At 38.8% G+C, this 120044-nt stretch overlaps 1 protein-coding gene across 4 annotated transcripts; it reads left to right on the top strand.

The window, feature by feature from the left end:
• The first annotated feature begins 7490 nt into the window (after window positions 1-7490).
• Window positions 7491-107267, top strand: fam222aa (family with sequence similarity 222 member Aa). 4 transcript variants are annotated; one of them, XM_048188627.1, is made up of 4 exons: window positions 7491-7617; window positions 23032-23113; window positions 81093-81250; window positions 103996-107267. In XM_048188627.1, the coding sequence occupies exons 3-4, from the start codon at window positions 81145-81147 to the stop codon at window positions 105459-105461; spliced, it is 1572 nt and encodes a 523-aa protein (XP_048044584.1). In that variant the 5' UTR covers window positions 7491-7617; window positions 23032-23113; window positions 81093-81144; the 3' UTR covers window positions 105462-107267. The 4 variants fall into 4 exon arrangements, with proteins under 4 accessions (XP_048044584.1, XP_048044582.1, XP_048044583.1 ...); XM_048188625.1 differs by lacking the exons at window positions 7491-7617; window positions 23032-23113 and adding exons at window positions 41149-41277; window positions 42151-42205; XM_048188626.1 differs by lacking the exons at window positions 7491-7617; window positions 23032-23113 and adding an exon at window positions 41155-41277.
• The last annotated feature ends 12777 nt before the right edge of the window (window positions 107268-120044 follow it).

Genomic DNA, 120044 nt, shown 5'->3' with positions numbered 1-120044 from the left:
TCCGTCTGTCCATCTGATCTATCTATCATTCTATCGTTCTATCTATCTATTGTTCTATCGTTCTTTCATTTTATCTATTGTCAGATAGTTTTATCTATCATTATTTACAAATGAATGTGATTTTAACGGTAAAATATTGTAAAAAAATTGTAAATAGGTTAACAGTAAGTTCCCATATTATATACAGGGAAAAACTGTAAAAGCTCTTAACCAGACATTTATGCAATTTTCACAGTATAATGCTGTAAATTTTACAGTTTTTATAAGTAAAAAATACAAAATCAATGTATAATTTACAGTCAAAATCTGTAAACTGATATTCCCACAATTCCCTGTTTGACACTCCACATTTGAAAGTATTTTGTTTAAATTATCATGTTTCTTAATAGTTTTTGTTATCAGTTATGTACATTAGGGTTTTATGTTACATTTTCTGTTGTTTAATGAATGTGTTGTGGGTTACCATGATGGTGTTTTGCGTTTGTGTGAATGTCTCTTGTGCACCTCTTTATATTAGTATATACTTCAGCTCGTGGAAAAGCTACTTGTGATGAGCTCTGATTCTTCATGTGGCTTTCTCTTTTACCACCTACATTAGGTGGTTGTCTATGTTAAAGGTACAAAACAGATTTTAGTAGTAGTGTGCATTGTTAAATTTATTGGTTTACATTCAAATTTTCTTGAATTACAGTTTTATACTGTAAAATTTACAGTTTGTTCTGTAAATGTGTTTACAGTTTTTCTGTATTTTTTACAAAATTATTCTGGCAACCACAGCTGCCAAAATTATTTTGTAAAAACTTTTTTTTACAGTGTACCTATATACCGCATATATCATTCTACCTATATACTACCTGTACTCTGTATACCTCATAATGTTACTGTACTTTTTAACAACAAAGATGCACAATACATAATATATATCATACAAGAATAATATTGGTTATGATTTGTTATACAGTTGATGCTAAATACTTGTTTTAATATGTTGTCAGACCCTCACTAATAAAGGGTTAGTTCACCCAAAAATGAAAATACTATCATTAATTACTCACCCTCATGTCGTTCTACACCCGTAAGACCTTCGTTCATCGTCGGATCACAAATTAAGATATTTTTGATGAAATCTGAGTATCTGACTCCATAGACAACAATTTAACGAACACTCTCTAACGCTCTTTACGTTCAGCGCTTCCAGGTTCTACATCAGAATGACGGCTCAGTATTGGTCGAAGCTGTTCACGTGAGCTATACAACGCATGTGTGTGATGCTGACGCAGGAGCTGGCCAGTAATGAGCTGGTGTTCTGACGTAGAACCTGGAAGCACTGAACGTAAACAACGTAGGAGAATGACACAGAAGAGAAGATATTGTTGAATAAAGTCTTTATTTTTGTTTTGTTTTTGCGTACAAAAAGTATTCTCATCGCTTAATAAAATAAAGGTTGAACCACTGTAGTCACGTGGACTATTTTAACACTGTCTTTAGTACCTTTCTGGACCTTGAAAGTGGTGGTTAAATTGCTGTCTATGAGCTATGTAGATTTCATCAAAAATATCTTAGTTTGTGATCCGAAGATGCACGAAGGTCTTATGAGTTTGGAACGACATGAGGGTGAGTAATAAATAACAGAATTTTCATTTTTGGGTGAACTAACCCTTTAATTAGATCAAGGTTCTTGCTAGTGTTCAAATTTGTGTTGACAATATAGCCTACTAGAATCATAGGGAACTAGGGAGTGGAATGAGACAACACCCCATGTCTCTTTTCTCCTCTGCAGGATTATCTGAATGGCACCGGTCCTAAATTACACCCTTCTTTCTGCCTCAGTATGACACGACTAAAGCCACTAGTCTGTTCTGAGTATTTACAACTGCTTTGTTGCCTTTTTCTCTTATGCGCATATCTGTAAAATGGCTTTAGGACTGGAGATGAGAGATTGCTTTTGGATTGGTCTCAGCTTTCTAATCCTCTCTCTCTCTCTGTCTCAATCTCTCTCTCTCTCTCTCTCTCTCTCTCTCTCGTCTCCCCTCCTGCTTGGCAGGCCCACCTGGAGTCATTAATATCAGCAGTTCCACCTGTTAGCTCCAGGGCGGTGCGGCTGCAGCCAGGGCTGTCATTAGCCTGAGTGAGGTTGTGCTCCCAGCCTGCGACCTGCCTCGTTTGCCTGCCTAATTTATTTACTGCGAGTCAGTGGCAGCGTTGGGACTCACCATGGTCTTCCAGAGAGCTCTCTTTCTCTGCCCCTCTCTCGCTTTCTGTCTCTCTCTCTCCCTTTAAAAAACTAAAGAGTAGGCGCTGTAAATTATGTGAATGGAGCTCTTTAACAGGGCAGGGTGAGCGGAGGCAATGATTGGTCACAGTTTAATGGGACTCTGGTTGTGCTTTAGAAAACTCTTAAAGCTGCCAGGCTTTGGTCAGTTTTTGCTTCACAGCATGCACAATCACTAAGTAAAGTAGCGTCTGGTTTTCTGACACTGATAACAATAAATGTCTAGAGCAGAAAGGGCATTTTTTCTTGTTTAAAGTAAAAAATGTTCCTGGTCTTAAAAATATCCTTTTTTCCCATCAAAATTGACTGCGGTTTGACACTGCGTTGAGATCAGTACATTTTTTGTGTGTGTTGTTGAGTCTCTTATGCTCACCAGGGTTGCATTTATTTGATCAAAAACAGTAATATTATGAAATATTCTTACAATATAAAACAACTGTTTTCTAATTTAATATATTTAAACAATTTATTCCTGTGATTGGAAAAGCTGAGTCTTCAGTATCACATAACCTAGCAGAAATCATGCTAATATGCTGATTAGGTGCTTTAAAGGCATTTCTTTATTATTATCAATGTTGAAAACGGTTGTGCTGCTAAATGTTTTTGTGGAAAATGTGATACTTTTTTCAGGGTTCTTTTAATAGAATACCAAGTATGTAAAAAGCTTTAGTGTCACATTGATCATTTAAATGCATCTTTGCTGAATAAAAGTGTCCATTTTTTCCACAAAATTGAAATATCACTGACCCCAAACTTTTGAACGGTAGCGTATTTGCTGTTGACATATGCAATATTTTAGTCTTATTGTCTTAACAACCCGTCACACAAAAGATGATGGAAAAATCACATTCTGATCTTTCAACTGGAGATGCATTAACACAAATCTGACTTGAAATCTGCGGATTTCAAACCACATACAACTGATTGTATGGGATTTAAGGCACAATATGTAAGATTTTTGCATTAAAATATCCAAAAACCACTAATGTAGCTAATTGATTAGAATGAAATAAAATCATGTGATCAACCGTAACAGTTATAAAACTTTATTTAATTACCTCATCCACGAACATGATTTGTGAATCCCGTCGAATTGATTTCCATCGGCAGTGGAGGTGAAGACAACAACTCCCATGATTCCACTCCCCTTCACAGCATCATCAAGCAACGCCTTTGTTATTGTTTTAAATATGCGACTTCTCGCATCGAAACTTACATACTGTGCCTTTAAAGGGTTAGTTCACCCAAAAATGAAAATTCTGTCATCAATTACTCACCCTCATGTCGTTCCAAACTCGTAAGACTTTCATTCATCTTCGGAAAACAAATGAAGATATTTTTGATGAATTCTGAGAGCTTTCTGTCCCTACATAAACAGCTTACGCAATTGCAACTTTGACACTTCAAAACGTTCATTCATACAGAGATTGGAAAACTAATCTTCGTGAATTGAGTGGTGTAGTGATGCGCGAGAACAAACCTCTTCCGGAAGCTCAAACATGTTGTGTGTGTAACCAATGAGGTCAATTCTTGTGTGAAAAAACAGACATGTTCAAATTCCAAAGCTTGTTACTTCCTGTTGGTAAGACTGACAAGCTTTGTAATTTGAACATGTCTGTTTTTAAATGTTAAAAGTAATTTTAATGAATACAAATTATACGTTTTAACCACTTGGTGGAATTGTCAGACGTTCCCTTCATCATTCGCCGTGGTAGTGCGTCAAATCATTCACAGGTATAAATATGAAGCTATTGTGCACTCAAGTGATTTTGAATTAATATTTCATTTCGATATACAGTGGTTATATACTGTTGAAACTAATCGTGGTATTCATATCACTGCCGACTCTATAAAACATTGGCAAGGAATACTAACAATACCGAGCTCTGAGAGCCCCCTAGTGGTCGGGAGCATTTCCGTTGTGTTGTGGCTTTATTTCGTTGTGTTGTGGCTCGATTTCGTTGTGTTGTGAACTTATGTTTGCTTTTTTAATTTCGTTGTGCTGTGCACTACTGGGCCACCGTAGTTTGTTCTCGTGCGTCATTCAGGTTAGGTTGAGCATTTGTTTACGTTCACTGATCAATGTTTATATGTGAGTAAAAGCTTAAATTAAATCTGTTCATCATAAAAAGCAATCGAGTGTCTTCAGAAAATTTAGACTAAACCACTCAATTCATATGGATTAGTTTTCTGATCTCTTTATGAACTTTTTGAAGCATCAAAGTTGCATTTGCATATGCTGTCAATGGAGGGAGAGAAAGCTCTCAGATTTCATCAAAAAGATCTTCATTTGCATTCCGAAAGTCTTAGAAGTTTGGAACGACATGAAGGTGAGTAATTAATAAAAGAATTTAAATTTTTGGTTGAACTAACCCTTTAACTCTTGTTTTTTTTTTTCCCTGTTCATATGACAAAACATTCATTATCAACTTGAGATGATTGCTTGTCATTGTTACATGTACCATTGTCAAGCGAATTTTCACATGCAAAATCCAGTCATTTCAATTAGAATCCACTCAATCTGGAATTTCACATAATGGCGAAAGTTATATGTATCGTCTATAACAGAAAGCATCTTGGTTAGAAAGTGACTTCAGTGTGAGTTGCGCTTCATACTGTACATTGCTACACTCTAAAAAATAACATTTGTTCAACAAAAAAAAAATATGTTAATGTTTTCCACTAGAATTTTTAACTTAAGCCAATTGGGAGAATTACATTAATTCAAAGCAATATTTTGAGTTGATCCAACATAATGTTTTAAGTAAGGTGAAGACATTTTTTGGACACAATAAAAACACATTTCTAAGTAACATGAACTTAATAATTGTCACCATGAATGCAACTATTTAAGTTGATCCAACATAATGTTTTAAGTAAGGTGAAGACGCTTTTTGGACACAATAAAAACACATTTCTAAGTAACATGAACTTAATAATTGTCAACATGAATGCAACTATTTAAGTTGATCCAACATAATGATTTAAGTAAGGTGAAGACGCTTTTTGGACACAATAAAACGCATTTGTAACATGAACTTACCAAGCACCACTTGTCACCATGATGGTAAATCTCCAAAAACCCACATTAACAGAAACTCTTCTAAATTAGTATAACAAAACACTAATTACTGCTAAATCTCCCTTACCATTAATCTTGTGCAAAAAACATTATATAACACTTAATTTTAGCATTTACTCTCCCTTTCAAGTGCCATGGGCAAAGCATGATGGGAAATATAAATCACAGCCCAGTTTCACTTAAGTTCGTCTAAATTAAAAGAAGTGTTCATACAACTCAAAACAATGAAACACGTTTACATGTCATCAGATTGTATTTTACATTAACAGAACTTAAAATTAAATACATTTTTGATTAACTGAAAATGAAAACTATGACAAGTCATGATAGTATATCGAATCAATAGGCATAATTTGTGTGTCATCCAAGCTCAATAAAATAACAATTATCCAATAATTGTTATTTTATTGAGCTTGGATGACACACAAATTATGCCTATTGATTCGATATACTATCATGTATTGCATCACGTATTGGATAAAATTAGTGTCTATGTCAAATCATCGTTATCCAAGAAAATGTTATAATATGCTAATACCACAGACAAATTCCCATTAAAGATGACATAATATGAAGTAGGTAGAAAAACATGGGTCTCCTGCATTAGAGTTTTGTTGTATTTTTATGGTTTTTCTAGTGTTTGGGAGGCTCAAAGTGTAGGTGATATAAGTATATTTGCATCTATTTTGAATCAACGATTGAGAGAAAAAGCACATGATGCATGGTACACATCGATTTTAGAAAATAAGAAATTGAGTATATATGCACAATGCAAGTCTTTGATAATACAAGAGAGCTACATTGCATCTGTGTATAAGGCCAAGTATTCCTGAAATAAACTTGATTGATTGATAACAATTACAAGTAAAAAGTCTAACAGCATTTCAGAACTTGGTTTCACAACAATATATATATATATTTAAGTAATGACTAAAGGTCCACTGAATTAGTTTTTAGAGTGTACACTATTTTCAATAGACAGTTGAACTGTGTTGCTTATGAAATATCGCTAATTTGACCACACCTAAAGACAGTTTCTAGCCTTTCGCTCTTTCTTATTAACTCCTGAGATAAACAGTCGAGCTGGGCCAGGCAGCATGGGGCTGAAGACAGCACTGTGAAGGTGCTTTGAAGAGCAGAGAGTGGTGATTAATGCTCTCGTAAAGGAGGTGAGCTGATTTTGATGGAGGGCTTTATAGATCCTGCTGCCTTGGAGGGTGGGTGGCAGGGTGGAGGGGGTTTCTTATCCGTTTATGCAGCTTTCTGGAGGAAAGCTGAAGTTATCAAACTCTATTTGACAAACCACTGGCCAGCTGCGTGTACCGCAGAGGTCCACTGAGAACTCGACGTGTCACCGTGAGCCATCTTCACTCGAGTCCAGTTAGCCATGTGGTCTCTGTCTATCAAAACAGACAAAGTGAGCCTTCAGGGTGGGCGCCTCTGGGGTGTACGCACACATGCACATGCACAAACGCTGCAACAACAACCTCTCTGCCTCAAAGAGCAGCTGTTTGTCATATGGCGCTATCAAGAGCTAATCATCCAGGAACGACTGGCCTCTAACAAACAATAAATCAATAGTTACTATGGCGATGGAATCTCAGGGAAAACAGCAGGGCCTTTTGACGCAGGCAGGTAATGAAATGATAATACCTTGCAGATGGAGCGGTTGTCAAGGAGTCGCTGACCTTGAGTGGCTTTGTCACTTTTCCTGCAGGTAAAAGAGAGAAGAGTTCTGTCAGCGGGGATAGCGGGGGGACCTCAGGGGAACATTTTGTGCACCTGCACTGATGAAATTATTGTATGTGTGTGAAAAAGAGAAAGAAAGAGAGCGTTTAGGTGAATATAAAAGCCTTTTTATTTCATTGTTTCTTTTTAAAACTGTTAACTGTCCTTCAGCTAGATTTTTAAGCGTTTCATCAAGCATTTCCTGTTTCTCTGGAGACCTTCTGGCTGGTTTTTATTCATCGTAGTGTCAAGATTTCAATCCCCATAAAGCATTCTAAAAAGCACCAACAACTTCTGAAAATTTCAACCCTGTAGTGTCACTTTTCATGTCTTTCTGTGATATGAAACATAATCAAGCAGCATTTTCTTATTTTCTCAGGTGAACAAACGCCTCGGGTTTCGTGTCTGACTTCTCTCAGTGTGGGCCGGCCGTCATGCAGGGGTGCAGGGTGAAAGGTCGCGCTCCAGGAAGCACTTCAGAGAGGAAGTCAAACTGAGCTGTTGCATTGTGGAAACACAGTGGGTGACCGTGAGTGTAAGTGTCTGCGAGAGCAACAGAAGAGGATGGAGAGAATAACATTAGAGCTTATGGTGTTGAACCGAGTGCATTTAATGGTAGAGATCAGTTTGTTTGGATGGTGTACGAGTGGTTTACTGAAAAACGGTGGTTTATGGCTCCAGTTCGTTTTGCAGTTGGTGGAAGTAAAATGCTATTGAAATTGTTTTGAAGCTTTACATGCTCCCCCTCACACTTATTGAAGTATCCAATATACGTAAGATTTCAGACACCCTGGCTAGCGCATTTTCCCTAGACGTAGTGTTTGCGTTATATTTTACTCTCAATCAAACCAAGTGGGAAAATAACCTACAAACTAGCTTTTTGCTTGCTGATGAAATTTGAAACAGTGTAGAAGTGGGCGAAAATCGGCGGGCATGATGGGGCAGATCTGAAATTGCTTTAGCGGAGGCTCCATAAGAAGAAACGTATAGAGAGAGAGACAAAGAGAGAGCTAAAGAGAGACCAGAGATAGAGAGAGAGAGAGAGAGAGAGGGGGGCTCCCTGCAGGCCTCTGCAGCTCAATCCTATTTATTGATTTTCTGTCCACTCCTTCAATATGTGGAATGTGCGCGGGCCAATAGATGATGACAAACGGGGCCACCAGGGACAGCAGCGGCTCTAATTGAACTTGATGGAGTACAGCTGAGGATCAAAGGTTGCGCACACTCTGTGACATTACAGGTTCTCTTCTGGCGGAGATAGAGAGATGGTGTGCGTGGAGAGGAAAGGCTGGTTGAAGGAAAAAAGGTGTGATCCTCTATTCTAGCCCTTCCCTCCCTCATGTTCCAGGTCATTTTCAAAATATAATGACTTTTACAGTCATAAAAAGGATTTTAAATATTAAAAAATAACAGATATCAAACCTGTAATGCTATATTGTTAATTAAATTAATTTTGAACATTTTTTAAAAATAATTTGAATTTTCTAGGTGCTTGAAAAATGTCTTTGTCCCCTATTTTTAGTCATTTATTAATTATTTATTAGTGCATTAGTGCAAGGTCCAGCAAGTGCACAAAAAAGTAAGCAATTCATTATATGTATGTATGTGTGTGTGTGTAGGCTATATATATATATATATATATATATATATATATATATATATATTTTTTTTTTTTTTTTTTAATTAAAAAATGAATTTATTTCCTTTAATTTTTTTCACTTGGTTAATATACACATTAATGGTGTTTCACTGTTTAATGTTTGTGTGAAAGATAAAAAAATTATTAGTGTAATGTATTGATTTTAGTCTCAAAACTCTCATAAAAAGTCATCTTTAATGGGAATTTGTCTGTGGTATTAGTGTTTTTGGTTACAACCTATGCTGCATTCGGGAAATAAAATAATATAATTATAAATTAAATATATTTTCCTAAACCTCCTATAGAATTGTCAAAAAATGGGAGATTTAGAGCTAATAAGCCAAATGTATTCACCTTTATCACTCATAGATTATCTGGACAACTTGTGAAATAATTGTCCTGTATGATTAGTAATAATGTCAAGAAATGAATACATACTTACTATTGGCTTCTTGGAGACTGTATTCAAAATGTCACAGTTTTGTAAGCCATAAAGTCAACATTTTTTGAGAATGACCGTCCTCCTTTACTTTCACTGCTCGGTCAAGCACAATGGAACCTGGTGCTTTACAATAACAACCTCCTGCCAAAAGCACAAGAAAACAAGGGGAGAAGAAAAGCTCTGTGCTCTATTTTGATGAAAGTAACAAGCACAGCTTGTCGTAAATAGGCTTTCTGAGGCCTGAGGCAACTCCTCCCCCCAGGGGAGCCGCTTTCTCTCTCTCTCTCTCCCCGGGCTGCTGTCGCCAAGAGGGCCTTGCAGCTGACACGGGAAAAAAGCACAAACAAGACGTGTCTTCAGCTGTTCTGACAGAGGGAGGAAATGATATTTTCTGGGAGAATGCTCACTTGTTCACTCAGGTTTTTCTTCCCGCCTCATGAGGGAATAAGACATGAGGACGACATGGTGGAAAAGCCCAATGTGGGTTTTTTTTTTTCTTTTCATGAAAGTGCTGCTGCATCTTAGTGTAGTCTTTAATTTGAGGTTTACTGGGAAGCCTGGAAGTGGAACCCTGCAGACTTCTGGAGTCTGGAGACCTGTGTTTTGTGTGTGTGTGTGTGTGTTTTATTTTGTTGTTTTGTGTTATTTCTGTTGTTTTTATTTCCTGTCCTCTGTTTATGTTGAACTGTAAAAAGTTTTTACATTTGTTGTGGTGTGCTGTAACTTATTGAGCTCAGAATTCATTGTGTGACAATACATGCGGATTGTCTATCTATCTATCTATCTATCTATCTATCTATCTATCTATCTATCTATCTATCTATCTATCTATCTATCTATCTATCTATCTATCTATCTATCTATCTATCTATCTATCTATCTATCTATCGTTCTATCTATCTGTCCATCCATCCGTCTGATCTATCTATCTATCTATCTATCTATCTATCTATCTATCTATCTATCTACCTGTCTGTCTGTCTGTGTGTTGTTCTCTATCTATCTATCTATCTATCTATCTATCTATCTATCTATCTATCTATCTATCTATCTATCTATCTATCTATCCTTCTATCTATCTATCTATCCTTCTATCTATCTGTCCATCCATCCGTCTGATCTATCTATCTATCTATCTATCTATCGTTCTATCGTTCTATCTATCGTTCTATTGTTCTATCTATCGTTCTATCTATCTATCGTTCTATCTATCTATCTATCTATCTATCGTTCTATCTATCTGTCCATCCATCCGTCTGATCTATCTATCTATCTATCTATCTATCTATCTATCTATCTATCTATCTATCTATCTATCTATCTATCTATCTATCTATCTATCTATCTATCTATCTATCTACCTGTCTGTCTGTCTGTGTGTTGTTGTTCTCTATCTATCTATCTATCTATCTATCTATCTATCTATCTATCTATCTATCTATCTATCTATCTATCTATCTATCTATCGTTCTATTGTTCTATCTATCGTTCTATCTATCTATCCTTCTATCTATCTGTCCATCCATCCGTCTGATCTATCTATCTATCTATCTATCTATCTATCTATCTATCTATCTATCTATCTATCTATCTATCTATCTATCTATCTATCTATCTACCTGTCTGTCTGTCTGTCTGTGTGTTGTTGTTCTCTATCTATCTATCTATCTATCTATCTATCTATCTATCTATCTATCTATCTACCTGTCTGTCTGTGTGTTGCTATCTATCTATCTATCTATCTATCTATCTATCTATCTATCTATCTATCTATCTATCTATCTATCTATCTATCTATCTGTCTGTCTGTCTGTCTGTCTGTGTGTTGTTGTTCTCTATCTATCTATCTATCTATCTATCTATCTATCTATCTATCTATCTATCTATCTATCTATCTATCTATCTATCTATCTATCTACCTGTCTGTCTGTCTGTGTGTTGTTGTTATCTATCTATCTATCTATCTATCTATCTATCTATCTATCTATCTATCTATCTATCTATCTATCTATCTATCTATCTATCTATCTATCTATCTATATCTGTCTGCCTGTCTGTCTGTTGTTCTCTATCTATCTATCTATCTATCTATCTATCTATCTATCTATCTATCTATCTATCTATCTATCTATCTATCTATCTATCTATCTATCTATCTATCTATCTATCTATCTATCTGTCCATCCATCCGTCTGATCTATCTATCTATCTATCTATCTATCTATCTATCTATCTATCTATCTATCTATCTATCTATCTATCTATCTATCTATATCTGTCTGCCTGTCTGTCTGTCTGTCTGTGTGTTGTTCTCTATCTATCTATCTATCTATCTATCTATCTATCTATCTATCTATCTATCTATCTATCTATCTATCTATCTATCTATCTATCTATCTATCTATCTATCTATCTATCTATCTATCTATCTATCTATCTGTCTGTCTGTCTGTCCATCTGTCTACCATTCTATATATCATTATATCTGTCTATCTTTCTATCATTCCTTCTGTCTGTCAGACCTAGTAAACATCAAACTTTTCAAAACATTTTCAAGGCTTCGTCAAGCCAGCATTCGGTTTATCTTGACAAACTTTGCTGTTCTGGTTAAAAATTGCTTTGAATTTCAGTTTTTTTAATTCCACCTCCTTACATTCAAATTCAGATTGCTATTTGCCAAAATTAAAATAAAATCCAGGAATTCTCAATTCAATTCTGAATGGCACACAACCCTGGCATTGTGCTGCTTTGTTGTGTTGTGTTGTGTTGTGTTGCTGTGTGGTGTGGTTCATGCCCCAGTGGTGAGGGCCAAGCCTGGCTCGTCATGCTCTGCTTGTCTATGTGCACAGGCTCCTGATCCCTGATAACCCAGATGTGTGTTTATTCAAATGGGAGCAGCTCCAGGCTTCCCCTTGCAAATAAGGGGCCATCCGCACGTATTGTCACACAAATTAAAAACGGCCGTTTGTCTGGCGGATAAGAGTCTGTGAGAGGTGTGTGCACGTCTGTTTGAGAGTAAATGAGAGAGAGAGAGAAAGAAAGGTGTGGACGCACTCCAGCCGAGAGTCTTTGATGTGCATGCCCGTTCTCCTCCTCCACTGAACCTTGGTACTTCCACTTCTTCCTGCTGCTGTCATCTCCGTCCCTCTGGAATAAAGAAAGGGAAAAAAGAGAGAAAGTGATTTTCTCCACACCACCACCTGCATTTGAGAGCCTTGAGATTTCTAGGGGTTTTTTCATTGTGAATAAATCTTCACCCTTTTCTCCTCCGTTGGCTCGAATCCCCAACCGTATAAGCCAGTCTGATCCGTCCCAATAATAAAAGTATTGCCGGCCAGTCTCCGTGAAAAATAGGTTCAGCACATGTCTAATTCACTTTAATTACTGCCGCATTCAGAGCTCTGGACACACTGCTGACTAGGTCAACCTGTGAGCCTGCAAACGCGCACATGCACACGCAGGGCAGGCTGTCGTTTTTGGTCAGGCCTCACGGATGGTTCTGTCAGATTGTATGAGGCTCAGGAGTGAATTGGATCTATGTGTAAATAAGTCTGTCCCTCAGACTAAGGTTTTAATCTACTGTCTTTCTCTTTATCTAGCTTTACCCTACCCTCAGGTAATTCTGAAATCTCCCACAATCCCGTACTCTCTCCCTCCCTCTCTGTCTCTGCGGCTAACAGCTGGTATCTGTGTGCTTCCAGCTGTGTGCTTGTATAAAATCTCTCATAGAGTGGCATATTTAATTTTGAAATGCCCATTTCTCTTATTAAATGATTATGAAGACAGACGATGTGAAGCAACCAGTGTTGGAGAGTATCTAACCCAAAGCAGCTGCACTGCTAACTTCAGTGTGACAGTAGTTCAACTGCAGTTCAAAATAGTGTAGCTTTTCCAGTAACATGATGTAGTGACTAAATGCAATGCTAAACATTGCTGTTTTTAAAGTCACATTGCAGGCATCTTTGCAGCCAAGCAAACTTAGGGAAGAATCAAAACCACGAAAGGCTATATTTATTTAATCAAAAATGCACATTTACAGTAATATTGTAAATATTACTATTTTAAAATAAATGTTTTCTATTTTAATATATTTTAAAATGCAATTTGTTCCTGTGATGGCAAAGCTGAATTTTCAGCAGCCATTACTCCTGTCACATGATCCTTCAGAAATCATTCTAATATGCTGATTTAGTGCTCAAGAGGTGTCTTATTATTATCAATGTTGAAAGCAGTTCTGCTTATTTTTTTATTTTTATTTTTTTGTATAAACTGATACTTTTTTTTTTTTTGATGAATAGAAAGTTTAAAAGAACATTTAATATTTAAATTATAAGTCTTTTATATTTTAAAATTCTAAATAGCATTATAAATGTCTTCACTGTTATTTTTTTTGCATCAATTTAATGTATAAAATAAAGAATAAAAGCATTGATTTCTTTTAAAAAAAATCTTACTGACCCCAAACTTTTAAGCAATCGTGAATGTAAGTTAGGAAAGTTTGATTCATTCTAGTGAATTGGTTCATTTGGACAGTTCATGTAAATGAACAGATTCAAAATGATTCACTGATTTGAATGCAGCATTTTAGTCCTTGTTTTATATATATATATATATATATATATATATATATATATATATATATATATATATATATATATATATATATATATATATATATATATATACATATACATATATATATATATATATATATATATATATATATATATATATACATAATGGTCATTGCAGTGTTGTAGTTCAGCTGCTTTCAAAATGCTTTAACTTTTTTAGTGAATTGGTTCATTAGGATAGTTTAATCGATTCACTGATTTGAGTCTGTGCAGCATTTTAGATTATTTTATTGCGAATATTCAATTAACTGCAGCTCATTTGTATAACTATTGCAGAGTATTCTAGTTTTTTAGTTGTAATTAGTGTATTTATCACTCTAATTGAGGTTGTTCATTATTGGCTGTGCTTAAATAAATTATTTCCTTGGATAGTTATAAATTTAAAACGATATCACCCCTTAAGTATCTATGTACCATATGGTTTAAATTTTGAGTATAGCTTTTTAGCTTGGCGAGATACAGCTTCAGAGTAACTTCAACAACACTATGAGCAACACTTACTTGCGCTTCTTGTTATTATCATTTCAGAATCTTTTATTGACTCACTCCAGGCCTTGACTTCTTGCAAGTTCTGAATGTCTGCTTCTCACCCCTGTTCAGAGGGCAGTTTCTCTCAAACAGCTTTTGTGAAGTGTTATATTGAGATTGGAGAATCATATTGACATTAGTTGTCAAAAATGCCTTGGCCTTGCACTGTGAATGTTTTGGTGATAAACAACACTGTCTAGAGGGTCATCGGTTTATTTCCTCTTGTGGCTTGTACTGTATGAGACTCTCTGAATGCTGTTCTGGATTCTTCTTTAGAAAGTTAAAAAAGTCTGGTTTTGCTTGCATAAAAATGCCAGTGCTCTCAAATAGAGTGAATACAAACCTGAGAATACACCCTTATGTTTTTGAGTGTTTTCTGGGTGGTATCACACATAGTTTCAGTCTCAAGATGTCACACCCATGGATCACCCACAGTCAGTTAGCAACATGCATCTAATGCATATTGCACTAGTAGATGACTTTTGTTTTTATTTTATTTTATTCTTTGTCTTGAGACTTTTGAAAACATAAGACAATCTTTTTATTTTCTGGATAATGGATAATGTCTAATGGATAACAATTTTATTTTTTATTTTACTTTTATTTATTATACTTTTTTTTTTTTTTTTTTTTTTTTGGAAGTTTTTCCCCCACACCAATCTATTTTTTGTTTTATCTTCAGACTCTCACCTGCCAAAATAGGCAGTTTGTAGCTTGAATAATCTGCAAAGTGGGCCAGATATGAAGGGCACAACATGAATGGTAGCTCTAATGCTTCAAAACTGCTGACTTACAGTAACTATATCCAATATAAGCTACATTGTTCAAACAATGTGCATAACTGGAATTTTGAGCTGTGTTCATTTAAATTCTTTTTGTTGGAGACAACGAGCTGTCCTTTGCAAATTAAGTTATAGTTCTAGGAATCATTAAATCTGCTATCGGCTACTGACTTGTGTGGGCTCTTTTTTGATGTAGTGATTTGGTCTTACTGAACTGTTCCTAATGAGAACTCCATTTTATCTGATATGAAAAAAGGACAGGCACCGCAGTTAGGTCTTTGGTGTTTTAATGTTTTTTTTTTGTTTTTTTTATAAACTACTGTACAAGCACCTCAGTTACCCACCAGAAAAGTCACACTCCCTTTAGAAAGAAGACCAAAAGTTTCAAAAACCAGTTTGTTTAATTCTGTCATCTTTCTTTAGGCAAAGTGAAAAAGTAACAAAAAGACAGGCACTGACAAAATCGTCTAGACATGAAGCATAAAAAAAAGAATGACAATATATCTGGAACAATGCTAACCATCCCCACCAATCTGCCCATGACCCTTCTCTGCTTTGAGAGTATATGACCATGAGGTCAGATTTATGAAAGCACTTAATGGACTTCCAGATGGGAGGAGAATGTCCATATAAACCCGCAAATCACAGCGCTAAGGATATATCAGTCAGTTCCCACCACCTTCACTCAACGCACATCGTCACCTGATCTCCATGCTCCGCCCACTCGTTCACAATCACCAGAGTACTGATCAGAGACACCTGCACCTCATCACATCAGCACTATATGAACACTCAATTCCCTCACCTTTGTGTCTGGGCTTGTTCATACATACCTGGACTCCTTACCTCTTCCGATGTCGCTGTGGTTCCACTCCTTCGTCAAGTCTTGTCTTCCAATGCTGTTTCACCTGCCAAAGAGAAAGGACTCAGTTATTGTTCAGCTAAGTGACTCTATGTGCTCATTTTTGCAAACCACTCAGCTGTGTTGTTCCTGTGTTCGTGCCTTTGAATAAACTACGTATTGAATACTTACCCTCTTGTTCCTGTCTGTTGTCTGACACCAGCATTCCTTCTCCATCCCATCTCAAACTTTAATAATTTCATAATTTGTTGAGTCCCATGCTCAAGTGCCCTTTTTGCGGATACAAGGCCCAATCTGAAACAGCAAACACATTGTGACATGTCAACAAAACAACTTGAAGAAAATTTACCATGGTAATACAATGTTTTTGGACATGAACAATAATAGTACTATGATATTATTTGAGGTACCTTAGATTATCATGTAAATATTATGGTAGATAACTATAGTAGACTAATTAGTGTTAGAGACCGAGCATCCGTTCTTATCAGAACCGATTTCGATTTTTGAATGATCTTCGGTTCTGTTAATGGCTCTCACACATGCATTGTTCTGCAGATGTGCACAGAATGGACTCTTTTCATGACTGTGATGATGCGTTACCAGTTATTAACAGTGTAGGGGGTAACGCGTTACAAGTAACTTGAGTTACGTAATCAGATTACTTTTCCAATTAACTAGTAAAGTAATGCATTTAAAATTTGCAACAAAATATCTGAGTTACTTTTTCAAATAAGTAACACAGTTACTTGTTTTCCCATTTATTGACTGACACCTCTGTTGACCCAGTGTTGAAAAAAATTGTAAGTGCAGAGGCGTTGTGTGTTATCATGATAGTTATTAGTTCTGGACTAAATGTGAGCATGCATTTACTAATCACACTTGTGCAAAAAAAAAAAAGATTCAGTGTTTACTATCACTTTATTGACCAGTGTACAGTAGTTAACATTTGAAGTGGATCAAAACCTTTCATCAAAGTTCTAAAACCTTCTTCTTGGGACAACTTTGACTAACTTTTTTGATCCACTTCAAATGTTGACTACTGTACCTTTGATGATTCAGTTAAAGGGTTAGTTCACCCAAAAATGAAAATTCTCTCATTAATTACTAGGGGTGTGACGAGATCTCGTGTCACGAGATCTCACGAGACTAATATGTGACGAGATTTCTCGTCGAGGCGAAAAGTAGTCTCGTGATGTTGCCAATGGCAACTTGCCATGACAGAGTGTTAGGATGATTAGGAAAGAATATGCCACCGCTATGTTTACATTATGCCTCTCCTGTCGTTTTGCTTTGTATTTAAATTAAAAAAAACATTTAATTCAGGTGGATAACGGTTGCCGCCGCTCCATATTTACCGAGTTACGCGCGATCGCTGAAAGTGAAAGTAAACGCGAGCGCGCATTCAAACGCGATTTCAATACCCCGCATTTTGAAAGCGGCTCCCTGATGAATACAGATATCTCTCAATATGAAAGCTATTTTAGGCTGGGCGGTGTAGTTGTAACCATCTCTCAACTCTGTATCAAAGAAAAATTTGGTCTTATTTGCACTTTGAATATAGAGAGAGTGTGATTATGGTTGCACTTAATGTAAAGTGTTACCATAAAAATGAATAACAGTTTCTCTTAATCTTATTAAGCACAAACAATAAGGTTTCATTTATTAACATTAGTTAATGCACTGTGAACTATCATGAACTAACAATGAATGACTATTTTTATTAACATAAACAACATAAACAAAGATTAATAAATGCTGTAGCATATATATTGCTCATTGTTGATGTTGGTTAATACATTAATGTTAATAAATGAAACCTTATTGTAAAGTGTTGCCATTTTTATTTATACTGTTTTTATTTCTATGATCAGTTTGTGGAAAGGAGTTCAGTTAGGAGGTCAAAAGTTGTAGAAGCTCATAAATCATGTACAGTAAGGTCTGAAGAGACTGAAATCATACAGGAGGGAAGTCAGTCAGTTGAGTTTGTGGCAAAACCTTTTACAGTGCTTGAGTATTGTTGTCTTTTACTGCATATGATAATTCATACTCAGAAAGTAGAACTGAAATGACATTCATTACAAGATGATTAGTTAAAACATTTCAAATACACCTGCAGAATATTTTTTTCTAGTCGTGTATTTCGCCATTGAGGATTTCTTAAAAATAGTGTGTAAAAATCTTGTCTCATCTCGTCTCGTGAACTCAATCTCGAGTCTCGTCTCGTTTCGTGAGATACCCGTCTCGTCACACCCCTATTAATTACTCATCCTCATGTCGTTCCACACCCGTAAGACCTTCATTCATCTTCGGAACACAAAGTAAGATATTTTTGATAAAATCCGATGGCTTAGTGAGGCCTCCATTGCCAGCAAGATAATTAACACTTTCAGATGCCCAGAAAGCTACTAAAGACATATTTAAAACAGTTCCTGTGACTACAGTGGTTCAACCTTAATGTTATGAAGAGACAAGAATACTTTTTGTGCGTCAAAAAAAAAACAAAATAACGATTTTATTCAACAATATCTAGTAATGGGCGATTTCAAAACACTGCGTCATGAAGCGTGTATCAGACTGCCAAAGTCACGCCCCCCAGTGGTGAACCACTTATGCCACTTAACCACAACGAAACACTTATGACATAACGAAGCCTCGTTTACTGAAATCACGTGACTTTGGAAGTTTGTTACATGCTCCAAACCACTGATTCGAAACAAAAGATTCGTAAAGCTTCGAAGCTTCCTGAAGTAAGTGTTAAAAAAAAAATTCTCCTGCGTCCTGTTCTTCCATTATCCAGAATGGCAGCACACTACTGTGTGCTATACTGTACATGCATGAATGTGCATTTCCTTCAGCCTGAAGCTTATTATTTCAATTTTGGTGTGAAAGGGTCTTTACATTTTCCCCAAAAATATAATTTGTTTATTATTAAAAAAAAACCAAGCCCAACCCAGGTGAAAAAAGTAATGTAACGCATTACTTTTCTTAAAACGTAATTAAGTAATGCAATTAGTTATTTTTTAAAGGAGTAACACAATATTGTAATGCATTACTTTTCAAAGTAACTTTAATTTTTATCAACATTGCAAATCTAGTCAAGTTTTTAATATTTTCATTTAAATGAATACACATTTATAATGCTATAATTGTTATATCACTTTGGCAGTAAATGACAGGGTTAAGTGCAATGTTAAAAGCCCTATTCAAGATTATGTCAAAGTTCCATGGTCTTACCATCTGATAGCATCATTGTTCCATAGTTCCATAGCCATGTTTTTAAAGGCACACTGTACTTCTCTTATAATCAATGGTAGCTTTGATGATTTTACACAGAATTTTCACAGCAGCGCTAATAAACCAGATTCTGTATATGAGCAGTGTGTTTTTTACTCTTGTTGTGGTTTCTGCAGGGCACAGCGGTGATGTTTCAACACTAATGGCATAAACACAAATAACCGCATGACATATAGCCATCTGAAAACCCTTCGGCAATGTGTGTATGTGTGCACATATGAGAGCACGTAACAAGCTCGGCCTACGGTGTACGGAAAGCTTCTCAGCAGAAATGTAGCAACAGTGGTGATTTATCTTACGCTAACCCCACAGAGTGGCACACAATACCACCACTGTCTACATGCTGGGTTTAATAATATGGGTGAAATACATCAATTCCCCATAGGCAGCCTGAATGTACTGCATGTGGAAAAAACAATGTAAGCATGCAAATTTTTGTAGCGTATTTACAGGGATACAGACACAATAAGGAAATGTAATTTGGAGATTATGCAAAGATGCACATTCCTCATTAGCCTTGGCAATAGTTTAACTGTGACCAATTTGTTTGTTTAGTAACTTTCTATGACTTACTCTGAGTGTTTGCTGCTGCTGGAGCTTTTCCATCACGGTCGTCTGTGTGACAGTCTCGCTTGCGTCAGTAGACTGTCTGCGTCTCATATTTCAGACAGTTTTCTCATTAAAAAGGCTGAATGTGCACGAAAGGGCTGAAGGAAGACAAAGCGCTAAACTCTGAGTGTTGTTTAAAGGCAGTTTAAGGTGCTCTTCCTCCACACTGTGTGCGCTGTCTGTCAGAAACCTGGAGCATCTCAGTTTGACACAGCCTGAGAAAGCATGACGGTTGTGCTATTGCACACACATCGTCTCCATCCTTCAGTCATTTATTTTTTTCCACACTCTCCATACATATACCCATATTTTTCACAAATCTTGCTCTAGCCTCCATTTAGTATAGAGAGAGAGAGAGCTATTTATCCATTTTACACCTCTCTGAATTTTCACTCTGCGTCTCTACTCTATAAAATAATAGTTCCAACCCACACAAAAACATCACTGAACCCTGTTTGCCTGCATTTATTACGCTCCCCTCACCTGCCTGTGAATGGAACAGCGGAAATGCACTGAAGCTGAAAGTTTTATATGATGCACTCGTCTCGATCTGATTTCACAGGTTAATTACATTGTTTTGTTGGTATGTTTTATGTTTATTCAGACAAACAAATAATGCTCATCATCTCTCAGATAATTAAATGGACCTCAACTAAACGAACACCCCCCCCTCCCTTTCTAATAAAAAGGGCTCATCTCCACAACGTTCAAGTGTTCTTCACTTTGACAAGTGTCATTTAAAAACCGTTGTTGTTATGGCAACCACAGACTCATTACAGTTAATTCACTAATTGCTAACTGGAGCTCTGATTGTTCAAAATTACCTCAGGGACGTGGTTAACCCTTCACTTGGTATGCAGATCAGGCGGCCTGTTAGTCGCTACTGCTCATAAAGGCCTCTAATTTAGCACAATGCTCTTTAAATTCGCTTCCTCCCCCTCCTCCTTTTCCCCCCGCCCGTTCTCCGCTGGTCCCCTTGCATCCCAAAGCCCCATCAAGCAGTTTGTAATCAAGAGGCTGGTTGCCATGGTGATTAATCGTCGCCTTTTCTGTCAGCAGTTTTTAGAGAGATGGGGCTTGATGTTTGTTTGTTAATGGGCCGGTAAACAATGGGGCTGGAGTCTTTTTTTTAATCGCCTTCATGGATTTTCCCTCGAAAGGCTCCATCGCTGAGTCTAAATCCTTATTGTATTTGAGCAAAGAGGGTGATGGACAAATTTGTTTTTCTGAATAAATGACCTAGAGAGTATGGAAACAATTGTATTTCCAGTCATTTTTTTGACATAATGTAATGTAAAGTACATTATTTTGCAATATAATATTATTTCAGTTTTTCACTTTTACTATTTTCAGTATTAAAATAAATTCACATTTAAAGGGTTAGTTCACCCAAAAAATGAAAATAATGTCATTTATTACTCACCCTCATGCCGATCCACACCCGTAAGACCTTCGTTAATCTTGGGTACACAAATTAAGATATTTTAGTTGAAATCCGATGGCTCCGTGAGGCCTGCATAGGGAGCAATGACACTTCCTCTCTCAAGATCCATAAAGGTACTAAAAACATATTTAAATCGGTTCATGTGAGTACAGTGGTTCAATATTAATATTATAAAGCGACGAGAATATTTTTGGTGCGCCAAAAAAACTAAATAACGACTTATTTAGTGATGGCCGATTTCAAAACACTGCTTCAGGAAGCTTCGGAGCACAAATGAATCAGTGTGTCGAATCATGATTCAGATCACGTGTCAAACTGCCAACGGCTGAAATGACGTGACTTTAAACAGCAGATTCGATACACTGATTCATTTATGATCCGATGCTTCCTGAAGCAGTGTTTTGAAATCGGCCATCACTTTATAAGTCGTTATTTTGTTTTTTTGGAGCACCAAAAATATTCTTGTTGCTTTATAATATTAATATTGAGCCACTGTACTCACATAAGTTTTTAGTACCTTTATGGATCTTGAGAGAGGAAATGTCATTGCTCCCTATGAAGGCCTCACGGAGCCATCGGATTTCAACTAAAATATCTTAATATATATAAATATATAAAATATCTTATCTTAACATGCTCAAGACAGTGAAGATGACTGTGGACTTCAGGAGAAACCCCCCTGCTCTTTCCCCACTCACCATCATGAACAGCACTGTGGCAGCAGTGGAGTCATTCAGGTTCCTGGGCACCACCATCTCCCAGGACCTGAAGTGGGACAACCACATCGAGTCCATTGTGAAAAAGGCCCAGCAGAGGTTGTACTTCCTTCGCCAGCTGAGGAAGTTCAACCTACCACAGGAGCTGCTGAATCCATCCTCTGCACTTCAATTACCGTCTGGTTCAGCTCAGCTACCAAATCTGACCTCAGAAGACTACAGAGGGTAGTCCGGTCTGCTGAGCGAATCATTGGCACAACCCTCCCCCCTCTCCAAGAACTGTACTTATCCAGAGTGAGAAAAAGGGCAAAGAAGATCACTCTGGACCCCTCACATCCAGCACACTCCCTCTTTGAACTGTTGCCATCTGGTCGACGCTACAGAGCCCTGAGCACCAGAACGACCAGACACAGGAACAGTTTCTTCCCTCAAGCTATCCATCTCATGAACACTTGACAAACACGGAACACACAACACTATTACACTTTATTTACTTAAAACACTTATTTATATCTCTATTTGCACACATAATTGTACATACAATTGTCTATAATATATATTGTCTTTTGCTTTTTTTGCACTTTGTCTATCTTGTAAATTTGTATATTATTATTTTATTCTTTTTATTATGTGTCTTGTCTTGTCGCTGTTACTCTGTTGCACTGTGGAGCTTCTGTCACTAAAACAAATTCCTAGTATGTGTAAACAACATACCTGGCAATAAAGCTCTTTCTGATTCTGATTCTGATTAATTTGTGTTCTGAAGATTAATGAAGGTCTTACTGGTGTGGATCGGTGAGTAATAAATGACAGAATTTTCATTTTTGAGTGAACTAACCCTTTAATTCAATGTTACTTGCCTTTTCTATGTAATTATTGAGTGAAAATTGTTTCAAAGTAAATCCTACTCCAATTCTTTTAGTGTACATTTCATCTACATTTTCTTTACTGAAAATATTGAATTTTAATTTGTTTAAACATGTTTTATGTACACAGGCATTCAAGAATGATGTGAAGAACAGGAGGAACAAGATTGGAAAATTTACATATTTGAACATAATCTGCATAAGCACCACAGGTCAGATCACATGATTTTACCAGTAGGCCATGGCTCTTACACTGAAAGTGTTGTTTAAATAATTAATACTGATAAAAATATTGGGGCGTTTTTTAAACTGAATTTAAAGGTCCCGTTCTTCGTGGTTTTTTGAAGCTTTGATTGTGTTTATAGTGTGCAATATAACATGTGTTCATGTTTCGCGTGTAAAAAAACAGTATTTTTCACATAATTTACTTATCTGTATACCGCTGTTTCCACTGTCATAAAAACGGGCTGATGACTTCCTTGTTCTATGAAGTCCCTCCTTCAGAAATACGTAACGAGTTCTGATTGTGCCAGCGGTTCCTGTGTTGTGATTCGACAGCAGTTTAGCGCATCTTGCCCGGAAAGGTCACGCCTCTTACCATAACGTGGAGATGCATGCGCTCAGTGTTATCGTAAACATGTCTTTAATTTTACCCTATCAATTTGAGCCGTAATCAGACCCAGTGATTGGACTGCGGGATGAAAATAACAGCGTTTCGACGACATGGCGACAAACACACTCTACAAACGCAACTCTTGCTCTTCTCCGTGGGAGCGCGACAAGACCACGCCCCCTTTTTTGTGTATTCCTGTGGGCGGAGGTTAGTCAAAAAACTGTTTTAGTGACGTCATTAAAGAAGGAAGTAGAGGGATGTAGTCCAAACTGGCCGTTCTTTGTAGGCTATTTCTGTTAAATAAAATATCTCGCTTGGCATTGAACTTTGAGCTTTAAAATTTTACAGATTTTATTTATACTCTAACAACAACATTACACACTAACTAAAGTTGGAAACATGGGATCACGAAGAATGGAACCTTTAATTATTTTAAAGCTCCAGTCCGTAACTTTTTGAGCAAGTACAACTTTTGAGCAAGTTCAAAACTGTCTCCGTACCTTAGCCCGATTCACAACGGTAAGCTTGTAATAATGTTTTATAATTCGGGTGCTATACTGGTGGGTTTCCACAGGAAATTTGAGCATGCAGCCATTCCTCTTTGCATCATTATGTCACGTCTGTTTACATAAAGAATGAGTCCCAGCTAGTAGGCTATATCGTATATGAGGATGCTACAGGCGGCAGATCATTTATAGCCTGCTATTTATAGCAATGCTGATGTTGTTAACATTAACAATTTGAGAACAAAGTATAACAATAATAAAAATTTTCATTATTTTGACGTGATCCAAGCTAAACAATCATTGGATTTAATCACCATTGGCAGTGCGATTTATTGTAATGCTTTTTTTCTCAGTTGGTCTGAACAAAAATGGCAGACATGTTACTTACTTGTTCAGATGACATTTTCCGGTGAAAATTCTTATTTTGGTCATACTTCCAAGATGTAGAATCTGTGATTCCGAACTCCGAAGTACAGTATCCACACTGGTTTGGTGACTGACAGCAAACATTAGATTCATCCGTGCCGATGCGTAAAAATGATAATTCCGCAAATAACTGCAATTTCAGGTTTCAAACAGAGATGGCGACAAAGAGGCAAAACTTACGGACTGCAGCTCTAACCATTTAATTATTAACTTAAAATTATTTAATTTATTATTTTAGCATGAAAATGAATGCTTGTAATCTGATGGATCTAATAATTTGCAGTTTAGGCCAATGAAATGTTAAAATGTTAACAAAACTTGATAAAGTTGAATGGCTGTAACCAATTTTAACCTTTGAAAATGTAAAAACTTTCCATGTAATAGATGTATTTGTACTGATATTTACATTGATTGTACTTCGTATCTGATAAAAAGGAAAATAATCTGTATCACTAGCAGCTAGAAACATCTGCGTTCACATACTTAGAGAGAGGGGTTTTAGTGCAGCTACAAAAACAGACACAGGAACTGATGTCTCAGTCAGGCCACACCCCTTCCACCTTTAGCCACACAGTGACGGTGACCTGCCAACCTGAGCTCTCTTTCTGTTTGTACGTTCAGTCAACGCACAAAGACTTATGTCCGGATGACATCGTGCGTGTGTGTGTGCGTGTGTATGTGAGAGAGAGAGCCCTTTGAAGCACACACTGCTCAAAGGCCAGGAAGGCAATCTGAGAACTTCACAGGCACACAGGATAAAATTGCCTTGAACCCAGAGGTGCAGGGAAAGAGCAATTTGTGTTCCATCTGTTCGGGTACTACCTATTAAGGACATGGGCACTCCATCCCTGAGAGAGAGAGAGAGAGATTCCAAATCCAATTATTTTAGTAAAGTACCACGCTTTTCCTTTTGAGGGACGGAACGTCTATATTTTGTTTTGATGTAGTTGTTTTTTTTTCTTAAAGACCAAGCCTCGGTCATGCTCTAGACAGAAAATCCTCTGACACTCAGGATTATAGTGCACAGGCTGTAAGGTATAGGTCAAGAGTAAACTGTCTGCTCTGTTGGTGTTTGCAACACATGGAACTGGAAGAGAGAAAAATTAAAAAATATGAATATGGGTAGTATGAATGAAATTCGGATGTACTACATCCGCCGTGTTGTTACTGTCACGTGACCTACCAGCGTCAGTTGAGTCGCTTCACTTCCATTCATAAATCCCCTCCTGTGGCCTCATGGGATAGTACAGTGTCCATTGAATGCACACTTCAGAATCTCGGCGGAAGTAGTAGGTCATCTTGGGACTTTTCGCCTTCTGTTTTTCGAATACTATATATTCGGACATACTACTGTTTCTTGCATACTATACAATAGGGAAGTATTCGATTTTGGATGCAGCAAGTCTTTTGCTCTGTTCCAAAATCTAGTTTGCTGTCTACCTAGACAGCATTTTAGATGTGTTCCCGATGTCCAAAATGATAGGCTGCATAATTATGCTACCTTCTAAGATCCCTTTGGCCAAATTCTAAGGCAGCATCATGTGCAATCCTAAATGCTTGTGATGGAGAATTGATCCAATATCAAATGTTTTAATGCAAAAAAATGGATTTTAATCATTTGTTTTGTCTTGTTTTCAGTAAAACATCTAAAAATCCTAAAACAAGATAAATGAATAAATATTAAGACCTGAAATACACTCATATTAAAGGGATAGTTCACTCAAAAATGAAAATTATCCCATGATTTACTGACCCTCAAGCCATCCTAGGTGTATATGACTATCTTCTTTCAGACGAACACAATCAGAGATATTTTTAAAAATATCCTTAGTTCTCCAAGGTTTATAATGGCAGTGAATGGGGGGCCGTGTTTTGAAGAAAGAAATAATCGATACGACTCCAGTGGGTTAATAAAGTTAAAAAAGCGTTGTTTTTGTAAGAAAAATATCCATACTTAAAACTTTATAAATTCAAATAACTAGCTTCCGACGGACGACCGTATGCAGAATGCGCAAATTGATTTGCGGCGGAAGAGTATCCTTTGACCTGACGCACAAAGTAATGACAAACACAGAGGCGCAGAGGAGAGAGCAAAACAAATCACCGGTCACAGATTATAAATCTAGAGCCCTATTCGGACGGGATTAGTTTTACATGGGGAGGTGGGGTAAAGTAATTATTACCAGAGCTTCTCAGTGATTTTAGTCCCATCCGAATGTGCCATCTCAGTAATTATTACGGACAATGTCAGTAAAGATTACGGCGACTGTTACCTTCTGTAAAAAGGTCCGGAAAAATTACCTCAGGTAATACTAATCCCGTTCGAATAGACCCGCTGTAAATATGTACGGTAACATTTTGTAATTTCCTGTTTAAACATAGTTTTCTGTGCGTTTATCAAGTATGGAAGCACTTGAAGAAACATTCAGTTGTGTTGTAGGTGGTGGGACAAGTCTGTTGCAAACCTCAAGTATTTGCCACATACCATTCAGAGCAAAAAGAAGATTGAGCACTTGACAGAGGCACAAAACTAATTTTACCTTTAGCTAAGTGCCTATTACCATCAGAATCCAATCAAAATGTAATTAATAAATTGTTTGACTGGGCCTAACTGTTATATATAGATTATATATTTAGATTATATGTGTTTGCGCACATGGTATCAGGACGCAACGTATAACCACATGACAACAGGGAGGTGACGGCGGTGTGTAAATTGAGTTGCCCCTCCCACTTCTGCTAGTTTTACTGAGATGTCTTATCCCGGGCGAATAGAGTGCCCCAGGGATGATGCGTTTTTGTAGGCCAACCGTGTAGGCCAAAGTTAGCGGTGCACGGGTTCCCTCGGTTGAAAGCCTATGCATTTTTCCCATAGACTTTTGGAAAATCGCAGGAAATAAGCTCTGTGTTTAACAAAGGGTTATGACACTTACACGTTTTGTCTATCAAGATAATCTTTACAAGTTAACACAACATTTATAGATTTTGAAGCCTAAATAAAGTCGTCAGATATAAAAGGCTAACAGTAGGCTATAAACGGACTACAGCACACCATGGTCGCGGATCAACGTCGTCATCATCAAGCTTCCTCAAACTTTATTTAGAAAACAACTTTATTTAAAAACATGCTCGCTGATTATGATCTTCGCTGTTATTAATACTTATCCACTTTTTCATGAGAAATGCTGATGACGTCTAAAGTCCCCGCCAAAGGAAGCAGTCCCTTTTAGCAATTTGTTAGCAACTGCCGATTTTAAGACACAGTAAAAGTTTAAAAAATCACAAGTGGGTTATAACTGGTGTGTTTTATGTCATAGATCAAAACGTGAAAGTATTTAGAGGCTTTGTTAACCACAGATCTTATTTCAGGCGATTTAGCAAAAAACCATTCAAAAAACCCATACACTTGACGGCGTTGGAACCGGAAGTCCTAAAATGCTAACTCGCTTCCGGATTTTGCCTACAAAAATGCGTCATCCCTGAGGTACTCTATTGGCCATTAATATTACAGACGTCCTGTGGTAAAATTACATTATTTCCACCTCCCCATGTAAAACTAATCCCATCCGAATAGGGCTTAAAATGATAATATTTAAAGAGAAATTTCGTATGATTTCAATATTTGTTGCACAGTCCTATTTGTTTGAACCACGAGAGGCGTCTAAGCTTACAATACTCACATCCTGCGTCATACATCGCGTCAGAGGATTACTCATTTGGCGCAAGTTGACTTCCGCATTCTGCGTACGGTCGTCCGCTGGAAGCTAGTTATTTGAATTTATAAAGTTATAAAGTATCTTTCTTACAAATACGCTTCGCTTCGGGAGGCCTTTATTAACCCACTGGAGTTGTATGGATTACTTTTTTTATGGATGGATGCATTTTTGACTTCAAAACGCGGCCCCCATTCACAACCATTATAAACCTTGGAGGACTAAGGATATTTTTAAATATATCTCTGATTGTGTTCGTCTGAAAGAAGATATACACCTAGGATGGCTTGGGGGTGAGTAAATCATGGGATAATTTTCATTTTTGGGTGAACTATCCCTTTAAGGAATAAAAACAAGTCTTAATATATTATGCAATGTTGCTTCTCAAGTAACTTCATGTTTCAAGGATTTTTAGATACTGTATGTTAAATAAAAATACTTGTTAAGAATAGGATTTTGCAATGTGATTATGATTATGAATTTATATTACGAAGATAAAACATTAATAAAAAAATATAATAACTATATATAAAGTATATAATAAAAAGTATCAATAAAAATAGTAAAGTGGCATGTTTTATGCAAATATTTTAGTGTGCTATTTATTTTTAGCCACATATAGAAAACACTATTGCCAATAACTGTCAGTTGTAATTTCCTGTGTGATTTAAATGAGGAACACTTTGTGTGATGCACAAAGTAGGTCGTTCCAGATCGGTCACTTCTGAGGTTACATTTCAGTCAGAATGCTGCCTTGGAAGCAGTAAGATCCTCACTGGGTTTTTGGAACAAAGCTTTTGTGTTATTAAAGATTTCTCTCCGAGACATGAGTGATGTGAATGGATTGGTTCTCTTAACTTTTCACCCTCTGCTGAATTAACATAACACTAGCCAGGAGGGAAGTGTGTTGCCTGGGCAACGAATTGCCACCATTTGCAGTGGGATCAGAGTTGCAAACTGCAAAGGGTAAAACCTTTAGCATCGGGTAAAAGACAGGCCCAGACGGTCTTACGCTTGTCAGAGCCTCCAGAGAGAAGGGAAATAGAGTGGTGGAATTGTTTTGGCAGTTGATTACATGCCCTTAAAAAATGGAGAGATTAAAACGCTGCATAAAGTCACCCAAAGGTAATCTCATTTTATCTGATGTGACTGCTGAGTTCTGCCTCTTTTCTCAGTAGGAAGTCTCAAAGGATTGGTGATGGAAACAGAAAAGGCCTGAAATCCTGCAAGTCTTACATTTCTTCTGAGCGAGCCTAGTCTCGGACTGCAAGAGATTCGCTGCTAATCAGCCGGGCCTGTTCTCGGCGGGGAACAGTCACTGATGAGAGCCACTGCAGATTAAAATGACGCATGATTGTAGATTGCGAGACTTTCAAAGTGTCTGACATTATAGCTCGGCTGCACGATGATTCCCCACACCCAGCAGTTTAGAGGCAGCCAGACAGGAAGTGCTGTTTTTGGCTGCCGCTCCCGTCCAATCTCGGTCACATGGTGACAGTTACATTCCTCACCTTCGTTCAGAGGTGTGTGAGTTCTCAGCAAGAACCCAATTAAAGCATGTTGGGGGAAGGATTCCTTGACCCGGCCCAGCATTAGTGAATGACAATAGCTGCATTGAGAGGGACGCGTCTCCTGACAAACTGATTTCCAGGTGCTAAACAGCCTGCAACACCTAAACGCCTCCTCGAGAAAAGAAGGAGGGGAGGGAGAGAGAGAGAGAGAGAGAGACGGGGGTCTAACTCACGGTCTGAGATATTAAGAGGCAGAGGAAGTGCAGGGATGTGGGTGGACGGACGATTAGCAGCAGCGGTGTTTTGCAAGGAGGGGAGTTGGCCGCTTATCGTGCCAGCTGTGAAACAAATGGTGTTTAAACGCAGTAATACAGTAAGGCTGGAGCAAAAGATGGGGATTTGCACATAAAGACTGACTGACAGATGGAGAGGGAGGAGAGGCAGCCAACCTTTAAGAAAACAGAGGGGAAAGAAAGACGAATTAGATTCAGAGATAGACAGAACCAGGTTCAGGTGCAGAGGATCTTTCAGTGGACACTATACAAAGAGATTTTCAGGGTTCAGGGTCAGAAATCAGCAGGTGCTACTTTGGGAAAATTTGGAAATTTCATTTTGAATTGGTATAGATGAGAGTGGTCAATTTTTTAAATTTATATATATATATATGAGGAATATATATATATATATATATATATATATATATATATATATATATATATATATATACATACAGTCAAACCAAAATTTACCTTGAACACTTCTTTCATTAATACAGTTTATTCACTATAGTTTAAAAAAAAAAAAAAAATGGTAATAAAATATGACAAGATCTCAGAGTTAAACTGTGTCAGAACATTTTTTTACAAAGTTTTCAATTTTACTGGTAGTCCACTGTATTTTTTGTGTATAATATGTCACAGTTCACTTTATTTTGCTATATATATATATATATATATATATATATATATATATATATATATTATTATATTATATATGTTTATTTATTTTTATTTATTTATTTATTTTTGTAAACTATTTTTGTTAACTGTGAAGCTTTGTGTGTAAATGAGGCGTGATCAGAAATGTTTTCATTCCAACAAGTACAAGTAGTCGTGCAGTTGTTTTAATCCTAAATCTTTATTTTTTATTATTTATTTTTTTTTTAGCATTTTTATTCAGTTGAAGTTTTTATGCTACATTTACAATTATTTCTTTTAAGTTATTAATTTTTCTTGTGATTTTGCTTTATTGAAAAAAACACATTTCACTTAATGCTTAATTAAATTAACAAGTCTTGATTACTTTAATTGCCATAATTTTTCAAAACAAAGTGAGGTTATATAAGTAAACAATTTTGCATTATGTCAATAATGTTTTATACATTTTTCCTGGCAAATTTTTATTTTATTTCTTCTCATATTGATTTTACTTCCCCACTCCACATATGCAAATGTCCCAGGTTGGCATTCTACTTATTCCACTGATGTGAATATTGAATATAGAACTGCTGAGACAGAAAAAAAGTAGTAGTAAAATGAGTAAAACGTGTACACTGGGAGGAAAAGGAAAGCAAGAGGTATGAGGGCAAGTGGAGTGCCAGACATCAAAATTGTATTGAGAGGAATGAAACGCATGAGACAGTGAGCGAAAGAGAGAAACAAGCATATTAAAGGGCATAAGCGGTATACAGAGATATCTCTCCAACAGCCAAGTGACACAGTGAACTGCATGGAAGGGGGGCCAGCGGAAGAGCAAGCATGGAAATGAGCACCTGGAGCTTATTTATCTAAAAGCTTCTTTCAGCTCGCACTTTTTATGGCATAGCAGGAGCTGACTAGCAATAAAAACCACTTTGTGAATCAATTATGTCCCTGGAATGGTATATGGACTATTTAATTGTACAGCTCTCCATCCTGTAACTTTACTAATTGCACAGCACTTCCTTTAGCTGGGCTCCCCCTCGAGTACTGATTGCATGTTACTTCTTTCTCTCTTTCTGTTGTGTTTCTAGTCATCTAATCTTGTTCTTCTCCATAAACCCCATTCCCAGAGGCAATATGGGGCAGGTAGTTAATAATGCACATATTTCAGACCAAGTGTTTCATGCTGAAAGCAAAGAGACTGTGACATTTCTTGTTTTATTCAGCTGCAAACCTATTCTGAGAAAACCTTCTAATAAAGCATCATTTTTGAGGTCACAAGTTCCCAGGTTCCTTTGGAGCATCTGCCTTTTTTTTTACTCTGCTGAAAGATGTTTCATGAATGGACTTAATAAAAGTGCCCGTCTGACCCTAATCACTCACACAATCTGTGATTTTAAAGCATGCAATGAATGACCATAAGAATATCTCATTTTAATCTCAAAGGCAAATTGTGAATTAGTTGAAACTGCACAAAAGTTCAGAAATTCTGCCATGACGGCACAGGGGTCTCACAAGTTGTGTAGGGCCCCCGAACCACCAGGGGCCCCCCTTGCTCTCAAAGATGATTAAATGACTATGGGTGATAGTTTCGGTTTTGATTTTGGCTTCCAGTGATTATGAAAACATGCATTCCATTCCTTTAAAGTTTTGCGTTATTGTCCTTCCTATACGTAACATCAAAATCAATCTAATCATGTAACATGACTGTCATAATATACAGTCTCCTACCAGACGTGCACAATACTAAAAAAGCTGCAAAAGAGATGCTGTTCCCCAGGCAGCTTTCTGTGCGTGCGATCCGAGATGGAGCGGACAAGTATAGGATACTTTAGGCTTCATGAGCGCTTAAATTAACAAATACACACAAAAATATGTCGAAATGCCTGTCTTGGCAAGTTTTTACTTAAACATAGTCGGTTATGTCTTAAAGGTGCCGAAGAACATGTTTTCAAAAAATGTAATATAAGTCTTAAGTGTCCCCTGAATGTGTCTGTGAAGTTTCAGCTCAAAATACCCCATAGTTTTTTTTTTTAATTAATTTTTTTTAACTGCCTATCATTATAAATGCGCCGATTCAGGGTGTGCGGCCCCTTTAAATCTCGTGCTCCACGCCCCAAGAGCTCCCGCTTGCCTTAAACATCATAAACAAAGTTTACATAGCTAATATAACCCTCAAAATGGATCTTTACAAAGTGTTCATCATGCAACATGTCTAATCGCGTAAGTACAGTGTTTATTTGGATGTTTACATTTGATTCTGAATGAGTTTGATAGTGCTCCATGGCTAAAGCTAACATTACAGACTGTTTGAGAGATTTATAAAGAATGAAGTTGTGTTTATGCATTATACAGACTGCAAGTGTTTAAAAAATGAAAATAACGACAGTCTTGTCTCTGTGAATACAGTAAGAAACGATGGTAACTTTAACCACATTTAACAGTACATTAGCAACATGCTAACAAAACATTTAGAAAGACAATTTACAAACATTACTAAAAATATCATGATATCAATGATCATGTCAGGTATTATTGCTCCATCTGCCATTTTTCGCTATTGTCCTTGCTTGCTTACCTAGTCTGTTGATTCAGCTGTGCACATCCAGATGTTAATACTGCCTGCCCTTGTGTAATGCCTTGAACATGAGCTGGCATATACAAATATTGGGGGCGTACACCCTGACTGTTACGTAACAGTCAGTGTTATGTTGAGATTCGCCTGTTCCTCGAAGGTCGTTTAAACAAATGAGATTTATATAAGAAGGAGGAAACAATGGAGTTTGAGACTCACTGTATGTCATTTCCATGTACTGAACTCTTGTTATTCAACTATGCCGAGGTAAATTCAATTTTTGAATCTAGGGCACCTTTAAGTGAACATAAACAGTTAGGAAAGTAATCAAATGCCAGTCAGTTTATTAGATCTGTGCATTTTGTCTTAAAGTGACAGCAGCCTAATAAACCTGCTGCTTTCTGTGTTATTTAGGGTGTATGCATGCCCAAGCACGTTTGACCCCCATGGTTCATTTTACTAGTGTGGTCATTCCATACCAGGCCCTGTCCCATTTGAAGAAGTGGGCTCGGGCGCAGTACGCATGTACTGTAGTGTGATCGCTAACAGCACCAGAGCACGGAACATCTATTTCTTTTGTGTGCATTACTGTCATCATTACGAGAGCAAACATCTTCTATTACTACTTGAATAGTACACTTTTCAATCAATTTAATGAATTTTAATATATTTAAGTTCATAACAGGTATGGTTCTCACATTATTGATGAACAGGAATTGTAGTTTGCGAACAAAGCTGCAAATTACTCCATCATGTGCTTTATAAGTACTTATAAATAGCCAATATGCTAGTAATATGCATGCTAATATGTTAATAGTGAATATGTGTTCCCTAATCTAAAGTGATACCAAAATTTCTTCTGTGATCAGAGGCCCGTTTCAAGTGGAGCAGAAGTAGATACCAAAGGCAAAGCAGGGCAGAACATTCTTCATTTGGACTTTGCACCTTTGCTATTGTATCTGTCTCAGCCTGCACCTATCATCTTTAAAAGACTGAGAGATGGAAAGAGATGATGATGCTCTGAGAGAGAGAGAGGTAGAGAGAGCGGAAGAGGGCACTTAAAATCCCAGATGGCAAAGAGGACCTGTCAGAATTAATGGTGCTGTATCAGGTGAGAAAAGAGGTGTGAAATTGGTCAGAGCAGAATGTTCTCCAAAATCACACATGATCAGTCTTCTTTTATCTGACCTCAGCGAGGGACAATAATGATGAACTGCACTCCTAAAAACACCCGATCATGGATCATAATGGAAAGTGCAATTCAATGCTCAATATTGCTTAATATAGCCATACGTGTACCCATATACAGTTTTTTCCAAAAATTAATGGTACACTTAAGCCATGAAAATGTAGGTATTTCATTGCATGAGATAATAAAATCTCAAATCAAGTGCCATCTGCAAACCAACAAGTTCAGAAAGGTGCCCTAACAAAGTAGCCACTTGTTTAGTTTTAACTATCATTTATTACTATCGTGAACATGTGATCTTAATTAATAGGTATATCTTAATTTAGAACAACATATGTATTGTTTTTTTCTTATGGGGCTGTTGAATGCCTTAAAGGGATAGTTGACCCCAAAATGAAAATTATCCCATGATTTACTCACCCTCAAGCCATCTAGGTGTATATGACTATCTTCTTTCAGACGAACACAATCAGAGATATTTGTAAAAAATTTACTTAGTCCTTCAAGGTTTATAATGGTTGTGAATGGGGGGCCGCGTTTTGACTCCATTGGGTTAATAAATCCTTCTGAAGCGAAGCGAATCGTGATGCATTTTTGTAAGAAAAATATCCATATTCAAATAACTAGCTTCCGGCGGACGACCGTATGCAGAATGCGCAAGTCGATTTGTGGCAGAAGAGTATCCTTTGACCTGATGCACAACATAATGATGAACACGGAGGTGCAGAGGAGAGAGCAAAACAAACCACCGGTCATGGATTATAAGTCTAAAACGATCATTTTTAAAGAGAAATTTGGAGGATTTCGATATAAGAGAAGAGGAGCTTAAATTTGTTGCACAGCCCTATTTGTTTGAACCACGAGAGGCGTCTAAGCTTACAATACTCGCATCCTGCGTCATACATCACATCAGGGGTTACTCATTACTAATTTTTTCGACGGTCGTCCACTGGAAGCTAGTTGTTTGAATTTATAAAGTTTTAAATATGTATATTTTTCTTACAAAAACGCTTCGCTTCGGGAGGCTTTTATTAACCCACTGGAGTCGTATGGATTACTTTTTTTTTTTTATATGTGGATGCATTATTTTTGACTTCAAAACACGGCCCCCCATTCACAATCATTATAAACCTTGGAGGACTAAGGATATTTTTAAATATGTCTCTGATTGTGTTCTCATATACTGGCTTGAGGGTGAGTAAATCATGGGATAATTTTAATTTTTGGGTGAACTATCCCTTTAATCTGATTTGGTTGACGAATGTTCTAAGGTGTGCAGTTATTAGGGAAACACATAAAGTAGTTCCAGGCAGGTCTTGACAGCATTACATGTCTATATCACTTTGACAAATGATTTCAGTTATTTCAAAGGTCCTTACAACCTACAACAACATTTTCTCGCTCTCTCCCACTCAAACACACAGTACATACAGTACGGACAAACACTCGCACAGAAACGTGATGTCAGAGATGCTCTGATGATTTTATCAGTAAAATAGTTAAGCAACTTCAATGCTACATGGCATTTTTCACTAGTTAAGTAATAACAGCGCTGTTCTTGAAGCAGATAAACTCACAACTTTGCTTCGCATTACGTGTGTGTGTGCATTATTTTCTAATAATTCAGCGGCCTGTTGTCAGTTATATCATTTTTCTCATTTTAATTTTTTTCTAAAGCCATAATGTTAAAGTTATAGTCCAACCAAAATGAAAATTCTGTCATCATTTACTCATCCTCATGTTATTCCAAACCTGTATGACTTTCTTTTTTATTTTGAAGATATTTTGAAGAATGTTGGTAACCAAACATTGACTTGTTCTTATTGATTTTCATTGTATTTTGTTTTTTTTCTTTTTTTTTTCATAAATGGGAACCAAAACAGTTTGCTAACCAAATATCTTTATTTCCACAGAAGAAAGAAAGTCATACAGGTTTGGAATACCCTGAGGGTAAACAAATGATTACAATATATTTGAATTTACCTTGGCATAGTTAAATAACAAGAGTTAAGTACATGGAAATGACATACAGTGAGTTTCAAACTCCATTGTTTCCTCCTTCTTATGTAAATCTCATTTGTTTAAAAGACCTCTGGAAAACAGGCAAATCTCAACATAACACCGACTGTTACGTAACAGTCGGGATCATTAATATGTACGCCCCCAAATTTGCATATGCCAGTCCATGATCAAGGCATTACACAAGGGCAGGCAGTATTAACGTCTGGATCTGTGCACAGCTGAATCATCAGACTAGGTAAGCAAGCAAGAACAATACCGAAAAATGGCAGATGGAGCAATAATATCTGACATGATCCATGATTACATGATATTTTTAGTGATATTTGTGAATTGTCTTTCTAAATGTTTCGTTAGCATGTTGGTAATGTACTGTTAAATGTGGTTAAAGTTACCATTGTTTATTACTGTATTCGCGGAGACAAGAGCGGTCGCTATTTTGATTTTTAAACACTTGCAGTCTGTATAATGCATAAACACAACTTCATTCTTTATAAATCTCTCCAACAGTGTGTAATGTTAGCTTTAGCCACGGAGCACCATCAAACTCATTCAGAATCAAATGTAAACATCCAAATAAATACTTTACTCACATGATCCGATCCATGCATGCAGCATGCATGATGAACATCTTGTAAAGATCCATTTGAGGGTTATATTAGCTGCGTGAACTTTGTTTATGCACTGTATATAGAGTCGAGAGCTCGGGGGGCAGGGAGCGTGAGATTTAAAGGGGCCGCGCGCTGAATCGGTGCATAGTTAATGATGCCGCAAAATAGGCAGTTAAAAAAATTATAAAAAATCTATGGGGTATTTTGAGCTGAAACTTCACAGACACATTCAGGGGTCACCTTAGATATTACATCTTGTGAAATAATGTTCTAGGGCACCTTTAAGGCAACAACTTTTTAGAGCCAGTACAGCATGTACAGCATCTGCCATAAATTGCATGTACAAAAAATGCATGTAGACCTCATCATCCTCATTAATGTTAAACATTTCACCCTCACTACCATACAATTGCTGTCAGACACAGAGATCTCTCATGCTGTCAGGCACACTAATGCTCCGTCCTCTGTTAAAAGTGCCTTTAAAAGAGCCACGCATGATGCTGACACACGGCATGGTGAAAAAAGGCCTAAAAGGCCTGTTTCTGGCAGCTCTGTCCAAATCAGCTGTTGATTACAGAGAAAACTGGCAATTCACTGGTGGCTTCTGTCACAACGGAGACGCTTGGTGTCTGCAAGAGTCTTTTCTGTGGGAGATCAAAGCGCTTGGTGTCGTGATCTTTTGTTCAGTTTTCTGGCCATGCAGTGCCTGTGACTTGGAACTGTTTTGCATTTTTAAAGGAGATTGAGTTTTAGAAACATTTCAACTGCTTTATTTTCAGGCCAGGTGGCATAATTTCCCTTAACATTCACAGATAAAGGTAATCCAGGCTGAATTCACCTTTCCTCACAGGATGGCCTTATCTCATCAATATCCCTTTGTTATCTTACCTGGATCACACCTGTCCCTTTGTTCTGCATTGGAAAGCCGGGGGAGTAAATGACTTCCAACAGATTCTTCAGGTAAGCAGACCCACCGGAGCCAGTGTGGGCTTTCACACCCAAAGGTTTAAGACACACAAAGCCAAAATCCTCCACACAACAGCTCTTCGGTTAGACTATCAGGGAACACAATGTCATTGTCCCTATAAAACACCCTATCTCTATTTTACATCTCAAATGCAAACTTTACCTATTGTAAAATTTCACTCATACTTAACCAGAGCCCCATATAACACAGTCTCCCTTTCTCGTGGAAGGGTGTTATTAAGATAAAATAATACGTTAAAAAGATTATAAAATGACCCTGGCAATATTTAAATAGTGAGCGATTAGGAGCACAATGGTTCCTTACACCGTGTCCTATCCAGGTGCAAAGTTTGCAGACACACGTAATTTGTCTGTCCACACTGAAAGTGAAAATGCTACACATCCCTTAGAAAATATTTCATATTTGTGCAACAACACAAACACACCCAACTGGAACATTTGTAATATGCAGCTATTTTAAATTCTGAACCAATCCCAATTTGCTGTGGGCCTGCCCGCCCGTATTCCTACATCCATATATTTAGGTTCAAATTGCAATTCTGCATCATGCTTTTTTTTTTTTTTTTTTTTTTTCGTAATTTAAATTAAGGAATTGAATTTGAACAATTGAATTTCTGAATGGTGCACAACCCAGGAAGAACAAATATCTGGAAAGATGAGAGTAGTACCACTGACATGGACTGAAATGAAAAATGTTTGGATCGTTTTTAAATTGACAACAACCTGTATATTCCATAGAGGTTACATTTTCTGCCTTTTAAATGTGGTCAAGTCAAATGATGCTCACAAACACCACCATTAAGTGTACTTGTGCCGCTAACTTCCATGGAAAACATACATCTCTCTTTGACCTTTACTGCTGAGCCTGAGGCCACACAGCGGCATCAGCCACCTGCAGTGTATGTGTGTGTGTTTGTGTGTGTGTGTGTGTGCGATACCTATGACCCTAAACCCGACTCCCTATTTCTCAATCTCATCAGATCACATCAGCAGCTCTTTTTTTCAGCTTGATATCTATTTGCCCTTGCCCTCCTCCATGCTCTCCATCATCACATTGCCTTCTCCCTCTCAATCTCTCTCTCTCTCTCTCTCTCTCTCTCTCTCTCTTGCTCCCTCAGTCTCTTTCTGTGTCCTCTGACCACCTGACACCTTTTCAGATCCTGTTGGCAGACAGCACACGTTTCACCTGGCAGTGGAATTCAGTGATCCAGCCCTATCGATGGCAGATAAATCAATGTTATCTCTTTTTCCCATGCCTCTGTTTCCATCGATTTCTCTCTGTTACCTTGCAGTTTGTGAAGATTCGAACCTCGCTCAATTAAACTGCCTTACTTCACCAAAGGAACAAACCAAAACACAAGGCTGAGGACAAGATGAGGAGAAAAAGATCAAGGAAGAGGGTAAATGAGGGTTGTCTCAGTTCAGATTCAATTCCTCAATGCAGCAGAAATGTCAAGCGACAGTTTTGTTAGAATGAGCAGTTTATCCAAAGCACAGATGGGACATTTTTCCATTGTGCATCTCAGAAGCTGGTGAGTCATATAAATGCTATTTAATGAGACAATCGTCCTGTATAGTAAAATCTCATCCATCAGAGAGCAGAAAGATGTAAGTCTATTTCACCCACATCCACTGCTTTTGCCCATAACCACATATAACATAAAACCAGGGCCAGCTGTCTCACTTTTTTACTCTGCATTGAGTTTATTTCTGTACCTTTAAGTCTTTGCAACGTAAAAAAAAAAAAAAAAAAAAAAGACTCAACATATGTTGACCTGTAGCGGGGCATGTTGTCTCAGTGGAACCTGCCATTAAACAGGCTTTTCAGTAAAACAGTTATAAAACATAAAACAACTCTTGAGACAACAAAGATAGAAAACTTTACAGTATAAAATATTTAACCATTGTTTTGATAAACAATAATTGTAATCAATACATTGTATTAAATTACAACGTATGAAACGTCACAACTTGCCCCATTCATGAACTTACCTTTGTGACAAGCATATCATTACTATATACTGATTAAAAACTAAAATAGTTTCACACTGACCCAACAGGGATGTCTGCTGGGCTGATTTCAGATGTGAAAGGCATGGAAAGGCATTAGTAAGAGCTGCAGTCTGCTGTCAGAATTCTTCCTTAGGCCGTCAGCTTCTCCCTATAAGATCATCCTATAGGATCTAGCCTTCTCTATATAATTCTGATGTTTTCAATGTCAGACAGTCAGATTCACTGAAGCTTAAGGGAGAGGTTACATTGCTTTACTATTTTTATAGAATAGAATAGAAAAGAATAGAACTAAAGCAGTGTGGTTTGTGCTTTCTTTCATTTTCACCCACCCCTATACCTGGTAACCATGCAATCTCATCTTTCTGAGAACAATCCATCGGTAATCAATTGAGCTCCAGCTATGACATGCGTGCGGGAGAGCATTTAATCTGTTGATTCCATAAGCAGATGACTCGACTAACATTCCGCACGTGTTTGCTCAAGTTTGATTAGAGTGGACGCAGTTTGCAATAAAGATTGAACGCGAGCAGTCTGGCTGCATGAGCGCGCATAAAGCTAATGAATTATGTATGCGCGAGACAAAACAAATGTGTCAAATGTCATATTACACTGGATAATTCCCCACTGGCTGAAAAGCAGCATCTTAAAACGAGAAAAAGGCCGTATGCAAGTAACAGAGTTAAAACTGCATAAAAGTCATATTCTAGTACTTTTTTTCTTTTCTTTTTTTTTTTTAAAAATAGTCTATTTACTTAGTATGCTTCACAATATTTTAGGCTATTAACAGTATTAAGGTGGGCTTATGGCACACAGCCGACTACATGTAGCCTACAAGGTACGAGAATACAGCCTTTATGGGGTCAAAGTATACGAGTATAAGAGTAGGCTATTTATAAGAATATTGACCCTTCTTTTATGTCAGTAAATGGTTGAATTTTGTTGTTATTGGTTGCTGCGGATGCCTATAACCGTTGCTAAAGCCGTCCCCAGTTTCACAAGCTCACTGTCCAGGTCCTGAGCATTTATAATTTCGCAAATAATAAACGTGCTTTAAGGTGACGTTTGGACGCTGACAGCGTCACCGTGGTAACAGCCCTCAATTACCCATGATTGGCCGACCCGTGGGAATATTTAAATTCCCCCTTAGCGCTGATTGGCTGGTGGGCGGTCTGTGGAGCCGTGAGAGTCTGCACCGTTCCGGGTTATTGTCAGTCTTGGCAGCCCGGCGCAGGGGGAGAGGCGCAGTGCCTATGAGCGAGTCACAGAGACGCGGAATATAGACAAATTATTGATGTAAGTTCGTTCATTCTTGCTTGATATTAATATGAACAAGAGCTGCAACCTTTGGACTCCTTCAGAGGAATAATTAAACGGACATCGGAGTTGAAATCGCGACGGAAGGTTTCCGAGCAAGGGGATGAAGAAAACCGCTGGAAGTGAACGGTGATTTCTCTTCCCCAGGATTAAACGGCGTATATTAAATTCCCGCACCTGCTCTTCTGTTCAAGGAATATCGCCTTAAACACAACGAGGGCTTTCTAGTATATTCCGTGGATAAAATATTCCTCCTGATTGTATACGCCAAAGTCTGTTCGCTGTTTGGATTTAAGGACGTTTGCGAATCGCAGTTTATTTAATTGGCAAAGCACTTATTTATTTATCGGATTCGTGTCAGCAGAAAAGCTGTCGTTTTTTACTGGAGTTTGCAATTTCCTACTAAGCCTTACTCGGAGATTATTCCAGTAAGTAAACGGGTAAAGAAAAATCCTGACCGACGGAATCATTTACGATAGTTCAGAACGCAGTTACCGGAGCGCAGTTGACAGACGGCATTTTTTGGGAACAGATCCTTACTTGATCCGCTGTCGCTTATTTAACAAGAACACAGATCGGATTCATTAAAAAAAAAAAACAAGAAGAAATCTTAACCAAAAGGCAAGCAAAAACTGCCCAACGATCCTGTAGAATAAGCTGTTTTTGGATGACTTTTTCCTTTTTTACGCGCGTGAAAAACGCAGATAAAAGGAACTCATAACAAGTCAACTGAATAAACCAGGGATTACAAATTTTTTTTTCCACTTTAATCTAAGAACAGAATGAGATATTATTGATTTTTCCCCCTCATTTCCCCTCTTCTGTTCTTTCGGCCGCTTCACGTTCCCACAGTCCTGTCATCACAAACCTGCATGGAAATCTAGTCAGCACCACAGAGCGATTTATGGTAAATATACTCTCTCCTATTCATAAGTTAAGCCTTAATTGATCTTTCACTGAAAATATACATGTTAAAGACCTTTTGTTTTTCCCATAATTAGGTTTTTATTCTATGCAACTGTCACAATTTAACGCTCTTCGAGACGTATTGTTGAATCAAGTCGCAGTCGGCCAATGCAGTGCCCTTACAAAAATGTAGTAGCCTATCTTTTAAAAACTATTGTTAAAAAATATTATATAGCTGTGGTTCATACCAAGTTTCCACAGTTTTATCATGATAACACTAACTTTAGTGACTGTATGGTTACTAATAGCCTCGTGATTTTTGTTGTTGTTGTTGAAAAAACACGACAATGTAGCTACATAGTTAAACTCCATTTGAGCGTTAAATTATGAAAGAAGTGTACAGTTACATTGCAACATGTGAAATCTCAATAATGCAAAATGTGTGATGGCAACTTTGACTGAAAGTAACAGAATCGCCTTTGACTGAATGGTGATTTTCAGCAATGATTAGCTTCATTTGAATAACGCTCCGCTTTTGTCGTCATATAATCGTGTGAAGTGGCGTCTTTTGCGTCCCTGGCAGAACATATAACCTTTGTTTCAAGGTTTTACCTGTAACAAATAAAGGAAGTGCAGTAAAATGGAGGTGTCAGGCGCTGAATGGCCCCAGGACGCGCTTTGATGTGCACTATGGGTGTTTTAAAGAGTACGCTGACAGGATGAATGCGCTCAAAGCATAAAATCTGGTTACAACACGATGGCAGGCGAGAGGATCTGAATAAAAGGTGTGAAAGTCTTTTCCTGCACCTCCTCGTCTTAGTTTCAGCACAGAGTGCGTCAATGATTTCCTTTATGACTTAATCTCTAACTACTGAATTTAAATAGCGGTGCGGTAGCTTCAGTGGTTAAAGTTCTGGGCTGGTAAGTGAAGGGTTAGGTTCAAGTTATCACAGTTGTGCCCTTTAGCAAGGCACTTAACCTCAGGTTGCCTCAGGAGCACTGGCCCCCTAAAAGTAAGATGTTTTGGCTAAAGTTTGACTAAATAGTTTCAGGAGTGGCTCATGACAAGATGTGAAAGGTTTGATTGATTAAATGCTTTGTACGTTTAGGACCCGTTTGGATGGTTGGCTTGGTCGTGAACAGGCTTTTCATGTAAAGCTATTATCCTAGCACTCGGATGTCAGCTGTTCCTTCTCCATGCATCGTTTGCAGTTTCCAAGAACTGACGTTTTGCATATCCTATCTCTATGAAATCTAATCAGTGAACGCTCGGGTACTGGCTAAACTACAGCCTGGGTTTTATTTGGCCATGAGAGCAGATCAGTTGGCCTAAACAAATATTTTGTTTTTATTACAAGGGACTTTAACCCATTTTTTTCAGTCTTTCTGAGATTGACTACAATAGTTAGCAAAAAGTTTTTTGTTTTTTTTCCCCAGGTCTGGCTCCACAGGGTAGGTTTGACCCACTTAATCATGAGCTTGGCCCACCCTGAAAGTCCTAAACTTTTAAAAATTATTATTATTTTTATCAGTATCATGGTTATTGTTGGTTATTGTTATTCTGTGGCATTGGTGCAAACACCAAATTTTCCATCCTTTATGGCACTTTAAATCTTAAGAGCTGCTCCATGAGATATATTACTGTATAATCCTTGGACAATCAATGTCTGATGCAAAACAGCCTGAACTGAGGCAATTTTTTTATATTAATGTATTCATTCTTAAAAGCAGTCCAAGTAGTTTAACATTGCAAAATAAGTATAGCTGATTAAAAAAATGTTATATAGACCGGCATGAGTATGCATATTGATTTTCTGTCAGAAAAGAGAAAATTTTTTTTTCTCCTCCCATACATCACAATTCGAGTCTCACGAGGCCCCCCGTCATTTCTCCGCTGCTCTGACTAATGCGATTGGCCCCATGCTCCGTGGTGGACGTTCCACTCTGCAAGTCATCACTCTGGAGGCTTAGGGCTCTGGCTCTTAGCTCGGCTCCAGCATGTGGTCTTCCTCAGGGCCTGGCAGCCTCATTACCCCAGCAGAGTCCCTCACTCTGAGGGCTGCGACTCCCTCCACCCGTGGAGACAGCACCTGTCAAGGAGTATGCTCACCACTCTATTGAATAAAACATTCAGTGATGTACGAGTGGAAAGGTTCACCTCCGGGGGCCAGAGTTGCCTCATTTCCTACTCCTGCTGCACATCCGTGACCCGCTGAGCAAATTGGCCCGGTATTAGCTCTGTGGCTCGATCTCACCTAAACAAATAGAGCTTCCAGCATAATGCTAATCTCAACTGAGCTGAGTGCGTGGGGGAGAGGGGGAGATAGCTGGTGGCGCGATGGTATGGTCTAATATTTAGGTCACTGAATTGTCTTAGCATTGTTTCTCATTTTTCATAGCTTATTTAATTTTTCCGTTTTGTCAGTTTCTCGTTTTTGTTGACTTTTTCCCACATCTGATTCAATCACATTGGGACATTTGCACACATTATTAGTTTTGAGTGAAACTTGCGTTTTTCCTTGTGTGCTGTAGGTACTTTTCCAGACAAAGTAATTATGAAGAGTATGACCCCCCCCCCCCCCCCAAAAAAAAAAAAAAAAAAAAAAAATCAGTTTATTGTACCACCGTCAGCAGAAAGGTTTCTCTTGATGGAGGAACGCTGCTGTTTGGGCGCAATTCAACCTCTGCTTACTGTATTGAACGGGAAAGATCTTAATGAGATTAAATCAAGAGCGAATGAAGTTGAACTCATACCCGTTTCACCGTTTCTGCCTCTGCCGCAGATGTTGATGGATAGTTTAATTTCAGTAGGATATTATTAAAGAAGTGTGCGCTGTTCATTTGAATATAGAGATAACTGTGTAGATTGATTGATTGATGGCCATGGGGTGAAATCACTCAACCATTTTCTTATTAAAACCAGGGAGAGTGAGGGCTTCGCTCATGAATATCGTTATATTAGCAAAACTTTAATTTCCTGCCTTATATATTAATCTGTTTTTAGGTATTGTCTCAGCTGCTAGTATAGTAGTAGTTCCCTGGTCATATAATCAAACCTTTCTTTCTAGAAATCGACAGTGAGTAGACTGCATACACATGCTTTTTTCCCCAATTCTTTAACCATAAATAGGCTTTTACAGTTACACATCTTTAAGAGATGCAATGAACACGTGGCCTAATACAAGCACTCTTGCATTTAACCCCAGTTCCTTTTTCCCAGGGGGCTGGTGGAGCTGTTAGTTGGATGGATGGGGCAGGACATAGTCCTTGAACTTATCTCTCTGGAGCATCCAAACAGTGGGTCATTAGGTGCAAACATCTCACTATCTCTGAAGGATTGGGGCACGGCCTCATTCTTATATGCTAGGTTTGACGGGACGATTGAAGTATAGTAAGTACTGTGTGCGGGAAACATGCACATATCTAGTTGATTGGTTTGTTTGTGGGATTTGTGTGTTGTTTAATTCCCTTTTTGTTGTTTTCTGGTAATGTGCAAGAGGTCATTGCCATCCAAACCATATGTTTGACTTCTTTTGAGGTTCAGTTGAATTTTAACACAAGTTAGGGGAGGGTGTGGGGTGAGGCGGGACCTGATGTCGACCTTGTCCCATATTCAGCTGTCGCCCATGGTATTGTTCAAAATGGAAGCCCTGATGTTCAGAGTAGCACACACAAAAAGTGTCTAAACTTACTGGTCCCTTTTACCATCTCCAACAGAATGGGTCTCCATCTTGTGCATTTTTTGAAATCACTGGTACTTTGAAAAATGAATAGACCAATTTACCGTGGCTGCTGAGAAATATAGAATAGAGAAGAGTGTCAAAAGAAAATGTCTTTGTTAGTTGTGAAAGTGCAGTGAATGGATTGTGAATGCTCCTGTCTCGTTGCTCTCCTACAGAGCTCCTCCTGCGAGTATTGAGTGTTAAGGAGGTGCCATTGTTCCGGAAGAGCTATTATATCTGTGCTCCTGGTAATCCACAATTTCTATCCTCTCTCCCCCACTCCTTTCCCCAAGCCGTTCGTACAATGCTAATGTTCCCAACATCTGTTAACGCGCAACACCTGCGGTGGAGGCTGTTTGATTCTCTCCTTTATGGCATTCCTTTCTCCCCTGTCGCTACATAAAAGGCTCAGCCCGCGTTGCTTTCGTAGGTGATATTGATTAAAAGTGTCGGGAAGAAAATCCAAGCATGGAAATGGTGTCAAGATGCGCCACTCTAAATGGAATTTCTGGATAACTTGTGTTGTTGTTGTTTACTTGACCTTTGCTTTGCTGCGGTTTCAATTTCACCAGCTTTATCCTCATCCAGATGAGACGCTGGGCTGCAGCTTGTTGATTTAGCCGTTCCGAGGTCCTTTCTTCTGTGGCACCTCTGCAGCTTCAAGGAGATGATGATTTCACAGCTTATTGAAGGTTTTTGCCTTCTCCGTACTTCTCAAAACATTGGAATTAGCTAATTATTTTGGATAATTTGGCCGGAATCTCCTCTTTTTACATTCTGTTGAGGATAGCGCAACACTGAAATGCTTGAAAGTCCCATCAAACTCTCTTTGAGCATTTGAAGGAGCTGTTTTTTCCCCTTCAGGCTTAGAGAGATACCTGTGGCATGTTTGTCATTTAATGGCTCCGAGTGCAGAAGAAGAACGGCAGATTAAATGGTGTATGTACAACTTCACATCCTCTCTGCTTCATAGCTAATCGCACTAGCGAACAGGAATTATATTCAAAGAGAGCCCCTTTGAAGGGCAAATTGTTCTTCCTAAAAACAAACGGCTGTGTAATCGGCCTCTTGGGTAGATTGATTTCCTGCTGGTGACAGTGGGGGGATGCTGGGAAAGTGGCCCTGCGTGCTGCTCCTGAAGGACTGAAAAGTTTGCCTGGGCATCTGTCATTGAAAATTACGGGAGTGTGTTTTTTTTTTTTTTTTTTTTAAAGAACTTTTCTGGAGAATTCATAGTGCATCCTGTTCCTCCTTGTAAAGGGAGCAGTTCAATTTCCATGAGTTACGGCTTAGTGTTTTCAGTTAGTGACTTTGTACTCCCTTCACTATTGTTTCTCTGCCAGCATAATTCAGTGAAATGCTTTCAGCGTAGCTCTGTTATATGCAGTTGCAGATATCTTTGTTCTTTACCCCATTTTTGCGAAAGATTTGGGCAATATCCTGAATCTCATACCCTCCCATGGTTCATTTCATCATTGTGACATGCTGTAATGAAACTATCGTTGCAATCCAAGGCTGGGCTGTTTAGACTATATTTTTCACCATTACTTTAAGGGACAGTTCACCAAAAAAAACATAATTTTCCACCCCCCCCCCCATGTTTCTCTGAACACAAAAAGCGATTTAGGGAACTTTTGTATTGCACTTTTACATGCAACAATCTATGTGTTGTTCTCTCTACCCATAAGGCCTATAAACTTTTAAATGAGACTTTTTACATTTTTTTTTTTTCTTTCTTGGGTTAGGGTTGTGTTTCATGTCATTAAAATCCGAGCTGCAATTTCGCATCCTGTTTGATACATCAATTCAAATTGTCAGTGCAAACCTAACTACATTTGATTATTCAATTTCTGTTGTCAAATAAACCTAATGTAAAAAATAACAACGCTTAGTCTTCACTGTATAAATTAAATATACACTGATTCTTATTAAAGTTACATTAGTTACTCAGTCAAGAGCAGTGATTTTTCTCTTTGTGTTTTGTTGTTTTATTAACATTAAGCACACAGATGGAAGCAGGTTTATTAGGCTGCTGTCACTTTAAGAGCTGCACGGATCCAATATATTGTTTATGTTTGGCCATATAAGCTGCGGAAGAGAACTGAAATTGGATTATGCGCTTTCCGAGTGGTGGCTTTTGCATGCGAGTTCTTATTGCACCTATGCACATTATGGATATCACGCGTATGTAACAGTCATGTGTCCAGCCTATTCTCTGCTGTCTGCGTAGACATAAAACTTGGACTTTTCAGAATCTATTGAAGTATTAAAGTCATTCAGGTACCATAAGCCATTGCGATATGCATATCACGATATGTACATTTGTGATATTTCGATAATTTCTATATATATGGTGCAGCCCTACCGAATAAGAAAGAATGTCATACAGTCTGGAATAACATGAGGGTGAATAAATGACCGTATAATTTTTATTTTTGCTTGAATCAGGCCTGTTTGTGTTCCTGTGCTTTGTAATATTTGCAGCCTCACAACTGTTGCATCTCTCACGATCTCTCGCAACACAAGTGTTAGATCTCTCACGACTTGAAATCCATAGCTTATCTTGGATCATTACAATGCTCCTGTTGACCCTTAAACTATGTCAACCCTGTTATTATAAAGAACGGTGTTATTGTTTGAACATATGGAGCTCACTGATAGGACATGACACATGCATGAGATATGGGCTTACTGCAGCACAAAACAGAGTGCCTGGTGTTCTCACGGAGTGGAAAGTTCTCCTAATCCCCCAGGAGGGTAAGACAGACTGCCCTGGAAGTCAAAGCTTAATTATCCGTCTGTCAGTCGGTCGCCTTTCCAATAGTATGCCTATATCTTCTGTTTTTAGTGCTATTGAAAGAGACATATACACAGCAAATGAGCTGTGAAAAGTTAACTGTTATCGTTGCATACAAAATTATTTTGTGGAGGTACAATGAATAGAGTAGACGTATTTATTTGCCTCTATTTACTAGCAAGGTTGTCTGGCAGAGGGTGTGACTAATATCATACTCCCACTGCGCTTCTGAGTCTTATTTATTAACATTGTGGTGGGCAGCCTTTAAAGTGGGGGGAAAATTGCGTGCTTGCGTTACTTTTCCAACGTATTAAGGCTATTAAAATGTAGTGAGATCCTTAGACTGTGACCTGTTTACAAATCCTGTTTCGTTTACTGCCAGGGAAAATGGGTTTTAGTCATGTGGTGCGGTTGAAAGTTTAACACATTTAATTACACTCTTAACCGTGACCACAAAGACAAAAGTTGATTCTGTTCGCGTTCAAAGCAGGTTACGTAAATAAAGGTAGTGACATTGAACAAAAGTGTCATTGGCGGTGACTTAGATTGCCATGAATCTCTTCAAATACATGCAATCTATATCATACACTCTGTGCGTTTCATAAAGGCAGTTAGTCAGCTTGTAGTGTCGTCAAGAGGTAATGAAATTTCCACTGACTGCAGGAAACAATGCCTTCGGCCTCGGCCGTTTGCGTTTAGCAATCCCACACCCCCTCTACCGACTTCACGCTGTGTGCTGGGAATGCAACACTTTATGATAAAAACTCTAGAGATTTGTATCACACATTGCCAGGCATAGATTTTTAATTGTTGATGTCGATAATGGGTCGGAATACAATATCTCACTCCTTCCATAGGTTTGTGATTGAAAAAGCCATTGCATAGGGCTTTTCCCCCATGTTAATGTTATTGTTCAGAGACAGTGGCGACCAGCAAAGCGCACACAAGCCTCTAATGTAATGCTATTATTTCTGTACAGCGCTCCGCCGCTGTAGGCTGGGGTTTCTGCCATTCTTGGCCAGTGTTATTGCTCTTGTCAAAAGGTTCTAAACCAACAGTGATATTAGGCCCTCGGGCGTCTACTTTTCTGCATGCCTTCCTCTGCTCGAGCACAGGAGCCCAGGACTAAGACTGGATGGACACACACACACACCCAGCCAAACCTCCTGCTTTATTACCTCCTGCCTGCTGCTGGAATTGCTTTCCTCCCTCGAGTGAGCCTGGCATAGGCAGCTTTATTGTGTTAACCTATTTGTGTGTCAAGAGCGATTGCGCCACTTTTTATCACTGTTTGTATTTGGATGGGTGGAGGGGGGGGGGGGGGGGTGTTATATGGATGGACGGTCACCTCGCTTTCCTCAGGGGGAGGGGTAATGACTGGTTGCTAAGCAATTTTTAGTCGCCCTCCCCAACGCTTTATCCATAGTAATCACTTTTATCTTTCAAAGATGTCATATATAATTATGAGTCCACTCTCATCCTCTGAAACCCGCCTAATGACGGCCAGGTGTATGAGAAGCCGGGCGTTCGTGGACTGCCTGTTTGCTGTCTAATAGAAATATTTCTAGAATTGCAGCAATTTGGAATGGTCAGTTTGAGATGGTCTAGAGATTAGCGCACGTGCTCTTGTGTTCAATCAATCCCCTAAATAATTAAAAAGCCCCCCCCCCCCCCCCCCCCCACACACAATTATGGAAAAAGATTTAATTAAGCATTTAAATTAAGCATTTTTGTATATTGGTTTATTTGAGCTGTTTGTTTTAATGAAAAGATTCTCTTGTAGTGAAATCCAGATTTATTTGAAGAAAAGCACTGGGGAATCATTTGTCAGTTCATTGGATTGATTTAAAACAAATGGTTTGTAGTATAGTTTGTATATTTAAGATACACAAATGGCCATCTTTTTAAAGTACTTTTGCATTATCAGCCTTGTTGATCAGTTACTGCTATACCCTAAAAACTGTAGACAACATCTTCCCATGGAACTTTGGTCCATGATATGACAATTACTGCAGGGTGATGACATGGCGATATTGCCCTCATTGGCTCATTTGTTGTTGATTATGTGGCTCTTTATTAACATTTTGATTGAGTTGGTAGAACTGCCAAGTATGTCCGACTGCGTCCTGCAGTACTACAAACCACGCCCCCTACTACAAGTTACACCCCCCACAATGCAACAGTTACTGGGGATGTCATCAGAGTCCCTCCCTCTGGATTCGCAGATGTCGTCAATAGAGGGTATGCACGTGACGTCACCGCCGGCCGCTATGACTGAGGTTACGCCCACTGAGTGGCAAAAAGGGTGGCAGCATTGGTTGAAGCATGAATGCAGCGAAAAACACACAAAACACATCCAAAACGGGAAAGGGCTTTGCAGATGACTGTACAAACAGCTTTGACACAAAATCTTAGGTATATTTTTACAGACTGCCGAAAGCTACAGAAAAGACAAGCAAATGGATCACTGCAAATCAATGAAACAACTGGACTCCAGACAGAGAGAAACAAGGATTTGCAGTTATCATTTTGTGTCAAAATGTTGTATTTTGAGGTAAAATCATACCCTATATATTGTATTGTTATATATTGTATTGACAACTTACCAATTAAATATTTACCATCTTATATTCTGCATAATTGGGTGTTTTTAAATAAACACTGACACAAGTTTTTTTGGGCTGGACAAAATGACGATATAACATTGATATAAGTGATCACGATTTAGACCTACCTATATTGTAATTATATAAAACGTTCACAGGCAGATTTGCTTTATGTATTTCTCCGGCGTCGAAATCAGGCACATATAAATGTCAGGAAACACGATTCCTAGCTGCATGTCAATATCCATGGATTAGTTTTCTTTTACATGTTATAAGGAACACTATCCTTTAGTGTAATCGTTTGTTTTACTCGTGTTTTCGCAGTTTCCCCTATTAAATCCAGTCATGCAGCAGGTTCTTTTGCCACTCAGTCCAGCTGAGGGAACGTGTTTTCCGGGAAAGTGACATCAATGCATACCTTCTATAGTTCCACTCTTCTTGTACTTCACTTTCCTCACCTTTTTAAGCTATTGCAACCTAGTGATAAAGCAAACAGATTGTATTACATAGATCACCAGACGCCATAAGTCATTCTGTTTCTTTTTTTCCCTCAGTATTTAAAGTACTTAAATAATGAAATTTACAGTAAATTTTAAATTTATGGAAGGGGTAGGTTTAGCGTAAGGTTTAGGGTTAGGGGTAGATTTTTAGCTAGAATTATCATGAGTCTTGTTTTTTTGCGGGAGGCATAACTTACAGGGGTGTGGTTTGTTGTACTGTGGGACACAGACAGACTCTTGTCAGAACTGCTGACCCTCCAAGGACTAATGAACTGCCTACGCCACTTAAAGGGAGATGAGAGGTTTGGCAGATATGGTTGGCCCAAAGCCGAGTGTTTTATCTCCAGACCTCACTTGCTGAAAAGGTAGACGGGAGAGGCTTTCAAAAGAGTTTTTATTGTTTATAAAATCCCACGTTTGCAACCTCCGCTGTATGCGTGATTGCGCTTGCATGTGTGCTTCTTGAGCCTGACCCCAATTTACACACTGCCTTTTCCTAACGAAAGTCATTGATGTTCTTTTAGCTTGTGCCGAGTTTCAGGCATAATTTGTGTGCGGCCAATTATCTCTCCAGCTTTGAAGACTTTCCTCTTGCTTCTCCAGGTTGGGATGAAAATTAATTTGGAGCTTCCCGAGAGCCTTGAAGCCTAAATTAGACTCTGGTTAAAAATCAAGGATCTCTTGCTTTTAATTTGACATTTCAGTTTTGATTTCTTTTAGGCTTGGAAACACCTTAATTGCAGTTTGAACCATCTCAAATAAGCAGATTCTTCAGTGGTTTACTGCTGGAAATGTTCATTTGTGAATTTTATTATACACCGTTTCAGAATTATGTTTGTGTAGGCTCTTTCTGAGTGTAGCTTGGCCTAGCAGTTGTCTAGTTAGTCTTAGAAACACAGAACTTTGAACTGGTAATGGTTTACTATATCCTTTGTTGGGCACATTTGCTGATCTGTTATCTGTCTGGTGTTTGAATGTACACAAGTTATTTATATTGATAGGTAATGGTTAGAGGATATGGCTTAATTATTGATAACTGTCAGTGTGAACTCTTTGACGGTTCATAGATCAGAAACAAATTAGATGTTGACGTAAATGCAGGGCGAGCTTTAAAGTAAGCCATCATGTCATTTGATTTGCATTTCATATTAAAATCAGCATGACTGCCGTATTAAATTGCAGTCGACGGATGTGATTTTGGAAGGTTTGGATGTGTTCTAGAGTTCTGTCGTCTCATCCTGTCCCTCGCTCAAGCGGCTCCGCGCCGATTCCATGGGATCCGTCTGTGAGACCGGCTGTGACAGCTCTCCTGTTCATGGAGTCAGAATGCAGACATGCTGAAAACACAGCGCACACGTTCTAACCTCCCATGTGTGCCTCCTCTGGAACATCTGTCCAGCTGTCATCTTGTCTCAGCCAATCAGATTCTGCTGTGGGCAGTAACTGTGGAAGTGTAGCTGGAGTAGTCTGTCTGCGCGTGTGTCTGTCTCTCTCTCTCTGAGGAATATGAGAGTGTGTCGGAGCATTGCTATGTGTTTTTACACCAAACATGCACACACACGCACACACACATACTCACACACACTCCCTCTGTGCCTGTTTACCAATAATGTGCAGAGATGTGAGCAGCAGATGGTTCCTAATTTTTATTTTTTCTCTGTGATTTTTCATGTTTAATCCCGATTTCCAAGTAATGCTGTCAACTTATATCATTTTCAGAATGTTTTTAATAGGAAGTGGTTTGTACTCAGCACAAAACTGTGGAGCGGTTCTTTATCACAATGTCCGATTGCTGAGCAAATTGTTCTTTTTAATCATTTTGTCAAACTGTAACTATGAAATGAGTTACTTGTTAGGGCTATAAATGCAACATTTTATAGACACAATCTATAAAACTTATTTAAAGACATCAGAAAAAAATCAAACCGTAATTAAATTAAAATGAACATGTTGTGATAAATCATTGACTTTAAATTTTTTTAATAAACCTTTTTTAAAAATAGCACATTGGCAATCTGTAACTGAATATTTGTGACCCTGGACCACAAAACCAGTCATATGGGTCATTTAAAAAAAAAAAAATTGAGATCGATACAGTATTGAGATTGAATAAATAAGTTTTACATTGATGTATGGTTTTTTAGAATAGAACAATATTTGGCCAAGATACAATTATTTGAAAATCTGGAATCTGAGGGTCCAAAATGTTAAGCAAATCGCCTTTAAATTTGTCCAAATTAAGTCCTAAATTTTTTATATATTTATGGTAGGAAATTTTACAAAATATCTTCATGGAGCATAATCTTTATGATTTTTGGCATAAAAGAAAAATCTATCATTTTGACCCATACAATGCATTGTTGGCTAAATATACCAGTGAGACTTATGACTGGTTTTGTGGTCCAGGGTCACATTTGTTTTATCACAAAGATGCGATTCCAATGTAATTAATTAATCATTTTCATTGAAATGAATGCTAAAATGACTTTTCAATGTCATTTTTCTTTTATTCAACAAAATATTGTTCACTACTCAAAACAATCAAGTAATCTGAGTGATGAATCGATGAATCATTTTTTAACCATTTCCTTTGAAAAGAACCATTCAAATAAACCAATACATGAAAAGTCTTTAATACTCAGATTTCTCGTTTCAGGTTCCCAAGATAGTTCTCAACAGTTTTCAGTTGTGACTCCTAGTTTCTACCTAAAGTTAAAGTTAGTCACAATTCACAAGTGTCTGTGCAGGTGTGACCATTAGTTAGTGTGGCGTTTTGCCCTGTTTTGCGAAAATGTAAACCCTTATCCCCCTCACGGTAAGACGAGCCCTGTGTGACCAGCTCTTAACGTGCACTATCTCTTGGCTGTTAGATCATAGCGCCTTTTTCTTGACCGCTTGTCTGAGAGGCTCCAGTCTGAAGCCCCATCCCTCATCGGTGGCACAGGATGGCGCTTCAGATAAAGGAGGAGAATTCTATTTATGTCCGCCTGTAAACAAAGTCCCAGTGAGGGAGAGCTAATGGCCTGGAACTGACGAGAGCCTGCAGGGATATCTCACTCTATTTCTCCCTCCCTCCCTCCCTCTCTCGCTCATCTTGTCACCCTCTTTTCTCCTCGTCCGTCTAGTCATGGTGGTAGTAGATGGGAGAATCGGGCTGAAAGGAATCGCGTTGAAGCAGTCAGTTTTCTGATGTGAGGAGAAAGGCTTTCAGGTCCTCGGCCTGAAAGGGAGCGAGAGGGAGGAAGAGCAGGAAGACCGGAGGAGAATGCCTCCTGGGAAGAGACTGTAGTGAGAACAGCTGTTCAGAATGTACTTTCTCGCTTTCCTGCTTTCTTTGGCCCCATCTCTAGGTTCAAATCCTCTGCACATCAAACATTTATCATATACTTTTACATCAATTCCTCTAGATGTTAGACCAGTGATGTTTTAGAAGGGCTTTTGATCTTCGAAGCTCTTAAATTTCTTGATGGAGTGAATAGTGACATACGGTTGTGATCATATGCTTATATATCGTAAGTATATTTTTGATTGGTCCCGTGTGGATCCACTAACTCTTATACGTTCTTTTCTTGCATTAATTACCGCCTTTATTTCTGAACGACATCTGATTGATGTTTCCTGCGAGGTGACAGCTGCTGGTTATTGGGGAATGCTTGATTGATCCGCACTGATGGAGCAGAGACAAGCCATGAAACTCTCCCATTGAGTGTCACTTACGACGTGTCTTGAAGCGCCAGGCCCATTCTGTTCTCTCTTGCACGTGCGAGTGACAGACTTGTGCTGGGTATTGAATCGGGGATTGTTAAGCAGACGCTCGGTGGTAATGCTTTGTGTTATGATTGAAGGGCAGAGACGGCATCTTCTCGCCAAAACCCGATTTCTGCGCAAACTTCTCCCCTCCCCTCCTCTTCACGTCGACACGTTCGCTAACCCCGATGACAAGCGAAATGCTGCCGCTTGTGACTTTTCGTTTTATCATTCAAATTCGTCCCATTGATGTTGCCGGCTTTGATTGACAGGCAAACTTGAGAGAGTAGCGATAGCAATCAGTCCTCATCAGCTGCGTTTGTGACCGTGGACAATAGTTTCTCTCTTTCGGTTTTCACACTCGCCGTTTTTTGCACGTCCCCCTCCCTGCTGTCACAGAAAACTCAGACGATTGCATTTCTGTCACGACAGAGGGCTATTAATCTTTTAAATCCGAGCCAGACCTGAGCAGCATTGTGTTCTGGAATCTGAGAGCGCGCTGTGGAGACCACTCTGAAAAAGAGCGAACGGGGGGAACATAACGGGCTCGTTCTCTTTGTTAAGGAGAAACCGAAGCTTTCTGAACGCGCACAATATTAGAAATCTAATCTGTCAGAGAGCAAATGATAGATGAGCAACATGCAGATGGTGAGGTGATTGTGAAATCAGTCTGCCCGCTTTTACCTGATACCCCTTCGGCCCTCTGCTCGTTCGCTCTCATCTAACCCCTTGGCCCGTTCGGTGTGTTTTGCTTGTCGAAAAAAAGTCCACGTGACTCGCTTTAACCTTTATTTTACTAGAGGGAGGTCACTGGGTGGTCTCCGCTCTTTCAGAAAGGTCATTGCACCGAGGTCATGGGTTTAGGCCAGGAGATGCAGAATCACCGTGTTCAGGCGCCCTTGGAGCAAATCATGTGAGTTCATTGCCTCGCTCAAGGGCAAAACAGCAGTGGAAAAAAACAGGCACATTAGAACAAACATGCCGCTTACAAAAGTTAACATCCTGTGTGTCCTTTGAGGCATAGGAATCAGTAACCCTCCACTAAGCAAGCTCTATTATAGCTAGATTTTATTTGTTGCTTGAAAAAAGTCTTGCGAGATGTTACCAAGTGGTTAGTGTCTTCTTTTTTTATGCCTTACACAGTTTCTAAGGTGTTTTGGCTGCCTTATTGTCCACCAGGCGAAATTTGTAAGTCTAGTCGTTTAGAAAAGTAACAACAGATCACATGATTTGAGGTATCATTCATGTCTAACACTTTGGTTTAGTAGTGGTTTGAACAAACTCCTAACCACAAGTATGAGCAATAGTAATAATGATACTTGCCTTAGCAAACACTGCTAATTATGTAGAGGGATTTTTTTTTTTTTCATGTCAAACAGCAGACAGTTGAGAAATCAATGCTAACCTTTCATGTGAGCTTTTAAAGCAAGGCCACGAATTCATTTTATCACAAAACCAGCAGGCAGTTCTGCTGAAAAGACTCTCGCTGTTAATGAAGTGCTGCCTTGTAGGAGGCATTAAGAAGTATAAAACTAGTGAGTTGAGGCAAACACTGCAGAGCCTCTAAACATTTTTACTGTAGAGTAAGGTTATTAATATTAGTTCAAACATGCTTCTTTTAATTGCTTATTTGGCATTAAGCAGACATTTTTAATTCAAAGTGACTCACGGTACACTAATTGCAAGCACAATCTCCCTGGAGCAACACGAGGTCAGGAGTCTTACTCAAAGACAAAATGGTAATCGGTTCTCAGGAACTTTACGGTTTCAATCGCTCTGTTTTGAGCCAATGTCCTCGCCTTCCCTTGGCCCCCTTCTCCCAATTAGGTTGAGGTGTTCGGGTCCCCACCTGGGGAAACTCGATCCAGCGGGCTGAAAGCTCCAGACAGGGTTGGCTGGGCTCAGTGATGCACAGAGTGTTGCTACTCGATAGGGGTTTCTCCCAAGGATCACTCAGGGATGAAGCTCCATTGAATTTCCTTTCCAGAAAAACATGTTTTTGCTATGCAGGACACCCAACCAAGTCAGGTAAGGTGGTGCAGAACTTCTCATGTGGAGTATCCATTGGTTACCACAGATTCAGTCCAGTTAATATGTATTTCTTTATTTAATTTAGAAGAAAGAGGGGAAAAAAAGGAAGAGAAAAAGGAGCCTAAATCAGAGTCTAGACTGAGTGAGCTTTTTATATGGCTTATAAAATAACAAGATATAAAAACTCATTTAGCTTTCTTAATATGATGCATTTCCTTGTCAAAACATATTCAGTTGGATATTGTAGACAGGATTTGAACTGTGGAAAGTAGGATATGATTGTATCGTTTATTTACTTTTTTTTTTTATATATACTGGATTACAATATTAATATAAAACATTAATTAATATTATTTCTATGTTTTATCAGACAATGTTTTTTTTTTTTTTTTTTTTTTTCATTTTGGGAAAGATTTCTTCATTTTTTTTTTTCTTTAATTGTACATTTTCCAGACATTTTATGTAGTGAATACAAGTTGTTTTAGTAATGCTGTAAAACATTTTATTAGCTTGAAGTATTTTTTTAGAAGTGCAATCTTTATGGAATTATTTTTTACAATTTGTACCTGGTAATCATGAAAGCCATAGAAATTTACTGTTGCAGGAATCCTGGAATTGCTTATCTAATCTTCTTCATGTCGTTCCAAACCTACATGCATTTAACTCTTCTATGGAACACTAAAGAGTACTCGGTTACAAAGTATATTGGTAACCAAACTGTTCTGATGACCACTGACTTCCATTGTATGGGCAAAAAACACAGACATTTCTCAAAATATCTTTGCTAAAGTAAAAGTCAGAGTTTTCGAAAGTCAAGACGGTGTGCAAATGAAGACAGAATTTTCATTTTTGTGTGAACTATCCCTTTAAAAGTGCTTAAAAGAGTTTTCTTTTTGTCATGAGATCATGTTCTTCTGTTTCGTTTAGCCAAACAATTTATCCGTCTAAATATTTGTGAAGTTTCCCAGCTTGCTGATAAAAAGAGCTGTTTGTTTTGATGATGCTCTGTCTGTCAGTAACCGTATCATCTCCGCCGGCAGTGTTTACTGTCCATTATGTCCGAGCAAACACAGCCGCTGCTGATCTTGTGTGCTCTCCACACAACCTGTCTCCTCCGAGTCTGGATCATAAAAGTGCATTCAAAGGTTTGAAATGCCTCCGCTCTCCCAAGCCCCAGACACTTGCTGCATAACTCAGCTGTGTGGAAGCATTTCAGAACCCCCATGCCCGCCCTTTGCGGCTGCCCCATCCCTGCTCCCCGTATTCAGGCGTCTCTCTTGACTTCTCCAGCCCTTTGTTTCCTCAGGGGATGGATGCAGCGGGCGGGGAGGGTGCGAGCTGTTCGATCAATAGCTGCTCCATCTGTCGGGCCTGTGGCAGGGGCTCAGGGCGGAGGGTGGAATTCGGCACCGTCTGTGGGGTGTATGCAGGGGGCTTGTCACCGGATTCTGCCTGAATGGGGGCTCAAGGGCTGTGGCGCTGGGGTGGGGTGGAGTGGGGCGGTGTCCCCCAACCATTCTTCGTTTTTGTGCCGACTCCCTCCTCGGCTCAGTGATAGTTGGCTGGCGTGTGTGGATGTGTGTGTGTGTGTGTGTGTGTGTAGAGATGAGAGGCGTCTATTGTGTCATTTCACAGGCTCCCGGGAGACAGGGTCACCTTGTCCCTCGTACAAATGGTGCCCTCTCTGGATATTTTGGCTGTGTGTTTTATACGAGGGCCAGACACCCAGGCTCTGAGCACATCTATCTCTCATCTCAGCCCTTTTCAGATTCCCTCTATTGAGAGAGAGAGAAAGTCTGGAACAGTGCTTTCAAAGGGGACATCTGAGATAGTTGCACAGTTGACATCATTCTTCCTGCGAGACACTGGAGAAGCTCTGGATCTGTCTGGGCAGCTGAAATCTCCATAAACTGTCCTTTTAGGACACTGAGGTCTGTATTTGTGTTTGGATTGTGGACAAACTGTGCTGCCCATTTAAAACATAATACTTCCGTTTACATGAAATCAAAATGGGCCCTGTTTAGTCGAAAAGAAATGAAGGTTTTTGAGGGAAACATTCCAGGATTTTTCTCCATATAGTGGACTTTAACAGTTACCAAGGGGTTGAAGGTCTAAATTGCAGTTTTAAAGCAGCTTCAAAGGGCTTTACACGATTCTAGCTGAGGAATAAGGGTCTTATCTTGTGTAACGTGAAAAAAAAAAAAAAAAAAAAAAAAAAGTATACTTTTTAACCACAAATACTTGTCTTGCACTAGCTCTGCAATACGCCACGCATTTTGTAATCACTTGGAAAGGTCACGCTTGACCTTTATTTTCATCTTACTGTTTTTTTTTACTGTATCTGTGATCCAATAAATGCAGTCTTAGTGTGTATGAGACCTCTTTCAAATACATTTTAAAAAATCTTACTGACCCCAGACTTTATAGGTATATACCTTAGTAATGGAGAAGAGTTTTTTGTTTTTTAAGACCTGCATATATCTGTGTGAGTATGTGTGCCAAAACTTCGGCTGTTGTGACAGCTGCTTTGCCTTGATCAGTGTACTATGACGAGGACTGTGGTCCTTGGGGAGGCTCCTCTCTGCTGTTATTTAATGGCATTGGCTTCACATGAAGGACGGATACAGCGGTCCTAACCTCTCTGGCTCAGACTCTGTCATGGCCACTGATGCATTTTTTTTTCCAATGCTAAAAGACCCATGAAAACAAAGTGTTCAGCCTTTCCCCCACCTCAAGTTAGTATCAAATTGACAGAAAATACAAAATACGATGCCAAGCGCATGTCAGCAGGCTTATCTTTTGCTCTCTTATCTGCTTGGTCATTTCTTTGATCCAGAATAGCTCATAGTTTAGGCTGACCGTTCTCCAAGGCTGTTAGTTGCTGCAGCATCTTGTCACGTAAATCTCAATTAACTCCGGTTCAGCCGTCAGAGACCACACCGCTCCTAAACGAGCCCTTTATTGCCTCATATCTAATTGTGTGGCTCATTAAAGCCGCTAATCAAAGAGACTCACATATCCAGCAGCAAGGTTATATGCTGCAAAACGCAGAGATGCTGAAATCTTTCAAATGAATAGCTTGACAGCAACTCTGTAGCACTCCAAACTTTTTTGTCCTTGTAGAAAAATGTTCCAGAGGGACTTTAACCCTTCTCTGCCCTTAAGTCCAACCAGATTCACAATATATATGGTGAATCTGACAAAAACATACCCAGGTCTTATTATTATATACTTTGTGATTTCACTTTTTTAACTTAGGTTAGTGTGTAATGTTGCTGTTTGAGCATAAACAGCATCTGCAAAGTTACGATGCTCAAAGTTCAATGCAAAGGGAGACATTTTCTTTTACAGAATTTTTTTTTTTTTAAAGGGCTACAACAAAAGGCTGGTGACGCTGGTGACATCACAAACCCCCAAATTTACATAAACACCACCCCTGGGAACACACCACAAAGGGGGTGAGGCCATGTTGAGCTGCTTTAGAGAAGAGAAAGAGTTGTTGTAGTAGAGTGTTGTTACCATGCCGTCATTTATGCTGGACTGCTCTACAAACAAGGGTCAATTCAATGCTGGATTTGCACAAAAGATTATCATGACAGCACATGCTAGTCGATGAGTTGAATCAACTCCACAGCAACTACATAAATTTATCCGCTAAGCATTCAGAAACGTCCAGTTGGATTCCTAAAGTTGTATCTTATTTCTGAGTCTCTCCATTAGTGTCCGACTCCGGTTTGAAAAATGTAAGGCTGAACACTGTTACTGACAATCTTCATTTTGTGAGAATCTCCAGCTTTGTTGTTGTTGAGCATCCAAAGCGTAATCTGTTAAAGCTCCGCCCTCTTTTGGAAAGCTGGCAGGGAGCAGCAGCTCATTTGCATTTAAAGGGACATGCATAAAAATGGCGTGTTTTTGAGCTGAAACGTCACAGACACATTCTGGGGACACCAGAGACTTAATCTTGTGAAAAGGGGCATAATGGGTCCCCTTTAACATCAATTTTCATGGCAATTAATGACATTTTGCACAATATGTTGATTTTTGATTTCAATATTGTGATTTTTTTTTTTTTTTTTTTAATGTCCATTATTCTCAACTTTGATTCTCCATACAGTAATTTTGTACTGTATTGTAGTGAAACAAATTCTGTAATAGTGTTTTTGCTTTTGTGTTTTATCTCAGTCTTACAGATGACAAGGTTTTACCTGCAAAAATCCTTATTATTAGGTAACTGCAGTTCTGCTTTGCCAGCACAGCCCTGCTATCTTTCTGGTGTTCCCAGAAGAGCCCTGTGTACCTCTGAGCCTCAGAGAGATTGGTGAAGAGAAGGTTGTGGTGGTCACAGAGGGGTTCGTTTGCTCTTAATGGAAGCACTCACTGGCTATCTCCTCAAGCCAGCCTGGAGCTAATTTGAGACAAGGTGGATGGGTGTTTGCTGTCTCTATGTGCTCTTCCCACCTCGCATGCTTTTATCACACTGTTTTAGTAGCCGAGGTTTGGCAGGGGGGAGAGAAAGAGAGTGGAAAGGGACATCTGCCTTTTGTGTCTCCTGGGTTCTTCTCCTTTACTCTCAATTAAGAAGATTTAAACAGACAGTGTTTGTCTTTGTCCACACTAAAGAGGGAGCCTCAGCAGGTGTGTGTGTCTGTGTGTCCAAATAGACACGGCTCAAAGGCTCTCTCCATCAGGCGGGGTTCGTTTGCAAGTATGGCGGCTTTCAGCGCGGGGGAGAAAACTGCAGTGACAGCACAATGAATAAATTGAAAAAGGCTTGTGTAGTAAATTGTCTATCGCTGGTGACAAACGATCTGATAGGAGCGTGCGGAGGCTGCAGACGCCGCCGTCCCAGCAGAGCTGTGAATAACTGGCCTATCTGCGTGCTGCTTAGCACACCAGCCTCGCTCACACGCTTAATAATTTATATGCTGTGAAATATTTCCCCCCTGCGCAGATACGTCCAAGTGTTGGCAGGCGGTGGGGACAAGCTCTGGGAATGTCCCTTCAGCGCTAATTTGGGGGACGATGACATCCAGAGGTTTCTCCCTCTTTTTTCCTCTCTTTTTTGTTAGGAAATGCCCTTGATAGACAGTTCCTCATTCCAATCCTTAAATTTCAATTTAGGAATTGGAATGAGGAATTTACTGAATTGTAATTTAAAGAAATTCAACACAGGTAATGCATTCTTGGAAATGAAGTGTTTGAAATATTAAATATGAACCAATTACACATATATATAATATGGGGGTGGGGGCTGAGCTCAATTTCAAGGGGGATAGAGTTCCAGTTCAAAATGTAGAGGATTTCCATCTTTTATCCATGTAGTATCCTCCAAATGCTTTGCAAATTTCATACTGCATCTGTGGTTTAAAAATATCCAAAATTAGGGTCCCCCAAGTGAATCTCAGCCATTTCCACCACTGTATACACACATACACAAAAACTGGTTTCCATGTTTTATGGGGACTTTCCATTCACCAAAAAATAAGGTCGAAATTTACTGATATTACTATCTTTAATGGGGACTTTTGGTCCCCATAATGTAGGGAATACCAGGTACACACACATATACACACACACACACACACACACACACACACACACACACACACACACACACACACACACACACACACACACACACACACACACACACACACACACACACACACATAAATATACAAATTCCTATTGGTGGAATCTGTCTGTCTATCTGTCAGACTGTCTTCTGACTGTGTGTCTGTCTATTGATCTATCTGTCTCACCTTTAAACCCTTAAAAAATTAAAAGCTTTTTAATCTTTTATTCAAAACTTTCAAACAAGGCAAATTTGTCTTGGCAAACTTTATTAGTTAAAGGGTTAGTTCACCCAAAAATGAAAATCTGTCATTAATTACTCACCCTCATGTAGTTCCACACCCGTAAGACCTTCGTTAATCTTCAGAACACAAATTAAGATATTTTTTATAAAATCCGATGGCTCAGTGAGGCCTGCAAATTAATTTAAACTTTCAAACGCCCAGAAAGTTACTAAAGACATATTTAAAACATGTGACTACAGTGGTTTAACCTTAATGTTATGAAGTGACGAGAATACTTTTTGTGCAGCAAAAAAAATAAAAATAAATAAATAAATAAACAACTTATTGTTGTATAATAAAGTGATGGGCGATTTCAAAACAGTGCTTCATGAAGCTTCGAAGCTTTATAAATCTTTTGTTTCGAATCAGTGGTTCGGAGCATGTATCAAACTGCCAAAGTCACGTGAACCATTGAAATTTCGAAACGCATGACGTAATGAAGCCTCGTTTACTGAAATCACGTGACTTTGGCAGTTTGGTACATGCGCCGAGCCACTGATTCAAAACAAGATTTGTAAAGCTTCGAAGCTTCATGAAGCAGTATTTTGAAATCGTCCATCACTAGATATTGTTGAATAAAGTCGTTATTTTGTTTTGTTTTTGGAGCACAAAAAGTATTCTCATCGCTTCACAACATTAAGGTTTAACCATTGTAGTCACATGAACTGTTTTAAATATGTCTTTAGTAGCTTTCTGGGCACTGAAAGTGTAAATTAACTTGCTGTCAATGCAGGCCTCACTGAGACATCGGATTTTATGAAAAATTTGTGTTCTGAAGATGAACAAAGTTCTTACAGGTGTGGAACGACTTGAGGGTGAGTAATTATTTTTGAGAGAACTAACCTTTTAAAATTGGTTATATGAATTTCCTTAAATTAAGGAAACAATTCTGCATCCTGTTTTCTATCTCAAATCAGATTCAGGTTAAATTGAGTAATTGAATTGGAATTTAAAAGACATTCTCAATTCTCAATGGCGCTCCAGCACTGCCATTGGAAGTCGCACCTCCTGTCATTGCTCATTTGCATAGCGTGGAACTTTGCTCAACTTTGTCGCATTGGCAACATTTGCTGTAGCTCACGTCACCTCAAAACGGCAACTTTTATTGAAAACAAATGACTTCCTGTGGCTTCGTCACTGCAAATCGCTGTCAGTGTGAAATGAAAGCCCCTTTATGCTGTTGTGGACATGACGAAACGTCACGCTCCCAGGCTTTTTTAATTTCTTAGGCTAAATTTCTCACTTGTCATCTAAATCTCCGTTCAGACTGAAGGCTGTCAGAAATCTAGTCCAACCTCTGTGGAGGTGTCCTTTCTCTGCAAGAGGTCCCTCCAGCCCTGGGGACCAATTAAAAGGAAAATCTCTTCCTGTCGGGTCAGTGCGGTTTAATGTGGCTGAACCTCTTGTTTGTTTGTTTCTTTGTTTGTTTGTTTGTATCTGTGGGATATACCAAGCACATGCTTGAACTGTGTGTACCCTTATACAGACTTCTGTAGGCTTTCATGTTGTTTTTTTATGTCTTGCCCTGTTTTATTTTTATTTTTATTAATAAACTGGGGGTTTTAAAATCCTGTTTGGGCCCTGCATCCAATTATGTGGACTATAAAAAATTTAAGAGGGACAGTCTTTTATAATTTAATCCTAAAGTAATAGATTCTGTTAAATATGCATGAGCTTGGCTTTATAGATGAAACTAGAATTAATGTCTATCAGAGACCCGACCAGGAAAGCACAGAGGAAAGGAAGGAGATGGAGACGGGATATCTTATCATTATTCTAATAGGGTATGATTGCCGTGGACAGAGGCAGACTGTCTACGGCTAGACGGGGCGGCCAGTTTAATCGTTGCAAGTATTGAGCACATTTACCCAGGCTGGGCAAGCTGAGATGCTGAAAACCGATCCAGCCATCCCCTGGTTCGATTGTCTCTTCTTTTTTTTTTTTTTTCTTTTTTTTTTTAGAAGGAAGGTTGTGTGGTTGAATGGGAGGGAGATATGTTTTGAGCTCTGGTTTGTTTTTGGCATGCTGTGTGACAGCTTAATGAGGAAGTTAAGGAGCGTGCATCGGAAGGTCAGGGACTGCCGATCAGAGAGGGAGTCGTATATCTCCACACAAAGTCTCCTCACCCGTATCCTGTACACTCAATCTGTCAATCTCTCGTCAGCTCCGCTTACCCCTCCGACGGGACACATGCTGTGCTTGCCATACAAACAGATCCTTTCTTTTGGTCTATTTACGGTAAATTCAAAGGAGCAGCCAAGGAAAAACGTTTTTCAAGGTCTTCACAAGTGTTTTGAGACACGTGCGAACCGCCCTTTTGCCCTGTTATTTCCTTTGTAAACTGTAAACCGAGACGCTCTGTTATGGGCTTGCACGGTGCGTTGAATGTAGCTAATTGCGCGTTGAGTTCTGGGCAGAGGAGAAGGTCAGTTGTCGGTCCCTAACTTCCACCCTGACAACGCCATTAATCCCTCCGCTCTGCACCGCTCGCAGGGCAAATGGTTCATCTCAAGGAAGTCTGTGAGGAGAAATAAAGGAGCTTATGAAATATTAGATTATTGGGCAGCTGAAGTTTTGCCTTGGAGGTGGAAGTGCTTTTTCTCATCCCTGATGTATTTGGTGGCATGTGGCGTAAGGCCAAAATGAATGGATGTTCCGAAGACTGAAAAATCTTTTTAACAGCTCCGCTTAGATTTGCCAAGATCCTGTCTGCAATCAGAAATCAGTCATTTAAATATGAATGCAAATATTTCTTACCAAGTTCTTCCAATAACCAGGTCTATTCTCTAGGTCAGGTGTTTTCAAACTTTTTGATGCCACGGACCACTAAACATGATGATCCAGTTGTAAGTTTTCCCCCTTCCTAAAATATAAAGGCAGCTATATATTTTCATTTATAAAGACACATTTATACTGTGAAATTTTTTTTATTCTATTTTTGAACCCCTTTTTATTTTCAATTAAACTTCTCATTTATGCTGTAAAATTATTATTGTTATTAAATATTAATATTTTATTTTTATTACTTTATTTTTTCCTGCCCCAATTTATTTTCATTTATACTTCATACAAAACTTATTCCAAAATATTTTATTTTAATGCATTTTAATGCCAAATTTTTTCAGCCCAGTATTTAGTGTATTTTTATTTTAATACATTTTACTACACGATTCTTTGAACATTTTTGTAAAGATCCTAGCATCCACTTGTGACTTAGTTTGATCTAGGTTATGCTCTCCATATTGATTTTAAAGCTCTATTCTCCTACTGTATGTTGATAATTATGTATGTCTTATTTGTGTTTTAGGAAAAAAGAAGTAGTTCATCCAAAAATGAAAATTAATCTGTCATCATTTACTTACCCATCTGTGGAATACAAAAGGAGACTTTTTGGCTCCAAAAATGAAACAAAAGCAGCATAAATGTCAAGTGTGCTCAAATCTCATTGGCGGTTCTGCATATTTAGACATGGCACGTCCATGACATCCAGAGACATTTGCTATCATTCACACCAAACTTGCCACAACAGTCTTAACCTTCCAAGTTTGAAATATGCGCATATGCAAATGAGATTTGTGAGCTCCTGGAGGGCATGATTTTCATTTTTGGATGAACTATTTCTTTGAATAAAACAACTGAGAACATTAAGTCTCCTGAGCTTTGAAAGAGCAACCTCTGAGCAATATTTTTTTCCCTCTGGGTATATGTGTGTTTGAAGTGTGGATCCGGCAAGCAGAGAAGCTAAAATGTGACACCGAGGATTAAAGGAGGGCAGAAGGGCCTACAGGCGTGATTTTGGGATACCTAACCCCTTTAATACACCGTGCCATATCTCGCAACCACGTTTAACCACCAACCCAATCCCTTCCCTCGTTTTCAGCAGAAATGCATATTAATAGATTAGCGAGACGAGGGGTTTGCGGATAAGCTCGGCAGTTAAAACGGAGGTCGAGCTTCAGTCTCCCACTAGTCTATTTTATTTAATTTTTAAAGTCAATGGCCACATCCTCTTCACTGTGTAATTTAATCGGAGACTCTGTGGCTGTGGGCAGCATCTGCGCTCTGAGCAGAGATAGAGCTGCTGCCTTCTTTTTTTTAAAACTAATCCTCAGATTTCTCTGCTCACCGAGCTACAGATCACTCCGCTGGGTGAAGACAATTACCAGCCTGCTTTTTCATGCTAATGCAATCTCTAACTAGATCTCTTCCCAAAAAAAATGTGGAGGAGAGAAAGCGAGAGATAGGAAGAAGGAAAGGGTTTTTTTTAGATTAACATTTAATTATGAACAGTTCCCCGTCAGCGAAGCGGAGGGGTCAGGAGAGGAGGGCAACGCACAGAGGGAAAGGGCAGGCAGTAATTTAAGATGCTGAACTCTGCTTAGGGACGTGTGTGTGTGTGTGTGCCACGCCGGAGAGAGAGAGAGGTCAGAGGGCACGTCTCATCATAAGCAGGGTTTTGCATGACTGCACCTATTCTCGAATGCCTGCATGAGGGGTTTCAGGCCTGGTGTTTGTTTTGTGCTAGGATTTTATGACATCATCCTCAGGATAAACAGTGTTCTTGAATGAACTGTGTTCTTTGGCTTCATCGGATGAATCTCCCAAGCCTCACTTGACCTTATGATTGTCAAGCTGTCTAGAGCGCTTTTCAAGACTAGCAAAGGAGACTTCACAAAACCCTGTAATGTTCTCTGAGAATATAACGCTTGGAAGTCACTGGTTGTGTGATTTACACAAGCGTAGAGTTGGCATTTGTTTGGACGTGATCCGCTTTGTATGTCTTTTTTTTTTTTTTTTTTTTGGGGGGGGGGGGGGGGGTTCTTTTTTTTTCTTTTTTCAATTTTTTCTGAACCATTTTTTTTTATTTTCAGTTATATTTATTTTTCATTTACGCTGTCAAATATTTTTTTCATTTTATTTTAAGATTTTTTTTCTGGATTTTTTTTATTTTTTATTTATACTGTCAAATGTTTTTTTTTTTGTTTTTTTTTATTTTTTTTATAACCATTATTTTATTTTTATTTTCATTTACACTATACCGAAATATTTTATTTTATTTCATTTTAATACAATATTTCTGAACACTATTTTATTGTATTTTTGAATTATATTTTTTATAATAACCTCATGCCAAGTTTACACTACAGGATTTTAAGCCCGATTTGCCAGTTAACGTGCTGGCTGACAGGTCGAGCTGTGATCGGGGAAAAATCAGCGAGTGATCGGCGCTCGCCGATCTTTATGTGTGAACTACTCAACGACGCATCAGAGAGGCTCGCTCACGCGTCGCCGACACCTTGCAGATGCCAGACAAATATCTAGCACGGTAAATATCTGGAGCTGTCGGCCGACTTGATATCCTGTGGTGTCACGTGTCACAACGCAACAGCCAATGAAATATAAACTGATGTCTATAGAAGCAGCAATAACAATCCATTCAAATATAATTTGCCGACGTTTATTCATATCAGATACACATTGTGTAAGGAACTATAAAGCTCACTCACTCTATTGTTCTCCCAGTTCACCGGCCACATGTATTTCAGGACAAATGGATGAATTCACGTTATATATAAAGATCAAGGTCATTATATAGGTTTTTAAATGGCAAAACACTTACTTGCACATATTTGAGAATCGGAATATCAGAAGCAATACATCTGTCATACAGTGTGGCAAGCTGGTCGCGGTGTGTCACGTGACAAGCATGACGCGTCGTCATGGAAACAATAAAGGGAAACGTTCTAAAATAACGGTAGCCTTAACCAAAGTCCCTTTAAGACAAGTCATTTCACTCGGCGGCCATCTTTGAAACGCCTCTCGGGCATGCAAGTGCAGCTCCTATCTCTTTGAATGGGGAAACATCAAATTCTCCAAAGCTGTTTGTCAAGCTTTCGATTAAATTTCATATTTGTAATCACCAATGAAATCTGACAAGAACTGTCTCATAAATTTTGTTTCTAAACGCTCAAATCATGACCAAAAACGGTATTTTTCAGGCTGGATCGAGCGCATGCGCAGTCCTAAATGCACGTCTCTTGTGCCTCATTTCGTAGGCGTGCGTCTGACTGTTTCTATAGAAACCGGTGCTTCTAACGGCCGCTGCAGTGACGCAATGATTTTACCAGTCGGTGATTTGCCCTTATTTAGAAGGCGGGACTTATTCCGCCACATTGCACGTTGCACTTTCTCCCATTCAAAAAAATACGAGTGACAAGTCTTATGTTATTCTATAGTCTTTGCCTTAACTCTGTGAGGTCAGCCAGAATGTTTTAAACTTTTAATATAATGTTATTTTAATTTAAATTAAATTTAATCTAATTTCTTCCCAATATCCATTTTCAAATAAAGTTGTTGGGTGACAGAGTTGTTGTCAGCTCGTGCAGTGTGTAACCTTCTTGTTGCGGATCATTTACGTAGTGTCAAGTAGTGTGAACACCACAACGACTTCAACAGCAAGTCACGTAGTCTGAACAGCACAGCGATCTGCCGACGTTTAAAGTCCTGTAGTGTAAACTTGGCTTAAGTGAACTCCCAAGCATCCACTATTGACTCGGTTTGAAAAGTGCTGGTGTTTTAGAGCGCTTTTCAAGACTAGCGGAGGAGACTTCATGAAACCCTCTAATGTTTTCAGTCACGTTTGGTTGTGCGATTACACAAGCGTGTCAGGTAGAGTTGGCATGTGTTTGGAAGCGATCTGCTTTGTATGTCATTTTGCAAAGCAGCTTTGTCAGCCGAGTGCAGCCGACCAAATGTCTCGGCAGCGATGAGCTGGGATACTTTTCTTTGAAGGCTTCTGTGAGCATGTACACATATCTGAGACTTATCAAAAGATTACCATTCCGCACACATTTCCTTCTTCAGTGGCCACCTTCACATAGATACACACGCGCATGTGAATTACACACATACTTCACCTTCACTACTTCATGTCCCTTGGAAGGGGAATGATAACGCAGGTCTTTATCAGTACAGCTGTGTGATATGGAAGGTGCCGGATATTTCCTGCCACTAGGGCCAGGCAGGGCCGTTATTCGCTCGATCGCTCACTCTCTCTCTCTCTCGCTGATTATTGGACAGAAAACTGATAATCTTACAGGAAACGATGTCTGATAAACCATATGTGTGTGTGTATATCCCTGAACAAAGATAGGTTTATGCTTTGAAGGTTAAGTGGCAGTGGATATTATGGTGGCTGGGTCACATGACATTGTGTTTTGGCAAAATAGTGAGTGGAATGTAACATTTTATTTATATTTTCATCTTTATCGCTCACACCACAGTCTGTTGTTGGTTTATCATTTATAGCTTTGTTATGGTGAGTACAAAAGGCCTATTAGCCAACTGTGTAGCTACTTTTTGTTGTGCTTGCAAAATGTATTTTTTCCAGTAATTGATTGTTCCTCACTCAATGGTAATGGAAATTGAGGTCAGCAGGCCTGCAGGTGGATTCTGGGATACTGGAGTGTGTCCTTAGAGAAAACCGATACAGTACATAGATGGCTTCAATTATTTTCTATTGATTTGAACTATTGATGGTACATTATGTTTTTATTTATCATAACTGAACATCAGCGTGTATAATTTAATTATTTGTCATTTTCACCCTCCCTCAAATGACAACGGCTCATCTTTTAGACTTCAGCCCCTCAGGCTGTGATCAAACAGCGCAAACAATGAACAAAATACGGCAAGAGAAGACACTTGAATATTCACACTAACAAATGAATGCCTTCAGGGGTGGGGGTGTTGTGCATAGAATAGGCCATTGTTTTCATTTTGTGTTAATCCTAAACAAGGTCCTTGTGTTATGTGAATGAGTTCAGATGTGTGACAAACAGTGTGATGGCCAGCGCTTAGTTTAGTTGTCCTTTTCTGTGGATTGTTGCAGTTTAACGGACAACCAGTTGCTCCGATGTGTCTTTATTTAGATGTGTGAACTCTGCGCTTGGGCTGTGCAATCTTTCTTTTACAATTTGTTGTATTTAAATGCTTGGTAAGGAGAGAATAAGTCATGCACATTGCTGTAGCTTGCGTTATTTATTTATTTATTTATTTATTTATTCATTCATTCTGACCAGTATTAAATATTTCTTTGTGCATTGTGCATGGTCACTGTTATTTTACTACTGTTTTTGCATTTAGGTAACCTTTTCTATCATCTAACGCTCAATTAAACTTAATCTTTTAATAAAAGTAATGATTTAAAAAAACTTTTAAATGTAATCTCACAGTGAATATCCATTTTTCATACTGTACATTATAATTGTTTGATGACTAAATTCACTTGTAGCATTTTTTAGTATTTTTTTTTAAATCTTATTTATTTGGACAAAGTAGAATTTTTAATTTCGGTCATTATCAGTTACGTGGGCATTACATGAAAATAATTTTATATTTATATCGTTTTCAGACAGAAGGTAATATTATATTTATTTAAACCTCAAAGGCATTGATTGGTCATTGGCAACTCAATATTTTTACTTGGCATCAAACTACGAAAAAAGTCTAACAACCCAAGTAAGCACGATGCGACAGGTTTATTGATCGTCACCCTATTGCGCTATTGATGGATAGGCTACTTTGAAAATGTCCAAATGTCATTTTAACATTTAGAAAATAATCCTGGATGTATTTTGCGAATGCATCAGCACTGCTGTAGACAGGTGATCTCACTACGCACACACACACAAACACGTTGATTCAGCGTCTTGTCTCAGTGGTCAATTAGCTGGTGCTTCAGCCACCGATGTGACAGCGTTAATGTGGGCTACTGTAGCGTGATTCAAGATAACAGGCGTGTGGTTTCACATGGTGTGACAGAGATAGACTTCATCGTATTATCATCCGGCTCCCATTTGCAGGCCTTGTGGAGAGCTCAATAGTAAGCAAGAATTTACCACTGCAATATGTTTATGTTCATTCTCCGAGCTGCAAAATAAACCATCTTCCATCTGCTTATGCTTGCAACAATGGCTGACCTGTGTTTAACCCTGGAATGGAGGCTGGCTCTTTAGCAGATGTGGATATTGTGTGCGAATATTGTTAGCTATTGAATGAGACTGTATGTATAGTGGAAACATGTGCGTATATTGTTTGTTTGTTTGTTGTCAGCAGGACTGTTTGCGCTCTATGGGTTTTACGTCCTCTCCTGTATTCATGTGCTGTTAGGAAGCGCCGGATCTCCTGTGTGTGCGTGTCTTGTTAACAGTCATTGGATTTATGTCCCTTTGTGCGTGCCCGTCTGCAGATGTCCCCTCTGAAGGATTGTTTGTTTGTTTGTGAGTGTTTTGCATTCTCGTTTGTCCTTGTCCTGTTGCATTATCCGTGTGTGTGTGTGACTTGATGTGTTATTCTGATTTTGTTTCTAATGTTGCCTGCTCAGCGTGTTCAGCTGCATGTGTGTGTGTGTGTGTGTGTGTGTGTGTGTGTGTGTGTGTGTGGTTTTTATATAATAGTGTTGAGTGTCTAAGATTGTGTGTGTGTGCTCTGTAGTGAAGTTAAGGGGTCGGGGACTCTGTCTGTCCCTCTAATGGGCTCTTTCATTGCTTTCTATTCAGCGGTGCGGTGTGTGTGAGGGATTATGGGGGACTGTAGTGGCTGCTTGTTAAAGCCGAAGAAAAGGGTCTGGGTGTGTCGATTGGATTAACTTGTTTGGGCTTATTAAGAGGGGAGACGCACAGGCCTTTTAAAAGCACTGCATGGGGCTCTCTGTCTCACACACACACACACACACACACACACACACATACAGACATTCACACACACTCACACCAAGCTGGCAGGTCACCATTCAATTAGGAAGAGAATCCCCCCTCCTGTCAGTCCCCTCAGCTCTCAGATATCGCAGACAAACGCAAATGCTCATTCCTCTCTCCCTCCTTAACATCAATATACATAGAATCCCTAGTGGCTGAGTCCATATTGGTCACAATGAGGGATTTTATAGACAGGAAATCAACTTTTACCCCTCATGCTTTTTGTCTTAGATTCTTTTATCCTCACTAACACCTCTTTTCGTTTCACCTTCCCCTCACTTTCCAGCATATCGATCTTTTCAGCTCTCTCACAGAAGTGCACTTCAGAGAATTCAGGGGGCTCAGGCCAGGTTAATTCGCTCACCAGAGATCTCGGCATGCATCAGACAAACTAAGTGCGTGTCTACCTGAAACTGTATATTGTTACAGAGTCAAAAGTACTTTCATTACGGAAACTGATTTATGCACGGTCTACTTTGACTTAAGCTACATGTGTCAGTTGGAGATTTCAGAGTGTTTTGTTCTAAACAGTTGTAAGTGTAGATTGTTTGTCTACACTGAAAGCAAAAAATGCTGTGTAGCATCACCTAGTTGCAGCCAATCAGAACATTGCAGACTTGCAGTTACATAAAATTGAATGTCAGCCCAATGAGAACCTGGCAACCAGTGCAGTGTGAATAGATAGATAGATAGACAGACAGACAGACAGACAGATAATATGTGTTTGTATGTATGTTTTTTTATATATATATATATATATATATATATATATATATATATATATATATATATATATATATATATATATATATATATATATATATATATATATATATATATATATATATATATATATATATATATATATATATATATATATATATATATATATATATATATATATATATATATATATATATATATATATATATATATATATATATATATATATATATATATATATATATATATATATATATATATATATATATATACAGTACAGTCCAAAAGTTTGGAACCACTAAGATTTTTAATGTTTTTAAAAAAAGTTTCGTCTGCTCACCAAGGCTACATTTATTTAATTAAAAATACAGTAAAAACAGTAATATTGTGAAATATTATTACAATTTAAAATAACTGTTTTCTATTTGAATATATTTCACAAAGTAATTTATTCCTGTGATGCAAAGCTGAATTTTCAGCATCATTACTCCAGTCTTCAGTGTCACATGATCCTTCAGAAATCATTCTAATATGCTGATCTGCTGCTCAAGAAACATTTAATGTGTACAATTGTACAAAATATTTGTGTACGATATTTTTTTTCAGGATTATTTGATGAATAGAAAGTTCAAAAGAACAGTGTTTATCTGAAATCTAATCTTTTGTAACATTATAAATGTCTTTACTGCCACTTTTGATTGATTTAATGCATCCTTGCTGAATAAAAGTATTGATTTCTTTAATTTCTTTTCAAAAAAATAAAAATAAAAATTCTTACTGACCCCAAACTTTTGAACGGTAGTGTATAATGCTACAGAAGCTTTGTATTTCAGATAAATGCTGTTCTTTTGAACTTTCTATTCATCAAGGAATCCTGAAAAAAAAAAAAAAAAAAAGTACACAACTGTTTTCAACATTGAAAATAATCATAAATGTTTATTGAGCAGCAAATCAGCATATTAGAATGATTTCTGAAGGATCATGTGACACTGAAGACTGGAGTAACGATGCTGAAAATTCAGCTTTGCATCACAGGAATAAATTACTTTGTCAAATATATTTAAATAGTACACAGTTATTTTAAATTGTAATAATATTTCACAACATTACTGTTTTTTACTGTATTTTTAATTAAATAAATGTAGCCTTGGTGAGCAGACGAAACTTCTTTTAAAAACATTAAAAATCTTGGTTCCAAACTTTTGGACTGTACTATATATATATTTCCCGATGTGAGCCGTCAGCTCCACTACAATTTGGAGCGGTTAAGGGCCATGTATACTTCGTTTTCCACGTTTCTCGTGCACAGTTGAGCGTGCAAGCCTTTCAAAGATACTCCTTTGCCCGTGAGTGCGGAAAAACACGTTTGGCGCCTGCACGCTATCTAGTGGACTTTTCAAGCACTCAATTCAATCGCACGTGCGCTGTTGTACACACACCGTCCATGGTCACAAAAATTCGTCTGCAGACGGCCACTGTTCACACAGTCAAAGCTAGTCAACAGTTTAGTAAACGTTGGCAACATGTTTAAGTTATTCTTGACTGTGCCGATGAACATAGCGTGAAATAATTTTTTCTTGGTTGCGCCGACTTAAAGGTCCCGTTCTTCGTGATCCCATGTTTCAAACTTTAGTTAGTGTGTAATGTTGTTGTTAATCTGTAAAATTTTAAAGCTCAAAGTTCAATGCCAAGCGAGATATTTTATTTAACAGAAGTCGCCTACATCGAACGGCCAGTTTGGACTACATCCCACTACTTCCTCCTTTAATGACGTCACTAAAACAGTTTTTGATGAACCTCCGCCCACAGGAATACACAAGAGTTGCGTTTGTAGAGTGTGTTTGTCGCCATGTCTTTGAAACGCTGTTATTTTCATCCCGCAGTCCAATCACCGGGTCTGATTCCGGCTCAAATTGATAGGGTAAAATTAAAGACATGTTTACAATAACACTGAGCGCGTGCATCTCCCCGTTATGGTAAGAGGCGTGACCTTTCCGGGCAAGGAGCGCTAAACTGCTGTCGAATCACAACACAGGAACCGCTGGCACAATCAGAACTCGTTACGTATTTCTGAAGGAGGGACTTCATAGAACAAGGAAGTCATCAGCCCGTTTTTATGACAGTGGAAACAGCGGTATACAGATAAGTAAATTATGTGAAAAATACTGTGTTTTTTTACACGCGAAACATGAACATGTTATATTGCACACTATAAACACAATCAAAGCTTCAAAAAACCACGAAAAACGGGACCTTTAAAACACACAAGAAACAAACACCATGAGAAAGGAGAGACTCGGACATTGCAGTACTGAACACTGAATGGTCCATACATGTGGATTTGGATAAAACAGTTAATTCTGAGCTTAGTTTTTAACAGCAGATGGCACTATGTGCTTTAGAAACACCCGTACTGTGCTTGCTTCCTGATCCTTTACACACATAACTTAAACCTAAAATAATCATTCATAAAGTTTGAAGAGGTTAACAAATTACAAGGGTGTTCGCAGTTGGCTGTTTACATTTAATCTTGCGTCATAAAAGCATTCTGAGCCGAGGTAAAAGTATATTTAACCACTAACATGACTCAGCCGAACGCACGATCGCTGTCCGCACTCTTCTTCTTGAGCATTTGAGTGTGCGGTTAAAAACTAGCCTAGAGCTCCATCTGCTGTCAAAACTAAGCTCAGAATCGATTTGAGAGAGAAAATATCAGAATCGATCTAGAATCATTGTGTCGTGAAACGAGAATCAATGTATTGTCCCAGCTCTAATATGTGCAGGCTGAAGGCTCTAAACACATTTTGCAAATCGTGCCTTCACCTTAACCAAGAGACTTAACTCCAGGATGTTCAAGAGGGATGTCTATGAAGTCGGTGTGGCTGTAGGGCTTAAGATGAAAATCATATGCTAAACAACAACACACCAAATCCATGCTGTCTTGGTTTTAGCTATACAAGCATACCTTGTTTCTCAATCTTGTAGGGCTACAAGAGTTCAGTCATATCTCCTAAGAAATGGGTATTTTCAGGTATGCATGAGGTTTGTTCCCAACGACAGCTTATAAACCCTCTAATTTTATGAAATAACAGTGATAAGAGAATTTGCAAATACGTAACGTGGCTCATATCTCAGGAAGCAGACACACAAGTGCAATTGCAGAAATCTTCCAGCGTTTGCTGTTCATTGTGTTGAGCTTGTACTGCTTCTGACTGAAAGGAGACAATGATGAGTCTATAGTGGTGGGGATTTTATTGGTGTTACAGCTGATTTATTCACATACATTGATAAGCACATGTTAGCTGACATAGCTACACAATTTCAAAGTGCATGCGTGTTTACTATAAATAAATATCGACAGATAGACAGACCTGAGTCGCTTGTCGATCTCGCTCTCATTCTCTGCTCAGTTCCTCATCATCTGCTTGCATTCACATGCAGATTTTTGGAAACCGAGTCTCAGGAAGGGCTAATCCATTTCCCCGCTGTGACAGAAAGCCATTGAGGAGACAGAGAACGAGAGAGAGATGTTTACCGATGAGCTGCGATCTTTAAATAACACAGATTTCACATGTCAATAAAATGGAGCGATTCAGCACACTCTTGGATTGCATGTTATCGGTTGTTGTTCACAGTTTGAGGATTTGTTCCCTCTGAAAGTCTGACTGACAAGAAGGGTGGTAAAGGGTTGTCAGGCGTTCTTACTGAGTTTCAAGATGTTTCTGCTTCAGTTTAATCATGTTGCCATCTAAAGAGCTGTAATTTACACAGTTGCCCTCTAGAACGACTTGATTTAGCCAAGGAGGACATGTTCCTAGATCTTTTGTTGGTGCTGGAACAACATATCTATAAATTATTGCCCTACTTGTACCCCTGACCCTAACCAATCACTGGGATAATAGATTAAGAATGTTGTTCAAGCCCCTAACCCCAGCCATAAGCCTAATCCTAAAACCTGATTGGTTGACAGGAATGCTGTTCCAGACCAACAAGGATATTGATCCAGCCAGGAACATGTCATACCTACTTAGGCAAACCATGTTAAGCGTTTCACCATGGTTATTATGGCTTTGAATTTCTTTTAAAAAGGATTTATTGCTATTTTATTGATTTTTTTTTTTTTTTTTTTTTTTTTTTTATATATTTTTCTTTTAAATTTACTTTAGTTTTTGTTTTCAATCAATCACTGTTGTTTTCAATCAATCACTGTTAGTTTTAAGTTATTTAATTTTTTCTTTGTTTTCTATTTTCATTTTTTTATTTCGGTTCTAGTATTTCAGGGCTGCCAAATGTAATGTGATAAAAGGTATCATTTTTAAAAATTTGTTTAAATTTCAGCAAAATTATTGCTATAGAAGTATTTACATGTTTAATGTTGGTGGGTTGTAAAGGTTTCAAAGGTTTTGATTTTATTATATTTTGTGTTTTGTTTTGTTACATGTCTGGGCCACAGTAAGGTGTTTTGGAACAAACACAATCAAAACCATGAGCTGTAATATTCCATAACATAAACAAAGGTGAAAATTAACCTTAATGTCTGTATTAAGTTTAGGAGGTCATTGTTCTTTATTTACTATACATCTGACTGTCAGTCGTTAAAGGTGCCCTAGAATTAAAAATTGAATTTACCTTAGCATAGTTAAATAACAAGAGTTCAGTACATGGAAATGACATACAGTGAGTCTCAAACACCATTGTTTCCTCCTTCTTATATAAATCTCATTTGTTTAAAAGACCTCAGAAGAACAGGCGAATCTTATATAACACCGACTGTTACGTAACAGTCGGGATCATTAATATGCATGCCCCCAATATTTGCATATGCCAGCTCATGTTCAAGGCATTACACAAGGGCAGCCAGTATTAACGTCTGGATCTGCACAGCAGAATCATCAGACTAGGTAAGCAAGCGAGAACAACAGTGAAAAATGGCAGATGGAGCAATAATAACTGACATGATCCATGATGTCATGATATTTTTAGTGATATTTGTAAATTGTCTTTCTAAATGTTTCGTTAGCATGTTGCTAATATACTGTTAAATGTGGTTAAAGTTACCATAGTTTCTTACTGTATTCACGGAGACAAGACTGTCGTTATTTTCATTTTTAAACACTTGCAGTCTGTATAATTCATAAACACAACTTCATTCTTTATAAATCTCTCCAACAGTGTAGCATTAGCCGTTAGCCACGGAGCATAGCCTCAAACTCATTCAGAATCAAATGTAAACGTCCAAATACAATACTCACATAATCCGATGTATGCATGCAGTATGCATGACGAACACTTTGTAAAGATCCATTTTGAGGGTTATATTAGCTGTGTGAACTTTGTTTATGCAATGATAGAGTCGAGAGCTCGGGAGGGGGCGGAAAGCGCGAGCAATTAAAGGGGCCGCAGCCTGAATCGGCGCATTTCTAATTATGCCCCAAAATAGGCAGTTAAAAAAATTTGTTTAAAAAAATCTATGGGGTATTTTGAGCTGAAACTTCACAGACACACCTTAGACTTATCTTACATCTTGTAAAAAAACGTTCGATGGCACCTTTAAGTATTTTCAAAGTTCGATATGCTTGCATATTTGTGCTGAAATCACAAATGTCCTGTTCTAGGTAGTCTTGTGGTTCGATCTGGGCTTGTGCCAAATGGTTGCAGGTTCCAACCATCCATTGTGCCCTTAAAGGGTTAGTTCACCCAAAAAATGAAAATTCTGTCTTCATTTATTCACCCTCAAGTAGTTCCAAACCTGTATGAATTTCTTTGTTCTGCTGAACACAAAGGAAGATATTTGGAAGAATGTTTGTAACTATTCCTAAAGTTACTTCGGCAGGATTGTTCCTGTAACTTACTATTACACTTTCTTTGCCAGTCTTGTTGTCGGCTGGTGGGCGGCATTGCTGCCTGAAACGTAGTCAGATGGTCCTATTACGCATTCTCCAACAGAGCTGCTGTTTCCTGTGTCGACTGTCTGGCAGCGCGCCCCGTTTTCTCTTCTTCCTCTGGAGCGAAAGAGCTGAAGATGGAGGAAGGCAGAGTAGGAATGCAGCCAGAGATTTATGGCCCGGGGGGAGATTGATTACGCCCGTCACTGGCCCTGATGTGCGCTTGGCATTTGCCCCCCACCCAACTCATCAGCATGTTACACATACACCCACACACAATATGGACATTTACACTCCAAGCAGAAACTCCTGGAAATCGCCTCGAGACCTTTTTAGACAAAACACCGTCTCAGTCACCATCTGATCTGCAGACAGACTCTCTTTCTCTCTCTCGACATCCAAATCATTTATAAAAAAAAAACGTTGAAAGTGTTTCAGCAGGTCAGTGCAGGGTTTTGCTCCTACCGTGTGTGTTGTGAGCAGTGATGGGTGCTTTATTCCTCTTGTGACTGAGGGAAGTGATAGGCTGCTGATGGATGGGTGCTGTGGGATGGCCAGGAAGGACGGGGCTGCTAGATTCCCATGTGATGCAGCAGGTGTGTGTTTGTAATTCAGCCCACAGAGCCGAGAGGCAGCTGGAGCAGCATTAAACCTCCACCTCACATACTTCTGTGTGTGTTGTCCTCCTGTGTATCACAGGTGTGAGTTAAAGAACTGAATTAAAAATACATATACACGTTGGAGCCGTGGCCTAGTGGTTGCAAGTATGAATCTGGCTTGCAGCATTTTCTGGTCCTATTATATTATATTATATTATATTATATTATATTATATTATATTATATTATATTATATTATATTATATTATATTATATTATATTATATTATATTATATTATATTATTATATTATATTATATTATATTATATTATATTATATATATATTATATTATATTATATTATATTATTATTCAGCCATTTTTTTTATTTATACTTAACAAATATAAATATTTATTTTATCAATACTCTTAGACTTTTTTTGTTCTTTTGAAATGTATTACTAGTTTTACTTTTATTTTTTATTTAAAAAAATAGACTGTATTTATACTTTTTCTTTTAATTATTTTCTTTGTCCAAAAGCATGTCCTCTGGTTCCCAAAAGACTTTTTATAATACTCTTTTTCCCATTTAAATGTGTAATTCCTTTGTCTTGCTTAATCTTCTGACTACACCATTAACCATTTTAACAATTTTATTTTGCAGGTCGGCCTCGGAAAACCAGTGTCTGTAGAATCGTACCTGCGTTTGCGCAGTCATGCTGGCCTGTCTGCAGAGGAGGCAGAACCCTGCACCCCAGCACGCCACGGCCGTCTGCAGCAGCAGCAAGAGTCTTGAGCCAACGCAACACATCAACCGCAAATGTAAGCCTGTGTTTCAGAGTTTAGATTCCTTGTTTTTTCTGGTTTTAGGTTAATTTTATCATAAATAGCAAATACAAATGGTTGACAGCAAACTGGTTTGGCTTGCTGATTGCTGGCACAGTATATTAGATTTACTTCCTTCTGATGAAACCGAAAGCTCAGATTGAATAATTAAATGTGACTGTGTATTTAGGCACTGACGACATTGAGGATGAGTTAAATTAACTTTGACGATAGACTTTTCTTTCACACTGTTCTTTTAACAGAGCTTTTTTATGTCAGTGTGATGAAGCACATTCATGACCCTTGAAATCACATCACATTCATTTCATGCCCCAAGAAGCTTCACTCCGCTCACAGTGGTATTGTTTAGACATGAATAGTTAACATCTTGTTTTTTGCAGCCTTGATTCAAGTCCTATTGACTTTGGTACTTGTGCTTGAGTCTCTTCTCCTCTCTTGTAGTATTTTATAGTGTTTTTTTGATGCTAAGGATCCCCAAATATGATGATCCACTTGCAGGGAAAGCTACATCTATACTGTGTGGGGAAAAAATATGTAATTTATTATAAATACAAACAAATTAAATAAATAGCTAGCTTTTATATTTTAATAAAAGTAAAATAAGTAAAATAAATAAATAATATCTTAACTGCATACTTTATCTTTGACAGCCCTAAAACTACATTTTTGCAAAAAATAAAAATAAAACATAAATTCTCGGTTGTTTTGCAGACATCCTAGTACCTTCTTTTAGACCCTCAGTCCCTAGTTTAAAAACCCTACTCAACTGAATTAATCAACCTAATCAACTCTAACTCTACTCCATTATACTCTACTCAGCATCTACTTCTCTATGTGCTGCTCTGTGAGGAATGTCAGGGTCTTGTGACTATATGAAACATTTGTAGTGTTTTGTCTTTGTTGTTCAATAGCCATTGAATCAGCAGGAATTAAAGACTTTACTACAGAGGTTCCCTGCCATGGCTTCAAGGCTTGTTGCTCTTCCCCCGACCTTCAGGTTAGCTAAACATTTGCAGTGGAGGATGTCCTTACAGACTTACACGTATGCAAATATACAATGCTGAAACAAATCTGCTCATTTTCCATAAGTCGGTTTCACACATATGCACAAGTAACCCAAGTACAACAGGTTGCCACAATACATTTGTGCATATTTTCATGTGTATCTCCATGTTTGTTTAAGGTTCATAGGAATTTTACAGACCAACAAATCTCGTTCTGGCTGGCTCAGAGATTAAAGAAAGTAAAGCACAGCCTACTGTTTTTTCCGACCGAAGATCCCAGGGCTCTGCTTAAAGCTTCAGATTAGACTTAAACTGAGGGAGCTCTTCCTGTAATGAGAAGGAGAGAAGAAAGGAAAGAATAGAGAGGAAAAGGGGGTTGTGCTTCTTTTAGAAGGTTCCATATGCCTTCAGTTGTGTTTTGTTGGCGTGGCAGTATTCCATATGCACAAGCTGATTACTGTGAGGACAGGCAGACGATCAGAGGAACATGCAACTTCTAACCACTATCCCTTAGGTTCAGCTCTAAGCTTAGAGCAGCTTAAAGGTAATAGGATGGCATCGTCCTCCTGCTGCTCTCTGATCATCGTAGCATCGTTCAGCTTTCTCCTTCTTGGAAAACAGAAAAAGGTTAAAAGGATAGCTTTTTTGGGGAAGGACATCCATGGACACCTGCTGCCGTTCTTTGTATTTTAAGAAATGTGTTGTGAGCGAGCTGTTTGAGAACTGGAAGTGAAAGAGTTTCAATAGTATGATTGAAATGAATGAGTGGTTGGAGCTGATAGCCTCATGGGCAGCGCTCTGATATGTTGCGTGGGCAGCGTGGGCACCGAGTTCGAATCCTGTCTTGGGTACCTTTTTCTGATCCCGTACCCCCCCCCCCCCTTTACCATCCTATATCAAAAAAGGCTAAAAAAATGCAAAAAAAAAAAAACGAGTGAATGAATGAGCGAATGGATGGATGGATGAGCGGATGGATGGATGGATGGATGGATGGGTGGATGATGAATAAATGAGTGGATGAATGGATGATGAATGAACGAGCAGATGATGGATGGATGATGAATGAATGAGTGAATGAATGAATGAACAGAGGGATGAATGAGTGGGTGTATGGATAGATGAATGAATGAATGAGCAGATGATGGATGGATGAATGAATGAACAGAGGGATGAATGAATGAGCAGATGATGATGGATGAATGAATGAGTGAATGAACGGAGGGATGAATGAATGAGTGGATGTGTGGATGTATGTATGGATGAATGAATGAATAAATGAGCAGATGATGGATGGATGAATGAATGAACAGAGGGATGAATGAATGAGTGAATGAATGGATGAGCAGATGATGGATGGATGAATGAATGAACAGAGGGATGAATGAATGAGTGGATGAATGGATGAGCAGATGATGGATGGATGAATGAATGAATGAATGAATGAATGAATGAATGAATGAATGAATGAATGAACAGAGGGATGAATGAATGAGTGGATGTATGGATGGATGAATGAATGAGCAGATGATAGATGGATGAATGAATGAACGGAGCGATGAATGAATGAGTGAATGTATGGATGGATGGATGAATGAATGAATGAATGAATGAATGAATGAGCAGATGGATGGATGGATGGATGAATGGATGGATGGATGAATGAATGAATGAATGAATGAATGAGCAGATGGATGGATGGATGAATGGATGGATGGATGAATGAATGAATGAATGAGCAGATGGATGGTTGGATGGATAGATGGGTGGGTGGATGAGTGGATGGATGAGTGAAGAAGCAGATGGTAGATGTATGAATGAGCGGGTGATTGAATGGATTGGAGAATGAATGAGCGGATGGATGGATGGATGGATTGAATGGATGAATGAATGAGCGGATAGATGGATGCATGGATGGATTGATGGACAAATGAGTAGATTGATGAATGGCTAGATGGATGGCAGGATGAAAGAGTAGACTGACAAATGGATGAAACGATGAATAAGAAGCTTCAAAGATCAAAGATTTTGCATGGAAAAGTAATAAAGAAAATGCATGTTTGAGAGAAAAGAAAAGAAGAACGAGATGGCAGAAGAGATGGAGACCGCCGTGCTTGATTTAAATTGATTCCCTCCCTCCAATTTCAGCAGGATTTAGCCACTTCCTTTCTGGACTTCTTATTGAGAAGCAGTCAGTGGGGGTCTGAGGCTGAAATCAATGGGAAAAGAACAGTTTCTTTCTCTGTGCCTCACACACACAGTCACTCTTCCTGGCATCAGTTTGCTTTTGATTGAGAGAACGCTGCAGTCGAGCACAAGCTCATAACAATAAGTAAAAGACCTTTGTGTGTGCCATTGATTGGAGTATCTGTGTCTGCGCCGTGGTTTCAGTATATATGGACCGCACCGTCTGGTCTAGGGCTGCAGACAGGTGTCCGGCTTTGGACAGAGAGAGAGTGAGACACACATTCTGGGCTGATGTCTGAAAGATGATGGAGGTGGAGGGGAACCTGCTTTGCTGTCCTTCTTAGATCCAGCATGAGGAGAGAGAGAGGATTTGAAAGGGTATTCAAATAAGTATAAAGTAAAAGCCCCCCTCTGCATGCAGATGCTGAGCGCCTGCACAGTTCATTGATGCAACTCCCATTAAAAATGCCTCATACCCTCAATAAAAAAAGGACTTAACTGGCTCCAGCATCAGCTGCGAGCGCTCAGATCGGCCCGCCAGACAATCAATTTCCCCAGAGTGCATGGAGCTTAGCGAGCGAGAGAAAGAGAGAGAGAGGGGTGGGAGATGGGAAAGGTTGTTTTCATTATCACACCTCTTTCCCTGTCTGAGCAGAAAAAGAGCTTGAAAAAAACGAGAGAGAAAGCCGGGGCGAGCTGCAAAGTGGAGGTAGCGAGAGACCGAGAGAGAGTGAGCGAGCAACATGCTTTTTAAGAAGCCGTTGACCGCCTGCCCTTAAAAATATCGTATTAGATTAGCTTCAGTGAGGAGGCCTTTTGAGTTTTCCCCCTTCTAGCCAAGAAATGAAAAAGAAACGCCAGGCATTAGTTAAATTATAAATCACAGCCGCTCGCTTTCAGCATGCCTAAATTCTCCGAGTATGTGGCGGCACTCTCACGCGTCAGGGCTTGTCATTCCTAATTAAATCTCCCTGTTTGGGTGACATTTGTAGCTGTCGTCCAGCCCCCCGCCAGTGTCTGTCTGCCAGTAGCTTAGATGGCGACATGAAAGTCTGAGCGGAGGGCAGATCTCCCTTCATCACTGGGCACCCTGGGGACTGGAGCACCGGGGCCGGACACATCACAGCCACTCCGACACTGACCTCTGCAATGCATTCTGGGTGATTTTCTGCCTTTCTTCCTTTCATAGCTCCTCCTTTCACTCTTTCTTTCCTTTGCTCTTTCTTTTGACTCTTTCACTTTCCTTTGTTTTCTTTCTTTCTTTTTAATTTTTAATTTATTTGTTTCTTAGTCTATCTTTCTTTCCTTCCTCTTTCTTTTTTCTTTTTACTTTCTTTCTTTATTCCTTTTTTGCATTCTTTTTTCTCTCAATCTTTATTTTTCTCTCACTCTTCCCTTCACTCTCTTTCAGTCATGCACTTTTGTTTTTTCTTTTGCTCACTTTCTTTCTTTCTTTCTGTTTTACTTTCTTCTGCTTTTTACTTTCTTTTACTTTTACTCGTTCATTATTTTTCTTTTACTTTGCTTCTCATTCTTTCATTTTTTCTTTTTCTCTCATTTTTTCGCTTAGTCTGTCTGTCTTTCCTTCTTTCTTTCTCTTTTACTTTCTTTGCTTCTTTCTCTGTTTTGCTTCTTTGTTTTTACACTTTCTTTTACTTTTACTTTATTTTTCTTTCAATATTTATCTTTTACTTTGTTTCTAATTAGATTTTTTTTTCTTTTTCTCTAATTCTTTCTTTATTACTCTGTCTTTCCTTCTTTTTCTCTTTCTTTTTCTTTCTTTCTATTTTGTTTACTTTATTTCTTTTTTCTTTTTTCCTTTCTTTTCTTTATTCCTTTTTTGCATTTTTTTTTTGCTCAATCTTTATTTTTTTCTCTCACTCTTCCCTTCACTCCCTGTTTTCTCTTTTGCTCACTTTCTTTTGTTCACTCTTGTTTGCTATATATACTTTTACCTGCTCATTTTCGCTCTTTTTGCTCACTGTTTTACTCATTTTTTTATTTTTGCACTCTTTCTATCTCTTGCTGTTTCATTTTGTCTTTCCTTCCTTCCCTCTGCAGTTTAATTTTCTCCATAGTGTTATGGAGCTTATGGTACACATGATCCGTTACACACGCTCACCTGTGTAAGGTGTCTGTGAGTGATTCAGGTCCAATCACAACATTTTCTCCCTCTGCCCTGAGCCACAGCAGGCTTTGGCAGCCAATCAGATGCACATATGGCACTGTGACATCATTTGCAGGGTCACAACATCCAATCCGGTAGAGAGAGATTATCACCTCCGAAGGCCTGATGGGAAAGATTTGAACCATATGAGAAGCAGAAGACAGCATCATACTGACAAGACATCAGAATTGGATTGAGCCTTCAGTTCTCACATTAATGGCTAAGGGCTTGTGAAAGGGTCTTGAGATGTTGATCCCTGCCAGAATGTCTTTGTTTCAGCAGTGCAATGCTCCTCCAGTCCAGCAGGGTTCAGTGTACATGAAACAAATCATATTTATCACAAGGTTTAGCCAAAGCCACTGGAAGGCAAGCCTGCAACCTTTAGCCAAAAAAGCGTAACGGCTAAAGCTAACGCTCCGCCCCCCGCGGTACGCAGGGAATGAGACCAGAGGCTGTTTTTTGAATGGAAGTCAATGGATGAGAGGCTTCACTATGCTGATTAAACAGCTTTTATGGGGAAATAGCTAATCATTTAATTAATGGACAGCCTGTTTGCCAATCTTCAGAATGTTTTACACTAAACAATACTTTCGTTGGGAACTATATGTAGATTTTAGCTTGATAAAATCTTTTTTTTAATTTTTTTTAAAGAAGGCAGACTAGGGAATGTTGCGACTGACGTCACTGCCATTACATGATAGGCTGAGAGGTGCCACATGTGATTAAGTTAGCCATTACGCTTTCTCCAATGGTAAGAGATACAGACCCGTTATATACAATCTCTGGTTTAGCCTTAGTTTCAACTCTGGCCTTTTTCACCTTTTTACGTCTTAATTAATTGACAGCTGCTCTCTGCCCTGCTGCCTCCATCATTTTTTTCTTTCAGACCTTCTGTCTGCAGGAATTTGTACTTATTCTGAGTGATCTTTTCCTCTGTTTCATGTTTATGAGGTGTGTTAAAGATTTATTTATTTCAGTTGGTGCCCTTTAGAGCTTATATTACCCGTGATGCTCAATTAGCATTTATATTAACATCAATAACTGACTAGGCAGTGGCAATCAAAGGTTTTTTAGTGCTGTTTGTATTCGATTCTGCAGTCTTCTTTGCCTCCCAGGGTTACGATTGGCTGATTGCCCTGCCAGCAACCTGCAGACGCACCCAGAGGCTCATTTCCGGGCACTGCTGGGGAACTACCAGCCTTGCCACTCATTTGGTGCCCATCCTGGGTTTTGGGTGCCATTGGCATAGAGGGCAGAGCAGGGTGGGGAAGGGGGCCTGGGATGCTAGCGGCTGTTGCCATGGATTTGGCAGACGTAAGCGAGATGCCCTTTAAGCTGGCGCGTGGGCCTCCCAGGTGTATGTACGGGTTGGAAGGAGGGAGGGAGGGCAGGAGATGAGGAGGAAGAGGTGGAGGGGGTCCAAGAATCCTAGAGCAGTTGAGGAAATGAGATCACACTCGGAGACTGACCTTCCGTTGGGGGCCAGGAGACAAGTTAGAAAATGCAGAACATGAGCACACACACATTAAGGCCATGTGTCCACCAAAGCGCATTTCCCAAGGATAGCATATTTTTCCAATTGTCAAGCGTCTATTTCAGCATTTCCCAAACTGGCTGTCATCTGATGAGAGCAGGGGTGCCATGTAAAAACTCCATCAAACATTTTTAAATTGCTAAAATGCATACACAGTTATGTATTTTGTATATTATGTACAATATCTGATGTCCCCAATAACAACATATAACACAAATTTATAATAAAAATGCGAATTGTAAGAAAGGTTGGTCTAAATTTCGGCAGAGGTTGCGCATGATTTCATTCAGTGCTTCATTCCCAGTGTGTACACATAAAGCCACCTCTTTTTCATGGCTTGTTGTGCTTACGGTCAAATACACACCAAAATATTGTTACTATGTATGTCTTGCCTCATATTCACATAAACACATCGGTTATATCCTATAAGTAGTGCTGTCAACGTTAACGCACGCGATTGATTTTATCTGTTTAACGCGTTAAAAATATTTAACGCAGCATCTGTTTTTTGTCATTCTTTGGCTAGTGTTACATTTTATGATCACGCTGTTCTTCAAGCACGGCAAGTCAAATGAGAACGCGCTGTCTGAATGTTTTGACAGACACACGACGCACAGAAGGACGCGCACCAGTATCGTGCGCACAGACAGCCCGCAAGAATCGCGTTCTCTTTTGTGCTTGAACGAATAACACGCAAAAGTATGCCAAAAAAGTCTAATTTTGTCTAGTATCCTCATAAGAGCAGTTAAATAAGTATTATATGAACGCCAAATACGCATGTGCAGCAGCGGCAGATCTTAAAGTGACAGCAGCCACTAATTCTGTCTTTTTGATGGTAATCAAAGAACAAAGGTAACAGAGAAAATTATTTACTGCTCTTGACTAAAGAACTTTTTGTAGCTTTGATAAGGATTATTATATATTTAATTTATAATTTATCTAGTGCAGACTGTTTGATAACTTTATTCAATTTCTGTATATTTCCTGCCACAGGTAGGCCTAAATATAACATTTATTATGGGTTTATGTGAAGATTGTTTTAAGTTCACTTAAATTAAAAGTTGTTTTATTTTTTATTTTTTTAGAGCCTAATAAATGTTAAAATGTATAGCTGGAGATTAACTGTGAAATTATTAAATTAAAAACAAGCTATCAAAATTGTCCCAATATAAAAACACAAATACACTGAGTGAGCAAACATTTAGGCTAGGTGAGATAGGTAATTGAGCAATATTTATAAATGAATAAAAGCCTTAATTAAAATCTCATCAAAGTGATCTCTTCAGAAGAAAGTTCCAAGACTTTCAACGGATGGACAAAATGACAGTAGACCTATATATGGCTGTTCTTCCCTGCGGTACCGAAAATCGATAATTTTCAAGGTTTCGTATCAGAGTAGTATCGTGACAACACTAGTGTGGGGTGACACAAATTTTTGAACATTTTTAAAGGGTGCCGTGACTGAAGAAAGTTTGGGAAACACTGGTCTATTTCACTCTGAAGCACAGTATTTTTTACCCATTGCCAAGTGTTGAAGAGTGTTCAATTTTGGTAACTGTCACTTTTTACACAACCATCCAATCACAGTAGAGGAGGACCGGGACAAATACAACAACGACCAACCGCCACATTCTGCTTATACAACGTCAACAGTTGACAACAACAAATGGAAAAAAAAAAAAAATTAAAACAAGAGGCAGAGCAAATACTTTACATTGTATCGACATTTTTATATACAAACAGTACAGAAACAAACTATCTGTGAAATGAGATACTAGTAACACTTCTGCAGATATTCCGTATTAGAGCAAATGAATCGTCTCAACTGAAAAAAAAGGTCTGCGCTGCCAAAGTGCTCTCAAGCACTCACAGCTAGGCATTTTCAGCAGAGCGCCTTGCGTTTTCAGCTGGCTAGAAATGCTTTGGTGGACACGGCCTAAATGTATATCTTTCTGTATCCCATATCACATCTATCCATCTGACTGTCTGTCCGAACATCCGTCCATCTATCCAATATTTCTCTGTCTAATCTGTTTCTCTCTGTCTGTCAACCTATCTGTTTCTCTATATTTTATAAATAGAGATGTTTCTCTATCTTGTCCATTTCTCTGTCTATCTGTCTGCCTATCTGTCCATCCATCTGTCTTGCTTGTTGAAAAGCAGCCATGTAATGTGTTATGAAAGAGGAGATTAGTGAAGAAAGATGAATAGATCATATTCACATTGTGTGTGTGTGTGTGTGTGTGTGTGAGAGAGAGAGAGAGAGACAGACAGTACATGATGTGCTAAACTAACATTGTTGCTCCTTTGGGACCTTTAACATCAATTAGAATAGCCTGCCTGACACACTCGCTCTCCTCTGGGTAAAGAGTGTATGTGCACTAACAGTCTCTCTTGCAAATTAGTATCACAAGCATTAGTATGAAAGACTCGGTGTGCTTGATTGGGTTTCTTGTTTCCTGTCCTTACACATCTCTGTGGTCTAATATTCTCAGACACATTGTCAAAAAGCAAACAAAGACGTGTTTAGATATAAATAAACAAGTGTTAGAGATGAAAATAGATCTTGTTTGTAGCGTGCCAGTGAGATCCCTTTTAGTGGTGAAATTTTAGTCTTGTGAAATTTTTACTAGCACGCTGATTTATGGCTTTTTGGTCAATGGCTTGATATGGTTTTAGCAGCACTTGTGTGTGTGCATGGTGTTTAATATTCATTTTGAAGCAATGGAGACCTTGTTTCCTAAATGAGAGAGCAGAAGGGTTGAGATTTGCTCCAGGCTAGCTGCAGGCAGCCCTCTTTTTCTATTTACCTGCAGACTCGCACTGTGAGATCTCCCTCGGCCTGTCAGGACAGACACACACACACACACACACACACACACACACACACACACACACACACACACATACTGTACACGCTTAGTTCTTTCTATCAGTTTCTTAGTATCTTTGAGATCTTGGTCATCTTTCTATCTCAATTGAATTCTCAGATTTGTCTCTCTACCACACGTTGCGCATTTGTGCGTGTATCTTAGAAAGTGTGTGAATTATTGTTTCTGAAAGTTTTCTTGATACGAATCTTGCAGAAAAGAGGTCATCTTATCAGAGACAAGCGAAATTGAACCCTTTTTTTCTTCATTTCCTCGCTCACATTATGAGTTATCTCTTCATTATCTTTAACTCTATCAAGCAGCTTGTGATGTTCTCCAAGATTGCATTTGACAGAGGAGCGTTTGTTCCTGTCCTGCTCCTCAGTTCTTTCAGTTCTTTTTAATTGTCACCCAGAGAACATGTTTTATACCACACAATGTGAAAAGAAGGAATATTCTAGGTTAAATGCAAGTAAAACTCTATCAACAGTATCTGTGTTCACCACTTGCTCCTTAGACTTCCATTGTAAGTCTAAGGTTTTTTACAAAATTAAGAACAAAATGTCAAAATTATTTTTTTTTAAATTATACCACAAAGGTAAGGCAATCAATAGGGCTTAAGACATATTTAACATGGATATTACTTAAAAAAACATTATTAATCCCCTTCAGCTGAATATTTTATTCAGCACTTGCTGTTACAATTCTCCTTTCGTTCTCATTCTCCCAGGAAGATCTTCAGATAGAGCAGTGACCTGTCCTCACTGTCATCTTTGTGACCCCAGCAATTCTAACGCACATGTGGGATTTATTCAAGTCAGACGAGTCTGATGTATAAAAGTGAAATGGGCCGCTTCATGTTTTGTTTTTTCATGGGTGGCTGTCGGTAGACCTCAGCATAGAGAAACGCCTACAAAACAGCATTTGAAGAGACTGAGAGGAGTGGGGCGTGTTGTGTGTTGGCGGGTAGGATAAGAACCAAGGACATGAGAGAGAGAGAAGGGAGGAGGACTATGAGATTAAAAAGAACTTCGTAAGATCTTCGATATACAAGGAATTTGTCTTGAGGCAGGTGTCGACACAAAAAAAGTTGAAATATGAAGACAAAACATGTTAACACAAATACCAGCAAAACAAACGGAATCAAGAAATAGTCTATCAGTAATTACTTTTTTCAGTGGCCTTGGTTTCAAAGTATTTTTTCCTTTCTTTTTCCTCAAAGACATTTTAATCTGAATGATTCACAATATTAAAACATTTCAATTAAAGCAAAAAAGTATTTGAGAATAAGAAATATTTGCAGGACAAATTAATGGCACTGAATGAAGAAATTAACTATTCATTCCATGATGCACTGCCAATGACCATTGAATCTGAAATTATCTAAAATACCAAAATCAACTATTTGTTATAAGTAATTTCTAATAAAATCCCATATTTAAAGTTTATAGCAAAACGTTCAAACATATGCAAATGCATTAAAGGGTTAGTTCACCCAAAAAAGTAATTTCTGTCTTTAATTACTCTCCCTCATGTTGTTTCATGTCGAACCACACATAGGCAGCAATGACACTGCACATTTTGAGGTCCAGAAAGGTAATAAAAACATGGTTAAAATAGTCAACATGACTACAGTGGTTCAACCTTAATGTTATGAAGTGACGAGAATACTTTTTGTGTGCAAAAACTAAACAAAAATAATGACTTTATTCAACAATTTGAACCGTTGTCATACGTAGTTGATGTAGTGAACTCAGTGCAGGCTTCCGTGAATGCCGATTGGCCGGCTCGTAAACAAGGAAGCCTGCACTCAGTTCACTACGTATGACAACGTTGAAGCACTGTAGTCACGTTGACTATTTTAACCATGTTTTTACTACCTTTCTGGACCTCAAAATGTGTAATGTATTGTGTGTTCCGAAAATGAACGAAGGTCTTACGGGTGTGGAACGACATGAGGGTGAGTAATTAATGACAGAAATTTCATTTTTGGTGAACTAACCCTTTAACTGTTGACAGTATAAGCCACACACTTATGTAATTGGCAATGCTTTATGGGAATTATATTGATGCAGTTCTAGTTTGCATGGCAACTACGACTTCTCTGATTGTTTTTGTGGAAGATTCTTTGTTGGAATTCTGTAGATATGAAGATTCCTTTTTGATCTCTGAATGATCCCATGGGAAGTTGCATCCAATAAATTAGGCCCCTATATGTTGTGAGTTCATATTGTGAGTGTATTTTGCAATGAGATAATTATAAACAAAGTATAAACACTTTTCTGATTTTTCTTTCTGAAATAGTTTGAACTGTAATTTCTTTGGTTTTGACAAACACTAGAACAAAACAAAAGTGCAGTATGAGCTTTTCCGTTGCAGTTTGCTCTGATCTTCTGTTTGTCTTTGTTTTCATTCGCCAGCGAGCCTTGTGGCATGAAGTGTGAGAGAAAACAAAGTCGCCCAGTTCTCGTCCCACAATGCCCCTGACATGTCTGCTGACGGTTAGCATTCCACACAGGCACGGAGAGGACAGCGCTCGCTGCCTGCTGTCTCCGTTGTTGTGGATGATGAAGAGGGGCTCTCTGGGGCGTTAGGAGGAGAGCGAGTGGATGGGGTCTGTGGGGTTCTCCTCTGGGAGAGGAACGGTTGTTATCTTCCCCTCGCTGCTACAAGCTTAGAGAATTTCTTATTCATCTTTCTTTATAATCTCTCGTACCTTGTGCTCTACGTTTCGGTATGGAGGGCAGAGAAAAACTGTTCTGTGCTGAATAACAAAAACAGCTGCACAACAAGCCCAAATGTAGCACAAAACCCACAAAGGATAAAAAAAGTCCACATTTAGATATTGCATAAATACAGTTTTAAGCACTAAAAACTTACTTTCTGTAATATCCTAAAATATTGTCAATATTTTAATATTACAGTACTTTATAACTTATATTATATTATATTATATTATATTATATTATATTATATTATATTATATTATATTATATTATATTATATTATATTATATTATATTATATTATATTATATTATATTATATTATATTATATTATATTATATTATATTATATTATATTATATTAATGCGGACAGGCCTCGTACTAGTAGGAAGAGAAATCTGTGTTGTCTGTTTTCCCACGCTGTGTGTGTGATCTGGAGTGTGTGTACAGGCAGCCTGGTCCTGCTGGCCCGATGCAGGCAGAAAGCAGACAAATGCAAAGTGACACTTGTGTGTGTAGAATGGTATTTGTAGTGACGCTTTGACCGCAGATAATAAAGTGTTCGCCCTGAGGTGATTCCAGTCGGCAAGCACCCCAATGAAACTCGCTTACTCAAAGAGAGAGGGAGATGGAGAGATAGATGAGAGTGCAGGAGCAGAGGAGAGGAAGGACTATCAGAAAGGAAGGCAGAGTGCGAGTACATGGCGGTGAGTGAGTAAAGAGATTTCCAGACATTTATAATGACAAGGATTGTGTGTGTGTGAGCTCGAAACCAAACAGAGAGAGCATCTCCAATGTGTGTCGTTTCATTGAATTAAAATGTTGGAATTGGTTTTTAAATAGTGTCATGCTGAAGAGTAATGCAAATTAAAACTTCACATGCCGTCTTCGGGTGGATATTGCCTAAAATGTTATTTCCTCTGAGAAGGTCTCAAGTATCATGCGTATTATTATTCATGTGCATTTTAATTTGACTCGGAGCCCCTGCGCTTATTAGCTCTGAGATTCACCTTTGATTGGGTATACTTGCTTGTATCTATGGGGAATTAGCTAAGTAACCCGAATATGTTTTGCCAGTTCACCCTGAGCGGAGCAGGAAATGAATCAATTAAAATCGGAGCCAAGTGTGTCCTTAAGTAAATATTAGATTATTTTTTGGGACAGCTGTACCATTTTAACTGACCAAGTCTGCTCAGCACTTGCTTTTCTTGTTTTTAATTGTCTAAATCCCTTAATGTCAATGAACTACATTTTCTTCATAGTTTTAGTATTTATATTTATAGTAATATAATATCTCTCTTTTAGTCCAGACATCCAGAAATGTCATTAGGTGTATTAGTTTTACCTCTTTATATCATTTCTCCTTGCATGGAGGGCAACTTAAAGGGATAGTTCACCCAAAAATTATCCTAATTTACTCACCCTCAAGCCATCCTAGGTGTATATGACTTTCTTCTTTCAGCCGAACACAAACTGAGTTAAAATTATTAAATTGTAACTATTAAAAAAAAATCTCCTAGCTCTTCCCAGCTTTGTAATGGGATTGAATGGCGCTCAAGTTTTTGAAGCTGCAAAAATTGCATCTATCAAGGCCTTAATAAAGGCCTTCTGAAGTGATGGGTTTTTGTAAGAAAAATATCCATATTTTTCTATCCATATTATATAAACCCTGGCTTCAGGCAACAGCCGTACGTGAGTCTAGTTCCGGGGGAAGAGTGACCTCTGACCCGACATATCAGGTCAGAGCCATTTAATCCCATTACAAAGCTGAGAAGAGCCAGGATATTTTTGAATATAACTCTGACTGTGTTTGGCTGAAAGAAGAAAGTCATATACACCTTGGATTGCTTAAGGGTGAGTGAATCATGGGATCATTTTTGGGTGAACTATGGGTGAACTATATATTTTAGGGACAGCACAAACCCATAAGATTTGCTTGCATATCACATCATTTGCTTGCATCATATCACTTATTACCCATAATTCTGTAAGTATTGCCCAAATTTCTGCGCATCCCAACTTTGCATTGTTTGTTTTTCCCACTTACTTGTGCGATCCGTTTAGCAATTAGTGTGAATCATTAGCATACCTATTTTTATCAGTGTATGCAAATTCAGATGCCTCTCTCTGTAGGACTCTTGGTCTGGACAGACAGGTTCACAGTCCTGCTCTATTATTGTCATTAGCGTGTGTGTTTGAGAGGGGCAGAGATCTGAACCCGAGCCTGCGGTGCAGGAGGTCTGGGGGAGGACAGCCGTGTTCTTTCAGCTCTCCACTCAATTAGAGCCAGAGAGGCACACAGAGGCATGCTGGGTTAATTGTAGAGCTTCAAACAGCTGCCACATTCAGGGTTCCATTGTGCCGGCAACGGTTGTTACGGCGACTGGGGGCCTGGGTTAGTAATCGCTGAGTAATCAGTGTGAGAGAAGAGCAGATGACACGTCCATTAACAACAGGCAGGTATTGTTTAGAATACAACGACACCAGAAGCCCCTCATGCTCGCTCGCTCTCTCACTGTCCCACTTTTTATGAAACCTTTTTGCTGAGAGGGTGACAGAGAGGGACCTGCTTATGTTGTGGAGTGCATGCAGGAGTTGTATTTTGACTGTTTTGTGTATGTTTAACCTGGCCAAAACTGAATCCCAGTCTGCATATTATCCATCCTACATAGTATGAAATATTCGGATTACTGCTGTACAATCCAAGACATTGAAAATCCATAGGATTTACTATTAAGCATCCGCACGTTTTTTACTGTAATATTGCCCACAGTCCTTTGTGTTACGCAAGAGGTTTAGTTTGCGAAAGTTTACTGGCTAAATTCATGAAGTTGCAGTCACATTGAAATTTTGAGGGGAAATTAGGTCCAATGCCAACAATGTAGCATGAGATGCACCAATATCTAAATCTTGGCTGATAAACCGATAATTATTTTCTTATTTTCTATGTCTGATATTAAAATTCAATACTATTTTTGTCTGAATTAATTAAAAATAAAAACTTTTTAAATGCTATAAGTGAATTTGTATGTAATTTTTGAAACGGTATTAGAAATAATAATAACAAATAGTATATGAAATAGTATGCAATATTAAATAATAAATATTTCAAATTATTTCCTCAAGATCTTATAATACTGTTTTAGAGATATAGCCTCAGATGCAGTGTAAAAATGCAGTTTTATGACACTTTAGTCTGTATACTCAAGTGTATACTGTCCTTACACCAGTGAAGGACATATTTTCACACTTTCAATTTTGTGATTTATTTTAAATCACAATGAGAGACCAAGGCACCTACAGTGGAAGAGAAACTGGGCTTGGCCCAAAATGTCCAGGGTCAGATGTCTCGCACGCACGCTGGCACATAAAGATGATGGCTGTGCCTGTCTAAGCGTTTGTGCTGACCACTTCTGCGCTTTAACAACTCAGACTTTGAGAGGAGGGGGGAACGCTGTAAACCTGCTGGATGTTGCATTGCATCTGACAGAGTATGTGTGTGTTTTTCTCAGAATCAGTTCCTGTTTATCTGTGCCTTGCCACAACCCATATTTGTTGAGCCAAAGCTGATGTGGTTTTGTGTGTTCTTTGTTCTGTTGAAACCCAGCGGCTGTTAAACCCCTTCTCTCCCGCTTCTGCAGACATGATCGACACGGCTGGACATTTCAAAGGTTTTATTTATTCTTTCACTTCTCAACCGTTGCAGATGCTTCACATATTTATAGGGCTGAAGTGTTCAACGTCATCTGTGCTACTCTTCGTGGGAAGTTAATTGTAAATGCGACGCTCTGAAAATATTCAGTTATTTTGTGTCACCACTTCTCTTTCATCTCTGCATCATTTCCTGCAGACACCTCCCTGAGGATGCATGCACACATCTGGCCCCTTACTCTCTCTCTCTTTCTTTCTTTGCCTTGATGCATTGCTTTAAAGGGCGAATAAACAGCCTACATAGACAATTCCCATTTTTTAGCATCTCCAGTTGTAATTTTCTTCCCCCTCACATTCACTCGTATCCCTCTGATGCCCCCCTCCAGCACACACGCACTCTTGCTGCTAATTAGAGTAGTGTTAATTGAGTATTTAGGATTATGCCTCCTCCACACTGCCTGCTCGCTCAAGGGCGGTCCAGGCAGCGTGAAGGACGCGCGTTCTCCGTATGGCTTCCGTTGCACCCGCGTCCAAATCTGACCCAGGCCTTTCCTAGCCCCGCTCACCCTGACCCATCTACTCCATGACAGGACGTCAGTGTTCAGCCTGCAGGTGTCCGTTTGCCATGTGAGACTGCAGCGGGATGGCAGGGAGATTGCGGAGATCGGGTCCTGTTGTCTTTATGTGTGTTTGTGTGTGCGCAAGTCCTCTCTGGTTGGTGTGCGTCGGCGGTAATGAGAGATGGCATTTAGAGAACTGCCGCTCTGACACACGGGCACTCAGTGCCAGCCGCGAGTGATTAAGGACAGAGGTCATTCCGCTAATTATCCCCCTGCCATCCCGTTTCCCGCAATCTTCCCCTCCCGTCCTCCCCGAGCGCTTTGTGCCTGGCAGGATGGGATCATTTGTCCGTATGCCAGAAGAGGGAAAAGGCACAATGCATGACTGAATACGCTCGCTGAGGACAGCACTGATATTAGATTGCTGGTAAACGTGCGGCCTCAAAACAGCCAGCGATGGATCAGTTCTGTAAAGTGAAGAGGAATAATCAGCAATAAATGGACAGGACAGGACAGGGCTAGTGTAATTCAGTTTGCTCTAGCTGTGTTTGTGGGTAGCTCCTGTTCTGTGAGCTAGCGAGGAATGGATTGCTGCCTTCCTCAAGGGAAATAATTAATCCGTACAAGGCTGTCGCATGTCGAGATGAAGCAAGTGTGAAGCATTTTGCCCAGGAGGCATTGCAGACTGTCGCCCATGCAGACACCTGTTAGAACTCCTGCCCCACATTAACATACGCAAAACACACATACATACTGCAAACAGGAGCAACCACAACACGCTTCACTCCACTGAGCCGGCGTGTGATAGCGTGTGTGGTTTCATGTCTGCCTATTTACTGGAGTATGTTTTGTTTTCATTTGTAGCATGTTCGCGCTGTGAACGCGTCTCTTGTGTGGATCTGTTATTGAGTTTATCGTGTGGGTGCGTGTGTTTGGGTGTGATTGTCTGTGTTTATCACAGGACGCCATCTGCGCTGTGCTCACAAGCGTGATCAGAGACATTGAGCACCAATAAGTCACGCAGGTCTGAGTTGATGAAAGATCTCGCACTCGCACTCACTCGGGGGATGGCCTACGTGACAGATAAATGTTAGTGTAATATCTGGGCAGGGGGAAGTGTGAGAAAACAAGTCATATTTAAAAGTTCAAAGTTTACCCATCTGGTGCTTTCTTAGAAGCCCGTTTCATCATGATAAACAAACATGAAGTTAATAGCTTAGAACTGACTAGCCTTCCAATGGTGAGTGCATTGAAATTTATTTAGATAAATGTAATAATGAATGTAAACACAAATAAATCAGCCGGCCATGATACTGTATTTTGCATAATCTATCTTCAACCCTGCTCCTGGAGGCCCACTGTCCTGCAAAGTTTATCTCCAACCCGCTTCGGCTCACCTGCCTGTGATTTTTACAAGCAATCCTGAAGACGTTGATTAGCTGGTTCAGATGTGTTTGATTAGGGTTGTAGCTAAACTCTGCAGGACAGTGGGTCCCCAGGAGCAGGGTTGAAGTCCTAGGAATTATATTTAAAATTAAAAATTTGAAATGGAAAAACGTATGCGTAAATTGTATTTTTAAAATCTTATATACGTGTATAACTGCATCTGTATATAAATGTGAAAACATTGTGATATTGATCCTTCATTTTGGTGTCTCACCACATGCAGTTCTAGCATGCTTGATTTCCACTAGTGTTGTAAAAAGTCCCGACTTCAGTACTAAGTCGGTACTGAAATGTTAAAAATGTGACGGTTTGAGCTGTTGAGTGGATTCGTAAACACCTCTGATTGGCCATTGTGTTCACCCACTCATCAGATACGTCTGTGATTGGCTACAATGATCAACACTTCAAAAACATGTTGTAAATGGACATCAGTGACGCTCTTCACAGAGTGCTTACACAGATAGACACGGGAGTGTTTGAACGCAGGCGTCTATCAGCGAACCGGTCTGCATTCAAACGCTCCCGCTTTCAAATTTAAACACTTCCGTGTGCTTTCAAACACTCATTGTAGCCAAACACAGACATATATGTTGAGCGCGTGAACACAATGGCCAATCAGAGGTGTTTACGAATCCGCTCAACAGCACTCAAAGTTTCAGTACTGACTTGATATCGAAGTCGGTACTTTTAACACTAATTTCCACTGAGGAAAAAGTTGTTAGAGAATGTGCTAGTTGCAACACATTTTCTTTAGTAGACAATTTGTATGTCTTTTGATTTGAATCTCACACGCCGCTTTACATCACTGAGGGCAACACTACCTTTCTTTTCGTTTTTCGTTTCGGGCAGATTCTGCGTGGGCTTATGAGATTGACATGGATTTAATTATAATTTAAAAGCGTTTGGTAAAGAATCGCCAGAGAAAATCAGTGATGGCTACCTCAAACCTCTCTTTCTCTCTCCTCCGTTGTGCTCATAGCTGCAGTAATGGCCAGAGGCCTTTGTGGGTTGGAGCAGCTCTCTATGGGTCTGAAAGGCATCTAATCCCCGTGGCCTGTGAAGTGTGAAACCCTTTGATGGCAGGTCAGGTGCTGGAGGCTTTTGCCTGTTGACAAACAAGAGCGGGCCACAGAGAGAAAGACAGCAACAGCAGCTTTATCCATTGTACAAGAGGATTCAACGGAGCAGTTTAGGAATGGAAAATATGGACCTGTCACACAAAAACACATGGCAGCAACAGCATTAGCTGCGCTTTAATGATAATTAGCACATTTTGGCCCCATCACGAAGCGAGATGAAGTAAAGGGAGGAGAGAGATAGAAGGCTAAGGGAGAGTGACATGGCAAAGCATGGCTCCTTAATTAAACCATGTGATGATCAAAGATAGTCACCCGATCCAACCCCCCTTACGTAAAGGAGATCAGAAAATTGGCTCGTCTATTTGCATACGGACCAGCGACGCCTCTTTGAAATCCGCAGTTTTTTTTTTTTTTTTCTCTTTGGATCCAATGAAGTGAGGAAACTGTCAGTCTAGTTGTATCACATAGACACACACACACACGCACAAACCCTTCCCACCCACCCTTCTGTGCTGGCTGTCGGAGAAACATCAAAGCGCAGTGGCGCTGCTGTCACCGAGGGGGTTGAAAGTGTCGGCCCCTCTGCTGGCCCTGCATGGGCTGGACAGATGCTCGACAGCCCCCCATTTCATCTGACCCATTTAGAACACCTCCAATTAGACTGTGACAGCGCAGAGACGAGCATCCTTTCATCCGCTGCCCAAGAAGATGCCAGCTAACATACGCGCTTTAAACACTCTGCAGACCTCTGTAGCCTCAGGAATGCTTTAAAAAGACTTATTAGACATGAAAGAGCTAGTCTGAGACAGTGAATGGTGAACGAGGTTGTTTGCTTGGATGTGGCCTAAAATATGACCTAACTCCTAACATTCTTAAGTAAATAGCCTAAAAATAAATAATGATGATCCATATCCATAAAAAGGTGGTCATAGATTAAACAAAACACATAGTCAGTTCAGACAGTGACTCTGATATAAAAGCAGCAATAAATAATTAAAAAAAAAAAAAAATCAATAATGTGTGAAAGGCCATCTTATTTTGTGAATATATCTATGGAAGTCTTGCTGTCATTGAGCAAAAACCAGGGTGTCTGTCTGTGATCTAAAACCCAAAAGAAGTAGGGAGATGCCACATGACATGTATATCAACAACAACAGCAGCAGCACAAACAGATGCAATTTTGCATTTTTTGGCCTTCTCTGGAGTCTTGGTTCCAATTCCATTTGAAATGCTGTGGTCTGAGGCAGGCCACTCAAGCAAGACATCCTATAAATATACATGAAATAAAACTGTTTTGGGTAGAGGAATGGGTCAGATTTGTTCTATACACTGGAAAAGTTTTTGCAGCAGCTAAAGAAAGCATTTATTTGAAATTTTGTTTTGAATTTCTTTTAAAATCCTTTTTCCATTTATCATCTTAATTGTTCAAACTGTTCAATTAAGATGAGGCACTATGAAGTATTGTTTATCTTTAAAAATAAATTATAATATAGACAATATTGAAGTATTGAATGAAGTGCCACATCTTAATCTAACAGTGTAACATATTTTATACAGTGTGTGATTATAATTGTAAACTATTTTTAAAAGCGTATTTTATAAATTTTATATATATATATATATATATATATATATATATATATATATATATATATATATATATATATATATATATATATATATATATATATATATACAGACTCTGCTTAGATATGCAACTTCATCACTTATCTCCTGGGAATTACTTTTACCATGTGCTATTAGATTTTAAGGGCTTAGAGCACATGGATGGTGTAGATTTAGCTTCTTGAGTGATTGACTTGTGCCAGCTTAATGGAAGCCAGAGAGTGAAGGATGTTTATGTGTGACAATCAGAAATGTGACAACTTCCTCACAGCTGGATCCCTAGAGTTCTGGAAAAACCACTCTGACATTTGCTGACACTGTCATTTCTGGCAGTTTAATTTTAGTAAGAATGATAAAAACAACCAATAAATGTGCACACTTTTCTTAAAAATATAATTTTTGAGAGGGTTGGTAGTCATTTGTGGCAGTTGATTTATCACTTGTAAATTGAGTGCTTTGCCTGCTCCCGCTCTGCCTTTTTGTAGCACTGAACTAAGTAGCCATGAAATTGCCTGAATAATGTCGTTTAAATCCAATCTCACCACGGCCCTTCACCTCCGCTCATCCTCTGCACTGCCTCTCGCAGCTCTTTCTCCTTGTTTCCCCAACTCGTTTTTCTCAGAATCCCAAAAGCTCCAGGTTTCTCTGAAAACGCCTGATTCAAAACCCTGATCAAGCCAAAACAGAGTCCATCTACAAGGACACTGTGTCTTGCTGTCTGGGTACTATTAGACATTAAGGCTTATTGGGTTTTTTATCATTTCCTGCCCTGCCCAACATGTGGGTCTTTGCGTTTTAATAGGAGTGAGTCAGTGAGTTTTAGCAGCACAGCTTTTAATGGATATCTCAATCATGTTTTATGACAAAGCTTGTGCAGTACATTTTGTCTCACAGTTTCTCTGTAGAGGCTGAAAAAAAACCCGGTTACGAATTCCCAGGGAGTAGAGTTTTCGGGGGTTCGTGGGAGGGGTAATGTAGGTCTGTCTCTTCATTTGGAGATGGTCTGATTGAATAATTGAGAAATTGGCCTGGCCAAGGCTAAGACCTACTGGTGCTACTTATAAATCTCAAATGTGTCAGTGCAATTAAACAAGTCTTTTATCCTCCTTACTTCCTGCTCGCTCTCCTTTCCGTCTCCAAGGGTAACCCAATTTTGAACAATAGAAAGGCCAAATTAATTTCACAAAGCACTGGTTTAATAATGCCTTAGGTGCCTGATTTCAAGTTAAAAAAGAGCTATTTATCCAGGGATAAACCTCTACTGGAATATAAAGTGAGAAAGAGAGAGAGAACTGGGTAAGGAATTAAATATAGTTTCTATAGAGAGGCTGAATTTAAAACATTCAGTATTCACATAATTTGTGAATTATGTATCTGCAGTTTGTACAATTAGATTTTTTGTTCTTAGCAGACATTTTCTTACCAATGAAGAAACTACTCGCATAAGGTCAATGCCAAATACTAAATGGGTAGCTGAGAACTTACAATTCATGTATATAAGTTGAGGAAGGGACTTATTTTCTTTGTTGTGGAAAAGACAGAACTGCTGTTTTAATGTGATCCACCAAGAAGAGCAGGTAATTTAAGGTGATGCCAAGAGTTGTTACACACCTGAAGGCAATGACTGTGTGACCTTCAACCAAAGATGGAGGTCTTTACTGGAAGCTTGTCACACTTGTCTCTACTAAAATGGATTGGGATTCGCACACAAGTGCAGTATTACAGAGTGCCAAAGACTTTAGAAGAATGTCTAGACCGGTAGCATCGTTATCTGCCAAAATGACAAAAAGGTGCTATAAAGTCTAAGTTTGTGCGCCATATACCAACTCTATCAAAGTCTGACTAAAGATATTCTTATATTTTTTTTTCTCGCAGGTGAGCTGACTGTCCCCATGCCTTCCCCGCGCTACCCCAGTGCAGCAGAGCTGGATGCCTACGCGCAGAAGACAGCCAACAGCCCTCTGTCCATCAAGATCTTCCCCACCAACATCAGGGTACCCCAACACAAGCACCTTAACCGGACTGTGAATGGATATGACACCACTGGACAGCGCTACAGCCCCTATCCCCATCTTCACACTGGGGGCTACCAGGGTCTGTTAGCGATCGTCAAAGTCTCATCATCATCGTCATCATCGTCATCCTCCTCATCATCTTTCATACCCTCAACAAAGGGTGTCCTCAAAAACTCAGAGGGCAGGAGGACTAAGTTGTCTCCGGCGCAGATAGCAGTGGCTCCTTATCCACCTCCCAACAGCAGCACTTTAGGTCATTGCCACGGACAGATTGTGTACCACACAGGGCATCCCAAACCGCCAGAGGCCACCACTCTGTCAGTCCCCCCTAATGTCACTGTGGCCGGTTCTGTGATCCCTGTGGCAGGGGGCCGAGGACTGAACCTTCCTCCTCAGTCAAATCTTCCCTCCATCCAGAGCATCATTTACCAGATCAACCAGCACTGCCAAGCCCAGGCTCTGCAGCAGGTGTGTCAGAATGGGGCATCTACAGGACCTCCGAACCCCAGCCCATCCAAACAGGGCACCGCTAACTCCTCAGGGGGGACTTATGTCACTAGTGTGGCTCCGCAGGGAAACATGGCCTATTCAGGGACGGTGCTACCAGGGCAGAATGGGGAGGTGATGAAGGCTGGGGTGTATCCCGAAGGTATGGACTACCTGCTGTGGCAGAAACAACAGCAGCAGCAGCAGCAGGCAGTTTTGAGGATGTACAGTGGGGGGAGCGGAGGTGGAGGTGCCATTAGCAAGTCACCCGAAACCTGTGCCCCGGGAGGGTCCATCATGCTCGGAGGGGCACAGGTGTCCTCCTCCAGAGGTTATCCAATGACAGCCAGTACGAGTGGCGGGGGTGGACTGGACAAGGTCAGCTCTTCCCCTTTGAACTGTGTAGGGATGCATGGGAACTTTTCTGTGGGCCAGTACTTTGCGCCTCCGTGGAACAGCGTTCTGGTGACGCCAGACAGCGACTGCTACAACCCACAAGAGCTCCCGGGAGCTACCACCACAGCTGGACCGGTGACAGGGCACAGGGAGCTGGCTTTCCCCCACCATCACCAACACCCTCATCATCACCACCACCATCATCATCATCACCACCACCCCCCCATCGACAGCACGGGTGGTCTGTGTTGCAGTTTGCCCAGTAAGAGTCTATGTAATACATCAGTGTTGAGCAGCAGTCTGCAGTCACTGGAATACCTGATCAATGACATCCATCCGCCCTGCATCAAGGAGCAGATGTTGGGGAAGGGATACGAGACTGTGTCTGTGCCGAGACTATTGGACCACCAGCATGCACACATCCGCCTCCCTGTTTACAGATAAGAAGAGCCGGGCTGACCAATATAAAGAGCGACTGGAAAATCTTTAATCACAAACTGCAGTTGTTGCCATTGCCTAGATTTGCAGTGGAGTTTCTTGATCCTGCTCAAAGCAGACTGGGGGAGATCTGGATCAAAACATGGTTGGGTGAATGCTGGAAAGCCAATCGGTGCCTCTCAGCTCAGAGCTGGGAGCGAATTGCTGGCTGGGAATTGGAATGTTCCTAAATGTGGATTCTGTGATTCTTTTCTTTTCTCTCTTTTCTACCAAGAGGGATTTTTTTTGGTTGTTTTCCAATTGTTTATCTTTTTTTCTTTTTGAATCGTTTTATCAGACTAATAATTTTTTGGTGAGAGTCAATGGTTTAAATGAAGTAAATGGCCTCTTCTCCTCCCCACATTGCAAGTAACCGATTGGATTAACGTGATGAAGAATGATGGTCTTTAAGCACCATGGTTGTCTATAAAAGATACGACTAAACTGTGCTGACAAAACACTGTAAGAGGTAACGGTATTCGCACATTACAACATTTCAAAGACCAAAAAGGCAACTAGATCAGTGCTTTTAGGTGGCGTTAATGAATAAGATGGAAAAACCTTAGCGATAATTGTTTTTCATAGAAATTGCACTGCTTGGGGTGTAAAAATGTGTGAAAGTCTTGGGAGGTTGGAAATTAGACATTTGAATATAATGTATTTAAAGAACTTGAAGACTTGAACCTATTTTTGTTGTTTTATTTTATATATATTTGTAGTATATAATATGCATTGGCTGCTAAGGGAGTAAGAGTGTAAAATGCTTAGTTTTTTTAATGTTTCGTTAAGGGTCATTTATTTTGATTTTATTCTCCTTTGGCTGCAGTATAAGTTTCTGCTGTTCTCACGGTGTAATCACCACCGAGAACTAAACAACAGAACGCTCATTTATTTACCTACACTGGAATCAAATCTCCAAATAAGCAGATATAAAAGGAATCGGTTGTTGTAAAGCTCTGAAATGAGACCACCCTCATTAACAAGGTTCGACCGATCAGGTCTTTTTGAAAAGAAACATCAAATAAACACATTCTGACATGCCAAAAGTAATCTGAATTGGAATAGCGAAAATGAGCTGTCTGTTGTTGGAAATCTTGTTCTTGATTGGTTAGGGATCACATTACTTCTCCCTCATGGCTTTGAAGTTTAGAAGTACAAGTGACTCCATTAAACGAAGACCTGAGGGGAGTTAACCTATCAGAGGTGTCGCTTGACCATTCCTCTTTTTGAAACGATAAAAACAATCATTGTGGTGCCTCTCTCAAACAGAGGTGGAAGGAGAGGGGTCGAGTGTTTTTCTCAGCTCTGTGCTAGCGGTTTCGAGCCAGGTTGAGGCCGCTCGGAAGCTTTGTCTCAACACTGAAATATTTATTCCGACTGTGACTTTCCTGTGAATGTACTGCACTTAGATTACTGAGAAGACTAATGCCTTGTGGGACAGAGAGGGGGGAAATAAAGAAAAATTGGATGGGCACAGCGGTCCCTGGCGTTAAATTAGCATTTCTTTTGTCAGTCAAATTTCATTGGTAAATTGAATTTAGAAACTCGAGAGAGGCGACGGGGTGTTTCTGGCGGAGGCAAAAAGCTGGCTACAGTCTAGATTTATGAAGTGCAATTATTATGACTGTATTAACAATTTTGTTTTCTCTGAGCTTACACCAAAAAAAAAAAAAAAGAAAATGTAAAACTACAGCTGTGTCTACATTCCCAATGTACCACATACTCATTCCCTTCTTGTTTTGAGGTGCAAAATAAATTGATTTCAAGAATTTATTGAGAAACCCATGTCTTTGCTTTGACCTTGTCTGTATTACAAAAATGAAATTTTCAATGCTAATAATGAAAATATCTGGGTTACGTTTTCAAATACGTAGCACAAATTACTTTTTTCCCATTTATCGACTTACACCACATCTGTCCCCATGTTGAAAGAAATCGGAAGTGCAGAGGCCTTGAGTGCGCTGTGTAAACATGGCTAGCTTAATTCTTCTGTAAGACTAAATGTGAACATGCATTTACTCATCTCAGTTGAACAAAAACAGATTCAGTATTCCTCAAAATGAATAAAAACGGTGAAATGCAAATATTACGCAAACGTGCAGTAATGAAATGTTAAATTACATAAACTATATATGTATTTAATAACCAATGTCTTTACTGCTGACCCTTGATGATCCAAATTCAACCATACAAATAAGCAAAAATGATTTGATAAACATCACATTTGTGTTTCATTTTTTGCTGAAGTAAGAGTGTTGAACGTCTCCTGCATCCTTTTCTTCTGTGATTCATAATGGCAGCACAGCTGAAAGGTTTGTTTGAGCTGCGCCCTCTACAGTGCAGGCATGAATTTGCATTTCCTTCAGCCTGAGGCTTATTCATATTAATTTTTTTGTGTGTGTGAGAGAGAAAGGGCCTTTACATTTACTAAAATATAGCTTTTTTGTTATTAAAAATAAACAAGCAAGCCCAGCCCATGTGAGAAAAAGTAACACAAAAGTAACATTTCCATAAAAAGTAACAGCAATAGTTAATTTTTAGGGAGTAACACAGTATAATAGTAGTAATTAGTGCATTACTTTTAAAAGTAACTTTCCCCAGCACTGCTTGAACTGAATAAATCTCTCTACTAAATGCGCATTAGTGAGTTTCTCACAATTGAAATCATTTTTAACCCTAGGTTAACTTAATCCTTAGTTCATACTTTACCCTGGGTTATTAAATGGTCTCAGGTAGTCAGGTTTTGAGACTTGACACTGCAAAACCTGGGTTAAGATTCTTATTTGCACATTTATGAGGTTAACAACATTGATTTGACATGTACAGCATGCAACCTGTTGTAATTACTGCTTGCCAGTCACTCCAATTGTGGTCACTGTTCAACATTTTCCCTCAAACACACACAAAAAAAGAAAAAAGATACACAGCATGTAATACTTTTATGCACGAATATTTAAGAGGTATGCAGTATGGTTTATAATTGGTTGTTATTTTCTAAACCACTACTGTGCCATTCTAGAATTTCACAAACTTTTGGCACCGCAATCTTGGGTTAGTTCACCCCAGCTGTCAGCATTTACTTCCAAACTTGTATGACTTGTTCTGTTGTTTGGACCCCAACATTCTCTAAAATATCTACTTTTGGGTTCCAAAGAATTGGAACTCTTTCACCTCAGCCGTTCATCTTGACTTTAGTTACATTCCAAAACAGTCGTCAAAAATATTTTGACTGCTTCGTCAAATATGTAACTTCCCACGTTTCTCAGTTTGAAAGACTAATGCAAAAACATTGTCGTAGAGCAGCTAAAATGCTTTGTTAAAGTGTTTCTCCTCAGAAATCGGCAAATACGCTACAGTGCATGTCCTCAGAGATCCATTGTGTCTCTGCAGAGAAGCCATGTAAGAAGTGATTGTGTTAGTCAGGCTGAGCATGCTTGGAGTGTGCTGTATTGATCTGCTGTAGATTAGCTCATAATAGTGCACCGCTTGCTTTGAAGACAAACAAGGGGACCTGCAGGGAATACAGGCAATACACCTGAAGTCGGCCATGCCTACATTCTGTTTCCAAAATACTAAAGTCTTCAAGCAGATTTCTTTTTTTTTTTTTTCTTTTTTTTTTTTTACTTTTTTAGTCATCCAGTGCTGTGTTTGTGCTAGATAAGGGGTGATATCCTAGATAAATGTGCTCTGAAGTATGTGAGCTCATGTTGGTTTAGAGAAACCAGAGTTGTAACAGTCTATAAACATCTCAGAGTGCACGCTGTCTTTTTTCCGTGTGTAGTTTTTGTCAGCTTGAAAGATGTGCGTCTGATCACATCCCTGGGGGTTTTCCTCTCTGCCTCCCTGCTGCTGTCATCCTTTATGTTCTATCTCTGCTGTGTTAATGGATTTGAGTAGTCCGCTGCAGCAAAGGACTCTTTTCAGTCTTTCTTTCTTCTCGTGTTCTGCCCTCTACAATTCAGAGTGCATCCTTTTATTTTTATCTAGACTTACAATGGTTTAATCAGTTGGATGCTGATGGTGCTCTCATACTGTACAATGTGCAACTTCTAACAGTCATTCTCTCTTTTAAGTGTACAGAAACACTTGATCTGAAAAAAGGCAAATTTAATATAATGATAAGAAGATTTGTAGAACATTCAACAAACCTTTTAAACAATTTTAACCTCTAAAAAAAAAAAAAAAAAAACTATTTTATCACAAAGCTCTCTAGAATACTTGCTTCTGATTGGTCAGTCGCTGCATTCTGGTTGCATCCAAAACAGCATGCTAAGTGGGTACTTCTTTTGAATCAGTAATTACTTCACAATCTCTAAAAAATTGTATGGATATGTGTAATATGAAAGTAATATGGACATACTACATTCGTAATGTGACCTACCAGCATCAGTTGCATTGCCATTCACAACTCGTCTCCCATGGCCTCATAGGATAGTAAAATGTCTATCGTATGCACACTTCAGAATCTCACCAGGAATAGTAGGTCATCTGGGTACCTTTTCGCCTACTGTTTTATGAATACTGTGAATTCGGTCATACTACTCTTTTCACATAATATGACCGTAGTGTCCTAATGTGACATTTCATGTAATTTTATGTAGTTTTTGAAAGTGAAAAAGAGCAAGTCATCTTATAATTTGCAGTGAAAAACCATAAATTGACATTTCCTGACGTATACATATTGCTAGTACCGGGTAGGACCCCGTTTTGCTTTCAGAACTGCTTTAATTCTTCATAGCATAGATTCAACAAGGTGCTGGAAACATTCCTCTGAGATTTTCGTCTATATTGACATAATAACATCTCCCGTTCCACCACATCCCGAAGGTGCTCTATTGGATTGAGATCTGGTGACTGTGGAGGCCATTTGAGTATAATGAACTCACGTTCAAGAAACCAGTTTGAGAAGAACAATACTACATTCAAAGTCACTTAAATCACCTTTCTTCCCCATTCTTGATGCTCAGTTTGAACTTCAGCACATGCCTAAATGCACAAGTTGCTGCCATGTGATTGGCCGATTAGATATTTGCATTAACAAACAGTTGAACAGTGTACCTAATATACTATATATATGGAAAAGCTACTTGTAATGAACCTTGGTTCTACATGTGGCTTTCTCTTTACCACCTATGTTTTCAAGGTGGTTGTGAGTATATTATAAAGGTATAAATTGATTTTAGTAATTTGTTATATTAACATTATTTCAGTTAATGAAATATGCATTCTTTACTGTGAATTAATTTAAATCCGTAAAACATAAAATGTTGCTACCATATTTTTTACAGTAAAGTTATTAAAATAATTTCACTTAAAACAAGTTGATGTAGTCTACTGTACATTCAATAGTTTGAAATATCATGAAACAGACTGTCAAACATATTTAGCAGCACCAAATGTAATCGCAAAAATGATTATCTTTTCCAAACAGGTTTTTTCAACCATTCCATTGTTTGGACAAATACTTTGTCCCGCCTCAAACTCATGCCATATGTTGACCTGTCGGACCACTCAAGCAGAACAATGTTTTGAAAGCACCACAGAGAGACAGTGTTTACACTACCCAGGAAGTCAACCTACAAAGGCTTATAGTTGTCTCTGCACATTAAACTGAGATAAGTGTTTAATATATATATAACACACATTGTATTTGAATGTAGTAAATTGCTGATCTATTAAGCATTATATTATGTGAATTAAAGTTTTTATGAAGCGTAACCCAGTTCTGCTTAGCTTCTTGCTGAACTGGCCCAAGCCCTAATGCAAACAGAGGGACAGATTGGTGTCAGGAACAATAGGCTTCTTAGCGTCCATACGAATAATAGCATTAGACCCCGTATAGAATCTCAGAGAGCCTCTCATCTTCTTTGGCTTTAAGAAGACATATGGACCATCACCAGCTGCACCTGTCCTTTGAAGCACCATCTCTTTGAGTGATGATTTGTTTTCAGTTGGATTACACTTTGCGCTGACTGGCGCTCAGATGTGCTGTTGCGGTGTTACAGGAAGGTAGACTTTGGAGAAAGAAAGAGACCGAACATTCAGGGGGTTCAGAGCAGCCCTGGAGCGTGAAGTCGTCCTGGTTGGTAATCAGGATAATTGCAGCGTTGCTAGTGCTCTAGTCTCCAATCTCTGAGTGTGTGCCTCTGTGGCCCCGTGTGCAGATTGGCCCCTCAGGCACCGTGAACCGGGCCACTGCAATTCCCTTCTGCAGAGACGGAGAGTGAGACGACTCCACCTCAGGCCTGTCTTATTAGACATACTTATCAGATTCATTTAATGAGGATCGTAAAACTGATAAAAATACATCATTGTGACATTATTCAAGTCGACACAAAATCAAAATTAGACCCTTTTCACATTCTTAATGCATATTTCTTGCCTTATTGTGCACAATTTTTGGTGGGCATTATTCAGAAGAAAAAAAAATGTCTTTGTTATCGTTAACTTCTGAAACAACTTCCACTGTCCACACCACAGCTATAACGATAAAAACGATATCGTTGGGATCACTTTCAGAACGATTTTTTTCCAGCTGTTGAGCGATAAAACGCTGAATCCATTCTAATTTAAGGGCTCACGCATTTTGGTTAAAATGGCAGATGACATTGTGGAGAAGTTCATCGCCGAGGTCCAGAAAATGCCACCACTGACAAGTAAAACCCCCTTTTCAAGAATAATGGATATAATAAAAAATAATCGATCATACCCTCAGAATAAATGGTGAGAAGTATTAATGATGAGATCATTATGCCAGCAAGCAAACAGTGTAACCAGGGTTGCCAAGTTTTCACAACAAAACCCGCCCAATAGCCCAATCCTCATTTTTGGTGGGCCTCCCCCTGGTAAAACTCGCATTTCATGGGCTAAATATCACGTTATATGGGGTCGATTCAACCCGCGGATATGAAAAACAACCCGCGACAACAGTGTAAAAGTAGCCCGATTCCACGGGAAAACCGTGGACTTGGCAAAACTGAGTGTAACATAAAATTACCTCGGTATCCAGCGCTAGTTTCGACAACATATCTTGCTTTCTTTGAAGTTGCAGTGAAAAAGACTAGGTGTTGCTTTTATTCCACCATATTGACTTTGTCAGCTAAATTCAGTGTTAGATTAGATCAATTACACTAGCTGTTAACTCAGCATGCTGAGGACATCGGCTGGTTAAAGCCATGTAAGAACAGCAAAAACATTTTGTAACGTTACACACTTTGAAACCGCAGTGCACAAGCTTAGAATAAACAGACCATTATCGTTTGTTGGTGTGGACGCAAATATAGTTACCGTTATCGTTATCGTTCTTGGTGTGCATGGGCCTTTAGGTCGGAAATAATGTTTTGTAAAAAATAATGTAGCATTTTAGGCTTCTGTTGTAAGTAATGTAGCCTTTTTAAAACCTTGCCAGTAGTTGACAGTCATTTAATGATAATGTAATAAAAACAATGCAAGTATTAGCAAATAATAAAGGTTTGAAAAGGCAACACCATGGTGCAATGCTAAGTGCATGAGTTACATTCCCAGGTATTGCATGAACTGATTAAACGTATACCTTGAATGAATTGCAAGTCGCTTTGGATAAAAGTGTCTGCCAAATGCATGAACGTACTCTACCGTTGGGATATATCGAGATGCTCTGGAGGGTGAATTTGAACATTAACCTTCACATCTCCTCTTTAAAAGTAGGTTCTGGTGAGGAACGCCCAATTTTCATGAATTCCACATGAATAAAATCAAGCCCTGGCCTACTTTTATCTTGATAAATATTCAGAAATATACTATGAAATGCATCACATACGAAAGTAGAATGGGCTGTGAAGGCTGTTTCATGTTGACTTTGAGGTGGCTTTGCTGGAGAGGCAGATTTTGCATTCTGTCTTCATTTGAATTCACTGTAGAAGTTTTTGTCTTTCAGCCTCACTGCTTCACTTTCCTCCTCCTTATGCCCACATACCTTGACATGCTCAGCCACTTTGAGCGGATTTTGTTGTCACTTAACCATTGAAGTGGCGGAGGGGGTCAGAGTATCCCATTAACAGATCCATATGTGGGCTCTCATTCAATACCCGGTCTCTCTTGAGGGGTCTTTATTCTCTCTCTGTCTGTCGCACTCTCTTTCTGTCTCTCTCACCCTCTCATTGTAATTTAAATGGCTAAAGCAGCACTCCTGTTCTTCTCTGCTGGTTCAGTGCTACAGTCATTAATTAGTTCATCTTTGGTTCTGTTCAGCTGTCAGACGAAAAAGCTCTGGGTTTAGCTCTCTGACTTTACCATAAGAGTCATTTCTTCTCTGCCATTATAAGGTAAACATGATTTTAGACTTGACTTACAGCTTGTATATATCCATCCTATATATCAGAAGTCACCAATTAGCGTACTTTGCTCCACATCTGAACCCAGTATTGGTTCCACCTGGGCTGTGAATCATTTTTCATATTGATATAAACAGCCACTCCACTCAGAAGTTCTATTTTTTTTTTTTTTTTTTTTTATACTGCAGAAGTGCAGCTGCATCTCTACACAAAGTGTACGGTAGGGCTGATTAAACATATCTAATGTTATCAGTTTGAGGTTTAACCTTTAAACCACGCATTTATTTTACATGGAAAACTATATTACATCTCATTTCATGTCAATATCTTTTATGAATTATTTTGTTGCCTCAAGGCTACTTTGAACAATTAGGGTACCAAAACTCATAGAAAAATATTATTAATTAGTGATATTTAATAGAGTAAAACAACTGTGCACAAGTACATTAATTAAGAGAACTGTTTTGCATTTTTTTTTTTTTTTTTGCCTTATTAGCACATCTGTCATACTTCCACAAAATATTTCAAATCAATTACTGGCAGCAGAAAAAAAGGAAGTTGCCTTAATATTTCCTGCATGTGATGATTGGCGTGCCCTTGCATCCTGGTCATGGACGGCATCATTTTTTTCCACGACCTTGCCTGTCATGCATGGTGTCCCGGTGAAGACAGTTGATTTAAGACAATTTTAGGTAAACTTAGAGATTAGTAACCCCCAAACACCATACAGAGACTCAGTGCTACAGTGAACCATCTTATTTACCACAATTCTGAATCCTATTACATAATGATGAAATATGCATGTCACAAAAAAAAAAAAAAAAATCTGTTTCTCAACAAAGCTCCATTCATTTAAAGGGTTAGTTCACCCAAAAATGAAAATTCTGTCATTAATTACTCACCCTCATGTCATTCCAAACCCATAAGACATTTGTTTATCTTTGGAACACAAATGAAGATATTTTTAATGAAATCTGAGAGATTTCTGTCCCTCCAGTGACAACCTACACAACTACCACTTTCAAGACCCAGAAAGGTAGTAAAGACATCATTAATCCATGTGACTCCATTGGTTTATTCTCAATTTTATGAAGCGAGTGTATGGAGCCCCAAACATGACATGGAGGGAAAAAAACAGTAGGCTAAATCGTGTGCATGATTTACTAATTCGATTTACTTTTATTTATAAATCGAAGGAACAAAATAGTAAATCAATTTAGTAATTCGTGTGCACGAATTAGTAAATCGAGGGAACGAATTAGTAAATCGTGCGCACAATTTAATTTTTTTCTTGCATGTCATGTGCGACGCTCCATACGAGTGCTTTGTTTGCGCAAAATAAAAGCATAATTTACCACTTTATTTACAAAATATTAATCTCCAACATGTTCATGCAACGTTTGCTTTTGCAACAACACAACACACATGCGTCTTGGTGCTCTTGTGAACGGCCGTTTGAGATTAATTTCTTTGTAAATAAAGTGGTAAATTATGTTTTTCGCTTCATAAAATTGAGGTTAAGCCACTGGAGTGGATTACTTTAATGATGTCTTTACTATCTTTCTGGGTCTTGAAAGTGGTAGTTGCTTAGGCTGTCAATGGAGGGACAGAAAGTTCTCAGATTTTATTAAAAACATCTTCATTTGTGTTCCGAAGATGAACAAAATGTCTTACAGGTTTGGAACAACATGAAAGTGAGTAATTAATGACAGAATTTTCATTTTTGGGTGAACTAAGCCTTTATTGTACAGTAAAATCTGTAATATTTTGAATATTATTACAATTTAAAATAATTGATTTCTTTTTCAATATATTTTAAATTGTAATTTATTTCTATGATGGTAAAGCTGAATTTTCAGCATTATTCCTCCAATCTTTCAGATGATCCTTGAGAAATCATTCTAATTTGCTTATTTGGTGCTCAAGAAACATTTCTATTATCATCAAGGTTGAAACAGTTGTGCTGCTTAATATTTTCTTTTATATATATATATATATATATATATCTTTAATATTTCACTTTTTTTATTTTTAGGATTCTTGATGAATAGAAAGTTCGAATCAGCATTTATTTTAAAACCGAAATCTTTTGTAATATTATAAATGACTTTACAGAATTTGTTTTAAGTTATAATGGTTTGCATTGCTTGTTTGGTTTCATAGCCATCCTACATATTGGCTCCTTTTACAGTGTAAGCTATGATTGCTTGGACTGTCCCTGCTGGGAAGGAGATGTAGAGATTGGACCTCTTGGAACTTAAATCAAATACCTCTGCTTTATATTATCAGTGAATGTGAGTCGGTTGAAATCATACGTGCACAGCAAACAACTATGCGTAAAAATAATTCTTTTTTTTCCCAGTGAAATGAATTGAGTGGCATTTCTGCCCCACCTGTATATAACGGCGTTATCTAGATCTAGATTCACGTCTACGTCTAGGCAACACTGGTGGCGTTGTGCACAGCAGGCCATTGTTACACAGCCAAGTATTTGAAGGGCACAGGCCCTGTGGGAGAGAGACAGGAGCCAGTAACAGGGGGAGAGATATGGCAACACAGTGAGCTTGATAGAGAGCTAAAGCCCATAATCCCTCTGGTTCAAACCACAAGAGACTCTTTCCCCTGTGTGCTTGATGGCAGGGTCTAAACCTTCAGTGTGCGTGTGCATACAAGGCCAAAAACAAGGCGTGCTGATAAAAGCATCCCTCTGCCTTCCTCCTTATCCATCTCGCTCAGAAAACCGAAATAAAAATAAGGGCAGCTGCTCTCACCGCAGATCTCTGGCATTGCGTTTCGAGCGTGGCATGTACACAAACACATAAACACACAAACTGTAGGTCTTGCCCCCATTGTGGCTCGAACTCAGAGAGGTGCATGTAAACCAACACATTGCTTTTAAAAGAGCGTTGCCTCTAGTGCAGAATATATGTACTCTGATGGAGAGCTTTGCTTGTGATCTGGCTGCACTCCAGCACACATACTACGCATATAAACAAGAGATACAGGCCCGACGTTCATCCAACCGATCGATGCCAGGGGCCTCAATGCATCCTGGGTAACTCGGCCCATACAAACCTTACGCTCTTTTGATGGTATAACATTTTTAGATGTTTTAATGTTCTGTCAGGAGTTCACTGGGCTGGATCCCAATACGCCTACTTATAGTATGCACTGAAAGTATGCACTTCACTGGTAAGTGGAAGTATGTACTGCAAAAGAGTTTGCCAGTATTGTTTACCTACCCTCATGTTGTTCCAAACCTGTATGACTTTCTGTCTTATGTGGAACACAAACGAAAAAACAAAACAATACTGGACCCCACTGAATAAATATAGAAAATCATGCATCCTAGCTAACTAAAACTTTGGCTAAAGTTCTGGCACGGTTCTCTCGAAGTTTTGAACAAACATTCTTCTAGTAATGTTATTAGAATGTTTGTCCGGAGTTATCTAGCCTTTTCTGAAAATGTTAGCACAAAAACATTATAAGTTAAAAAACTGTCTTATTTCTGAAACGTTTTAGTTGGAAGTTTGTCTAACGTTTTGTAAATGTTACTAGTTTGAGAACCGCCTTCCGTATTCAACTTACGAAGAAAGTGTAATGGCTCTTGCAGTTCAAAATTCTTACGCTACTTCCTACGTCTTCAAGTTGAATACGAACGGCGGTCTGGCGGAAGCTATATTTTACTTTATAACTTGTTAAATATGGATATTTTTCTTATACAAACACATCGCTTCACTTCAGAAGGCCTTTATTAACCCCCCGGAGCCATGTGGAGTACGTTTATGATGGATGGATGCACTTTTTTGAGTTTCAAACTCGCTGCCCCCGTTCACTGCCATTATAAAGCTTGGCCGCGTCAGCATATTTATTAATATAACTCAGATTGTGTTCATCAGAAAGAAGAAAGGCATATACACCTAAGATGGCTTGAGGGTGAGTAAATCATGGGGTAATTTTCATTTTAAAGTGAATTAATCCTTTAATCTTGCATACTATTTAGGACACAGTGCAAGTGCATGTGATGTGACACATTTTAATGAGAATTATGTCTGTTATTTGTATCCTCTTTCTGCATCCAAATATGCCTCCTTCACTGTTACACAGTGTGCAAAGTGTGTAGAATGTCGTATGAATAAATAGTCATACTGAAGTGTGCAACCAGAGAACACTTTTTTACTCTTAAAGGGTTAGTTCAACCAAAAATGAAAATTATGTCATTAATGACTCACCCTCATATCGTTCCAAACCCGTAAGACCTCCGTTCATCTTCGGAACACAGTTCAAGATATTTTAGATTTAGTCCGAGAGCTTTCTGTCCCTCCATTGAAAGTGTAGGTACGGTGCACTGTCCATGTCCAGAAAGGTAATAAAAACATCATCAAAGTAGTCCATGTGACATCAGTGGGTTAGTTAGAAGTTTTTGAAGCATCGAAAATACATTTTGGTCCCAAAATAACAAAAACTACGACTTTATTCAGCATTGTCTTCTCTTCTGGAATCCTTTCCATTGAATTGATTCCATTGAATCCTTTCATCTGTCGGCGTTGGTAATGCACTTTTACGCCGTTGCTTTTGGCGATTAGGACATCCGCGACATGCACACTTACGCACCATTTTAAAAAATATAGCAATACCAAAATACAAACAATGTAGAATAGCTTGAATACAGCGTGCGTCTCCCTCAGACTGTAAACGAAGCTCGGGCGCACCGGATAACACGTCAGCAGCGTCACTGCGGAGTCGTGAACCCGGATTGACAGCAGACCTGGAAGAGAATACAATGTTGAATAAAGTCGTAGTTTTTGTTATTTTTGGACCAAAATGTATTTTCGATGCTTCAAAAACTTCTAACTAACCCACTGATGTCACATGGACTACTTTGATGATGTTTTTATTACCTTTCTGGACATGGACAGTATACCGTACATACATTTTCAATGGAGGGACAGAAAACTCTCGGACTAAATCTAAAATATCTTAAACTGTGTTCTGAAGATGAACGGAGGTCTTACGGGTTTGAAACGACATGAGGGTGAGTCATTAATGACATAATTTCATTTTTGGGTGAACTAACCCTTTAAGGCCACAGGGGCTGTGGAACCACCAGATGCATCAAAAAGACAGAAAAAAGAGGTGAACTGTGAGCCAAGCGACTCTTTTTAAGTTCCTTACCTATCAAGAAAGACGCACGGATCTAAGTACAGTGTCAACATGGCAGATATAGTACATGCAGTAATGTATTTACACCTACAGACATGCTTCATAAATGGATGAGAAGTTCACTTAATTCAGTACACGCTCTGAAAGTCTTGTTTTTTTCACTTCTTGTACTGGTATCTTTAACGAAAGGCAACTGAAAGTCGCAGACTCTTTTTAGTCAGACAGTCAGCAAAACTAAAAGACAAAAAGAACAATTGCATTGTTTGCTAAGTTGCAAGCCAGAAGATTTCAGCGTGGACTTCACTGGCCTTTCCTCTGAGGAATTGCAGTGAAACTGAAGATAGCTGAGCCACAGATGAAAGAGACACTGAAAAGAGAGCGAGAGGGAGGGTGAAAGAGCTTTGTATTTGTCGCTAAATTGGATTAAAGATTTAGCTGGCATCATTTGTAGTAATGTATGCAGAGTTAAACGCTGCTCAGAAGCCTCTCTCACTCAAAGAGCTTTAATACTGAAACCGAACAAAGTGCATTCAGCTGAGCTGAACACAATCTCCACGGGATGAGCAGTTTCCTTTTAATGTTACCATAACTACACTTCACTGCACTTTTGGCAAATTTCCCACCCTTTGAAAAATTTTCAAAACGCCGCTGTTTCTCTCACTGTCTAATGTAAGAAGAGCACTAGACAGTCTGGAGATTAGTTCAGCAGTTTTATTTCCCATTAATTGCTGTATTGTTTTGTTGGGCTCACACTGAGAATACATCTGTGATTGAGCAGAAGCAGTTCCGCGATGTTTTTAGTACGCATAAATGAAGAGTGTGTGGATAAAAACGAGAGAGAACTAATCAAAAGCTTTAGACAATGAATTTAGACATTCAGAGGATTGGCTTTGCTTGTCATACATGCAGTTTAATGCTTGACAAAGACACGGTTTATCTTTTGAAAGAGATGTACCTTGTTAGTTAGACTTTTTGAAAGATGAAGACAAAGAGGAACGATATGCTGATAACTTCTCGCCTCTGAAAGCGTCTGGCTAATGCAAAAATTGTAAATGTCTGTGTTTTTCTGTTATAT

Source organism: Megalobrama amblycephala, linkage group LG4, assembly GCF_018812025.1.
Source record: "Megalobrama amblycephala isolate DHTTF-2021 linkage group LG4, ASM1881202v1, whole genome shotgun sequence".
In the NCBI taxonomy this organism is placed as follows: Eukaryota; Metazoa; Chordata; class Actinopteri; order Cypriniformes; family Xenocyprididae; genus Megalobrama; species Megalobrama amblycephala.
Note: the sequence above shows the minus strand (reverse complement) of the source record. Positions and strands in the feature narration are given on the sequence as shown.

Excerpts from the sequence above, each read along its gene's own strand:
- fam222aa (XM_048188627.1), top strand. The coding sequence starts at position 81,145 with ATGCTGGCCTGTCTGCAGAGGAGGCAGAACCCTGCACCCCAGCACGCC. Across the intron at positions 81,251-103,995 it reads GCAACACATCAACCGCAAAT|GTGAGCTGACTGTCCCCATG; the intron begins GTAAGCCTGTGT and ends TTTTTCTCGCAG.